The sequence below is a fragment of the Cololabis saira genome, chromosome 15, assembly GCF_033807715.1.
Source record: "Cololabis saira isolate AMF1-May2022 chromosome 15, fColSai1.1, whole genome shotgun sequence".
Classification (NCBI taxonomy): Eukaryota; Metazoa; Chordata; class Actinopteri; order Beloniformes; family Belonidae; genus Cololabis; species Cololabis saira.
The window spans coordinates 25,021,902-25,142,128 of NC_084601.1; the positions used below are offsets into that span (position 1 = coordinate 25,021,902).

The window sequence follows — 120,227 nt, forward strand, 5'->3', positions numbered from 1 at the left end:
TCTTTGAGATTTAGTTTTGTTCTGGGTAAAGTAATCATATTTTTACGATTGACTTCCTTGACTAAAATCACATCACTGGGATTAAAGAGCGATTAAAATCCAATCCATTTATGTTAGCCAGAGGATGATGTCAAATTTCAATTGAAGTTTGGCTTGAAGAGTTTCATTTTGATTTGGATGAGATTTTCTCATCATTCAAACTAAAAGCATAGACATTGTCAGAATATATAAATAACAAACTGACAGGGTGGTAAACCCCTGGAAAAGCAAGTGAAGGCTATATAAAGTTTACTGTTGCAAATGGGCAGAATGAGAAGCCTGGCAGTTGATTGACCTCACAACTACAAGCTAACTATTTTAACTTCACTACCTTTTATACTAGAGTGTTAATGGTCCATTAGGTCTCAATTCATACCGTATTTTCTGGACTATAAGGCGCACTTAAAATCCTTGATTTTTCTCAAGAATTGGCAGCGCAGCATGTAATCAAGTGCGTCTAATGTATGAATTTTGTTGTGCTTACTGACCCTGAACCAGTTTTATGTGGTACAGTGCACTCAGAAATCTGTTGTGTATTTTAGGCACTTTGGTAGCGACGAAGCCGCTCCGCTTGATTGATAGTCGAACCGTTCAGCTGACAAAGTTGGTCCTTGGTTTGATACACTTTGCAACGTCAGAGACTGTTAGATAACTAATTATATAGCACAAGCAAGCAACCATCATCCAGCATCTAGCCAGTGTTACCTTACTTTAATTTGACATCAAGCCAACGCCTGTGTGGCAGGGTGGAGGAGCAGCAGCCACTCAGGTGATGGGTCACAGGTGTGTCCCATCAACCTCTCTACCCTGCCTGCCTTCATAAGGCATGGCTGCACAGGAGCTCTGGGCTGCTGCCGCCAAAAAACGCAAAGAAGAAGAAGAAGAAGAAGCTCTGGGCTGCTGTTGGAGAGGCTGCTGAAGCCGAAGCACGTGTGTCCTGGGTGTTTGGGAAATAAAGGAGTTCTGCACTGAAACCCTGTGTCCTCTCTGTCCTGTCGGTCGGGCCCCCGTATCACTCGCCCTGCTACAGCTAGGTTTTTAGCATAAACTAAATTTTCAAATCTGTATTATAATCAAATGTTGGAATACAACATTGTTCCAACCTCACACTAACTTCAGGTGTCTGCTATCTCTGGCAACGATGAACCAATCAGAGAACAGGACGTAGTACGAAGCTTACCTCCTCCACTTTTTATTTGTGGATTTTGTATTTTTCTGTTTTAGTTACAACTGAACGATATTCTGAGTGATTGTAAATGAGTTGAATAAAGTGATAGCTAAAGTGATGCCAGCTAGCTGCTTAACAACACAGACTAGAATGCAGTCGTCACTCATGAACTCACCTCACAAACCAGCCATGTTAGCTGATCTTAGCTCATGCTGACCTATGATGTCCTATGACCTTATATTTACCTTACATTAGAGCCCTGCGCGGGACTGTTTTCTTCATCCCGCTCCCGTCTGCTCACGTTGAATTTCTGACCATTACCGCCCGAAACATGTGTGTTACATTCCTGCCCGCTCCCACAGTGTTTATATCCACTCCCGCCCGCACCCGCAAAACTCTGAGACTTTATGCCCGCACCATAATAGAGATGCATTGATTTTGTGTCTTCTCCCGTCCCCCAAGAGAAATGTCCCAGACAAATATCTGATTTAATGTTAACATGATCATTGTGGAGCTTGATGGATAATTGACAGTTCATAGGCCACCTGACCGAAAGTAGCAAATCCACCATTGTCATCATCACACAAGCTATTTCGCCTTTGCGCTGCACCAATTATGTGATTGAGGTTATAGCAACGAGAGTAGGCTGTGGGTGGCTCAAATAACACTAATAAATAACATAAAATAAACAAAGTTAATGAACGAAACTAATGAATTTAACGAATGAATCACATTAGGTGATTCACACCTAATGTGTGGAGGAAGAGGACATTGCTGTGGAGGAAGAGAATGCTGCTGACCGACTGCTCCACAGACACTAAACGCAGTTTCTCCAAAATATCTGACTTGACTAGCTTTGCCTTTGTTTTGTAAAGATCTTGTTTGAGGTTCTTTTCCACGTCATTGATTTCCATCTGGTCGCTAAACTACATCCCGATCTGCAGTGTTTTTTTAGCCGCCCGCAGCAAAATTCAAACTGCCCGTTCCCGCCAGATTTGCGTTGGGTCCCGCGGGACACGGCAGGACCCAATCCCAATGCAGCCCTCTACCTTTCATTACTTCTCAATAAATCTACACATCAATTCTTGTTGAAGAGGTTGCTATTGAAATGGAAGCTGAAAGGAGGTCTGCTGGAGATACTGCAGCTAGTCAGCCGCAAGCCGCAAGCCGTGGGCAGCCTGCCTGGCCCCGGGTTAAGGTGACTGGGCTCGGAGGTGGTGGGGGGTCTGGAACGAGTGGCCGGCCTGCTCATAGGAATTTAGCTGGCTCTCCTTTAGCTTCACTAAAACAGGCCTACATCTGTGGTTTTATATACTGTATTTTCCGCACCATAAGGCGCATCGTATTAGAGGGCGCACCTTCAATGAATGGCCTCTTTTAAAACTATCTTCATATATAAGGCGCACTGCCGGTTTTTGAGAAAATTAAAGGCTTTTAAGTGCACAATATAGTGTGAAAAATACGCTAATTTTACAGGATGACATTAAAATTCACCCCTGAACATTTTAACTTTCGGATGGAAGGGAAATGTAGCCACAGAGAACAAAACAGCTTTTTGTACCAGGCTTTAAGTATGTTTACTTTTGTTGTAACGTTCGACATTTTAACACAGAGGTTAATGGAGTTTGACTTATTCTTTAGGGCTCTTAACTGACTGAGACAGTTTCAAATAAGTATATCTCAGTAACTAGTAGGTGTATTTGAATAAACGTGGCAACAAAATGAAGGTAATGTATGTGCAATTACAGAAGAAGTGTAAAACTGAATACACATACTACCAGCGCAGAGTTAATAAAGAGAGCATAAAACAACGTAAAGTAATCCACTTAAAGAGATAAAAGAGGTAAAAAGCTAAAACAATCTAGGAAACCAACCTAAAACCTCTCAAGATTTATTGTACCAAGTTAGATTTTCCTTTTCTGTAACAGAGTTTTTAGGCGATGTTGAGGAATGTTTCAATAAACTTTACATTTTGGCCACTTTGGCAGATTTAGTCATACCTGTGTAACTGATATTTTTTCAGCTATCAAAGTATAAAAAAAGTATAACATTTTATTTGATAATCTGTGGAACAGCTGTGGGTGTTTGTACAAGGTCGGATCTCAGGAATGACTAGATGGATTTCAGTTACTGACTCTTCTGTGGAATCTTCCCCGCCAATAGAAACTATCAAGAAGTTCACAAATTGACATAAGTAAGGAATAATGCCCGGCGAGGTGTCCATTAACATGAATATATGGACGATGCGGGGGCGTGAACGGTTTGCCTCCGTGAAGTCCATATATTTATGTTAATGTAAGGCATTATCCTGCTTATACCATGGTCACTTACCAAAAAACATAAATATTGAATCAGTTATTCATGCTTTAATGTGTTTTCAGTTGAAATTATTAGTTTTATAACATGCCACAGTTGAGCGACTGAGCGGACTATTTAATCTCTCGTCTGGAGCCGTTGTAACCTGGTAAATTACAAAGTTTTTTTAACAAGCCATAACTCAGTTTCTTTGGTAACATCTGAGGGTCTGACTAATACCTGGAACAATCACTACCATCCCATAAGGTCCTTAATGGACACAGTATTGACTTCTCCAGTAACCAGGACGGACCTGAGATACGACTTAGCAACGGGGGATATTCTAGTCCGCTCAGCTCCGCTTGGTTATTTTCTTTTCTCTCCTCTTCTGCATCCCAGTCATCAAAATTGTTAAATTCACCAAATATATTAAAAGAAATTACAAAATCACTCATGTCGCCGTCCTGCGATAGCCGGCTCTTCTTCTCTGAATCTCCGTTGCCGTGGTTACCACCTGGCAGTTGATCCAGCGCAATGATATTAAAGATATCAGGCTATTTGACCGAACTTGTTTTCTAGGTGTCCATTAACACAATCAGAATCGAGTATTCACACAGACCTTGGTATAACTTCAGTTATTGTCCAATCAGAATGCAGAAAATGTTGAAGGTTTGCTCAATATGGTTGTAATTAGTCTGACTTTTGTACGCTGCTGGCACTGAAAAAATGAGCCACAAGGTCAAAAATGATTTTAATTTGTAAAAGAGATTTGGGATTACATTTATCGAGTGTAGTTTTTCCTCTGGAAAAGTATTAATGATGATGAAACATCAAAGCTAAGACTGAATTGTGTTTCTCCTCTTTTTAGCCTGCTAGTTTTTTGAATTTTCTTAGATGAGGATTTTTTTTAAAGCGATTTTGAAATTAGTGCTTTCACTGATTTTCATTACAGAATAATTTATTATGTGCAGGGAGCGATTTCTGGCCTTATCCCTGATGCACAGAGACTCAAGATGTTTTTTAATTGATAATATTATGTAGTGTGGATGATGATGTATTCAAAATCTTTGCAGTTTTACGCTTGAACATTATTCTATTGGTGAACCGCTCTTCATTTTACTATGGAGACTGTAAATATCTCAATTTAAAAGTGATATATTGTCTGTGTTCTACTCTGAATAAAATGCTTTTCCGATTTTACACAGTGTCCCGACTGTTTAGGAAGTGTTGCTGTAAATGTGACTGATGCCGTCTGCTCGGGCATCCACTTTATTCTGCAGTCAACACGGACCAGATAGACTCTTCCTTCCATGATCACTCTGCAGCTTCCTCTTTTAAATATGTTAGCTTCAGTCCATAAATTCCCATTTTGCTAAATGAGGTCAATTAGTCCTGATTTATTTCAGCGCCGGCACTGACTGATTGTTGAAACCGACACCAAATTGTTTTTGAACGCCGGCCACTCCTCGCCAGCGTCCATGAAGGACACGAGGAGTTTGTTTGCTGTAAGTTGCAGCCGCGATGTCAGAATCGTAATGTAATTACAAACCCATCTGTCTCTCTTTGTACGACAAGCGAAAAATGTCCAATTATGCTTTTGTTAAATTGTAATTAGTTCAGCTCAATTTGCTGTCCTCCAGCGTGCCGGATGTGGCTAATGAAAGGGAGAGGCATGACTCGGAGCTAAAGAACCGCAGAGAGATCGGCTCACACGTTCACAGGTTTAACCCTTTCACTGTGACAACAAAGATGTGTCCGCTCCTAGAGCACACAGCAGTACTTTATGTAGGACTTTGTAATAAAAGTTGTAAAATCGGACTCATTCAAACGTCATGCTGTGGAATAATGCCACCAAAGTGGGTGTAGTGGTGTAGTTTTATGGTACAATTTGCAGTGGGTGAATCAACAGGTTCGTACTAGGCTTGAACGGATCACCAGCAAGTGTACTTCCATACCTTCCATAAAAGTAGGCGTTTAGTAGTTTTCTAGTCAGGAGCATTAGGTTGTATTATAACAGTGCCATCAGGGAAAGATACCAGTATTGTTGTTGGCGTAGCAATTGTTGCTGTAAATCAGTCTGTAAAGGGTTGTTAAAAGATGAAGTTCAACAAGCTGCAGATCAGCATGCAGCTGCAGCTATGACTACTCGCACTAAAACACTAGAGTTTACACTAGGGGTGTAATGATACACTAATCTCACGATACGGTACGATACACGATATTGAGGTCACGATAACGATACGATATTATAGCAGTATTTTTTTAACAACCTTGCATGAGGAACATATGACTGGAAAAAATTGTCTTTTATTTGAAAGACACAAAATACAAAACAATGCTGTGCATTTGCCCTATTGTTACAGTTTGTAATGCTTTATAACTGTTTAAGTTTTAAAGAGAAAGCCAGGCCAACCATTTTCCACAAACTGAACTAAAAGTAAATGTCAGGTTTGCATTATGCATCTTCAGTTTCATACAAGTAAAAATATTTTGCCACAAACTGAATAGTTTCTCTCATGTATGATTTGACTTTTCTTTTACAGAAATTTAACAACTAAAATTAAATAAATAAATAAATAAAAGTAAATAAATACATACAATTTTACATCATGAAAAAGATTGATTCATGCTCACCTTATAAGTGTAAGAGGAGATTTATTTTTGTTAAGAAGGTTATTTTGGTGATTCAGGGTTCATTATTTCATAAATATATTCTTTATATTCTGATGTAAATCAGGGACTATAATGACACTAGTCAGTTTATCTGTAGTGATTAGTATGTTTTAGATTAGGCGGAGTGATACAACACTAGGTGCTGTGTTGATGTTCTAAAATCCTACGCTGTTGAGGGACATTAAAGTAAACTCGAACTCACGCAGAAGTTGTCCCGTGTTTATCCTACTCACGACCCGAAAAAGGTTTAATTTAATAAGGTAAGGCTTAACTCTACACCAGACTTAAAAGTTCAGAGCTCAAAACCCCCCAAGAGTCCCGTGATCGGGACCGCAAAACGGTACTAGTTTCTTATGAGCGGAGTAAGATTTTGGTCTGCGGGTCGAGGCGCGGTCAGCACGCGTGGTCGGATGCGCGTTACTAGTCAACACAATAGATTCATATTAATAACCCAATATCGTGATACACTTTGTCACCTCCACGACACGTATTGTGACGTTTTTGTATCGCAAAATTTCGTGGCACGATATATTGTTACACCCCTACTAAACACTAACTATAAGTTTACTAAACAATAACTAGAGGTTTACTGATACTAACTACAGGTTTACTAAACACTAACTAGAGGTTTATTAACACTAACTACAGGTTTACTAAACACTAACTAGGTTTACTAAACACTAACTAGAGGTTAAACTAAACAGAAAGGTTTGAAGTTTGGTTTTAAAGGTGGAGGTGGTGTCAGCCTCCTTAACCCAGATAGGAAGTTGGTTCCATAGTAATGGTGCCTGGTAGCAGAAGGCCCGCCCTCTACATCTACATTTGGATACTCTAGGAACTACGAGTAAACCTGACCTATGAGAATGGAGAGCTCTGTTAGGAACATGAGGCACTATTAGGTCTGGTAGATAAAGAGGACTGCTTGCTCCTCAATGTGTAATAATATCTTAGACATCTCTACACTCAACAAAGGTACACCTCACAAGGACACTTGCACATAGGGTTCTTCGGAGGGCAGGTCAGATGTGGTTGCTGGCAAAGGCACATAGTGGCCTGACCTCCCCTTCCCTGTTTTAACCACATTCATCCATCACCAGGGGGCAGGAATGAGGTCTTCCACCCATGTTTCCTGCATTCGGCCTGGGGCAGGGGGACCATGGGAGGGACTGATAGCCGGACCCGGTTATGGGCTTGCCGTGCTACCTGGTGGGGGAGATTGTTGGCCTGTAGGGCGTGGACCTCTTGGCCCCGCGATCGGCCTATGCTGGGTGGCTGGTGCTCAGCTGGGTCCTGGTCCATCATTGTGGGTTCCCTGGCTGCTTCCTCCCGTGATCCAAGGGGCCTCGCCCGGGGTTTCCCTCTGTCGCCTGCTGGGAGGGGCGGGGCTTGGTGGCGGGGGGGCCCTCCGTGGGGCGGCTGGTGGCCTGGGTTCGAGTTTCTTCCTTGTCGACTTCTGGTCTCTCAGGTAGCATGATTGTGCCCTCCCTCCTCCACTCTAGTTGCAGTTCAGGTAAAATCTTGTTTTAACTTTACACACACAGCTACATAGACATACATACCTGCTCACTCACCTACATACTCACTCTACAGTTTTGGGGGACAGATAATCGCAGTAGCCTAGCTTTGATTCAGTCTCAGAGACCTGAAATGGTTGCTGTTTGTGTCTCTGCCTGTTCTCGTGTCTGTTTTTCTATTTTCTCTCTTATAGATTTCAAAGGCTTGTGTGCCCGTTTTGTGTTTTCCTGTGTTTCTGTCATTTCAGTTTGGCAGCAGATGCCCCCCACCACGATGACCATTTGTATAGAAATTATCTAGTTGAAGTTTTTCAGTCATGGTTCAGAATGCATCATAGCACAGAGACAGCACTGGTTCGAGTCACAAATGACCTTCTTATGGCCTCAGTTATGGGATTAGTGTCCATACTGGTTCTACTGGACCTCAGTGCTGCTTTTGACACTCTAGATCAGCGTCTTACTGCACAGGTTAGAGCATGTTGTTTTGAGGAAAGGGACAGCAATGAGCTGGTTTAAATCTTATCTATCTGACAGGTTCAAAGTCGTTCATGCTAATGGCAGGACAATGATATAATACGGAAACCTACATCAGAATGCACGAAAAATAAAAAAAGTCTATCAAGGTTTTGGTAGTTAAAGTCCAGAGATCAATCTGATCAACCACTGTGATGGGACACAGAGTTGTAAATGTCCCAAACCTGGCAGCTGGCAAACCCCAACCCAACATCCCAAGACACAAATGTGGTATAAGAAAAGGTTGGAGTTAGGTCAAGGACGCTGCTTAAAACAGTTCTGTTTTTCTCCAGGCTACTAGTCTTGACCAGTTTGGAATCAGTTCCTAAACCCATGTGGAGAGGCAGCAGAGCAGTTCTGAGGGACGTGACCCAGTACAAGGCCAAACCAGAAGATGCTCACACCAGCCAGATGCTGGTGACTGAGAGACCTGTGCCACTTCCTGGTGGACAGGAAGTAGCAGTCAGACATTAATTCATGTTGTTTGAAATTTAAGTCGTCCAACATAGGACATTTTATACCACACATCCAAACACAAACTATAACAATGTTTAACGTAAAACCCATGCAGGGCCTCCTCCATTCGTCCTGGGCTTGAGCCACACTGTGTTAGTACTGTATTCAGCAGTAAAATGTTCTGTACCAACATCAGCTCAGAGAAAGTCACTCCTTTATAATTACCATCACAAAAAAAGAGAAAGAAAAAAAAGGTCAAATTAAAGTTTGCACTGTCCATCCATCCATCTTCTACTGCTTATACAGAACCGGGTCGCGGGGGCAGCAGCCTCAACAGAGATGCCCAGACTTCCCTCACCCCAGACATTTCCTCCAGCTCTTCCGAGGGGAGTCCGAGACGTTCCCAGGCCAGCCGAGAGACATACTGGCTAGGTTACATTATGTTTTTTAATTCGGAATTAATTATTCCGAAATTAAATCATTCCGAAATAAAATATTTTCCTTTGAGTTTACATGGAAATAGTAATTCTGAATTGAGGTTTACATGGAAAACACGTTTGATCGGCAAAAATCGCCATTATGTAACGACGGGAGCAGAATCTGAACGGCTCTTAGAAGCCACATCACACTGGACGGCTCATCCGGGCGACTGTACAGACACTGCAGAATTTGGTTGCTTTCGTCCTTCTTTGAGTTGGCAGGCTGAGGGGAGACCACTTTATATATGTTAAAGCAAGAGAAAATGTGTTTTTCATAATAGGTCTCCTTTTAGTTTAATTTGGAATGGCCATTTTCATTTGGAATTAGGTGTTTACATGGTAATTTTTACTCATTTTAAATCAGATTTAATTTTAATTGTGAATTAAAAAGGAATTAAACTTCCCATGTAAACGCACTGGCTGTAGTCTCACCAGTGTGTCCTGGGTCTTCCCTGGGGTCTCCTCCCGGAGGGACATGCCTGGAACTCCTCCCTAGGGAGGAGGGACATGCCTGGAACACCTCCCTAGGGAGGCGTCCAGGAGGATCCGGTACAGATGCCCAAGCCACCTCAGCTGACTCCTCTCAATGTGGAGGAGCAGCGGCTCGACTCCGAGCTCCTCCCGGGTGACCGAACTCCTCACCCTATCTCTAAGGGAGCGTCCAAACTGTGCAAACTTTTTAATTTGAGGAGTGTGTTGTCGTGTACCAGACTGAAATGACCTGTTGGATCCAAAAGATCATTGCTAAGTTTGGGGGGAAAGCCTGCAGGCCTTGGAGCAGCATCTCAGCTGTGAAGCACGTGAGTGGCAGCAGCATGTCAGTGACTTTTAAACAATGTGCGGTTGTCCGTGGAAAGCCATGTTAGAGCAAGAAGGTCCAGAACCCACATATTCATTTAGGAAGGATGGACCAAAGTTTTACAGTATTCTGAGAATCAGAATTTACAGGTTTTTTTCTAAACTGCAAATTCTGCTTGCAACTGGCTGTGAAGCAGGAATAAATGGAACACACCAGCAGAGAGGTCACTCCCACCACAAATGAAAGACCTTGATTTCATCTCAACACATAACGTTCAACAAATGATGCTGGAACAAAGACGTGGAACAAAGGAGTGGAAGTATTTTGTGCTCTGATTCTGTATACAGGCATGATTAGCCTGAAATCAGAAAAGTACAAACTAATCATTAACTCTTCAGGAAATCTGTTCCCTAACTGCCTTTTGTAATCGGCCCTCTTTCTCTTTTGATTACAACATTTCACTCTGATTTCAATCACAGCATAAAGGATACTTCTCCCTCGTGCTGAATCTCAGAAAAGGTCACATCTGCTCCTCTCGTGTCCTCTTAACCTTTAACAACAAAAGATTGTGTGTTTGGATGCAATGCCTGTTATGCCTGTTACACCTGTGTCCTTCCGGTGCATCTGGATCAGAGCTGCTCAACAGTAACAAGGACCTTTGTACCATTATTCTGTAGGGTTGAGGTGTGGACTCTGACCAACGGGCCACATCTGGCTCACCCACAGATGCTTCCATGCCCCAACCTGGAAGAGCTGACCGTGGCTAGCTGTCTGAACATACCTCAGAAAAGCAGACTCTTGAATTGTTGAAATAACAAATGAAACACCACGAGGGAGCTCCTGCTCATTCGTCTACTTTGGGTTGACCTGTAGATGCTGCGGGTAAATAATGGTTTTAGAGAAGACGTGAACCCAGTACCAGAAGAGCTTCAGTTTAGAAGTATGATCTACATCTCTTATGATCTGCCGACACTTTCCAGGGAGAAGATTATATGGTGAGATTTACATATCTAAGGGTGCTTTCAGACCTGTGGCCCGTTTGTTTTGTTCCACTTCAGGGGCTAAATCGATACAGTTGTTTTGTTTTTCGTTTGTGGCGCTTGTGTTCACAAGGCAACCGTCTGTAGCGGTTCAAAGCTGTTGACAAATGCCATTAGCGAACCAACTGTTCTGTCATTGGTCAGAGATGAACGCGGAAGGAGCTTCCTCTTCTGTACCCCGGGAAAAACAACAACAACTATGGAGTATCGTAAGTGAGTGTGGCTAGTTTGTTTCTGTGGTTAATCGGTTGCTGCGTGGATTATGTTCTCACTGCAAACGAACAGCTCCAGGTCTGGAATGGAAGCGAGCCGAGACCACCTCTCCTACGCGATCTCGGCTCGCTTGTTTTGTCCCACATCCGAGTGCGATTGCTGTGTTCACATATACCAAACAAACCGATCTTTAGGGGGAAACGCTCCCTGTTTCGGAACAACTGCTCCAAACGGGACAAGTGTGAAAGCACCCTAAATGAGCAGAACAACCGTGGTAGTCAGGTGCGATCCAGAAACGTCCGGGTGAATTCGTAACCAAAGAAATACAAGTGCTCCATTTTTGCAACATTCTTGGTGAAACCTGAGATGGATGGAAAAAACCTCAAAACCGCTTCAAAACTGGACCACAGTGCTTCCACTGGGCTGCTCAATCATGGATCTGGGGATCGATTCAGATGTCAAGAATTGATTTGATTCCGATTTGATTCGATCCGATTCGATTCCGATATTTATTTGGGTTAGTGTTATTGAACATGTTATTTGAGCTGTTGCATGAATTATATGACGCTGTAGTTCTGCAACATAATAATACTGGTATCATATTGAGATTCAACAGCAAGTATTGGCAGCTAATGATGCTGTAAGGACCAATCAGCTCCCAGAATGCTGATAGAACTGCTTTCAGAAACATCATGTGGGTCAGAATTATCAAACAGATCCAGGGCAGAAAACAGAGATAGGGCCGTATGAAATCGCTTTTATTTTTTAACACATTCCATTTTAGTTTTTTCTATTTTCGTTCTTTTTAGGTTTTTAATTTTTGAGAATTTGGTTTTTAGCATTTTATGCAAATGTAACCCCAAGACAGTATGTAAAGTAATGAAGTATAGACAATTTATGCAATTATAACTGAAAACTTAAATGTTTTCATACCTTTAAACATATTTAAAGGCAAAAACATGGTACCAGTTATTATTGTGTCCAACAAAACATTCCGTTTTTGGGCATAAACAAAAAAAATACCAAAAGTTATGAAGTAATGATGAAAAAAAAAAAAAAAAATCAATCTTTAGACATACAAATCTATTTTTAGGAATTAATGTGAGAATCAATTTAGAATCGGAAAATTGATTTTTTCAACACAGGCCTAATGGAAAACATAATAATCACTATTTTTTAATACGATTACTCTTTCACTTTGAAAAAATGAAAGGAGATCTACTGTAAATGACAGCAAATGTAAAAGTTTCCTTTCCTTCCTGTTGAACTTTTGAAATAACTGTGTTGGTGCACGGTGGTGCAGCTGGTAGTGCAACCATCTCACAGCTAGAAGGTCCTGGGTTCGATTCCCGCCGGGGAGCTGTGGGTGCTGAGTGTGTGTTAAATTCCCCCATGACTTCAGCACCCACACCCTGAATGTATTAAACAAATATTAAGTTGATAAAATACAAAATGTTTATAAATTATTATTAAAAACATTTCAAATATAAATCACATAACAATAGTTATGATGGTGAAATATCCGTTACCTTGATCAATAATACAAAAAAGAATAAGAAAGTAACAAGAAGTTATTTAGACTAAAAACAACGAAAACTTCATATTTTAGTGCACTGGTCAATGAACTGACTGATACATATACTTTGAGTGATATGTAATTTTGGCAAACTATATTCAGCAAGTTGTAGACAGTAATTCAATCAAAGTACATTGAAGACTGGTCCTTTACAAACAGAAACATGCTTCAGACCAAATGAAAGTGATTCAAGCCATTGGCCGGTGCTGGTAACGTTGCTCTGATAATCTACTGTTTCATCAGAAACAGCAGCATGTTTAAAACTTCAATGGCATCATCGCCTAATTTACATCGTCTACAATGTGTATGTTATTGCAATTGAAGCTGTAAGTGAGAGGAACAAAGTTGTGGGGGAGAAAAAAAAAACTCTAAATGTGTTTAGAAATGAACTTTATTTTGTTGATTCTTTTTGTAAGAATTCCAAGTGTGAAGTGGACTGTAAGACAGTGGTGAAGAATGCTGTAGGTGTGACAGAGGAGTTCAAGGTGGAAGTGGGACTACATCAGGGATCAGCCCTGAGCCCCTTCTTGTTTGCTATGGTGATGGACAGGCTGACAGACGAGGTTAGACAGGAATCACCATGGACTAGGATGTTTGCAGATGACATTGTGATCTGTAGTGAGAGCAGGGAACAGGTGGAGGAGAAGCTAGAGCCCTGGAAAGGAGAGGAATGAAGGTTAGCCGCAGCAAGACGGAGTATATGTGTGTGAATGAGAAGAACCCAAGTGGAAGAGTGAGGTTACAGGGAGAAGAGATAGAGAAGGTGGAGGATTTGAAGTATTTCGGGTCAACAGTTCAGAGCAATGGAGAGTGTGGAAAAGAGGTGAAGAAACGTGTGCAGGCGAGATGGAGCGGGTGGAGAAAAGTGTGATGTGTGATAAAAGAGTTTCAACTAAAATGAAAGGAAAGATGTACAAAACTGTGGTGAGACCAGCAATGTTGTTTGGTCTAGAGCAGTGTTTCCCAGCCCTGGCCCTCGAGGCCCACTGTCCTGCATGTTTTAGATGCAACCCTGCTTCAGCACACCGTGATACAAGTGACTGTGTCATCAACAGAATTGTGCAGGCCTTGATGACAAGCTAATTAGGACCATTAATTAGAATCAGGTGTGATGATGAAGGGAAACATCTAAGGCCCCGTTTACACGGGGCAAAAACGGAGGAGTTTTCATGCGTTTTGGCCGTTCGTTTACACGAAAACGGAGGTCAAAGCCCCCAAAAACGATAATTTCTGAAAACTCCGGCCAAAGTGGAGATTTTCAAAAACTCTGTTTTCACGTTTGCGTCTAAACAGAGGAAAACGGAGGAAAACGGAGATTTACGTCACATTATGCGACAGAAACGTCCCCAGCAGCGTCATGAGTGCGACCTGTGTTTACAATTAGTTTGGCCACCGTCAATATTTTATTTTATTTTACCTGTTTTAAATTCTCTCAGACTCTCGTTCCGTCTTGGAAATAAAGCCTGAATTATGGTCCCGCGTTAAATCGACGCAGAGCCTACGGCGTAGGGTACGCGGCAATGCGCGCCGTACGGTGTGCGTTGCCGCGTACCCTACGCCCTAGGTTCTGCGTCGATTTAACGCGGGACCATAAATCAGCCTTAACTGGAAGTTACACGTGTCATTTGTTGATGTTTTTTCCAGGATTCTGATTGGCTGGCATGACCTTAACAGCGTTTTCATGCGGGTCCGTGTAAACGAGGATATTTTTGAAAACGTAGAGGGGAAAATATCCTTTTTTGTAAATACCCGGCTACGTGTAAACGTGGCCTAAAACATGCAGGACAATGGGCCTTGAGGACCAGGGTTGGGAAACACTGGTCTAGAGACAGTGTCACTGAGGAAAAGACAGGAGACAGAGCTGGAGGTAGCAGAGATGAAGATGCTGAGGTTCTCTATGGGAGTGACCAGATTGGATAGGATCAGGAATGAGGACATCAGAGGGACAGCACGTGTTAGAGGCTTTGGAGATAAAGTCAGGGAGGCCAGACTGAGATGGTTCAGGCTTGTCCAGAGGAGAGATAGTGAATATATTGGTAGGAGGCCCAGAGGAAGACCAAAGAGGAGGTTTATAGATGTAGAGGACATGACGGTAGTTGTGCTTTGTCCTGACTATAGGTCCCCGTAGCACCAATGACATTTATTCTAATCATTACATTATGTAGAAATACATGTGAAGGATTATTATGATGAAAAGAGCCAGTGTTGCTGTGGCTGCAGCTGGTTGCGGCTGCTACCGGTCTGAGAGCGCTTTGGTACGGTGGAGCGGCCCCCGGCAGCGTGGGCTGTTTTCACAGCATGGCCTCCAAAAGTGGTCAATAATACCTAACATAGTTGCTAGATTTTTCACTATTTGCAATATTGAAAAAGAAAAAAAGTCACTAGATGGGTCGGAACAAACTTGCTAAATATAGTGCCAATCAGCCCAAGTTGGCAACAATGCTGTCAGACTTTTTCCAAATCCGCCACCAAAATACACACTAGTGTAGCCCTTGAGGAGGCAGAATTACGTGTCATTCGGAACACAAAATAAGCGCATACTTGCAGAGTGTAATATGGTAAAATTATTTGAATAATAGTCAAATTTTTTGTCAATTACAATTAATGTTTTTGTGTTCCTTTGGAGACCAAAATCTAAATTCTATGTATCATACAGTCCATACTTACTTACTTAAGTGATAACAGCTCACCATTTGATTCCATGGGCTACCAAATTAAACATAAAATTGTGTTTTTAAATAATTTGATGTAGTGAAGCACAGAAAAATTCAATCCTTCTCCTACTCTATCTAGCTATGGAGACCAAAACGGCTTTTGTATCAGACTGTAAACTTGTTGGACATTTTGACATAGATGTCGGTGGAGGAGCCTGCCCCTAGTGTCAGGTAAAGGAACGGTAACTTCCACTGTCGCTCCAGCTTTGTAAACCTGCTGTTGCTTTTTGGCCAGGCTTCAGGAATGGACTCCAGGGACCGGAAGAGAATTATGAGCTCCTTTGTTTATCCTTAACTAAATGTGTAGAAAATAATGTACAACTGTGTGCTATTACTTAGCTAGTAACTACATTACAAAATGGTTTCTAAAGGATGCAGAATGTAAAACAAACAACATGAAAAACACTGATCTAGAGCTTTAAAAAGGGCCAGCAACATAAGAAAAGCAAGAGTAAATGGACAAAACTATAAGATCTAAACAAAATGCAACTTCAGAGACCATAAAATATGACATTGGGCATTTATAAAGACATAATTACACTTTGTTGATTTGCATATGATAAGAAAATTCGCCTCTCTCCATCAAATCCTGCACAGTTGCCACAAACAATTAAGGACTGCATTTGTTTCTAGACTTTCCCCAGCCGTGAATGTACCCCAGTAGTACCAAGACACGGGTAAGGTAGTCCAGCAATCAATAAGGGTTGGACACAGTCCAGTTCCTGCTTCAAATCTTTTAGTCAGAAATACATTCTGGGGGAACAAAGGCATCGAGCTGAGAGGAGATGTGCCATCTCCTCCACCTATCAGTATCTCATCATTTACACATGTTGTTAGATCTACACATGTGGACTATCTATACATTTAAACATCAAAAGGAGGGACTCATTTGCACATAACGCCAGTCCCACACGGCCACATAACACACACGTTTCAGATTTTGCTGCAAAAACACAAAACTTGGATGGAATTTGGAGAATTGGACAAACTCGATGAGTAGTTTTTTGAAGGTGTTCTCCATCTGACTACTGTTGGTTTGGGCAGAGTCAGCTTAAACATGATGAATTAAATAAAGTGGGCAAATGGACAGAACAGGTCGCCCACCCTAACCTCAATCCATGATAGTAGAACCTCAGCTTTTTTAGATTAGTTTACCAACCTTTTTATGATATCAAAACTAGGCTACATATGATGAATATTCACTATTATAATCCCTGAATGCAGGCATTGTGGCATAGAATTGTCAAATTGGTTTAATTCACCGAATTGTTACAGATTACTTCTGTAATACTGTATTCGACCCGGTCTTTGTACGTTTTGACCATATAGAAATGTAATTTTTACCATTTTAAGAATCAGATGTGTACCTGCTGTACTCTACTGCCCTTACTTTTTAACAACTTGTGCTTTTTATTATTTTACCTCTTTTCTTATCATTTTATTTGTTATTTACTGTTTAATTGTGTCTTGCCGCTTTTAATGTTGATGTAAAGCACTTTGAATTACAGTACCTTGAATTGTGCTATAAAAATAAACTTGCTTCCCTTTCCTATTATCCATTCATAAACTTAATGTTTTTCACTTATGCTTGTTTGTGTATAAGTTTATCAATAGAAAACAAGATCTCCCTGTCACTTTACAGCAGTTCTTTACTTTTTCATCTGATTTTAATTCATATCCAAGTAGACAGTGGCAATCTCCATTTACCCTTCTGTCGAACATCTGGTCATCAATTTAATATTACATTTAGATCCAAAACTCTGGAATGACTTGAATGTGTCGCTGAAGTCAACACTATCTTTTACCTCCTTCAGAAAGTTATTAAAAAAACATCTTATTCTGTCTTAACCTTCAAAGATGGGACGACGTCCGTCGTCTCTCTTGCTGACGAGAAAGTAGCTCAAGTAGAACCCCCAGGCCGCGGCGGGGGGTCCACTGGCATGATGGCGCTCTTGGCCAGTAGGGCGGGCAACACCTGAGCCCGAGCCGGAATGTTTGCCGGGTCTCTGACGATGGTCATCTCAACCCGGCCGGAGGTAGGAGGCCGGTGTCGGAACTGCAATACGTACCCCTGGGCCAATGAGCAGGCAGCCCAGTAACCGAGCTGCTGCCGGAAAAGTAGCTGACGACCGGCTCCGTGGTCTTAGCGCCGTCTCCCCCGGGCTCTGGACGTCCCGGGGGGGGCGACGGTCGGGATCAACGCCCCGACGCTGGTGGGACGGTCCGCGCACAGGGGGGCGAAAGTCACCAGCAGGCTGACTCACAGACCGCTGAAAGCCGCGCCGGCCGCCGTGGGCAGGCGGCCGGGGGCGAGGCCCGGGGGCCGGTGAAGGGCCTCCCGGTGTACAGGAAGCGGCCGCACCCCTGTGAAGGTACACCAGCCGCTGCCTGGTCTCATCGGCCAGGGCGGTGCGGTTCAGAGCTTCCAGGGCAGTTGCCCCAAACAGCTCCCCCGGTTCTGCCGGTGCCTGACGAAGAACCCTACGAGCAGTCTCCGTCAGGAGTGACTGCGCCAGTCAGACATGACGGCGCGTGTGCACCAGGGTGGACATCAGCCGCCCCAGTTCCCTCGTTTGGGAGGCAAAAAGCCTGTAGGGATATGTCACACATGTCCTGTGTGGAATCATCCACCTGTGCATCCTGCAGGGAGGTGGAGAGAGCCAGTAGCAGATGAGAAAGGGTGTCCCCCAGCCGGCCGATGCGTGCCGCTGTTTCATAAGCCTCACAAATATGCCCATCAGTAACCCTACTCTGGGTAGAGGGGCACTTGGGATCTGACTTCAGAGCCTCATCAGGAGCCACTATCAGTGCTGCAATGGAGGGCTCGATGGGGGGGGCATGTGGTGGAGACCAGCCACAGCAGCGTCCTCCATCGCCGTTAGAGCACGGTCATCAGCCGGCTGTGACATCTCTCCAGCATGAGTGCAGCTCCCTCAAAAAAATCCGACGAAGACGGAATGTGAATTCCACCGGAGAAGGATTGCGCCTGTGGAAGGCGCTAGAGGCCACCTCCGCACGCGGTTGCATTCGGCTGCAAGTGTGCCAGGGCAGTGCGGATAATGCTCTGCACGGAGGAACAAACCGTCCCCTCCCGAGAGCTCTGGGCAGATGAGTGCGAGGAGAACCCCGAGCGCTGTGAGGCCGGGTCCCCTGATGACACGTTGAAGTGGCTCGCCGAGGCTGCAATGGATATGGCGTCCTCCGGCAGCGGCGTGGCGACCCCAGAGCAAACTCTGGCATGGCAGGTTGCACCTGGCCAGTACCAGGTTGCAGATTGAGGAGGGGTGCCTTCATCTGCTCCATGTCGGCAGCCAAGCGATCTACCTTCGAGGAGAGCTGGCTCGTCATCCGCCGTCGTTTGGGGGCCCCCACCACTCTCTTTGCCGATTGCTTCAGAGAAGACCCCGGCTGAGATGAGGGGAGGCTGGCCAACGGCCCCGCTGCTCAGGGCCGAGGCACGACACGCAGAGGTCCTGGTCATCCGCAGGGTCCAGGGCGGCCATGCACCCTGGGCATGAACGCTCCATCACAGCGACCGGTGGGAGAGGGAGCGGACACGCTGCCGTCGCCACGGATGTGCTGGCAGGAGAGAGGAGCGGACACGCTGCCGTTCACACGAATGTGTCGGTGGGAGAGGGGAGCGGTCACGCTACCGTCAGCACGGATGTGTCAGTGGGAGAGGGGAGCAGAAACGCTGCCGTCACCACAGCGAGCACGCTGCCATCACCGCCAATGTGCCGGCGGGAGAGGGGAGGGCCACGCTACCGCCAATACGGATGTGTCAGTGGGAGAGGGGAGCGGAAACGCTGCCGTCACCACAGCGAGCACGCTGCCGTCACCACCAATATGCTGGCGGGAGAGGGGAGTGGTCACGCTACCGTCAGCACGGATGTGTCAGTGGGAGAGGGGAGCAGAAACGCTGCCGTCACCACAGCGAGCACGCTGCCATCACCGCCAATGTGCCGGCGGGAGAGGGGAGGGCCACGCTACCGCCAATACGGATGTGTCAGTGGGAGAGGGGAGCGGAAACGCTGCCGTCACCACAGCGAGCACGCTGCCGTCACCACCAATATGCCGGTGGGAGAGGGGAGCGGCTACGCTACCGTCAGCACGGATGTGTCAGTGGGAGAGGGAGCGGACACGCTGCCGTCACCACGGATGTGCTGGTAGGAGAGACGAGCGGACACGCTGCCGTCCACACGAATGTGTCGGTAAGAGCGGTCATGCTGCCGTCCACACGAATGTGTCGGTGGGAGAGGGGAGCGGTCACGCTGCCGTCACCACGGATGTGCCGGTGGGAGAGGGAGCGGACGAGCCGCCATCACCACGTAGGTGTCAGTGGGAGAGGGGAGCGGAAACGCTGCCGTCACCACAGCGAGCACGCTGCCGTCACCGCCAATATACAGGCGGGAGAGGGGAGGGCCACGCTACCGTCAACACAGGTGTGTCAGTGGGAGAGGGGAGCGGAAACGCTGCCGTCACCACAGCGAGCACGCTGCCGTCACCGCCAATATGCAGGCGGGAGAGGGGAGGGCCACGCTGCCGTCACCACGGCTATGAGAAAAGGCAAAAATAGGCGTCTTTACTCAAAAAGAAGAGAACAATCCTCTCTCGTTTCTTCCCTTTTTTTTTTTTTTTCAAAAGAAAAAAATTATCTGCAAGGAAAAAATAATGTCACATTAATAAAGTGGGAGAGGGAGCGAAAACGTTGCCGTCACCACAAATGAGCCGGTGGGAGAGGGGCGTGGCCTTCACCACGGCTGTAAGAAAGACCAAAAAAGGTGTTTGTATTGTTTTTTCAAAAGAAAAAAATAATCCTTTTCTGTCTTCTTTTTTTCCCTTTTTTTTTTTTAAAGAAAAAAATAACTGCAAGGAAAAATAATGTTACATCAATAAGCGGGAGAGGGAGCGAATGCTGCCGTCACCCTGAACGAACCAGTGGGAGAGGGAGCGAAACGCTGCCGTCACCACAAATGTGCCGGTGGGAGAGGGGCGTGGCCTTCACCACGGCTGTAAGAAAGACCAAAAAAGGTGTTTGTATGGTTTTTTTCAAAAGAAAAAAATAATCCTTTTCTGTCTTCTTTTTTTCCTTTTTTTCAAAAGAAAAAAATAATCTGCAAGGAAAAAATAATGTTGTCACATTAATAAAGTGGGGAGAGGAAGCGAAACGCTGTCTCCCTGCGCAGATTGTGATCAGGTGTCAGGCGCAGCTGACAGCTTACCTTCTGTCAGCTGGGCTGGGGGGCGGGGCGGGGAGACGCCGCCGCAACCCGACACCATCAATACCGCGCCGGCCACAGCTCCTCGGAGGACGAAAAAAATCGTTACTCCTACCTGAATGGCACGAAGCTGCACAGAGGCCGGCGGGTTTCTTAGGGAGGAAAGGAAGGAGCTTCACAAAGCTCCTAATTCCGTCCTGTACTTCAGACGCGCGATGCGAGAAGAATAAGGAGTTGATCCCATGCTGACGCCGGAAGATATACCCTTCCGGGGGTCATGCAGGGGTCACGGGTGACGTGACATTGTTGGTATTGTACTCGACATGCGCATGCGCGAGGGAAGATATCCAGTGCTTACAGCACCGCCTGGCGGTCAGTAGGGACGAAATAGAACTACAAGCACTTCGGGCTTCGTTCCCTCCATGCACTGTTTTTAAAAAAAATTGTGCTAAATAAATAAATGAAAATGAAGCTGTTATGCATTATACATGTTATACATCATGCAAACTTACTAAGGTTTTTGTGGGCAAATGAACACTGTCTTCTTGTTTCCAGCTAAGAGCTAGCAAATTATTTTTAGCTTTGCTAAAGTCTAAGACTGGATTTTTTTAGTAAAATTCCCTCCTTGGGCCTTACTTTTGAAGGAACCTGTGCTGCATTCAGCCGTTAACCTCTTCTTTTTGTGTTCCGTTCATCATCAAGTAAGTTTTAAAAAGAGGGATAGTTTAATGTTGTTTTGGTAGGAGATGTTTCTGAAGGAATAACAGAAAAAGCAGAAAGAAAAAGGTCATAAAGACAAGGCCTGAAGGAAACTGGGAAAGAAGGGCGTGTACTTTGGCAGGCAATTATTTCTCTAAGATTAAAATGCTCCATGTTTCATCAGACGTTCTATGAGACCCTGAGGCATTATTCTTTTAGGCCCAATCAGTATTAATAAAATTGTTTTTCATGTTTTTTTATTGAATTTTTAATAATTATCAAAAACACAAATTGAATCTGCATCGCAATTGTCTTAAAAGCTTGTTTGAGTCCCATGGGAAATCCCAGTGTCATTTTTGACTCACTGATGTAGGTTTAATGGAAATTAGAAATGCCAGGTTGATAGTTTGTCTCTACTCATCAGTTCAGGGTCACACTGTTTGTTTCGACTTTATAGGCATAACATGTTAAACATCTTAAGAATGTGGAATGCCACATTCTCATCGCTGCCAACTAGCTGGTGGTCACCAAGCGCCGACCACTTCACTTCTGGGTTGAGGCTCATGCAGAACTAAGGTTTGTTGCAGTCCCTGGACTGGCCGCTAAAGGCTGGCTACAAAAGTGAGGGAATCTCCATTGACCTCCATGTTAAAATGTCCAACTTGAGAGCAGATATAAACATAGGGTGCTTTCAGACCAGTGGCCAGTTTGTTTTGTTCCGATTCAGAGGCTAAATTGATACAGTTGTTTCGTTTGTGGCGTTTGTGTTCACAAGGCAACCGACTGTAGCGATTCAAAGCTGTTAACAAATGCCATGCGCGGAATTTCCTCTTCCGTACCCCGGGAAAAACAATGGGTATAGCCCCTTTCACAAAGCGCAGACCCCGGCCGGCAATCCCATTCATTGTGTATGTGCTACCGCGGCGCAAGAGTGGACCGCTCTGCCGCCGAGTTCGGCGGCACGCAAGAGGGTGCCTGCCGCGGCGTTTGCGCCGCGCCTGCCTGCCCGAATTGAACATTTTTTTATTTCACTGTGCCGCGGTGACAAAATCTTGGCACGTCCAATAGGAGAGAAGGGAGAAGAGAGAGAAGGGAGACGAGAGAAAGTTGTGTCCAATAGGAGAGAAGGGGGTGGAGGCTCTGCGCCGACTCTTCTCCTTGCGCTGCGGTAGCACATACACAATGAATGGAGTTGTGTCGGTTGCTGTGTCGATTATGTTCTCTGCAAACGAACCGCTCCAGGTCTGGAATGGAAGCGAGCCGAGACCACCTCTCCTAGGAGATCTCGGTTCGCTTGTTTTGTCCCGCATCCGAGCGCGATTGCTGTGTTCAAGTATACCAAACCAAATGCTGATCATTGTCATGCTGAAAGACCCAGCCACGTTTCATCTTCAATGCCCTTGCTGATGGAAGGAGGTTTTCACTCAAAATCTCACAATACATGGCCGCATTCATGTATCGTGTACACCATTCATGTATGGTGTTCTTTGGATGCAACTCAACTTTCTTTCTCATCCAAACACGACAAGTTGTGTTTCTACCAAAAAGTTCTATTTTAGTTTCATCTGACCATATAACATTCTCCTAATCCTCTTCTACATCATCTAAATGCTCTCTAGCAAACTTCAGACGGGCCTGGACATGTACTGGCTTCAGCAGGGCGACACGTCTGGCACTGCAGGATCTGAGTCCCTGGCAGCGTAGTGTGTTACTGATGGAACCATTGTTACTTTGGTCCCAGCTCTCTGCAGGTCATTCACTAAGTCCCCCGTGTGGTTCTGGGATCTTTACTCACCGTTCTTGTGATCACTTTTACCCCACGGGGTGAGATCTTGCGTGGAGCCCCAGATGGAGGGAGATTATCAGTGGTCTTGTATGTCTTCCATTTTCTAATAATTGCTCCCACAGTTGATTTCTTCACAACAAGCTGCTTACCTATTGCAGATTTGGTCTTCCCAGCCTGGTGCAGGTCTGCAATTTTGTTTCTCACGTCCTCTGACAGCTCTTTGGTCTTGGCCATAGTGGAGTTTGGAGTGTGACTGTTTGAGGTTGTGGACAGGTGTCTTTTATATTGATAACCAGTTAAAACAGGTGCCATTAATACAGGTAACGAGTGGAGGACTTAAAGAAGAAGTTACAGGACTGTGAAAACCCGAACTCTTGCTTGTTTGTAGGTGACCAAATACTCATTTTACCCAGGAATTTACCAATTAATTCAGTAAAAATCCTACAATGTGACTTCCTGGATCCCCCCCCCTATGATCAGCGTCAGGTTCGGAAGACTAGTCGAGTCCAAAAACAGACAGGGTCAGCAATGAGAAGTCAGAACGGAGAACGCTGAATAGTCTTGCATGAGTGAGTGGAACAGGGGACTAGATAGTGGCAGAGTTAATGAGCGGTAGGTGTGTGCAGGTGAGTAGCAGGTGTGTGCGATCAGTCCTGATGGCAGAGGGTGGATTGGAGTGTGGGCGTGGCAGAGTCAAAGAATGAACAAGTGACTGGGGAACCAGAGTGCAGGTTGTGACACTTATGTATCTTTTATTCACTCGTAAACACTACAACACGTCACACACTCATCAAACTACACCCATCACTGTCTTGTCTTTTGTCTTTCGTACTTTATCACATTCCACTTTTGGTGATCTTGGTCCTCTTCTGCAGAATTGTATTAATTCTTTTACACTTTTTTTTAATACAATTTTTTTTGGGTGACTAATAAGATATGGTAGACTGTTAAGAGGGCTGGTGAAGGGAACACACACACATGCACACACACAAACACAACAGTCCCAATACCACAATCGTTTCCTCGTCTTGAACGTCTTGTGTTTTCTGATTGTTATGGCTATTGCTGTGATTGTTCTTATTCGTTTTTCTTAGATGTGTCCGGCTACCGTGATCCAGCCACTCTTATGTAGCGGCCTTTAGCCCAGGGGATGGTGACTGCTAAAAGCTAGTCCATGCATATATCTTTAGTAGGCTTGATTTTTGTAACAGCCTCTTTACAAGGGTGGCGTGCCTTCTCCGGGTGGGTGGAGAAGTCCTGCCTCAGGTGGAGGAGTTCAAGTATCTTGGGCTCTTGTTCACGAGTGAGGGAAAGATGGAGCGTGAGATTGACAGATGGATTGGTGCAGCGTCAGCAGTTATGCGGTCGGTGTACCGGAGCGTCGTGGTGAAGAAAGAGCTGAGTCGAAAGGCGAAGCTCTCGATTTACCGGTCAATCTACGCACCTACCCTCACCTATGGTCATGAACTTTGGGTAGTGATCAAAAGAACAAGATCGCAGATACAAGCGGCCGAGATGAGTTTCCTCCGGAGGGTGGCTGGACGTTCGAGTAGCTCGGAGTCGAACCGCTGCTCCTTCACATCGAGAGGATTCAGATGAGGTGGATGCCTCCTGGAGGCCTCCCTAGAGAGGTGTTCCAGGCATGTCCCAATGGGTGTGGACCCCGGGGAAGACCCTGGACAAACTGGAGAGACTATGTCTCTCGGCTGGCCTGGAAACGCCTCTGAATCCCCCTGAAAGAGCTGGAGGAAGTGTCTGAGGTGCCGCAAGACCCAGCGGGACCCAATCCCAATGCAGCCCTCTAGATGGATGGATGGGTGGATGGATAGATGGAGTTTATGAACATTGTGTGTAAAATTCTTTTCTGTGGTCATTTGTAAGAGAATCTGAAACTGCCATAGAAACCCTTCTACAAGTTTCCATCTGACTTCCTTTTATCTGAAATTATGATTTTGTTGCAAATATTCCTCTTTAAGTTCCCAAATGTGGAAAAAGGGCATAATGGCACATCTTCACTTTATTTTGCAATTTGTAAATGCCATGCCTTTTTGTAAATGTCTTGTGCATCATCTTTTTGTCCTTTCACAGTTGAGAAATATTCACTTATTCACTGACTAATGCATTGAATCAGAGAATAAAAGTCCCCAGAAACAGAAATGTATGGATAATTTTCTTCTCTTTAAGGAAACCTGACTGCTAGGATCCTTTTTATCCTGCATAATGTTTTTAAAGAGGTGAAGATGTATACATGAACATGTTAAAAACTCTTCATCTGCTGAGCCCAGCCAAAAATGAAAAATAAAACTTGGGAAGTAATATTGTGTGAATATTTTGTAATTAAATTGCAGTTTTATAATTTGAATGTATAATTTTTAGCCAATGTTTCCAGGGATTAATGGCTGCAATTTCTCTGTAATAATAAATGCAGAATTGACTAAAAAAGTTATGATATAAACGTCTTTTCTCAGGTAGTTTGAACATTTCCACCCAAAAAGTCCACGTGTCCTTTGTCTTTGCTGGTATTTACAAAAACCTTCAACAAGCAAGAAGCAACACACAACAGTTTTGGACAAATTGAAACGACCAGTGTCAGACTGGAACGCTTAAGAGGTGATTAATAAAAACTAATATTTCATGGCAATTAAAATGATTAAAAGCTGCAGGCATTGTTGCTGTTAGTTTTGAATTGCAAGAGGAATAAAGTGGCAACAAAGCTGAAAAGGAAATTGCATTAGTAAGTTGAGGAGAACTGTATTAAAATGCAAATGTACAGCTGTTAATAGTTCTTCAAAAACCAATAATCCCCTACAGTCATTCATGTGTCAAAATGGTTAATGGAAAAATATCCCAGAGGCACGTAGGGTCCATTTTCTATTCCGCTTTTGATTAAAGCAGAAATTCTGTTCGGGGAAAAGTGCGGACTGGGTCCGGATGGGACCGGCAAAGATGGCTTAATGTGGCATGATGGGAAAGTCATTGTTCTGATGCCCTGATTCCACAGATACATCCTCTTTTGGGAGGAAGCCTCATCACAAACAAGAGGATGCCCGAGCACACATCAAATCTGCATTTATGACAGCTGTTCACCGTCCGGATGAGTCTGAGACACCAAACACAGATATGACCCAAAAACAGAGCTGCTAACAGAGCTCATGAAGAATTTATATTAGGAGAATTTATGAACAATTATAAATGGTATTTATTGTAAAAAAATCACCAAAAACTAATCCTAATAAACATGACAAGAAAAAGAGGACAGGATTGTGGGCTGGACATGTTGTTACAGATAAGTTATTTTAATTTGATGGTATTGAACAAATTTATACTCTTCCTTTAAGAATGATTGGACAGCGACACAAGCTTGTAAAAACAACATTTAAATGTCATTGTAATGTTTATTCAGAGGTGTTATTGGATATTCCTATGGCATTGACCCGTACATTCATATATCTGGATAGGCAGTCATTAGACGGACAACTGCTCATACGTTATGTTTATATATGTATCTTCTGTTGTCCAATCTTGGTGAGCCTGAATTGTAGCCTCAGTTTCCTGTTCTTAGCTGACAGGAGTGACCCGGGGTGGTCTTCTGCTGCTGTACCCCATCCTGACCTCTGACATCAACAAGGCCTTTGCGCCCACAGAACTGCCGCTCACTGGATATTTTCTCTTTTTCGGACCATTCTCTGTAAACTCTAGAGATGGTTGTGCTTGAAAATTTCAGTAGATCAGCAGTTTCTGAAATACTCAGACCAGACTGTCTGGCACCAACAACCATGCCACAGTCTTATTTTTTATTTCATTGTATTCTTGTATTTTGTACTCATCTTATTCTATTTATTTTATCTTTGTAATATATGCCTTTTATACAGCTGTTTTGTTAAAGGAGACCTATTATGGCATTTAATGTATATTTTAAACAGGCCTTGAATGTCTTAAAAACAATCTAAAGCTTGTTTTTCTACATAAATCAGAAATCCAGCCTGTGGGCCCTGTCACTAGTTTTACCGCTTGTAACCCCTTTTTCTGTGCTCCATTCTAAGGGAAGGGGGGGGTATGATAATGAGGCTCTGTGCTGATTGGCTCCCTGAATGACGTGTAGCAGGGGAGGAGCCTAAACCTCGCTCTGTCAGAGCAGCCCGAGCCTGTAAATAAATACAACACTGAATTTTCACAAATGGCAACTTTATTGTTAAAAAAATAAAATATGAGTTGTATATAAATAACATTTATGCACTATTTCAGCCGGATCTGCCCGGCGGATGCTGAGCGCATCGCCCGTTACCGGTGAATCACCTGCGGTGATCAAACCGACAGATTTCTCTGAAAATCTCGGAGGGTGAAGCTGGTCCAGCCTGGGACGTACCCCAGAAATCCCTGCTCCCAAAGCGGCTGGGAACCTGGACAATTTAGTCGGACGGACCGCGCTTTGGGAACCAGAAAGTAAGCTGGAGCGGGTTTAACGGGGGAATCTGACCGGTTCCGACCGGCCGGGACCGCAGGAACCCGCCTGGACTGGTAGCAGGGACTCCCGGGGACCGACCAGCGGAATTTCAGCCGGATCTGCCCGGCGGATGCTGCGCGACAGGCGCCGCAACCCCACGGCGGACGCACAGATCGGCTCCGGAGCGCATCCGCGGCACATCGCCAGTTACCGGGGATCAAACCGACAGATTTGGCTGAAAATCTTTGAGGGTCAAGCTGGTCCAGCCTGGGACAGATCCCCGAGGACCCAGCTCCCAAACCACCCGGGAACCTGGATGATTTAACCTGGATCCGCGGCGCCGCGTCCGACTGGCTGAAGGAAGGACCGCTCCAGCAGCGGAGAGAGCTGGTTGTGGGCGTGGTTTCAGCAGCGGAGGCTGAACCTATTGAAATCTGCTCCCGTCGTGACGTAACGACGGGAGCAGATTCAGAATGGCTCAAAAAAAGGTCACGTGACACTGGGGGACTCTGTAAGGCGAGGGTTAGAGACCCTGCAGAATTTCATGGTATTTTGTCTCCCCTGTGTTGGCAGGGTGAGGGGAGACCACTTTATATATGTTAAAACAAGAAAAAATGTGTTTTTCATAATATGTCCCCTTTAACTGTACAGCACTTTGGTCATGTGCTCTATAAATAAAGATTGAGTTGAGTTTAGTTGAGATGAGTTCAAAGTCACTTAAATCACCTTTCCTCGCCACTCTGATGCTGGTTTGAACTGCAACAGATCGGCTTGACCATTTCTACAGGCTAAATGCATTGAGTTGCTGTGATGTGATCGGCTGATTAAAAATTTGCATTAACGAACAGTTGGACAGCTGTACCTAATAAAGTGGCAAGTGAGTGTATAATCATAGCTCACGTTCTTTCCTGTTGTAAGAGCTCATATTGGAGCACGAGATTTTTGAGTTAATTTTCAACAAATACTAAAAGACTAGATTAAATGTGGGGTACCAACTTTTACATATTTGCTTCTGTACTCATATGCCCAGCACTATTTGGCTGGTGAGAACATCTATAAAAGCACCCAACTGACCTAAAGTGAACAAGTGAACTTGGCATTCATTTTAATTACTGATAAGTTGTGAGTCAGGGTAAGGCAGCAGATTTCCCCTCCCCCCGAGACTCTAATCTATTTAAGGCCGACCGCTGATTCTAACTGCAGAATTGTAGGATTTAACGGCAGGTGCCACTGTGTCCCAGAACAGACGCATTCCAATCTCCACGTCGCACAGGGACTGGAAACCCAGTTCCGTCTCTCTGTCAAACCTTCTGGCACACTCGATTATTGGGGTCTGCTTGATCACACATGGTGCTAAATCAGAGGACGCTCCAAGAGGTAATTATAATCTGGGACGGAGTTTATGTGTCCTTTTTACTCTGGAGGACATGTGGCACTTCCAAGGACTAATTACACACATGTTTAGTCAAATATTCCAATATCGGACTGCACAATACTTGGAGAAATACACACAATACTTGGAGAAATACACACACTTAAAAAAAAAGCTACATCCCGTTCCAAAATAGGTGAGAAAAAGAAAAAAAAATTCAAATAAATATTTCTTCACCAAGGAAATCAACCGATTGCCTCAAATATTGTCTTGGATACAATCCCCCATCCTGAGCAAGCACCAAGCGACTGTGGAAAAATAAAAAATGTCGGTTTAACAGGAAGAAACCACTGGAACAACCAGACTCAGGAAGGCCTACCGTCTGACTCAAGCAGTTGGGGGTTCAGGAGAGGAACGGGGAGAGAACAACAACAGATCAGGAACACCTGCTGGGAAGAAGGAACACAGATTAATAACAACAACGATTTCATTAATAGAGTTGGGGTAGAAAAGAACAGAGTGTGGAGAGGTGCATTGTGGGATGTCTCCCAGCAGTCTATGCCTATAGTAGCATAACTAATGGATGTTTCATGACACATGAGCCATCCCTTACTACAGCCAGGTTTCTGACAAGAACTAACAGGAGAGATCATATTTCCCCAGTTTCAGCTTCTTTTCACTGACTACCTATAAATTCCAGAATAGAATTTAAAATTCCTCTTCTCATCATATCTTAAAGGTATTGTGACATGAAAAACACATTTTTCTTGATTTTTTGTGTTTTGTTGGGTGTCTTGACATCAATTACACCCAAAAAACAACGAACTTTTAACATTCAGTGTATTGTGTGCTTTCTGGGATTTTCCGCATAACTATGCAAAAACGGCGCATCTGGTTTGGTGGCGGGCCGTTACGTATAGACCCGCTAAATCACCGCCCCCTCCACCCAGCTCCCTGCCTCCTCTCCTCTCCAGCGCACCATAAAGGCTGATTTATGGTTCCGCGTTACACCGACGCGCACCGTACGCTGAACCCTACGGCGTAGGCTCTGCGTCGATTTAACGCGGAACCATAAATCAGGCTTAACACGGAGCTGTTTAGAGCCTCTTCTGTTCTCATCACCGGAGGACAACTGCTAAGAAGACCCGCGGCCACTGACTGGACTTAAGATAAGGGGACACTGCTGCTTGCATGCCTTTATTTTTATGATTGTTTGCGGTGGACTACTTCGCCCTGCTGCTTTTCCGTGCATGCTTCGCCTGTCGCTCCCAGCTTAACTCTCCGACGCCGCTGTGAGTGTATGGCTTGCGGGGAGCTACGGTCCTCTGGTCACGGACTTCATCCCCGGGCTGTAGTCGCCCTGTCTGGGCTGTGTTTGTGGTTCGCTGTGCGCGCGTGTGTGTGGAGACGGCAGAAGCGTGTAGCAGTTGGGTTGGAGGAGGTTTGGAGGAGGAGCGGCGCTATGATTGACAGGAAAGGGGGAAAAGGAAGCGTTTTTCACGGCGCAAAAAAACACCGTCATAAAAAGCCAGGAATGGAGTACTGGAGTGAAGTTTTTCTTGTTACACCCTTTTAGACACATTTGAGGGATGTTGGCGAAGACTTTTAATAGTGTTAAAAGCATGTTAAAAATGATGTCACAATACCTTACACAATAGCGCTTGTGGTTGTATATTCGCAAGCACAGTACTCCACTCTCAGACAGGTTTAATTGAGGTTTCTAAGTTTGTAAAAGTAGAATGGGAGGTGGAACCTTCAGTAACCAGGTTCCTCTCCTCTGGAACTGGCTGCCAGTTTGCCTTAAAGATTAAGATTAGTTTATAGTACTTGAGGCCAAGGTTAGTTATCAATAGGAACTACATGTATATTGCTAGAGAATATGTACCTGAAGCACTCAGATCCAAATACAACAACTTCAGTTCTTCCAGGTCTTTTCAAGTTTTCTTCAAGTTTTTGGACATCTTGTACTTTGGCTTGTAGTTTTGCATAGCAATGGAGACATCTGACATATAGCATGCAGTCTAAAAATATTACCCAATAGAGGGTCTGCATTGACGTCACTTCCCCACTGGACCACGCCTCCTTACTCACACTGGCAAAACATCAGCAAATATGGCTGCAACTAGTGGAGAAGACGGATTAACAGCCAGTTATGGGCTTAAATTAAAGGCAGTTGGACTTGACAGTGACCTGTACAGTTACCCCAAGAACCAGTGGTCCATCGACATTAATATTTGGCCACGAATCCAGTTTCCTGATATTTATATGTACTTAATTTCTACGCCGGGGAAATACACGAAGCAAAGCTTGAAGGCATACAAACGTCTTGACGCTTGGTTCTACTTCAAGGCAGGATTTGTTGGCGAAATTAAAGTGATGACCGTTTAACGTTAGCTACCCAAAAATCCAACATTACCTGATACAAAATGGGAACCGCAAATCCACGTTTCGGTGCCTGGAATTTCTTCGAATTGCAGCGATCCATTTGTCTCTCTTAAGCTTATTTTTCGGCAGTCTGTAAAACGATAACTCCGATTTCTTGCTAAATCTATGAGTACAGTTGATCGCACAACAGCTCTTTCCCATTTTAGATGTTTTCGAGTGTGCTCAAACTGAAAGTTTACGCTGCCATTCAGTCTTTCTGCCTCTCAGTGGGCGGAACCCGCTGTGAAGTTGCATCTGTGACGCATTCCCTCTATAGAAGCAAATATAAGGTGAAAAGTATTGATCCAAGTACTGTAACCTGCAGAACTCTGTGGCTAAGTCTGGTATGTGAGGAAGACTCTTTATTCACGTTAACAAATTGAAATCCAACAGATGATTATGACTTAAACCAGTTTAATGCAGTGCCTTCAATCCTAATGGCATATACAAGTCTCTGTACTAAAATGTTGTGTTCAGTTGTATTAAATACAGGACTGAAATTCAACAGGACAAGCACAGATACAGGTCCACGATCAGAGGCCCATAAAAGATCATTGGTGATGTCACCAGAGCAGTTTCTGTGCTTTGATGAGCTCTAAATCCTGACTGAAACTCGTCAAGCAGATTATTTTTCTGTTGGCTCAGGTGGGAGAGTGGGTCGTCCAATAATTGAAGGATTGGTGGTTTGAACCCTGCTCCCCCCAGTCATCTGTCTTTGTGTCCTTGGGCAAGACATTTCCCCCCCTTGGCTCCAGTGAGACATCGCTGGTGTGTGAATGTTGTATGTTCCGCCGGTCGTCGGAGAGGCCTTTGGCGTGGATTGTTGCCACGTTTACATCAGCCTGCCCCACAGCAGCTGTGGCTACACGTGTAGTTTACCATCACCAAGTATGAATGAGGCGTTAATGAATAACAGAACCATTGTGAGGGCTTTGATTGTCCAAGAAAAGCGCAATATAAATCTGATCCATTATTATTACTATCAAAGAGTTGAGCAGCAACAATTTTTCAAAAATTTCTGATATAAAAGAGATTTTGGATGAAGGTCTATAATTACAGTCCTGGGTCAAGAATAGGTTTCTTAAGAAAATGTTTAATTAAACCAACCTTGAAGCATTGTAGCACATAACCAGTAGACAATGATTGATTGATCAAATTCAATATGGATTTGATCCCTCTTAAAGGGAAGTTTTTCCTTGCCATTTTTCATTTAATAATTTCTCCGAGGTTATTTCTGGGTCTCTGAAAAGTGCCTGGAGACAACTTATATTGAAATATGTGTTATATGAATAAAGTCAAATTGACCTGAATTGAGGTGTTAATTAAAGGAAAAACCTAATTTAACAACAGTTGGAATTGGTTCTAAAATACAAGTTGGTCATTTGGATGACGCTGTTACATACCCCAGCTCGTCAGGGGAAAGGGTTTTGCAAGCATTAATACCCAAAACAAATCCTTTAAAATATTCAAAGTATTTATTCTAGTTTGTCTTTTTAGTGTGACAAGTTAACAGAATGAAAATAAGGTAACTGAAGCCAACCTCCTACAAAGTAACATAACATAAAGGCACAAAACTACATCAAAATTAGTGGAGGTTAAAAGGTCTGATATAACAAAATCAATTCACCCAAGGATTTACAATAAATGTCTACCAAAACTAAAAGTCACAATCTCTAAATCACAGAATTCCTTTAACAGTACTACTACCACGTTTGCAAACACAAACAAACAGTGTCAAGCTGGGCAGGTTACACACAGCTGCCCTGGATAGAGCTGGCAATCAGGCACCAGCTGCAGAAGAAGGAGGAAGCAGCCAATCCTGGTCCGGGGATGGTACAGTCAGCCAACCAGGAACAGAGCAGCACAGCCAGTCATCACCTAGCACCCACACAGCTATCCAACACCCTGAATGGGAGTTGTAGTTAGTGGCTGTGGGATGTAACAAACGCATATCCATGAAAGAGTGAATATCAACAAATGTCACTGTGTTAAAAGTTACGTGACGATTCCAAATCTCCACTGACATCAACAGCCTTTGATGAGGTCAGCTGAAGTAAATGTAATTAATTGAATGTTGTATTCTAATTAAACCTGTTTAGTGCACCAACTTGAGTCTATATGGAAGAACTAACCTGGTGAAGAAATCCAGGATGCAGTGTCAGTCAACAGCACTAACCTTGAGCAACCAGTAGTTTAACTGCAGTTGTGCATATATGAAACTGACTTTTTTTCTTTTCTTTCATGTTTTTATTATGTAAAACACATTGAATTGCCTTAATTCTGAAATGTGCTATGCCATTGTGAAACAGTAATTCACTTCAATTTTATTTATATAGCATCTATTACAATACAAATTGTCTCTAGGATCTTACCAGAGACCAGAACATGACCCCCGAGCAATTATTACATACTATAAAAATAAGATAAACAATGGCAGGTAAAAACTCCCCTGGTGGGAGAAAAACTCCCCTTTAGGAGGGAAGAAACTTGGACCTGGATCATAAGTAGGGTACTGTAAAGTACTAAAAGAATACTAAATGTCTTCCAATTAACTTGAAACAAGGTATTTTTACTCTCTTTGAAATGAGATTTTGTAGTGTAAAAAACAGAATATATGCTTTAAAAATAACTTTTCAAAGGACCCCATCTAATTAGGTATCACCCTGATTTTGCTCCCTCAATTTCAAAACACATTCAGGTCACCAAGAAAATACCAAGAAAGAACACACAAACATAATTCAACTCATAAAATTTACTGATTTCTTTAATTCATATCTCCATCTTCCATCCCCCAAGAAAGAAAAAAAATCATAGAGTAGTTTTAATATATTTAGTCAGTTTTACAACTTCTGTACAGATTGCTGTTTTCATGAAATTCACATCTAGGGTAGCAACATCATTTTTCTTTGTCAGAAGAACCGAGAACAAGCATAAATGGGTTGAACAAAAGCAGGAGGGGGTTAACACACAGCTCATGTGGGACATGTACAGAAGCAGCATAATTAGGAACTATGTACAATACAAACCATTCATACAAATTAGGTTCTAAGATATAGAATTCAATACATTACATTTGATATATTAAGTGAAACTGAGCAAGCCCCAATCCCCACAAACAACCCCACAGACCATTCGTTCAGGCCAATAATGGAGCAGTCGCCCAACCAGCACAAGATCTGGCTTCAGGTCATACCCAGTGTCGAGCACGGGGGTGGAGGGGTGACGATTCAGGGTTGTGAGAAAAAACACTGATGAAAACTGAGGCTTGACTGTAACAGTACACGTCTTCTGACTTCTGAGAGGGAAAAGCCTGGCCAGTCCCCATTAAGCTCACATTTCTAGAGGCACCAAGCTCATCCATGAACCTTCCCTGTCCTCATATCATTCTTTGTACGATTGCAAAAACGTTGGAGTATTTAGTTTTCTACTGCTGTTAAATAAGGAGTTTCTTTTGTTTTCTCGTTATAAAGAAGCATAAATAGCACAATAGAGGCAATGTTGTCATCCAGAGGGTTAATGCACAATACATAAAATATGCTTTTAGAGGAAAAAAATATGAAATGTAAGAGGAGTGATAAATAAAGATCATTAATCATCTCAAAAGTCATCAAAACACAGTCCATGGGGAAGAAAACATAGTTCAGGAGCAACAACAGACTGTTTTACCAGGGTGATCAGCATGTTAGGCTTCAATCTGCACTGGTAGGGTTACATTTGAAAGCATGAAACTCTCGCTTCAGTTTGTCCTGATGTCCACACTACTCCGGAAAGTTCCAACCCTCAAAAAGAAATATTTCTTAACCATTAAACGGCATGGTTTACAAAACCATGGAGGATTCAGTGTAAAGTTCAGTATCCACTATGCATACAGGATACTGAAAGTGAAAGTGGATCGGACCCCACCAGTGCAGATGTAGCCAGACACTCCAGTTATGTCCACAAGTTACTAGCCCCTCTATTCTTTTTGTTTAAAAACACAATTCAAATTCATCTGATCACAGTGGGTCATTGTAAAAGGCAACTACAACCTCAACATACAACTTTTTTTGTCCATGCTGTACTTTAATCACAAAGTCAGAGGGTGTGCAGACCTTCATAAAAGCAGATATTTTTCAAGAGCTGTCGCAAAACTGTTGTTTCCCAAAACTATATCTGAATAAAACACAAGGTTTCTGTTCTGTTTATTCCGAATTAAATAATTCAGAATTAAACTATTTTCCTTCGAGTTTACATAGAAATAGTAATTCCGAATTGAGGTTTACATGGAAAACACGTTTGATCGGCTTTATCCAATTCCGCTTCACGTCTTGGGGTTGGGAAGGGTTCTGATTGGATAGGGGGGCGGACCGGAAGTTACGTCTACCGGAAGAATAACAAACTTAGCCGCTAAAACTTTGAAAAGCTCACAATTTTTATGTTTCCTGCCATCTGTTCTTTTAATTATTTCCAGGTCCTCCAAGGTATTTATTAAATAAATCGTCTCTGCTCTTGACCACCGTTTACTGCGTGCTGCCATCTTGAAACTTTGTTTGGAAAACAAGCCCAGCGTGGAATATAAACGTCATCGTGACAGATGGGGCAAGGGAACGAGCAGTGCAGAAAGACCGGAATTAATTGAAAGCGAGTGAGTGTATACAGTACATGATCGCAGAATTATTATATTCGGATTTAAAATCAGAATAAACCAGCCACTAACCCAGATTGGTTTCACATGGACATAGTGGTTGTTTCCTCTGTATACCAGGGTATTCTAGAAGTAAATGTGAGGTCGTCTATTTGACAAAACCGTGGCTGAAATCAGATCCTGGGACAGGAGAACACTCTACAACATGCCAGCGAAAAAGAATCATGGTTTTGGAATGACCAAGTAAAACTCCAGACTGAGCCTGATTGAAATAATGTGGTGGGACCATCACTGAGCTATATATAAGTAAAAAAACTCATAAAAATCACCCAAGGCGTTCATCTGTAACTGGATTTGTCTAATACTAAAACCCACAACTATTTGATTATTTTCATCACGTTTTTACACAAAAAAGAGAGATAGGACTAAAAAGAGGGTAATAACTTTTGCACATGAATGGACATCCAATATTTATAACAGTCAACAGTACCTGCTCTCTTTAAGGACCTGGAAAAAAGAAAACCATGAGGGATGGCTGACTGGTGTGGACATGATGAGGAGCAGTACAGCTAATGAACACATTACTCTGTGATGGATAGAAGTCCCAGATCTGTGCTCTAATCATCCACATCAGCCTGAGGGGAAGTAGGGAGTGTCACTGTGGTAGTTGTAGTCTGGACAGACCTTCTGCACCAGTTTGTAGTCGGTGCTGTAGAAGGAAATGAAGATGCAGATCACCTTGAAAGGTTTGGAGCACAGCCAGGACACATGGCTCTGGGTTTGCTCCTGGAAACAGGTCTTGGATGGGTCATAGTTGCAGAGTGTGTTCTTTGAACCTTTCTCCACCTTCTCATACTCGATACGGCAGTTGAAGGACTTGGAGTCCTTGGCATCGATGACGGACTGCTGTGCCGCCACGTCAAACTCCACTACCTTGGTTGGAGGGACCAAGCTCACAGAAACGTTGCCGTGGCCCGTGGAGTTGTGGCGGAAGTAGACGCTGAAGGTTCCGTTTCCATGATCCACGATTTTACCGGTAATCATCAGGTTGAGTTTGACTGTCTTTATGTTGGAATGGAAGTCTCCCCAGCCAAACATCTTCTTGAACTTTCCCGTCTTAACCATGGGCCGTCGTTTAGATCGTGGCCGTGAGTCCTGCAGGTCAGTGGAGTTCCTCAACCAGTCCCACAAGTCCTGCTCTGAGTAGGGCTCAGGAGTGTCGTAGCGAAGGTCCAAGGCTGTGCTGTTCTCTCGGGAATGGAGAGTCTGTGACAACAGCCTACTGATGGACATTTCCTTACTGCCTTCTGTCCATAAATGCTTTAGCGTGGATTTGGGACTTCCAGATTTTACAGTGTCAGACCTTGGGGCTTGGGCATTTGTAACCTGGGAAAGACAGTAAAACACACCTGTTAGCTGTTGGATGATGGGTTAAAGTCAATGTTCCAGTGCAAGGGAACTCCTTCCTTAAGATTACTGCTCAAAAATGACATATTCCAAAACAAGAACGAATCTGTCTCAGCAACTACAAGCGCATATTGGATCCATGTAGTGAAAATGACTAAAAATTAACTCAAGAAGGTCTCAACATTATTGTGTATGAGATGTTTTCTTGTTGTGTATTTATTTTTTTATTTTTAGAGAGGTTTTCAAGAGGAAGTTTTAGACAGACTTTTAAAATTGGACATTTTGGTCATTTTAGTCATAACTGTGTCCGTTTTTCAGTTACCCAACTATAAAATTGGTTTTATTTGATATATTTAGTATGTTGCCAAATATATCAATTTCTTTAAAATATAATATTTTGGGATTTATTTTTACCAGTTGACCTCTATGGTATGTGTCCCACGTGACCTCATATGGAACATTTGATGAGATGTAGCTACTGTATTTAACCAAGACCATATCTGTGGGATGGCTTTCGCAGATTTCGGAGACTGACACCTCTATAGAATCAATAGAATCAATGGGTGGTTCACAAACCCAAGTCATTAAGGCATTATCCAATCAGAGGGAGAAACAGATTGATTGTTTTCGCAACATAGTAATCAGTAGTCAGGCATTTGTATGTTTCTATTGCCAACAGAAATAATGCAAGTGAGGAAAAAAAAAGATTTAGATTTGTCCCAGAGACTTGGGATGACATGAATCTAATGAGGTTCTCCACTGGAATATGAGTTATGGTGATAAAACACCAACAGTGAGGCTGAATTCAGTTGATCTGTAGAAAGTGAAGCTGTATTTGTTGTTCTACGACTTCTATTTTTTTGTCAAGGTTTTATCAAAGAATACATATTTCTACTGAGCACTACTGCTCAGATTGGGTCAGAACAGTAATGTTTGGAACGGCAAGTCCTAGTTTAGCTTGCATTTCCATGGCTGAGTGTGTTGACCGGATGGCTGTATCTGTGTAACAACACATCATCATACCTGTGGGACACAGTGCCTCAAGCCAATAAAATCAAGAAATGACTCTTTAAGAAGAAAACAAAAAACACAAAACACCTGTGAATTATATATCAAAATTAAGTTAAATAAACCCATAAATTGTATAAAAATAACTATCCCTGTGACATAACCCACAGGTTTTGATACAAGAGTCTATCATGATTCCCAGATATTTGAACTCCTTTACAACCTCAAGTCTTGTTCCCTGTACAAAAACATCAGGAGTTATATCAGCACTTACCCTATTTGAAAAAAAAAACATACAGACAGTCTTTGATACATTAAGGTGTAAATGAGAATGTTGCAGCCAGTTTGACACATTAGACATGGCAGCTGATAAATATTGTGCAGCTTTTTGTTTTGGCATATACAACTGCATCATCAGCATACATTTGACAAGTAACATTTGATGGACAGTTATTTGGTAGGTCATTTATGTATAGACTGAATAACAGTGGCCCCAAGACTGAACCTTGGAGGTGCACCAAAAGAATTTTCTAAAATTGCAGATGTAGTGTTGTGTACTTTAACACACTGTTTTCTCTGTGTAATGTATGACTCTAACCATTTCATTGAAGCCAAGGATAAATTAAAATAAGATAATTAAGATAATAAAGAAATAAGATAATTTAGTCATTAAAATGTTATGATTTACAGTGTCAAATGCCTTACGCAAGTCAGGAAAGACAGCTCCTATGACACCACCAGCATCTAATTTTGATTTCATGTTTTCCAAAAGATAGCAAATGGACGTCTCAGTAGAATGGTTTTTCCTAAAGCCAAACTTCCATTTAAGGTGTATGGACTGTTATTCAAGTGTCTAATAAGCTGTTCAGCCACTAATTTTTCAGCTATTTTGGAGAGAGAATGCTAATTGGTCTGTAGTTATTTATTATTGTAGGGTCTCCTGATTTAAAAATAGGTGTAATGACTGTAATGACTTTCCAGGAATTAGGGAAAGTACCTTAATTTATTGATTGGTTAATAATACTAGTGATTGGAGAAATAAGAGGTTGTTTAAGAGTTTTAAGTAACATAGTGTCCATATCCAATGTATCTTTGGCTCTGGAATTCTTAAGACCACAGATAATTCTATCGACCTCTGATTGCGTCACTTCATTCAGATTAAAAACAGCAGCAGAAGTGTTCAGAGTCCTATTTGGTTGTGTTAAAGGAGCATGAGGCTCCTTTAAGAAATGAGACTCATTAGCGGCACGACAACCGTCGGGGTTACTGCAGCCAACATCGAAGCCGGCACGGGAGAACGGGCATGCAGCGTCATTTGACGTCACATCCGCAGGACAGCGCGGGGAATTCCGGCCCGGAATTGCAGCACATTTTGCAGCACACAGCCTGTTCAAGGCAATGGAGAGATACGCTAGAGGGCTCATTCTTTTTGGTTTGGAACGCTTCATCTGACATTATTACTAGAAAACTTAAAACGTATATGAATTTTTTTCATAAATCCTGCCTCAAGCTCCTTTAAATAAATAAATGTATGAGTCAGGTCCTTTACAGAATCTATGAAGTATGTATTTAGGGCTGTTGCAATCTCATTTTAATCTCGAGTTATACTTTCATTTAGCTGCAGTTCTTCATGTTCTTATTTGCAGCATTCTGTCCTAGGTGGAACAGGAAGACCTGGAAGCCAGTTTAACTCAGTTACCACAAGTTAGCTGTTTTAGCTTGGCTGGCTTAGCTTATGCTAACTGGTCGTGCTAAATAATGGCACTTTTTATTCATTCTGATTAAATCTATTCATCCACCCTGTTTTTAGATGTAGCTTCCAAAACCAGGACTAATAGAGGACCATCAAGACCCACAGTTGTCATTTGACCGGAAACGATTGAGGCCCATCAGCACTGGGCCAGCTGGGATGTCCTTTGGGTCTTAAAGCCTACTGGGTCAGCTATCAGTTGGTTCATAGTACCTGCTTTGAAACACCCAGGAACAAATATGCTACATGAGAGATTCTGGAGGTTTCTGTTGGAATTAATGGACTTCTGGTAATTTCATAAGTGCACAGAAGAAGGCGGAAAAGCAGAGGATACATCCAGTTTCCCAGTCTGAAGAAGAAGTGGAAAACCACTAGGGGCTGGCTCAATCTAACTTTGTAACAGAAACAAATATAAACATTTTGATTTGATTTGATTTGAAGATAGGGCAGCACGGTGGCTTAGTGGTTAGCACTGTTGCCTCACAGCAAGAAGGTCCCCGGTTCGACTCCCAGGCCCGGCAGGGGTCTTTCTGTGTGGAGTTTGCATGTTCTCCTCGTGCTTGCGTGGGTTCTCTCCGGGTACTCCGGTTACTCCCACAGTCCAAAAACATGCATATTAGGTTAATTGATGATTCTAAAATTGCCCGTAGGTGTGAGCGTGAGTGTGATTGTGAGCATGGTTGTGTGTTTATATGTGGCCCTGTGATGGACTGGTGACCTGTCCAGGGTGTAACCCCTGCCTCTCACCTAAAATGAGCTGGGATAGGCTCCAGCAGACCCCCGTGACCCCGCAAGGGATAAAGCGGGTAAGATAATGAATGAATGAATGATTTGAAGATTTTATTTTCGAACATGCATGTTAAAAAAAGAGTACAAAAAAGTAAAATAACAGAATACAAATAATAAGTAATGAAACCTGAAGGTTGAATCTTACAAATATTTTAATTTCATGGTTCTAATTTCTTCAGATGCTGAAAAAAATAAAACATTTTACTTGACAGTTTAAGTTTGGAGAAACTTTATTAAAAAAAGGCTCAACTAGGAGAGAGAGAATATAGTAATTAAATTAAAGGAGATAGTTTCTACTGCTAACAGAGACAATGGAAGGAGTGTTTCAGCAGGGAATACCAGACTATTAACTAAAGAATGCTCCTGGAATTGATTATTGATTAACCAAAGGATTTTCACTGTTTAGCGCCTCAGAGTGGAGTTCCATTAATGGGTTGGTGGTGAAGGTACGGGATATTGATTGCCTGATTTCAACTGTAAGATGTGACAGCAAATCCATCTGGGCTGAAGTTTTTGTATTCTGCGGGTCAGCCCTGAGATCAATACTTAAAAAATAAGGTTTCTGTATCAATCACCCAGCCGTTCAGAGTGAATCGCCTTGCAGCGCATCTGTCACTGGAGGCTTGGAGGATCAGACGAGCTCGAAAGAGGCCTTACATGAAAGGTCCTCTTCAGATCGGATGTATTTGTTGTCTTTTTTAGAAATGAAGGATGTTATTTTTCTTGTTTATTTGTATATACATACACACATTATATATATATATATATATATATATATATATATATATATATATATATATATATATATATATATATATATATAACATATATGTTATATGTATATATAGAGATTTATAGCAGTTTCTATGTATATAATTGGGGGTAAATATAAGAACCAGTATATACTGTATAGCATATCTACTCTTATATAGTTCTTCAACTATATTGTTATACCATTGCTGTCTATCGTTCTCTATAATATTGTAGTATTTTAAAGTGATGATAATGTAATACTATGCATTATAATTACTTCTATTATTACATACATACATAGTAGCACTGTCAAGGTTTGACATTCCCCCCAGCTTTCAGTTTCTGTTTTGTCCCGCCTGTGTCCCATCTGCCCTGATTGTGTCTGCACCTGTGTCTCGTCATGTCTCGTTATCCCCTGTGTTTATCTGGTCTTGTCATTCCCTTTTTCCCTGTCGGACCGTACTGTTTGTTCCCCATAATTCCTGCCGTGTTTTGCTCCTCAAGTTTTTTGATCCCTTTTTAGTTTGTCTTGATCCTGCCCAGCAGCGCCTTGTTTTTGCCTTTTTTGTAAAATAAATCTTTGTTTTTTGTTAACTCCTGCCTCCTACTCTCCTGCGTTTGGGTCCACACCTTACCCCCAGACGTGACAGAACAGTCCGACCAGCATGGACCCAGCAGGAGAGAGTGCCACCTTCTGGGAAATCGTGTCCCGGGAGGCGGCCCTCACGATCCCTGGCTGGCTTCACCCTGACGAGCTGGACTCCCCGGACGAGGAGGAATCACCCTTCCGGGGAACACGCCTGGCTCGGGGTGGCCCCCGGAGCATCCACGCTCTGGGGCGACGCCGCCGACGGACCCGGGCTCCCCCGCAGCCAGCGCCTCGGACCCGGGTACCCACTCAGGCAGCTCCGAGGATCCTCTGCCCCCCCGACACCGGCTCCCCGCATCCTGTCTGCCCCTGTTCCGGCTCCCCGCATCCTGTCTGCCACTGTTCCGGCTCCCCGCATCCTGTCTGCCCCTGTTCCGGCTCCCCGCATCCTGTCAGTCCCCGTCGAGCCAAGTCAAGTCCCTGTCGAGCCAAGTCAAGTCCCCGTCGAGCCAAGTCAAGTCCCCGTCGAGCCAAGCCAAGCCTGCCAAGCCACACGCCAAGCCCCACGCCAAGGCCTCGGGGACGTCCCCCCGAGCGGTCTCGCCGGTCTGCCCAGCCTCGTGGGCGGCCGCCAGAGCTGTCTCGCTGGTCTGCCCAGTCCCCAGGACGGCCCCCGGAACGTTGGCCGTGTGTTGGCCTGGGCCCTCCTCCAGGCCCCCTCCACCCGCCCTGGGTGATAGGTCATGGGGGATATCTGGGATCTGTCCCTTGAGGGGGGGGTTCTGTCAAGGTTTGACATTCCCCCCAGCTTTCAGTTTCTGTTTTGCCCCGCCTGTGTCCCATCTGCCCTGATTGTGTCTGCACCTGTGTCTCATCATGTCTCGTTATCCCCTGTGTATATCTGGTCTTGTCATTCCCTTGTTCCCTGTCGGACCGTACTGTTTGTTCCCCATGTTTACTGCCATGTTTTGCTCCTCAAGTTTTTTGATCCCTTATTAGTTTGTCTTGATCCTGCCCAGCAGCGCCTTGTTTTTGTAAAATAAATCCTTGTTTTTTGCTAACTCCTGCCTCCTGCCTCCTACTCTCCTGCGTTTGGGTCCACACCTTACCCCCAGACGTGACAAGCACAACTAAATGCTGGGCGTTTGTTTTGTTTTCTTTTGTTTGCTTTGATTTGTTTTGCTTTTGACTATATTTATATACACATATAATTAGAGTATTATATCACTGTATTGAACAGTTATTAAAGCAGGTATGTGTGTTTTATAAGTAAGCATATTGAAACTCTTGTTACATGTAAGAATGTATGTAAGATTCAAGGGTAGGACTCAATAAGTGTTTACTTCAATCCAACTCCGTTTCGAGCATGTTGGTGGATCCGTGAGGTCTGCCCAAGTGCTGTGTGTGTGTGTGTATATATATATATATATATATATATATATATATATATATATATATATATATATATTTGTATTCTGTTATTTTACTTTTTTGTACTCTTTTTTTAACATGCATGTTCGAAAATAAACTCTTCAAATCAAATCAAATCAAAATGTTTATATTTGTTTCTGTTAAAAAGTTAGATTGAGCCAGCCCCTAGTGGTTTTCGATTTCTTCTTCAGACTGGGAAACTGGATGTATCCTCTGCTTTTCCACCTTCTTCTGTGCACTTATGAAATTACCAGAAGTCCGTTAATTCCAACAGAAACCTCCAGAATCTCTCATGTAGCATATTTGTTCCTGGGTGTTTCAAAGCAGGTATGAACCTGCACGTGTTAAATTCTCACATGTGTGTTAAATTTCAGAGAGAATTAATATGGTATACTTGTTTCAATAACTAGTAGACATATATTTGAAATTAAAAAAGTGTCAGCTGTTATAAAAATAGTTTTTCTTCCATGGCAACAGTGAGTTAGCCTTAGTGAGATGAGCATCAGGCTCACACAACCGTAAAGAACTGTACTTCCTTGTGTTGGACATTAGAGGTCATGTTTGTACTTAACACATGCAAAAAACTGAAAGTGGAAACAAGATGTCACCATGGCAACGCACTGCAACACACACAGTTACAGGTGATTAAAGGTGTAGATCTGAAAAAGCAATTAAAAATCCAATTCCAAACATTTCCTTCATGTTACACTTAAAATATCAGATAACAACCAACAAACATCCAATCTAAACTAGTCCAGATTTGTCAAAATGGTGCTTAAAAACCAGAGATGAGTAAACATCCATATCCATATCCATGTGTACTACAGTAGGTCATTATTTAAGAAATTCCATGTTATATATACAATTATTTTATTAAAAACACACACACGTTAAAATAAACTGTCAAATTTTGACTTTTATTTGACTTTAAAGCACTTTGGATAAATTTGTTGTTTGTGATGAATTTTGTTGAAATAAATTAAACAAATTCATCAAACAATTAGATTTAATTCTCATTTATATTTAAAGGAAATAAAGATGAAGATGACAAAGTTATTTATCAATCAAAGCAGTTCTAACCCAGACCCCCAGCCCCCAGAACTCAAGCCATTAACTCCATCACCAAACAGCTTCGGTTGAAACTTTTGGTCTGAGTTCAGTACTGTAAATGTTTAATGTAAATGTCTAATGAGTGTCTTCAAAAAATAAACTGTACTATTGTCTGTGTTATCAGCTTAAACACATTTTATTTGTACATTGTGACTTATATGAGGATGTAAGTCACTTTAGATACAAGCATTTGCTAAATGCAGCAGTAGTAGTAAGATCAGATCCTACAGTATTTTATTGCAAATTATCCAGAAAAGCATGTAAGCCTAAGGGGTTTACTTTTCTTTGCAATCTGAATTAAAGAAAGTCCAAGAGTTACCAAGGAAAGAAATCCTCTTTTTATCAGGAGGTACTAAGACTGATGTATTAGTTTTTAAAAGATAACATGATGGGACCAACAACAGTGTCTTCATCCCAGTTAATTGTAGCAGAACCTGAAAATTGCCCGCAGCATTGGATTTGGTGTCCAAAGCTGTTTATCTCTACCCATTGTTTGTCTTGTCCCATGGGGGCATCCAGTGTGGTATATCCAGACGTTTAATCAGTCGCTGCCATGAATTCACCGTTTGTGGCTGAGGGCCAAAGGGGTTTGCTGGATGTAGGCGTTGGCAGCCATAATGGCTCCCCAGTGGAAATGGCACATTTGGTAAACGTGGCCAGTGACTGCAGCCAGCACAGATCCTGCAGACACCGAACCAGCAGCCAAACGCTGAGCTGGTTGCCCCCAGGTAAGAAAAGAAAAGACAGGCCAAGCAGCATAGTTCCTGTCGGAACAATTCCATCCAAATGTGACTTATTCACAAAGTATGCACACATATGTTGTCCCTTTCTCTTTATCTTAATGTTTTAGACATTTTTGGAATAAAATCAAACTTCATGGACAAGGTTTTGCTGCATCCCTTTAAGATAAGACGTACCCAAATTTCAAGCCAGGTCAAGCCAGAGGCAGTTGTGGTACTCAGTTAGCACAATAAGAACATGAAAAGCATTAGTATCTCCAAAACAAGAATGATTATTGTCTCTTGGCCTTAATTAAAAACTCAGATGTCAAATTTACCAAAGATGCTATGTGTTAAGTAAGTTTTAAAAAACTAGCCAGCTGACTGCATAGACTGCACTCTAAAAATTGTGCCCCTAATTATGCATAATCTTATGGCTAAGAATAATTTTACCTAATGAAATGTAAACAAATGTACCCTCCATAAAGCTGTTGTGAATGTGAAATATAGCTATGGAAAGAAAGTTTTGTGTCCCAGGGTGTAAATATGTTTAATTCTGCTGTAAAATAGAGCATTTTAATTTGGGAATTGCTGGAGATGGTGTATTTTTTTCTTATATATGTCATTCGTATATAAATTATGCCGCCACGACAGGCACCAGAGACTTTGCGTCCACAACTTCAAGCTGCCGCGTCGACAATGGAGGCAGAGAACATGGTCAACTCATGGTCCCCAGCCTCCCTCGGAATTTGTGAGAAGTTCTCTCAGAGGTGAGAGTTGAAGACATCCCTGACAGAGGGTTCAGCCAGATGTTCCCAACAGACCCTCACAATACGTTTGGGTCTGCCCGGTCCGTCCAACTTCCTCCTCCGCCAGCGTATCCAACTCACCACCAGGTGGGGATCAGTTGACAGCTCAGCCCCTCTCTTTACCCGAGTGTCCAAGACATACGGCTGAAGATCAGATGAAACAACAAAAAAGTTGATCATCAACCTCCGGCCTAGGGCGTCCTGGTCCCACGTGTACTGAAGGACACCCTTATGCTTAAACATGGTGTTCATGATGGAAAAACTGTGACTGGCTCAGATAACAGAGCACCACTCAGGTTCAGATCAGGGACGCCGTTCTTCCCAATCACGCCTCTCCAGGTATCACTGTCATTGCACACGTGTGCGTTGAAGTCCCCCAGTTCAACGCTCCCAGAACAATGGAGTCCCCTGTTGGAGCACTATACAGTACTCCTCCTAGGGACTCTAAGAAGGCCGGGTACTCCGTATTGCTGTTTGGCCCGTAGGCACAAACAACAGTGAAATACCTTTTCCTGACCCGAAGGCACAAGGAAGCGACCATCTCGTTCACCGGGGTAAACTCCAGAACATTGCGACTGAGCTGAAGGGCTATAAACCAGCCTACACCAGCTCGCCGCCTCTCACCCTGGACAACTCCAGAGTAGTGGAGGGTCCAGCCCCCTTCAAGGAGCTGGGTTCCAGACCTCAAGCTATGTATGGAGGTGAGCTTGATTATCTCTAGCTGGTATCTCTCAACCTCCTGCACAGGCTCCCACAACTTGTGACAAGACAATACTTTCAATTTTACTATACAATTTTACTAACTGTGTAGTAACACTGGATGAAGTTGTCTTTGTTTTCCAGTAACTTGCTACTATTGCTAGCTTAATTATAATACTAGCTCGTCTTAAAACAGCACAATAAATTGCTTGTTTAATTAAAAAAAATGGTAATGGATCAAGCTACGCTTTCACTGTATTACGTGAAGACCAAAAATGACTCCAAATGTACCAATGTATTTTTTTTCCCTGCCGTTACACTTGATAGCATTCCATAGCTATCTAGCACTTAACTGCAGCAAAACCAAACATGATTGTTGAATAAAATATTTTTTTTTGTCATTAACTATATTCTGCAGAAAGCAAAAACTACTCACAAATACACTAAATGCTAAAAAAGGTAAAGTCACAGATGATAGTTCTGTTCTTGACTGTGGTGCCCTAAATTGTGTTCTCTTTATTGAAGAAATCTGGAAAGTTCTTTAATTTGTCCCTGTAATTAACTTGTCGCTTTTTGCCGAATAAACAGGTGTTATTTATATGCTCGAGTTATTGCCAACAGCTGAGGAGTGAGAAAATTAATCAAATCACAACAGTTGCTTTGTGACCCATGTTGCATTACGAGCTGTATAATAATTTCCCTTTCAGTAACTGGAGAGGAAAATACACTGAGAGAGCAGACTGTTCTAATTCATATTTTACACAATGTTATATTTGGTTACAACAGATACCGAATAAATACATCAAGTTAACCATTTAACCATGTATTTGTGCTCTTTACTCTGGTTTAACACCATCCAGCAGTATGACATCTCAGGCTTTGATTTTTTTTAGAAAATGTATATGATTATATTGTCCTGTGCGAGAAAAGATTAGAAATGAGATGATCTTATTATTGTCATGGTCTCGGGCTTTGAAGGTATCTCACTGAAGCTCCACTCTAATCACTGATCCCTTTTACCTGTGTTTTTCCCTGTTTAAGCAACAGGGTCCCCTCTTTCCAGTACGAGATTGTCCGCCTTCTTACTCTGTGTGTATCCAGCCTAGTGAGGTCATTGTTCTCAACCTTTTCATGCATGAACTCTTTCTGTCCCTGTTTTTTCCTGCCTGATCCTCCTTGTTAGTTAGTCCTTAGTCCAGAAAGGCATAGGAGCAGGAAAGACTGTTTTTTGGGACTGAGTTTGGATTCTGTATTTAACTAGTCCTGGTATGATCTCTTCTTCCATATTTGTATCAGAACCAGACATTGAGCACTGCTTTCCTTAAGGGTGCTTTCAGACCTGTGGACCATTTGTTTTGTTCCGATTCAGGGGCTAAATCGATACAGTTGTTTCGTTTTTCATTTGTGGCGTTTGTGTTCACAAGGCAACCGTCTGTAGCGGTTCAAAGCTGTTAACATATGCCATGCGCAAACCAACTGTTCTCTTATTGGTCAGAAATGAACGCAGAAGGAGTTTCCTCTTCCGTACCCTGGTAAAAACAACAATAGAGTGCGGTTTGCCCCGCGCCCACCGCCAGGTAGGGCGCAGAGTCGGCGCAGAGCCGGCGCAGAGCCTCCATCACCGTCTCTCCTTATCTCTAGACTAAGGGCCAATCCCAATACCCCCCCTACTTTCTACCACTAGCCCTACTTTCTACCACTAGCCCTCCCTCACTACCACTACCCCTAAAAAAGAAGCCACAGATTTTAGGGCACTTGAAATCTTCCCATGGCCCTGCCCCAATACCCCCACTATCCCTACTTTTCAGCACCACCCCTAAATTTTGCGTGCTACGTCACTGCGTGGTTTACGTTCGGGTACGTAAGCGACTGCGTAGTTACGTTTGCACATACGTCACACCATATCAGGAATCCGAGAGCCAAAAGCTGTTTTAATTTCAGCTGTAGCGCTGTTAATGCCATTTTATTAGGTTTGAATATTTTCAGGTGTAAAAGTAACCGTTAAGATCCACAACCTGGGCTCAGTTTATCCAAATAACGGGTCAACCTGCGCCGTGGTCCTAGGGAGAAATCTGCAGCTCTGTGGAGAATTACCGCTGGCTGAAATAAATCATTTAGGAAAATAAATGTTGGTTTAATAGATGAAATCTAACAGTTGTAGCTACGCCTGTTAAGAAATTTGCTCGGAAAATTTCGGGATGATGATGCCTGCCGGCTCGGGAGCTGATTTATGGTTCCGCGTTAAATCGATGCAGAGCCTACGGCGTAGGGTACGGCGTACGGCACGCGTCGCTGTGTAACATACGCCGTAGGCTCTGCGCTGGTGTAACGCGGAACCATAAATCAGCCTTTATTCTGGCGAGGTTTGAGAAAGACCTCGCAACAACGGGCAAACGAGTGATTATATACATTCACTGAGTGAATATTATGAAAGTAAAATATACATTTCTCGCTAGAAATGTAATCAAAATGCATTTTTATGCAGAAACTAACTCAAAATATTGATTTTATTCACTTAAAAAATAAGAAATGTCCGCCATGTTTTTTTTTTTTTTTATTCAGTCCGCAAATGACGACGAAAAGCATCCTGGGAAATTTTTCTGGCCCTAAATCAGCTAGGGTGCTTCTGAAAACCCTCGCTCCGTAGGGCCAGATTCATATCCACTACCCTCGTTTTCCGCACTCCCCCGAGGTGAAAAGAGGAATTGGGACACCACTACCCTCACGGGAACGCGCAAAATTTAGGGTTAGGACTGAAAAGTAGGGGTAGGGGGTGTATTGGGACAGGGCCTAACTCTGTGAAAAGCCCCTTTCACATAGAGGGCGCAAAGCGCAGACCGCCACTGGCTTTCCCATTCATTGTGTATGTGCTACCGCAGCGCAAGAGTGGACCGCTCTGCTGCTGAGCTCAGCGGTGCGCATGTTAATTAATTAATTAATGCACATTCTGAAATATTCTGTTATAGGACCAGGAAACGTATCTTCAAAGATTAGCAGAGTACGGACTGATTGTTTCTCCAAGTTTGTCTTGATAATAAAAGGTTAGAAAGAGTTCAACATGGTCTTACATAGATTCCCCGGTACCTGGAGTAGACACAAAGATCCTTCAAGACTTTTCAGCACACCAAACCAACAAAGAAAAGCTCAGGTTTAATCCTGTAAAGAGCATAGCCATTAAAACAAAACCATATTTCAAACACTATACTGCTAGGATTAAAAAACTGAGGAGCCAGAACCAGCCGCCAGCTGCTCCACGCTGCAAATAAAAGCCCACCATCATGTGAAAGCTCAGACTCCACAGATGGTCGCGGTGCAAGGATCCCCACACTGAAACCATGACTCACTAAGCTAGCAACTAAAGGACAGCAAACCAAACAAAACAAAAAAAAACCCAAAACAAAACAAATTCACTTTCTAGAGGCAAACTCTGAATTAGGCCCTGCTTTTGATGTCCAGTGTTGCCTCTAGGATTTTTTTCAGGCTCTCCGGAGAATCTTTATGGCATAAAGAAATGTCACTGGACCCCAGACTTTACTTTTACAAACTATTTATTGAATGAAAATGGCATTGTCAAGGCTGAATGTAGAAAATAAATAAATAAAATAATTAGGGCTGTCAAAGTTAACGTGTTATCGCGTAGCTTGAGGAAAAGTATGGTGGATTACTGCGTGAACTTTTTTGAAAAGCGAGGAAAGATGGAGAATGAAAAGGGACTTTTAAACGGCAAGTTCACTTTCAAAAAGACACGACACTCACCTACATACTCACTCCACAGTTTTGGGGGACAGATAATCGCAGTAGTCTAGCTTTGATTCAGTCTCAGGGACCTGAAATGGTTGCTGCTTGTGTCTCTGCTTGTTCTCGTGTCTGTTTGTTTTTTCTCTTACAGATCTCCAAGGCTTGTATGCTCGTTGTGCGTTTCCCCATGTTTTTCGCATTTTAGACTAGCAGCGGATGTCACCTCTCGACCCCCACCCTGACCCCCCCTCCACTTCACATTTTAAAAAAATAAATAAATAAAAAAAATATATATTTATGTTACATTGTGTTAGCTGGCCATCAATATTTTGAGAATGTTTATTTAACTTGTAAACTATTATGAGTTATCTTAAGCTACTAAATCTACCTTTTCTCCGTCGCTGCCTATCGATTCCAGGAGCTGTGAAGATCTGTCAAGCGACTCCTGAGATATAGCCTTGCACAAACACTCTACTGAGCAAAGGCTCCGCAGGGACATCATACACAAACTGCCCAGGTCAAACCCCAAACAGATCTAGTTGAAAGGAATCAATACGTTTTGTGACGAATAAATCAAATAAAACCAGTTTTACAGTTTGGTTACTGGAAAAATCTCAATGACATAGCTATGACTAAATGTACCCAGTTTAGTTTAGTTTAGTTTATTTGTTCGCACATATTAAAAAAACAATACAAAAATAGGAACAATACAATAATTAATGCAGTGCAGGTGAGAAAAAGAAACCCAAGGTGGGCTTATGAAGGATTCTCACCAGTGATAAATACAAATAATAAGTAATCAAAACTTTACAAAAGCAACACATGAAGAGAGAAAAAAAAAGAAATGTAAATAAATAGCTAAATACATACAAATACACCATCAAATTTACAAATAAATGATTGCAATGTGCGTGTGTGGGTGCGTGGGCATACGCATACTCCCGAGCATGCACACAAAGCTACATCTTAGAGATTGTGTGAAAAGGGTTTATTTAAGAGGCTGGCCCTCAGTCTACATTTGAAATTGCAGAGAGAAGATGAGGAGTTAGCAATAGTCATGTGAGAGTTCCATAATAAAGAACCTCTGACTTTAATGGAGAACTGACTAAGAGTGGTACGGCTGAAGGGAGGATGAATATTGTCAGATTGTCTAGTATTATAATCATGAACTTGAGAGTTAGTCTGGAAGTAATCTTTGAAAGTTGTAGGGAGGATATTTTGACAGTGAGTACATTTATAGATAAAAGAAGACGTAGCTGATCTTACAAATTTCTTTTGAATAATTAATAATTTGTGTAAATTTGATGGATATGTACTTGCCCAGACAATATTGCAATACATGAGATATGGATAAATCAAACTGTAATAAAGGGTTAAGAGGGAAGCTTGATGAACCAAGCCCCTAATTCTTCTGATGATACCAAATGATCTTGAAACTTTGTTGGTTACTTTATGTATGTGTTCTTTCCAGGACAAGTTTTCATCCACCAGAATTCCTAGCAACTTGGAGGATAAGACTTGACTGATTTCAATACCACCAATATAAATCTTAGCTCTATGATGACAGTATTTTTTATTTTTACTTACAAAAGCTATACAATTCGATTTGTTTACGTTTAGAGATAATTTGTTTGCAAGAAACCATTCAGATAGCAGAGCTACGCCAGAATTAGCTTCCTTAATAAGAGATTCAAAATCTTTGTGAGTTAAAATCAAATTTGTATCATCAGCAAACAGAATTGGGGTAAAGGATGAGGATACAGCAGCCAGGTCATTGATGTAAATAAGAAATAATAAGGGACCAAGAATAGATCCCTGCGGGACCCCAGAAGACATCTTGACTTTGGATGAGGAACAACCATTGGCATAAACATATTGCTCACGGTTATAAACATAACTATTCAGCCACTTTAGTGTTAAATCTTGAAATCCATATATATGTAACTTATCAAGTAATATACTGTAATCAACGGTATCAAAAGCTTTAGGAAGATCTAGGAATATGCCGAGAGCAAATCATTGTTATTGATGGCCGAGTAGATTTTGTCCACCAGCTGTAAAAGGGCCATATCGGTGGAATGATTTTTCCTAAAACCATACTGATGTTCGTATAAAATATTGTGATTGTTTAAATGGTTGAACATTCTTTTGTAAACCAGTTTCTCCAAAATCTTCGAGAAACATGGCAACACCGATATTGGCCGATAATTATTAAAAAGTCTTGGGTCTCCTGATTTGTGTAAAGCAATAACTTTGGCTATTTTTAAATAATTTGGAACCTCCCCAGATTGCAGCGATAGGTTGAAGATGTGGGTAATTGGTTTACAAATAAAAGAAGATACTGGTTTGATCACAGATACACTTAAACCATCATGACCAGCTGCTGATATCTTCAAATTGGAAATTTGGACCCAAATGTCCAAAATATAAAGTCGGTCTAAACAGTCTTAAAAAAAAACAACCTCTGATACAGTATAAGAAATTCAGTTTTGGTTAAGTTAAAAAAAAAAAAAAAAAAAAAAAAAAAAAAAAAAAAAAATAAGATAAATGGTGGGATAAATGGTAAAACTATGGTGTTTGGTGTATTTTGTGTTGCGTCTTCATTTACTCTGGCCTGGTCATATGTATACTCACTTTCACACTTATCCTGTAATCTCAAATTTACCTTTTTTATTTTGAAACCTGTTTTGTACAATAACATCATGTAGTTCCAGTGATATATTCATTTAAAATTAGCTCTTTCATTTTCCAGCAGGAATCTTAACATTTACATTAGCAACCAGTTCTGCCAGATCTGGTGTTAAATTGACACTAATACCTTCTTAAAACTCATTGTGTGTTTTAAAAGCAGAGCTGGAAGTTTTGTTCCAGTGAAATTCAGAAGCTAATACATAGCGAAGTCCCATAAATCAAGCCAGCTTTATTTTTTCTGCACACAGATGGCTCAAACGCTCAATGCACCTAAATTAAGACCTGAAGACTGGTGCTCGGAGGAACGAGTGTTTGCAGAGGAAGCGGGGCACCTGTTAGCCTGTCACATCCATGGCTTTTCTGATCGGTGACTCGGAGCTTCCCTCCGAGCTGTTTCAACGCTGAATTAATGACGGCAAACAAAACTAAAGCCTCCTTGCATCCCCTCTGCGAGTTCATTCTCTCTCCACTTTGGTCCCTCTCAACTAATATTCAGCGTCACACATAATGAGATTTTCGGTTTGTAAAGTAAGTGGAGCAATAACTCCCCGAGCACAGCCTGCCGTCGCCATCCCACCATCTTCTTGAATGCTTTTAAGCAACCTCCTCTCAGTAAAGCATGAATTATGGAGGATTACTACGTAGAAATGCACATTAAATTATTTACTGTACAAATATGCAGCTGAAGGTGAAGTAAAGCATTATCTGCTTCAGTGAACAGTTTTTAAGGCTTTGCAAGTGTCTGAGAGCAATTAAAAATCATGAAAAGTGGCTTCGTGCGCACAACAGCATTAGCTGCAATCAATTAAGACTTATTAATGTTGTTAGAATCTGCAGTTATTGGTTTTGATTGGTGAGAGGTTTAACGTACTCTCACTGGCTGCTGAAAGCTGTTGCCTTCGTCATTAAATTTGAAAGATGTAAAAAGTTAGTACTAACTGCCCTAATCCAATGTTTTGTTTTGTTCTTTTGGTGTAAAAAGATAATGAAATATTATGAATGTGATGTATCATAGTCCTCAGATGAACAACCAAATTTGATATTTTTTAAATGTGCTGTCATTTATTCAACTCAAATTCAGTCAAAATGAATCAAACAAATAATGAATTAAATCCTGACAATGACTTGGGGCCCAGCTTCTGTTGCTGCACAGCAACCCCTCCGCCTCCACCGTGTTGAACAGCAGGTATGACATGAAATGAGTACATCTCAAAAACATACGTCTGAATAAATTTGGCATCGAAATAGAATACATGTGAGATGACATCAGAACACCTTCATCCAGCTAGACTGCAGCTAAATGTTCAATTAGGGGCTTTAAATATTTCACTGAAAGATAGGGACTGGTCATCCAGGACAATGAATTTTTCCAGTATTTTCTATTTAATGATGACCTTCTGTTTGCACGTTTGTTATTGCACTAAAAATGTGCACTATTACAGAATGGATGTTTTGCTTTCTTTCTGTTGTTTTATATTAATTTATACAATTTTAAGTTAAGCAGGACAGGTTTCTGTTTAAGAAAGATACTTATTTTATTCAGTTAATTTTGTTATTTTGTATTAAAGTGAATTGCTGGATAATAATTTGTTTTCCATGTGTTCATGGCATTTAAAAATATGCATCTAATTCAATTCAGGTTCGAGTCATATAGTTAAAAAATCGTTTCACTCACAAAAAAAGGGGCTAAAAAAATTCACCACGCCAGGAAGGGTGAAGGCAATCGGGTTGGCCGGCCCTGCGGATGAGGTGTCCCTTATTTATTTTTCAGGGAGTTGGCAACCCTAGCTGGTGGAAGAGTACCACTGTCGCGTCGCCTAGACTCTGCAGATTGTTTTAAAAAGTAGTTAAAGACTTTTCTTCATAAACAGGTTTTTAGTTGAAAAACTGTTTTATTGATCTTTTGTTTTAACCAAGGCTTTCAATGTATTCAGTTGGTTCCCTTTGTATTGTTTGTTTCTCCTTGTGAAGCACGTCTGTGAAAGGTGCTACATAAATATTGTTTACTTACTTGCTTCTAGATCCTGATACCCTTTTTTTGACGGAATTGTATTTCCACAGCTGCTATTGGACCTGGAACAACTCTACACTGAATGTGTCAACTCTCTTTCAAGTATACCTATATTGGATTTGTATGTATCCGTTGACCTCTTTGGTATGTGGACCAAGTTGTGGATGTTTGTACAAGGCCATATCTCAGGAATGACTTTGGCAAATTTGCGTGATTGTCATCTCTATGAAACGTTAACATTCAACAGAATGCATGAGTTCACAAAGTCACTTCAGGCATCATCCACTCAGAGAAAATTATTTCTATTTATTTACTTTTTTCTTTCTTTATCTCATATGTATGTGGGTATGCATGTATGTATATATATATATATATATATATATATATATATATATATATATATATATATATATGTATGTGTGTGTTTGTGTATGTATATGTGTATATATATATGTATGAATATATATATTTATTTATTTATTTTCTCTCTCACGTAGTTATTTAGTTTTGTTTTTTTCAAATCTTGCACTGTAGTGGTTACATTATGTTAAAAGGGTAGACAAAATAAGCTTTGGCTTCTGTCTACACCTTTTGGTCCTTGATCTACATGAAAAAAAAACTTTGTATCGACGAATAACTTTACAACGTGACCAAATAAATATATCAATCAATCAATCAATCAATCAATCAATCAATCAATCAATCAATCAATCAATCAATCAATCAATCAATCAATCAATCAATCAATCAATCAATCAATCAATCAATATAAATATATCAATCAATCAGAGTTAAGCTACATTTTTTAGGTTTACTGTTTAGGGTTTGTTTGATCAGTTGACCTTTTTGATCATATGCTCTGAGGCTAAGTGCCCTCATGTGAAACATTTCCTTGTCTACGAAAGTTACAGAACATTTATAGGAAATATAAGTTATAGTTACAGGTTAAACAGTAGGGTCACAAAAGAGGAGTCAACAGCTCTTTGCTGGGAGGGAAACATGGGTTCTTCGAGTTACATACGTACATACGTCCTCCGCAGCGACTCCCCTCTTGAGAGAACCCTAGTTTAATTACTGGGATGGGAACTGAGCTGTCCTGGGTTGGAGGAAATGCCCAGATAGCAGATACATTTGGGCGTAAATTGAACAACTTTTGGTGCTTGTGGACCAGCTTACTCTCATAGTTCAGGTACTGGACCAATCGTGAATTTTAGCATGTGTTGTACGAGCTGGATGTGTTTCAAAGTTCATATTCTAGTTTCCACATGGGATACAACACGTGTTGTGAGTGTGGCGCAAAGGCCTGAATAAGGGTGCTTTCACACCTGTCCCGTTTGGAGCAGTTGTTCCGAAACAGGGAGCGTTTCCCCCTAAAGATCGGTTCGTTTGGTATATATGAACACAGCAATCGTGCTTGGATGCGGGACAAAACAAGTGAGCCGAGATCACCTAGGAGAGGTGGTCTCGGCTCGCTTCCATTCCAGACCTGGAATGGACCTGGAATCGTTTGCAGTGAGAACATAATCCACACAGCACACAGAAACACACAGAAACAAACTAGCCACACTCGCTTACGATGCTCCATAGTTGTTGTTTTTCCCGGGGTACGGAAGAGGAAACTCCTTCCGCGTTCATTTCTGAGAGAACAGTTGGTTCACGCATGGCATTTGTTAACAGCTTTGAACCGCTATAGACGGTTGCCTTGTGAACTCAAACGCCACAAACCAAAAACGAAACAACTGTTTCGATTTAGCCCCTGAATCGGAACAAAACAAACGGGCCACAGGTCTGAAAGCACCCTAAGATAAAGAACTGGTGCATTCATTTTTTTTAAAGGTTTTTGTGGCACTAGTGGCCTTTCTTGAGAAAGTAGGTAGACAGGAAACAGGTAGGTTATTGCAGTATAGAGCGACAGGCCGGGACTCGGACCTGCGATGCCCACACGAGGACTACAGCCTCTAAAAATGGCGCCGGCTCAACCAACTGAGCTATGTAGGGCCCCTGTCTGGAGTTCAGGCAGCCACACTCAACTTGTGTCTATGTAGTTAGTCGGAGCCAAACGTGGGTCCAAGAAAACTGCAGATATATGCCACGTTTAGAGCAATTATTCTTTTCTATTTGGGTGAGGAAACCCACATCTCATCATTACCCAGAGTTCCTCAAATATAGAGTAATAAATTCCTCAAATAATTCCATACCCAGCCATTTCTACCATCACCTAACTCTTACAACCTCTTCTCAAGCTGGAGTTAATATTTAAAGATGCCTTTGTACTCACATAGTTGACCTCCATCCAACCAAGTGGGGCTACGTACATCTTGCCCCCTAAACTGATGCTACTGACAAGTGTTAATTGTTTATTGTTGGCTATTTTTCGAAGAACAACAATTCACCATCAAATTAAAAGCGTCAAAATATCAAAAAAAGAAAAACAACAGCAAAAACATGTGTTGTAGAGGGAACAGGAGGAAGCAGAACGCTTATTTAGTCCTGTCCCTTCCTCACAATGTCATATCATATGCCATATAAAATATAAAAATTTAAAATTAAAATAAAATAAAATAAGAAAAGAAAGAAAAAACAAAATAATAACAAAAATAAATATATAAATACAACACAAACAATTAATAAACAAAGATCAAGTGTTAATTGTGCAGTTCTTTGAATCTCTTTTTTTTTTGTTGATGAATTGAATTTGATTAATTTTATTTCAATATAAAAAATATAAATACATTTGAGAGTAAAATCCTGGCAAAGGATGAAAACCGATTGCTAACAGACATCTTTCCATCATTCCACTACAAATAAATTGTCCCAGCATGCTCCATATTGAGATCATAGTGTCCTTCTTAAAACACACAACCTTGGATGGTTCATTTTAATATCATTGATGCCCACACCTTCACCTCAAAGTTGCAGCAGCTTCTGAAACAGCAGCCTGAATATGAGGCCATCGCACTTTATTTTGGGAATCTGGTTAAGATCAGATGTAAATGGAGAGGACCAGGTTTGAGACTAGTGGTTATCAGGCCGACTGAAGCCCCAGTGTGAGGTGAGGCGGGTGAGGAGAGGCAGATTTCCACTAATGAACTCCACTGCTTCCCTCTGAACTTCATAATCCAGGAGGTTTTAGGCAGTGGCTCTTTTACTCCAGCTGTTCATTGGAAAATCAGACAGGTGTCGCGTCTGAGACCAGAGGAAGGGAGCCATGTACCGTATGTTTTTGTGTGTGAAAACTTCATAAAAATCACTAAATAGTAGTGACTTTAGTTTTTTTTATAAATACAACCTCAGAAAAATAAAAGCAGATCATGTTTTTCCACTGTGCCACGATCTATATGACAAACACCAGCTCCTCTGGAAATACTCCAAACTAGTGCTGGGCGGTATACCGGTCCATACCGAATACCGGTGTTTATTTTTCTTATGATATGAATTTTTCATATACCGTAATACCGGTGTTTATTTTTCTTATGATATGAATTTTTCATATACCGTAATACCGGTGAGTATGTACAGTAGCGCACACAACGTTGGGAACTCCAGACCTGGAGCGATTCGTTTGCAGTGAGAACATAATCGACACAACTCACTCATAAGCTGCTTTCACATAGAGCGCAGTTTGCGCCGCGCCCACTGCCGGGTAGGGCGCAGACTCTGCGCAGAGCCTCCACCACTTTCTCTCCTATTGGACACAACTTTCTCTCTTTTTCTTTCTCTCTCTTCCCCCTTCTCTCCTAGGGGCCAAGATGTCGTCACAGCGCAGCACGGTGAAATTAAAAAATGTTCAATTCAGGCAGGCAGGCGCAGTGCAAACGCTGCGGCAGGCGCCCTCTCGCGCGCCGCTCTTGTGTCGTGGTAGCACATACACAATGAATGGGATCGCCGGCGGCGGTCTGCGCTTTGCCCTCTATGTGAAAGGGGCTATAACCATTGTTGTTTTTCCCGGGGTACGGAAGAGGAAACTCCTTCCGCGTTCATTCTGACCAATGAGAGAACAGTTGGTTTGCGCATGGCATTTTTTGCGCATGACGGTTGCCTTGTGAACACAAATGCCACAAACGAAAAAACTAAACAACTGTATCGATTTAGCCCCTGAATCGTAACGAAACAAACGGGCCACAGGTCTGAAAGCACCCTTTAGTGAGACAGAGTAAACCCTCAGACGAATGACACAACGTGTTGTACTAATTATTCATTGAACAAAAAAAAGCTAAAATACAGAGCTATGAAGTACATCCCATAATTCAATAGTCTCTAGAGCCACCTCCAGGAAAAACCTACAGCAGTTAGATAGAAAATGTTTTTGAAACACTAATGCCAGAGTGTGCTGCTGTGGTTCTTCGTCTTCGAGGTTACTTGAGGTCTCAAAACCCGTCTCAAGATGCTGGGTGATCAAAACACAAACAAAACATTATCTTTAAACTACGAATGATTATGGTCTTTTAGGTTTTTATTTACTGCTCAGAATTCAAGTCTGAGTTGATGACAGTTAGCCACAAACTACAGCTATTGATCAAAAGACCACACCCCTAATTATGCATAATTTCTGCCTTTTTATAAATGTACTTTACGAGGTACAGTACATACAAATTCAGCCATCATGGATGTCAAGTCTAGCTATTGACACCAGTAAATGTAAATGTGTTTATTTCTGCTTTAAAGTTGGACATTTTACCCCCAGACTCTGGATCCACCCCCTAGTGATCTGTTGAGGAATAGCTACTTGTGGCAGGGTGGAGAGGTTGATGGGACACACGCACCTGTGTCCCATCCGTCTGAGTGGCTGCCGCTCTCCACCCTGCCTGCCTTATAAGGCAGAGCTGGACAGCAGCAAGGGGGATGATGAAGCTGAAGCTGCGTGAAGGTGCTTGGGCACGTGTGAGGGTTTCTGGTGTTCTGAATAAAGGGATTCAGCACAAACTCCGTGTCCTTTCCATCCTGTCGGTCGAGCCCCGTGGCACTCGCCGTGCTACACTACTTTCTTCACTTCCTGGACTGAATCAGAAGAATAAAGTTGACGTAGCTCCTTGGCTGCAGCAACGGCAGCCAGATGTTTGCGAGTATTTGACAAGCAACAATACCCAACCCCCCCCAGCAGCGCTCCAATCAACCTGCACACCTGCGCTTTTCCTGTTTGCTTTCTGGCACTTCTGCCATGTATTTACTTGTTTTTTTTAAATCTACTCCCGTGTTGAATGCCTGAAGAGCTCAGCATCATTCTTACTTCCTGTTTATCACGTGCAGAGCTTTGTTCAGCCTCACTCTTCAATGGACATTTGGACACTGTAATTAAGCAGGAAGTAAAGTTGATTTAAATATCACCTTCACTGGTAAAAACCCTAATGTGCTTTACGGTAAACTACAATAATCACAATGGTGTGATAACCTTGCTATTATAATTATAGTTACAGTGGTCCCTACAGCTTATTTCAACATACTGTAAGGAAACAGTATTTTCCAGTATCCAAGAAATTGGGGGAAAAATCGGGGAAAAAGAAGACAAAACAATGTTTGTTGTAGCATATACGAGCCAAAATGTGAATCTTATAGAACCACCTAGAGACTTGTAAAAGAAAAACCTCAAAAGGTCTCATTTCAGTCAGCGGTCTTTGCTGTTCAGGCTGAAAACCTGCTTGATCCACTCACCAATGAGTCTGTGCTCATCTAAACTTCAACGTCCGAAGCTGCTTCGCTCAGAGCCGCTAACAAACACCACACGCTTGCAACCATCTGTCCACACACTCAATCCTGCTCTCACTGACAGTTAAGGCTGAATTATGGTTCTGTGTTAAATCAACGTAGAGCCTACGCCGTAGGCTACGCGGCTATGCGGGAGGCTCTCCGTAGCCTACTCCGTAGCCTACACCGTAGCCTGACGTGCACCTCCCAAAAAATGTAACTACGCATCGAGGCGACGCAGAGCCAACGCAGACCGAGAGGGCTGTGATTGGTTTGCTTGGCAGCAACACATTTCCGGTTCGTGAAGCAGTAGTGAACTTTCTTTGTGTGTGTGATTTTTTTTTTTTTGGTTGTTTTGTCTTTTCGCACAATAGTTGTCCTTATCTCTTTGATTCACTGTGACCAGAAAAGCCGGAAGCTAAACAAAGTATCAACTAGCGCTCTGGGGGGGTATTGCACCGTGGCGAAAATGGAGTGACGGAGAAGACTGAAGGATTCACGACAGCGTCACGGCAACGGCGTAGGCTATGCGTTGGTTTAACGCAGAACCATAAATCAGGCTTTAGTCAGACAGATATCTTCACATTTACCTCTACAATCCTCTGGTACATGGAGGAACAAGATGGCTTCTCCAGATGGGTGGTTTTGTGAATGCCAGGCATGCGTCCATGTTCTTTTTTAGACAGGAGAGGTTTTCACCTGGAAACCTTTCTAACAAACCGTTCTCGTTCAGTCCTCTTCTGTTCATGCTGTCATGGAGCTCAATATTTAACAGGCCTTGAGGTAAATTCGCTTGGACATCCCCACCTGGGAGAACTGACAGCTGTTTTCGGTGTTTACCGGTTCTCAATAACCTTTCTCACTGTAGGAAGTTAAACTCCAAATATTTTGGAAAAGATTTTATAACCCCTCTCTAATGTGCAGCAAAAATTGCTTCTCGAGGATTATTGCTGATGTCTTTCCCCTATTGTCACTGTGTTAACACAAACCTGAATGCTCCAAACCAGCAAAGTGTCCAATTGTCTACTTTTGGGAGGTCTGCACTTCATTAATTCTGCGTGTGACGGCTTGTGAGACCTGACAGATCGGCCGTGATCTCCCAGAGCAGCGGGTCCAATGCTCTGAGCGTCAAGCGAATCCATTAAAGTGACAGGATGAATTAGTGCTGAGACACCTCACTACCTGTTTAGAGAAACTCCCATCAGCAGCAATTGATCTGATGTTTGAGCATAAACAGAATAGTAGGCAGAAATGTCTATGCTGACTCGGCTTTATACACTCTTATGATCCTGTTTATCATTTATCCTTTATTGTTGTCACTTCCACAGGTTTTTTGACGTGTAACCTTGTTTTATACATTATAAACATTCAAATATCAAAATCAGGATGTGCAGTGTGACTTTTAGGACTTGAAACTTCAACAATTTACAGGACATTTCGCTTTTTAAATGATTTTTTACACATTCAAATGAATTTAAAAAATGTAAAATTCTTCAAAACTACTGCTTAAGAGCTTCAGGGTACTTTTAGACAGAACATATAATTCAAACTGTTCACAAGGGATCGGGATATTACATTATGATTTAACATTTTTAATATCTACTGTTTTCCTGAAATAATTTAAGTTTTTCTATTCTTTTGCTTCTATTGTAACTTTATAATGGAATCCTGTTGAGAGAATTTTCAGCCCCAAGAGTGGAAGTCACATGACACACCAGGTTGATCAAAGAAGTGGCCGACTTTGGGAAGTCCTAGCAGTGGTTGGAAACAGCTGGCCTGAAGGGCAGCACAGAGGCATTAATCACGGCAACAAGAGCAGCTCCTCCGCATAAGAATGATAAGAGACCAGGGTCTACAACAACAGGGAAGACCCTGGGTACATCAGACACCAGGTCTATTACAACAGACAAGACCCCAGGTACAAAAACAAAACAAAAAAGGAAAAAAGCTAATCCCACTAGAATGATTCATCCCCAAATAAAAAAAATACTTCTCCATTTAGTCGGACTTCATTTTCTCAGTAGAAAGCGTGAGCTAAAGGACTATGTTGATCTCGCTAGTTTGACACACCCAAGAGAGAAGAAAATTTGCAAATCCTTGACAGACCACTTTGGGACCAGCTGCAAGACATTCACTGACCACCAAGTTAAAATCCTAGACTGTAAAAAACAATGGACGAATAATTAAGTCACGTGACCCACAGGTTTCTGAAGAGCGGCTTTGAAGCCCATCCATCCATCCATTTTCCGCCGCTTATCCGGAACCGGGTCGTGGGGGCAGCAGTCTCAACAGAGATGCCCAGACTTCCTTCACCCCAGACACTTCCTCCAGCTCTTCTGAGGGGAGTCTGAGACGTTCCCAGGCCAGCCGAGAGACATAGTCTCTCCAGCGTGTCCTGGGTCTTCCCCGGGGTCTCCTCCCGGTGGGACATGCCTGGAACACCTCCCTAGGGAGGCGTCCAGGAGGATCCGGTACAGATGCCCAAGCCACCTCAGCTGACTCCTCTCAATGTGAAGGAGCAGCGGCTCGACTCCGAGCTCCTCCTGGGTGACCGAACTCCTCACCCTATCTCTAAGGGAGCGTCCAGCCACCCTGCGGAGGAAACTCATCTCGGCCGCTTGTATCCGGGATCTTATCCTTTCGGTCACTACCCAAAGTTCATGACCATAGGTGAGGGTGGGAGCATAGATTGACCGGTAAATTGAGAGCTTCGCCTTTCGACTCAGGTCCTTCTTCACCACGACGGTCCGGTACACCGACCGCATAACTGCAGACACTGCACCAATCCGTCTGTCAATCTCAGGCTCCATCTTTCTCTCACTCGTGAACAGTCACGAGTGAGGGTTTTGAAGCCTGTTTCACTTTGTACAGGGTGCAGCCATCTTGCTCTGGAAGTCAACGGGAACCCACCCACCACACGTAAATCAAAGAAGTTGGCTCTGAACTCCTTCAGCGGATTCCCGCCGATATATCTCCAGAGCTGCCGGCAGACGTTTAGAGCAGAATACAGTATATCATTTGTTCTAGGGGTGAAATCAAAAATGACTGTGACATTTAACCAACACTGGGTTCATACAAACAGCTAGTGGCTTTGCTAAGCGCGGTAGCATGACAGTTACGGATGAGGAAGTGATAGTGGCTAAACATTTGCTGAGCAAACTCTTGAAGATTATTGCTGATTTCTTTCCCTTAATTAATCATTTTACAAATAATGCTTTATATAAACTCTCTTGGCGTGGTACAAAATAAATCCCCCCCCTCATAATTATCATGGGTATGAAATTGAGACCAAAAACTTATTTTAGACAGTAAATGTGTTTTTTTCTGGCTATAAAGTCAGACATGGAGATCGATTCACTTTTGTAGCCAGCCTCAGACTGTAGGTCAGTCGAGGAACTGCAGTGCAACATTAAAGCAAAGATACACATATTTCTTGCTTAATTTAACAATAGTAATAATACATTGGTAGATTTTTACAACCATGACAGCTATGGTGTCATGCTAAGCTAAAATACCTAACGTGTTGTTACTGAGCCTGTGTTTTGTTAAGTGTTTGTTAACCAGGGTTGGACAGAATCAGCTCTTGATAGAGGTTCAATAGAAGACGTCAAACCGACTCTTCCGAAAACCTTTTTCAACCTTTTATCTTCGGATACAAAAAAAAACAACAAAAATAGTTGGATGTTCATCTAAAGGGCAAATATTTGCATATCTGATTATTCATATGATTCAACTCTACCAATGATGGAAAAAAAGATTAAAACCTGCTGTACAGCAAACGTGAACATGGGTTGTCTATGTAGAGCCAAGAATCTGGATATATAAACATCTGCCTCATTAAAGCTGCTCTTTCATATTTTGAGTACATAAAACGACATTGTTTGTTTAGTTTTTTTTTTTTTTTAATTTTATGTCCAGAAAGATCCAGGTTCAATAATCCCCAATATTGTGCAACGAAGAGGCACGGTTAATACCCTTTAAACCACTCCACATTTCTGTTACTTTGGTTTTTTTCTTGGTAAATTGCTTTAACCCTTGCATATGCCCTTTTTGTTATATTTATACTTAAAAATTACATGCCTGAATTAAATTGTACATCTCTTTGTATTCATGTAGTAAAAACTTAATCTATAAATTTACTTTAGGATAACTCACCATTTATTGTACCGAGCCTGACACGTCATAGCAAACTGTCACTAAAAATGCATTTCAGTAGCGAAAACATTTTCAGAGTAAGAGCTTCTCTCTTAAGCCCCACAGAGACACTGGCCCATGATGTCAATAAATGTAGACCAGATTACTGGAATGCTCTCCTCTCTGGTCTCCCTAATATTAAAAATCACAGTTTTACTTAACAGACTTGATGGATTTCAGTGACTGACAGTTTTTCAAGTCCCGGTTCTTTTTTTCCTTTATATTTATAATTGGAAAGCAGTACATATGTTTCATCCATCTCTGAATTATTTTGGATTTACCTTCTCTGTATAGTCCCATTTTTTTCTTTCCGATTTGTAGTTGTAAGCAGGTAAACTGGAAGAGTCTGAAGAAAGATTTAAGAAATCAGAGAAAGAAATAACCACACAAGGACACTGAAAAAGACAAAGAAAGAAAGTTAATGGAGAATCAGAGGCTTTGTTGTCTTTTTTTTCTCCACAGGATAACTCTCATCCTTTTGGCATGTGATTGACAGCTGTCAGCCGGGAATGGCTGTTTTCTGTGGCCTCTGCTGCCACTGGAAAACATCCAGCGTTAAAAAAAAAGTAGAATTGTAATTCAGAAAATCAATACAGCCCCAGGTTCCAGGGCTGCTGTAAGTAATGATGTGTCATTTGCCTCAATGGAGAGCTGATAAGAAGCGTTTTATTTCACCTACACAGTCCATTCTCCGAGTAGAACAATCCATGTAAACTTTTGTGCCTGCAATATTTTGATGACTGAACCAAGATAAGCTACATTCCAGAGTACTTTTAGAAGAACTGAATTTCTATCATTAAGGATACTCTCAATAATTTTTTCATTCAGTGATTTTGTTGGGAATTCTGTATCCTGGAAGAATAAATCTATAACAGTAGTTAAAAGATGCCGTAGCCCACCAGGGTCTAGAGGAATGCCCCGTCAACTTCTTATTGCTGCTCTGGAGCATTCAGGTGTGTGTTAACACAATCTAGGGAGGGGAAGAGGGCAATTCTTCTTGCACATCAATCTGAATATGGTTATAAAGCCCTTTACACAAAATCTGGAGTTCAATCTTCTACTGTGATCGAAATTATTCACAGGTGGAAACGCAGCAATGCATTGGTTTGGTGGTTAGCAGTGTTGCCTCACAGAAAGACAATTACTGGTGCAAGCTCTCCCCAAGCTCGGGAGGGTTTTCTCCAGGTACCCCCGCTTCCTCCCTCAGTCCAAAAACATGTCTGATTATACATTTCCCATAGAAATGAGAGGGTGTGTGTGGACAGACGATGGATCGGAGGTCCAACATCTCAAAAACCACAAGCCTCAGTTGGGATATTATATGATAAAATCCATGACAGCACAATCAAAAGAAAACTGAACCAGCACCCTTTGTTCGGGAGAGTTTCGAGGAGAAAATGTCTTCTAAAAATAACATAGAAGCACGACTGAAGTTCACAAAACTGCATCTGAACAAACCAGCAATCCTCTGGATCAATGTCTTGATTTAAGATTGTTTGGCCTTAATGTTCAGAACCATGTTTGGAGGAAATTAAACACAGAAACTCCACTTATCCATACTCAAACATGGAGGTGGAGAGATGATAATATGAGATTGTTTTGCAGCCACAGGAGATGGACACATGTCAGTCCTTGCTGGCCAATAGTACGAGCCAGCTATGAAAAAAGACGACAGAACAACCTTTAGGCCAGGGAAAAGGACTAATAGCAACAAAGAAGAAAAATGCAAAGTGAATGACAGTGAATGTCTGTATGATTAGTCATTTTATGGAGAGGAGAAAAAAGTTATCATATCAGCCCAAAATATTGACATAAGCCATAAACTAAACTCATTTCTGAAACTCTGCATCATCCAAAGAAACTTCATCAGTCAACCTCTACCTCAGACAGATCCCATAAAATTGTTAAAGCAGTTCAAAGAAACGTTTGCAACTTTTTAAATCAGCTGCTCTCCCTACAGGCATGGAGGTGAGGAAGAAGAATGTTTTGGCCCAAACATGGCTACATCTGTATCTTTCTTTAGCCAATGTTTGGCTTCGATTGACAGCGTTGACTCAGGGTGGGTATGGCTGCCTGAACTTAACTATATACAGTATCCACGCCCATGGCCCAAATTTACATTTCCTTTGGGCCACATCTGGCCCATCCACTCTGGCCATGGACTATTGTGCCAATTGTAGCCCAGATTGTAGCTCTTCCATTTTCATTTATTAATTATAAGTATCTCATGGCCTCAGGGCAGCACGGTGTCTTAGTGGTTAGCACTGTTGCCTCACAGCAAGAAGGTTCGACTCCCAGGCCCGGCAGGGGCCTTTCAGTGTGGAGTTTGCATGTTCTCCCCGTGCTTGCGTGGGTTCCCTCCGGGTACTCCGGCTTCCTCCCACAGTCCAAAAACATGCGTAATAGGTTAACTGATGATTCTAAATTGCCCGTAGGTGTGAGTGTGAGTGTGCATGGTTTGTGTGTTTATATGTGGCCCTGCGATGGACTGGTGACCTGTCCAGGGTGTAACCCCCGCCTCTCACCTGTAATGAGCTGGGATAGGCTCCAGCAGAACCCCGTGACCCTAAAGGATAACGCGGGTATAGATAATGGATGGATGGATGGATCTCATGGCCATCATTGTTGTGCATCGTTCTTGTAGTTTTTTGTGCTGGTCTGCCTTCAGGAGCTGCGTGCTGACCTCTAGTTTTGAGTTCAGTAAACTGAACAAGATTGGCCCTAGCACTGAACCCTGCGGAACACCATAACATACCCTTGTCTGTTCTGAAGAAACCTCATGTACATGAACAATCTGTCGGATAGATATGATTTAAACCAACGTAAAGCTGTGCCTTTAATCCCAAAAACATGCTCTAACTTGTGCAGTAAAATGCTGATCCACAGTGTCAAAAGCAGCACTGAGGTCCAGTAGAACCAGTATGGACACTAATCCCTCATCTGAGGCGAAAAGAAGGTCATTCATGACTCGAACCAGTGCTGTCTCTGTGCTACGATGCATTCTGAACCCTGACTGAAAACTTAAAATAGGTAATTTCTATACAAATGGTCACATTACTGACTTGCAACTACTTTTTCCAGCATTTTAGATACAAATGGAAGGTTGGAAATTGGTCTATAATTAGCTGAGATGTCTGGGTCAAGAAGTTAATTACTGCAACTTTGAAAACCTGTGCTTCACATCCTAAGTTTAGGGATAAGTTGATTTGGTCCAGTATTGTCGTGCCAATAAGAAAAAGAACATTTTTGAATAGTCGAGTCGGGATGGGGTCTAACATACACGTGGTTGATTTAGCTCTATTGACGAGTGAGGTCAGCTCAGGGAGGTCTATAGGATCGAAACAGTCTACCGGGTGGGCCTGGTTTCTTCTCTAATTCTCATGATTTTACTGTTAAAGAAGCTCATAAAGTCTTCACTACTGAGAGCTGCAGGAATGCACGGCTCAACAGAGTTATGACTCTTTGTCAGCCTGGCTACAGTGCTGAACAGGAAACGTGGGTTACTTTTGTTATCCTCTAACAACGATGACTAATAAGCTGTTCTAGCTTTGCAAATTTGTCGATACAAAAACGTCACGATACGTGTCGTGGAGGTGACAAACTGTAGCGCGATATTGGGTTATTAATAGGGCTGAACGATTTTTGAAGATAATCTAATTGCGATTTTTTTCCTCAATATTGCGATTGCGATTTAATATGCAATTATTTTTTCAAGGTCCTGTTCTCATGTATTTTTCAACTAATAGATCAGTTTGTTTTATAATAAACAATGTCAGATTTATTTAAAGCACAGATTACAACAATAAAGAAAACAAATCTGTGGCTTTACCTCTTTAACACGTCTACACCAGCCCCCGAATCTCGCACTCAGAAGGCACGCCGATTTTTTCCAGTGTCCAGCCGCAAACAAAAAATCCCATGGGGCCCAGAAAGCTTTTTTCCCATAGACCGCAATAGTAAATGAGAAGCCTCTAAAACTGGTCACAGGACACCTCCAGCTGTAATCACCGGCAATTACTAATCTTTGTATTCTATATTTTTAAGTCATGGACTTTATATCCATCAAAAATGTTTTCTAACGGCCAGAAAAGTCAAAGAAAAGTCTTTTTCTGGGCGTGACGTCACAGCCGTGTCCGTGCATTCCATGGATGTATTATATTAATATATTATGTAATTATATTATATTAATACATTAATAATATATGTAATACTATACATGTAATAATATACATTAATTTATATATTATATTAATACATATTATATTAATATTCGCGTCATTGCCCCTGATGGGAGGCCCCAGAGCATCATGGGAGGTGACTCAACTGCGCATGCTCTATGGGCCCGATAACGCGGAAGTAAACCCGGAAGTCAGGAACTTTTTCAGCATGTGCGCTGAGTGAGCAAATTGCATTGAAATGAAAGGGCGGCCATTTTCGATGTCCCATCCAGTTTTTATTAATAGATCCATGGTCTATACACGTCTGTACACACGAGTGTTATGGGTCGTTCTCTCTGAACCCAATCGCACCACACCAAACCGGGTTAAACTTCAGCCAAATCGAGGCGTCGTTTAATAGAAAAACACAGAAAAACTCCGACAGGGAACAAAAAACCTTCCTCACAGGAAACTCAGAACTTCTTCACAAATAACTCAAAAATCACAAAGAGAAAAAAACCACCAGCAAACTAACAAACAAACCAACAAAGCTCAGAGTTAACAAAAAGAACCAGCAATGAACAACTGGCAGCCCCACTCTTTAACTTCTCCTCCTGATGAGCTGATGGGCTGCAGGTGTGGTTTAAGGCTGATTTATGGTTCCGTGTTACACCAACGCAGAGCCTACGCCGTAGGGTACGCGGTACGCGCACCGTACGCGTAACCTACGCCGTAGCCTACGGCGTAGGTTCTGCGTCGATTTAACGCAGAACCATAATTCAGGCTTCACAGCGCGACTCCACTGTCCGCCGGCACGCGCCCAGTTCGTGCTCCTCGCCGCGCGCATTTATAAAGCCTATATATTTATAAAGCCCCGCCTGGCCGAGCCCTAACACTGAAGCCATGGTAGATAGGTTACGTTCAGCCCTAGTTATTAATATTAATATATTGTGTTTACTAATGACGCGCATCCTATTGGTGCAGCGGGATCACGTGACGGCCGCGCCTCAACCCGCGGACCAAAATCTTACTACGCTCAGAAGAAACTAGTACAGTTTTGCCGTCCCGACTCTTGCAGGGTTTTGAGCTCCAAACTTTTACTTATAAGGTGAGCATGAATCAATCTTTTTTATGATGTAAAAGATTGTGTCCTCCCCAAAGGTGGGAGCGGGATGAAATGATAACAGGGTTCACCTTACGGCCTCAGGCTGGGAGCATGTGGCTGAAGCTCTTAGCTCTGGCAGAAGATAAATAACACTCATGTTGCATTTTGAGTTTGGGACTTTTCATAGTTTATTTATTTACTTTTATTTATGTATTTAATTTTAGTTGTTAAATTTCTGGAAAAGAAAAAAGTCAAGTCATACTGTACATGAGAAACCTATTCAGTTTGTGGCAAAATATTTTTAATTGTATGAAACTGAAGATGCATAATGCAAACCTGACATTTACTTTTAGTTCAGTTTGTGGTTGGCCTGGCTTGCTCTTTAAAACTTAAACAGTTATAAAGCAAACTGTGGGTACCCTGGGTATATCTGGTCTTGTCTTTCCCTGCTCCATGTCGGTCCGTACTGTTGCCTTCCTCCATGTGTCCTGTCAGGTTTTTGCGTTTTGCGTTTTGCTCTTTGCTCTCGTGTTTTGGTTAATCCTGCTCTGCAGCGTTTTTGGTTCTTGTTTCTGGTTAATAAACCCAGTTTTTTGCAACTCCTGGCTCCTGCTCTCCTGCGTTTGGGTCCTCAACAAACCACAATCGTATATCGTACCGTATTGAGATTAGTGTATCGTTACACCCTTTCCTTTAAGATAAGTTTAACTTGAGTTCATTGGAGTTTTTTTGCCCTGCTGGAAAAGACCCTCCAACCCATCTCTGTAATTATCTGTTACATCCACAGTGTAATATTGTTGGTGTCTACATGGATCAAAGCTGGTTTGGAGTTTTCATCACTCACTGATATATTTTTTTATATATATGTTTGGCGCAAGGAGACAGCGCCCGCATGGCCAGTCACTGTAACCTAACAGGATGGAAAGATCTTAAGTAGACGATAACGGTTATGGCTGGTAATTCCTGTCAGCGGGCGCCGTGACCGGCCGACTGTGGAGCAGACGTGCACTCTGATGGCAGCTCCATCACTGCCGAGGCACTGGAGGGAAACGTTATCCCCCGCTCGCACGTATCCTCTGCTATTTCCCCCACCTTCTCCTCCCCACAAGGCAGCATCTTGGCCTGCTCTGTTTCACTGGTCAGTCAAGCCCATCATCAAGTTAGAAAGCAAGGCAATCCATCACGGTGGGGCTCCTAATCCACTGCCTGCTTCGCCATTGTGTTGCCACTGCCACAGCAGTACGGCCTTTTTGTGCTGCAGTTTAAGATTAAATTCAGTGTGAGGAACTGAACACAATCACTTATGCTACATTAACGGGAAGTGGGGCCATTATGTCATTACTCCCCACTTTAATCCTGAAGAAAGACTTTATTAACTCGAGACTTACAGAAAACAGACAATATTACAGTATCTTGAAACGGAAGAAAATGCATAAATAACTGTATGGTTTAAAAACCATCTTTAAAATTAAATAGGTATACAGTATGTTTCTTCACTATAGTGTAGTTCTTCAATATAGTACCAACAACACAGTTCCGTCAACAAGATCTTTTCAATCACTCATGCCAACTAGAAACCAAGGGGGCAACTGTATGAAAAGATGACAAACTCCATCTGACATCACCTTTGTCTCTGAAAATGAATTTTGCAACATCTTTTGTCTCTCAAGGGGGCGTTATGTACAGTATATATTATGTATATATGTGCTACAATACTGCTAATTTACAAAAGTTTGCAAAAAAATTAAATTGATGCTCGTTCTTCACCTTAATTTCAGTCCCTTCATAATATAAATAGAAATAGAAATAAATATAACACAAAATCAAATAAACAGGACACTGCTTACACTCACTAACATTGTACATTTCTGTTAGAGGTTTTTTAAAACAGATGGTGTTTATTCCCCTGCATTGTGGATGGGAATTTACATTTGAACTAAATAAAATTGAAGCCGTCATTAAGCCCGTGTTTATTGGTCACATATCTTTGGCCAAATGGAACGTGATTGCTTTAGTGATCTCAACATGTCTTTGTGAGGTGGATGGATACGGTGACGTGCTGTAGAGGCTTGTTAAGGGACATTTGAGATGATGAGGAACCAGTCACGCTGCAATGGATGCAAGGTTTTTCTTTGCCTTCATGCATTCATCGTAGCTGAATTTGTGGTTTGTTTTTGGGTGGGTGAACGAGTTAGTTGTGTTGGCTTGTGGCGCCGATACACTTTAGAGCAATCTTTGCATATTACGTGTTCCTGATTAACATTGCTTGACCTAAATCCAAAATATTTCCAGACAATAGATGATGATTCGCGTCGAGGGACAAGCAGATCGTCTTCTACTGTGGCAGACATTTAAATGTTGTTTCGACTTCCCCTCTAGCTGCAAATCCAGACCGTATCCAGTCAAATTCAGGCGAGTGAGGTTACGCGCTGCTGCTCTGGAAACAGCTGTGATGGGCTCATGCAGAATACACGCTGTGAGTCAGTGGTCTCTCATTGGCTCATGCAGTCACACTCACACACACACAGAATTATTGAGACGGCGGTCTCACGTGAGCATCTGATTTGCTTTGTAGACGGCGCAGGAAATTTTTATATTTTTTTCACCCCCCCCCCCATTTTTTTTCAGAATAATTTTCATTATTATGATCACGAGTGCCTGTGTTTTTAAATTACATGTGACCGTGTTCTTAAATTTTAAATTATTTCTGAAGTTGTTGTTTTTTACATATTTTACATATTGAAGTCACCACTATTGCACTTTATTCGCTAACAGTTTGCACTCTCATTTGTAATGTTTATTATGTGATTGCTGTTATTTTTGTGTGGACGTGTGCTGCTGCTTCCTTGGCCAGGTCACCCTTGGAAAAGAGGTCTTGACCTCAATGGGTTTTTATCTGGTTAAATAAAGGTGAAATAAAACGATCACGTAATTTTGATCGTGGGAAGCCATTATTGTGATCGCAATTAAAATGTGACTAATTGTGCAGGCCTAGAATGAATAATCCCGGAAACCGGGGTACAGCATTCCCACCTTGGTTCAGGTATCACATTAGCTATTTTAGCTTGGCTGGCTTAGTTTATTCTAACCTACAATTAGGGATGGGAATCGAGAACTGGTTTATTCCGATTTTAAATCCGAATAGAATAATTCCGGGATCATGTATACACTCATTCTGCTTTAAATTAATTCCGGTCTTTCTGCGCTGCTTGTTTCCTTGCCCGTCTGTCGCCATGATGCTTATATTCCGCGCTGGGCTTGTTTTCCAAACAAAGTTTCAAGATGGCAGCACGTGGTAAACAGTGGTCAAGAGCAGAGACGATTTATTTAATAAATAGCTTGGAGGACCTGGAAATAATTAAAAGAACAGATGGCAGGGAACATAAAAATTGTGAGCTTTTCAAGGTTGTAGCGCTAAGCGGCTAAGTTTGTTTTTCTTCCAGTAGACGTAACTTCTGGTCGGCCCCCCCTATCCAATCAGAACCTTCCCAACCCCCAGACCTTAAGCGGAATTGGATAAAGTCGATCAAACGTGTTTTACATGTAAACCTCAATTCGGAATTACTATTTTCATGTAAACTCGAAGGAAAATAGTTTAATTCAGAATTATTTAATTCGGAAAAATTAATTCAGAATTAAAAAACATCATGTAACCGTGGCCAATGTGGACTCTGGAGTCACTGGAATACCTGCAGAACTGAAGCAGGTTAGACGAGGTTATCAAGTGGCTTCTCTCCTTCACTGACTCTTCTCTCTCTGGTCCTCTTCAAAGCGCCGCTATCAAGCTTTGCCATAAAAGGATTGCTCTGTGTGGAGAGGGAAGCAGGGCGACTGAAACTTCCCTCAGGATCAAACCCAGGTCGAAAGCAGGGCTGGATTTTCTGCTGGAACAACGGCCTTCAACAATCAGCTCTGGCTTTGCTCTCTAAACTGAGAATGTAATTTAAAATCTGGAGCGGTGTTTAAAGCAATAATGACGGAGGTAGTCATTAATCACAATGTCCTCCTTTTTTTTAAATAAATACCAACACTGATGATGATGTGCCAGACTGGGTGGTTGTTCTGTCTATGTTTAACGTCCTCTCTATCAACATCAGGACATCAGGAGGATATTTATTTGTTGAGGGTACCTAAGTAAGATTCTGTTTTGGCACAGCTGTTTTGTGAAGCTACAAGGCGATGGGAAAGTTCAAACCCTTTAAAATGATAATCTGGGACAAATTTAAATTGAGCTTACTGAGATGAAAAATGTCAAAGTATCTTGCAAGAAAAAACAGGGACTTTATGATCTTGCAGGTTGGCAGGATGATTCTGACAGTTCTGACTTCCTTAGTCCTTCAGTTCACAAGAGAACACTGAAAATGTCTGATCTAATAAACTCACACGTTTGAAGAAGAAAAAAATCCAGTTCTAAAATTCCCAGGAAAAAAATCTCAAAATGGTTGATAATTCACAAGATTTTAGGTGAAAAAAAAAAAAAAAAAGAAATTCATATTTTATCAACTTGCAAATTTTCACTAACTTTCACTAATTTAAAATTGTGACTTAGGTCTATCAAATTTGGTGGAAAATATTAAACAAAAAAAAAGACAAACAATGCTAGAAAAACCTTATAAGATGATACAGATGAGAAAGCTTGACTTATAAACTTGTAAATTCTATAATGTATAAATTGGGAACAGAAACCTCTGGATTTCTCATGATAAAAACATCCAGATGGGCAAGAGAAACTCTTAATATTAAAAACATTTTATTCATTCATTTTCATTTACATTCATTTTATTTTATTTATAAAACAAGTTATTCATAAAGGTAAACTATGTGATATCAACTTGTTAAACTGCAAGAAGAAATCAGATTGTGAATCCAAAATTCAAATTCAAGTTGATGTTACCAAAAACACCACTTAGCTAACAAACATAAACGTTGCTGAGGCTAGCTGACGTGGTGCAAGGCTGGATTAAGACCGTCTGAGGGAAAAAAAGGACAGTCAGGGGTAATATTCCAAGAAAAACAAATCCTAAATGTGAAAATGTGATTTTATCAACTAAAATAACACAAACAACAAAATATTTAGAAATAATTTTGACCTTATGAACCTGCAATTTAATGAGAAAACAAAGTTTGAAATCCTCACCTCATAGACACAAATGTACGGAAGAGTATTAGGGCCATGCAGGAGAAAAAATATTTGAGAGGGGAAGATTTTTTTTTATTATGCACTTCGAAATGTTGAGAAAAAAGTCGAAAAAAATGTCGAGAATAATGTTGAAGTACAATTTCGAGAAAAAAGTCAAAATGTCTCTTCTGGCCCATCAAATCCAGTTAGCAGAGCGACTGACAGCTATGCAGCGGCAGCCGTAACTAACTAACTAACTAACTTACGTCCTTGGAGTGGAACGTTAAGGGTAGGTTTCTGAATTTATGCAACTGCATATGTGTGATATGTGATTCAAATCAATATCTTCTTCAAATTTGGACTTTTTTCTCAACATTTCGACTTTATTCTCGAAATTGTACTTCAACATTAGTCTGGACATTTCGACTTTTTTCTCGACATTTCGACTTTTTTCTCGAAGTGCATAATGAAAAAAGAATCTTCCTCCTCTAAAATATTATTTTTATTTTTCTTCTGCCTCCTGGCTCTAATATTCTTCCGTACAAATGTGACGGGAACAAAAATGCAGAATTTATAAGTGTGAGAGGGTGTCTGTCAAAAACATTTGTTTTTCACAATGACATGCTTGTGTTCTTGTGAGGTAGATGTATCTATTTGAATTCTCTACAAATACTGATTATTGAGACAGATCCTGTAGCTCATGGCCCCGTCATGACTGAGGGCCCCACACATCTGTCCAGTCCACACAAGACAGGGGCCTCAAACTCAAGTCCTCGGAGGCAGCTGTCCTGCATGTTTTAGATGTCCCCTCGCACCAATTCAAATTAATAGTCATCAACAGCGTCAGTAGTGAAACATATCAGAGCCGGGCCGGGGGTCGAAGCCCCACCCCTGATCAGCGTGTCATCAAGGTCTGCACGAATCTGTTAATGACAGTCTTGTATCGGGGTGTGTTAAAGCGGCCCCCGAGGACTGGAGCTCAAGAGCCCTGAACTGGGGCAAGAATCAGATCTGCTTGACTTCATTAGAGATCCAGATGAAAAGAAAACACACCTCAAATACCTCGTCGTACACAACAGTCCTTTTACCAGCTTTAGATTTCACATTTGGCAGTGCAGAATATCCTCCAGTTGCATGTCTGGTGATATATTTATGATAGTCAGAGCTGTAATGATGCAAGAACAAAGAGAACAAAGGCAAGAACAAAAAGAGAAATGGCCAGGAAGTCCATTTCAAAACACTATAAAAGCTAGTTTTGCTGACTTTATGTCCACACATCAAGGTCAAATGTTGTAGCTGCTGTGCTGTTGAAGCTGCTCTGAGCTCTAATCAGTAAACCCAAGAGTTGCAAAGGTTACAGTGCATGAAGGAAAAAAAAAAGGTCTACAGCAGCGCTGGCTCACCTTGACGTGTCATTTCCAAATCCTCCAGCATCAGTCTGCCCGCCTACATCCAGAGGTATTACTATGGTTTACCGCTGCATGCACATTCACTTCACATCTTGTTTTACTTACTGAGACTACAATTAAAACATGCAGCAGATAAAGGAGCTAAACATGAAAACATTTCAATGATTTTTGAGCATTTCATTTTTTTAACCAGTTACCTGGAAAAAAAAAAATCTAGATAAGACACTTAGACTTGAAATCCTTGAGGATATTTTTTATGGGAATATTCAACTCCATGTCCACTTTTTTCCTTCATATTCCTCCATAATTAAAACATGAAAACTACTTTAGTGAGGCTTCAGTTAGCACTGTTACAATAATGAAAATGAATGACGGTCGTTTTGTAGTTGTCGTCTTTTATAAGCATTTTTGTGCTTCTTTCCCTCAAGCACCAGTTTTCTAAGACAGGTGCAAAAAAGTGCATATTTGGACACGGAGAGCCCGCTCCTTCCTGACAGGGTGTTGCTAATAGTTATAGTTTTTACCAACCATTGAGATACAAGCATGTGGACACTACAGCACACTATAGATATAACATTACTACATCACTAAAGAAATGCTACTGCTCACACTGTTAAAGGTATTGTGACATCATTTTTAACATGCTTTTAACACTATTAAAAGTCTTGGTCAACATCCCTCAAATGTGTCTAAAAGAGTGTAACAAGAAAAACTTCACTCTAGTACTCTTTTCCTGCTTCCTTTCCCCCCTTTCCTGTCAATCATTGCGCCGCTCCTCCTCCAAACCTCCTCCTCCTCCAGCCATACGCTCACAGCGGCGTCGGAGAGTTAAGCCGGGAGCGACAGGCGAAGCATGCACGGAAAAGCAGCACGGCGAACCACAGCAAACAATCATAAAAATAAAGGCATGCAAGCAAGTGTCCCCTTATCTTAAGTCCAGTCAGTGGCCGCGGGTCTTCTTAGCAGTTTTCCTCCGGTGATTAGAACAAAAGAGGCTCTAAACAGCTCCGTGTTAAGCCTCATTTATGGTTCCGCGTTAAATCGACGCAGAGCCTACGCCGTAGGGTTCAGCGTATGGTGCGCGTCGCCGCGTAACCCTACGCCGTAGGCTCTGCGTCGGTGTAACGCGGAACCATAAATCAGCCTTTATGGTGCGCTGGAGAGGAGAGGAGACAGGGAGCTGGGTGGAGGGGGCGGTGATTTAGCGGATCGTTACGTAACGATCCGCCAGCAAACCACATGCGCCGTTTTTGCATAGTTATGCGGAAAATCCCAGAAAGCACACAATACACTGAATGTTAAAAGTTTGTTGTTTTTTGGGTGTAATGATGTCAAGACACCCAACAAAACACAAAAAATCAAGAAAAATTTGTTTTTCATGTCACAATCCCTTTAAAGGAGCATGAGGCTCCTTTTAAGAAATGAGACTCTCTAGCGCCACCCTTCGCCACGACGGCCGTTGGGGGTACTGCAGCCAACAGGGAAGCCGGCACGGGAGAACGGGGAGAACGCGCATGCAGCGTCATGTGACGTCAAATCCACAGGACAGCGCGGGAAATTCCGGTCACAATTGCAGCACATTTTGCAGCACACAGGCTGTTCAAGGCAACGGAGAGATACGCTAGAGGGCTCATTCATTTTTGGTTTGAAACGCTTCATCTGACATTATTACTAGAAAACTTAAAACGTATACGAATTTTTTTCATAAATCCTGCCTCAAGCTCCTTTAAAGCCCATCTATCTTGCAATAGTACTTAATACTATATGGAAATAAGTACATAAGACTGTATACAAAGACCCGGACAAAGCCTGTGATTTCGCTCGTAGGTTGTCCAAAATATCAGGTTGAAGCAGGGGCGGGGCTTCAGGGGGGTGTTGGGGGGGCGGTACTCCCCCGGCCCGGGGTCCAATGGGGCCCTGAGGCAGCAGGCCCCGCCCACAAGATTTGTTTTTTTTGTTTTTTTGTGGCACCACTTGGTTCATATTAGGTATAAAGCATTGCATAACATGTTATGCTGAGATTTTCACACTCACAGTTAACATTAAAACAAAAATTGCAAGTGAATCTCCAAATGTATTTTGAGTATCGTTGGTCATCAACAGCCATCTATCAACGTCATCATTGATCACTTGTCAACAGAGCACAGTTCTCCTACAGCCTAAACATGAGCGGGAGTTAGAAACACAAAAGTGGAGCGATAAAACGCAAAGACGTTTGCTAGACGTTGTTAGCAGCGTTTCATCCCCGGGTCCCCAGAAGCTGCATCATGGTCAGGGAGCCAGGTTGATATAGTTGCCCGGCCGACTAGCTTATTTCCTTCTCTGTCTCATAGCGATGATCATAGGGACTCAGCAGCTCCCGGGGAGGTCATGAGACGAGAGGCTCCAAGCTGCAAAGGGCCCAGTCATATGCCCTGCCCCCCGGCCCGGCTCTGATATGTTCCGCTACTGGGTTGAAGTATTTTGTTTTAGGCCTGAGAACGGTGCGGGAGCTGACTCTACCGTCCACTGATGAATCCAGACATGGGCAAACAGGCAAGCATGATAATTAGCTGGAGCACGGCCTCACTGTCGCCTCAACAGAGTGCAATCAGTTAACCGTTGACTAGTGGCCCGGTTAGGCAACCTGGAAGTGTAATGGAACGGTCCGAGGGTGAAGGTTGCTGGACAAAAGGTTCCAGCTGCTGTGGCTGCTGCAGGAGGTAGCAGCCCACGAGCTACTGATACAACCCTGGTAACTAGAGGCCCTCAGGTGGGATGTCTTTCAGTTAGCTGTCACTAGCAGCCCTCAGCTTGAGCGCTGCTAGCTGAGCCATGGAGGTCACAGACTCCATCTGTCACTCAAAAAGCCACACCCCTTATGATACATAAATGGGGGGCTCCATTTAGTTTTCTTGAATGACTTGTATAGAAATTCACTTCCTGTACAGTTGGTGGGGTACGGAAGAGTATTAGGGCCATGCAGGAGAAAAATAAAAATAATATTTTAGAGGAGGAAGATTTTTTTTTCATTACGCACTTCGAGAAAAAAGTCGAAATGTCGGGAAAAAGGTCGAAATGTCAAGAAAAATGTTGAAATGTTGAGATTAATGTTGAAGTACAATTTGGAGGAAAAAGTCGAAATGTTGAGAAAAAAGTCGAAATGTTGAGAAAAAAGTCAAGATTTTGTGAACAAAGTTGAAATGTTGAGAAAAAAGGCAAAATTTCCACTTTATTCACGAAATTTCTACTTTATTCTTGAAATTGTATTTCAACATTAATGTCGACATTGCGACTTTCTTCTCGACATTATTCTCATTATTTTGACCAGGCGTGTAAGATTTTTTGGAGTACTTTTTATCTATTTTTTTATATTTTGGGGAGAAAAACTTAAAAATGCTTTACAAATGGGCCATTTTACTCAAAACTGGTTTTGAGATCCATCCATCCATCCATCCATCCATCCATCCATCCATCCATCCATCCATCCATCCATCCATCCAGATTGATTGACTTCAAGAAAAAAGTCGAAATGTCAAGATTGTTAAAGTACAATTTCGAGAAAAAAGTCGAAATTTTGTGAATAAAGTCGAAATTTCGCCATTTTTCTCAACATTTCAACTTTATTCACGAAATGTTGACTTTTTTTTCAACATTTCGACTTTTTTTTCGAAATTCTATTTTAACATTCTCGACATTTCGACTTTTTTCTCAACATTTCGACTTTTTTCTCGAAATTGTACTTCAACATAAATCTCGACATTTTGACTTTTATCTCAAAGTGCATTGTGAAGAAAAAATCTTCCTCCTCTAAAATATTATTTTTATTTCTCTCCTGCCTGGCCCTAATACTCTTCCGTACTTCTGGAATCATTTGGACACACAAACCCCTCCACGATGATAAGGTGGTGTTTTGAGGAGGGGCTGCTCCTCCACATTGAGAGGAGCCATTGAGGTGTTTTGGGCATCTGGTTAGGACCCCGGACTAGAAAGTTGTCCAAGCAGGATGGATGGATGGATGGATGGATCTCAAAACCAGTTTTGACCAAAATACACCATAATGGCCCATTTGTAAAGCATTTTTAAGTTTTTTTTCCCAAAAACATAAAAAAATAGATAAAAAGCACTCCAAAAACTCTTACACAGCAGGAAAATCAAACCTGGTCAAAAACATGAGGAGATGTTCTAGAATGGGTTTCCAGAGCGTTTAGGTTTTTACTAAAAGAATCCAGAGATATGAGATACAAGCTCCATTTTCATTTACTTCATTTTACATTATGTTGTAATCTCACTTGTGTTGCTTTATTTTGATACCAGATTTTTTTAAATGCACCTTGTGGTAAAATGTACTAATTTTAATTTTTGTATGCCATTTAAGAACAGGAATTTTAGAATAGATCTCAAAGGGGATAAGCTGAATTTCAACAGCTAAGAACTGTGGAACCTCCTTCTGCTTCAGTATTCCTCTCTAGGGTTTTTATTTAGTGGGGAGCCACTTATCGCTCGAGGGGGAGTGGAGTCGCTGAGCTCAGTCTGATGAATGTTAGTGGGCTGACGAAGGGTACCGGCTGGGGAATTGCACTATTCTCTGAGACTGAACTTTGAGGCCTTTTGTGCTGCCTCTCTCCAACAAGTAAGCATCGGCGACTCTAAAGTGAGGCCTCTGTGCTGCTTTAAAAGCTAAGCGACACAAAGGTTGAACAAGGAGCTAAGAGAAACATCCCACTTGGGCCATCTGAGTGTGTGCATTCAGTGCCACAGCATGTGGGCATTTGAGCAAATGCCTTTGTCATCAAATGGAATTAATATGGGCCTGCTCTTTGGACAGAAGAGATATCTATGGTGATTAGGCCTGTGTTGAAAAAATCGATTTTCCAATTCTAAATTGATTCTCATATTAATTCCTAAAAATTGATTCGTATGTCTAAAGATCGATTTTTTTTCATCATTACATTACAACTTTTGGTATTTTTTTGTTTATGCCCAAAAAAGGAATGTGTTGTTGGACACGAGCATAACTAGTGCCATGTTTTTGCCTTTAAATATGTTGAAAGGTGTGAAAACATTAAAGTTTTCAATAATAATTGTATAAATTGTTTATATTTCTTTGCTTTATATACCATATTGGGGTCACATTTGCATAAAATGCTAAAAACCAAATTCTCATAAATGGGAAAAAATGAAACCGATTTCATATGTATCTGTTTGCTGCCCTGGATCTGTATATATAGAGACTTAACTTAGAAATTCTTTCTATTATTAGTGATGAATTTCTAAGTTAAGTCTCAATATATCACAATCAATCATACGAATATTTTAAATGTTCTGTTTCTCTTAAAAAGATATTTCTAATAGCAATTAAACAGGAGAAGGCAATTATCCTTGCTTGAAACAAATGGTTGTTGTATTGTTGTTATGTCAGAAACATGTCCTGAAAGAGTACACATTTTGGTCCACCAAGCATCGATTGATGTTGGCTTGAGTCATTCTAACACAGAATAATACCCAGTTAAACGTCCTCTGTTGTTAAACAGTTTTCTAAAACATATTTACAGCCTGCTTCAAAAAACCACTCTGGTTGTGTTGTTTCATTTCACATCCAAGACAACTCTGAGGGGGTTGAAATAAATTATAACTGCATCAGGTGATTTTGTCTAAAGATATACATGTATGTATGATTTAATTATGTATTTATTTATAATATTATTTATTTATATAACATGCCTTTTGAAAACTGGCTCAGCCAATGGCTAGCTATCATCACTTCTCACCTGTAGTCTCTACTAACCCAGCGTCAGGTAAATGCAGCAGTAATAAATAAGGCTGCGAACATCATGTGAAGCAGGATTTTCAAGCTTTAAACGTCGGCCTGCAGCTCCTCTGACGTAGGTTGGTTGCAAGAGTTGGTATCCACAGCCTTTGATTGAGATACGGTGGACGGGTTCCTGGCAGCTGTGGCTTTTAACAGAATTTGTGTTAATGTTTTAACGAAGTATTTCATTTTAACATGTTGACTTGACTAATCAGGCTAAAATAGTCTGACATCTTTTACCAAAGGCAGCACAAGTCATAAACGCAAGTGACTTGATGTTTGACTGAATTGACTAAAATAGTACTAAACAACATTGTTCTCTCACAGCTTGACTACTGCCAAATAGTATGGGTGAATGCTACTAAAAAAGATTTAAATAAACTCCAGTTGATTCAGAACAAGGCAGCGCGCCTTGCTCTCCAGTGTCAATATAATACCAGCATCAACAGCATGCACTTCTGTCTACGATGGTTAAAAGTTGAGGACAGAATGAATGCTGCACTTCTGTTTTCAATATGGATGGTTTTACAATCCAAAACTGACACTGGGTCCAGAATACAAAACGAGATACAAAGACACAGACATTTAAAGCAAAGAGAAAGAGATTCACTTGTGTATATCAGTACAATCAGTAAAGACACAATCTAGAGTCATATACATATGCTGCTAGACAGGAAACAAAGGGCCGGTTTTCACTTCCTAAGCCAAACACAAATTTTCTGAAGCATACAGTAGAATATAGATCAATGAAATCATGGAATTATTTAACACTATATGACTAAACTAACACAGAAATCAATATTCAAAAAGCAAATCAAGAAACACCTTGGAATATCATATGTACAGTATACCATACACACACACACACACACACACACACTTAAACAGATACATATACATACTGGACAGAGTGAGGTATATTTTTGATCTGATTTTCATGGCCTAGATGATGTTTTACTGTATATTGGAATGTTTCATGTATGTTTTCTTGCTTTCAGATAATGATTTACATGTACGGTAAAGTTTAATGTAGGTTTGTCGTGTTATTTCGTTTTCTTTCTTTATGTCTTGTTTTTAACTGTATGTTTTAGATGTATTGTTTTTTGATGTGGACCCCAGTAACACTAGCTGTGTTTAAGGGCATAGCTAATGGGGATCCTTACAAATAAACAATGACTCATGATTCTGACGTGTGAACAATCTTCAGTATTTCATTTTTCCACCATGGGCTCCTTTTTTTTTAAATAAAAGGTTACGGCAAATACTCAGAGTTTCAGTTGGTGGAAGTGGTTGTTGCAGTGACATGCAGTTGTTACTCGAGTTGTTGTGATACCGATACCAGTATCAGAAATACTCTCAGATACTGCCAAAATAGGGGTATCTGTATCTGTGAGTATTCCCGTCTATGCGTCATCCCATACCATGTATCGCATTATTTTAGGCTAGAAATCCTATCAGGAAAACTGACATGCCACTAATACGAAGTGATTTCCAGACTAAAAGAAGTACATCAAAGGGAAAAACTGGAATTCATGGTCCTAGATGATCATCAGCCTCTACTGAAGATGTTGAACCCAGGTCAGATATATAACCATAAAACTGCTCTATATTTAACGGTTCAGTTAATATTAATTAGGATTGTGAAATACCGTGAAACACCAAATAAAGGCCCCTGCGTTTATTTGGGACGTGTCTTTATTAGGTTTGTGTCTCCATTGAACCGAAATCTTAATGTGCGTCTTCGATCTAGCCAGTTAGCGCTAGCCACGAATGGCTCCTCGTTGTCAGCTATGGTCTGATACAACTCTTTTCCCATCACTCGTATAATCTTCCGCGACTCACGCTGGTGCCTGGCACGCCTGTGAAGTATCCAAGCTAAAAGAAAAGAGAGAAGCAAAAAAAAAGGAGGGGAAATGAGGTGAGCGAAGAGCTAGAGGCCAAGCTCACCTCTTTTTCCCTCCTTTCTTTTGCCTTCTTCTTTGATGTACAAGTCGCTCAACTTAACACGTCATCAGTGAGGTCACTCTAAGATTAAATAAATAGTCCCACACTTTTCAATTCGTTTAAGGTTATTTGTTTGTGTTTAGGTAAGCTATATTTGAATACGGTAGAATATTGTTTTGGTCATCAGAAAAACAATGTGTATTTGGGATAGGTGTTCAATATAAAAAAATAATTTGCTTGACTTGGCGGATGATTGGGACTCGGCCATTATTTTATATTTTACGGTAAAAAACAGAAATGATATTTGTATCGGAACAGATTCTCTAAACCCGGGTATTGGTATCGGAAAGAAATAATTGGTGTCGGAACATCTCTAATTGTTAGCCTTAAATGTAATATATATTTTTATAGGCTACAGGCTTGGAGTTCCAGGTAGATTTTTTGGGGCCACATCGTCAACGTATAACTCCATCACCAGGAATGGCTCTGCAAAAGTGACCTTCAGCAACCTTTTAAGGAGGGAAAACACTTCTAGTAGTAGGAGAGCTACTTAGATTGGCCGACAGGAACCTCCTGGCAGGGCGTTTTGGCTAATCGGGATTTCTGAATTACATTCAGCACTCTCAGAAATCCTGTGACCACAATTCATTAAAACCCATTAGCACCATTTTGGTATGAGTACATATGATGAAGTTGGAGATTACAAGAAAACATGATGAGCAGAAGAGTCGGTTCAGGCCTTGTTGGCGTACTACGCCATGATAGAGGTCTGGTGTAGCATTTTTTTGTAATCTCAATCGCTACAACTGCAGTGTTAAAAAAGATAACAAAGCAGCATCCCTTGTCCACTCATTTCTTCTCTATTTTCTTTCTCTGCATTCTTCTTTTTCTTCTACTTTTATGCTGCTGGCCGTTTGCGAACAGCACAAATGCTCGCTGGGTTGGCTGGAAGGGGATGGGGCTAAATGAAGAACTGCTGCTAGCTAGTTGGCTGTTAAGGCTGAATTATGGTTCTGCGTTAAATCAACGCAGAGCCTACGCCGTCGGGTATGCGGCTACGCGGGAGTCTCTCCGTAGCCTACGCCATAGCCTGACGTGCGCCTCTCAAAAAATGTAACTACGCGTCGAGGCGACGCAGACCCAACGCAGACCCAGAGGGCTGTGATTGGTTCGCTTGGTAGCAACGCATTTCCGGTTCCGGTTCGTGAAGCAGTATCGAACTTTCAGCGCTCTTTTCTTTGTGTGTGTGTGTGATTTTTTTTTTTTGGGTTGTTTTGTTTTTTTGCACAATAGTTGTCCTTATCTCTTTGATTCACTGTGACCGGAAAAGCCGGAAGCTAAACAAAGTATCAACTAGCGCTCTGGGGGCGTAGGCTCTGCGTTGGTTTAACGCAGAACCATAAATCAGGCTTTAGCCATGGCAGCGCGCCCAGGTTCAGAGATCTTCCAACAACTATTTTTCTGTTCTGTTACAATTCAGTTACCTGGGCTTTAAGTGTGAGCGGATATGAGGCAATAGTCACATTGGCGGTCCAAATGTCAACTGCCTGCATTTTTTTTTTCACTTACCTGACATGTGTTCAGTCACAGTCTCACACAGTTTGAGAAGAGCAGTTTCAGATATTTCTGACCCGGTCAACTGTCTGGAAACTCTGAGTGTTTGACGAAGCTGTAAACTCCAAAACTGTCAACGAGCGACAGGAATAACGAATTCAACAACTGTGCTTGTTATCGCTGAAGCTTCTGACTTTTTGGGGGGAATTTCTCTCATTTGTAAAAACTCTAATTTCAGTAGTGTCTGCTGTGGTTCCTCCATCTTCCCCTCGGACTTAATAAACTCTGGATTTTTCACCTGATGGCTCCTTAAATGCTTTATAAGGTCACTCACTTTACACTTGACAACATGTGTGCCAGCTCTGGAAAGCCTGACATAAATGAGAATATCATCATTATCCTAATGCCAGATAGCTGCTCAGTCCAAGAGCTCGCCTCCCGCTGCTTCTTCACACACATAAAATTTTTTTTAAAAGTACAAATTCTGTCCATAAAAATGAAGTGACACCAGAATTAATAAAGACGTTAGATACCCCTTATTTTTGGCAGTGTGTATTTTAAATGCTGTTTGTTGTGATGGAACAACTGTCCAGTTCATACAATGTGATTTAATTACAAATTCAAATCATTATGTACTAACAAAAGTATTTTGCAGTTCAGCTGTTAAAAAATGAAAAACATACAGATATATTGTACATGTGGATTCCTAAACCGAAATCTGAATGTCTACTCAACAAATACATTTCACAAATGTAAATATTTTGGGTTTAGTCCCAGTTAACCGTTAGCACATTTTGAAACCACAGCTGCCTTTATTGGGATACATTTGATAAGGTGGCATTTGTTGAACAATTGCAATAAATGGAGGATTGTTTGACACACTTGTTCAGTCAGAACAAGGAACTAATTGGATAACTTTATTATCCTATCTGTGAGCTAATGCAGAAAGAAAGACCAGCTATCAATAACGTTGACTATTAGCAGGTTATCGATTATTGTTGACTATGTGACATAATGGGCTCATTTGGTTACCGTGACACTGGGCTGGGAAGCAAGAAAAATGATGACGTGAAGTGGTGATGACAGTGCACACGCCTCCTTAGACATAGCGACAAAGTGCTTTACGTGGAGGATATGCAGGGGATCGAGGAATGCGCATTATAACTATTAGAGACTTGGATTTGCAAAAGGCATGACGCGTGAGAGTCTATGCTGCGAGATGAAATCCTGAACCCTGGCCGATCTTCATGAATTCTGACGAGCCGAATTGATTAATAAAATCTGAAGATCCCTTCTGAAGAAAAGAGTCACCGCAACAGTACAGTAGGTGATACAATTGAAAGAATGACAGTGTTCGTGTACAAAATCTGTCAATTCTTTCTACATGGTTACATAAAATGCTATTTTCCACTCCACTTCTGCTTATCCAGGTTTGTCTGTTGGGGCAGCAGCAAAAGCAGAGAGGTCCAGAACTTCCTTTCCCCGTCACCTCCTGCAGCTTTTCCCGGAGGACGCTGAGGTCTTCCCGAGCCGGCAGGATAAATACTCAGAGCTTCAGTTGGTGGAAGTGGTTGTTGTAGTGACATGCAGTTGTTACTCGAGTTGTTGTGATACCGATACCAGTATCAGAAATACTCTCAGATACTGCCAAAGTAAGGGTAGCTATCGGTATCTGTGAGTATTCCCGTCTATGCACCATCCCATACCATGTATCGCATTATTTTAGGCTAAAAATCCCATCAGAAAACTGACATGTCACTAATACGAAGTGATTTCCAGACTAAAAGAAGTACATCAAAGGGAAAAACTTGAATTCATGGTCCTAGATGATCATCAGCCTCTACTGAAGATGTTGAACCCAGGTCAGACATACAACCATCAAACTGCTCTAAATTTAATGGTTCAGTTAAGCAAATATTAATTAGGATTGTGAATTACCATAAAACACCAAATAAAGGCCCCTGTGTTTATTTGGGACGTGTCTTTATTAAGTTTCTGTCTCCATTGAACCCAAATCTTAATGTGCGTCTTCGATCTAGCCAGTTAGCCACGAACGGCTCCTCGTTGTCAGCTATGGTATCCAAGTATCCAAGCTAAGAGAAAAGAGAGAAGCAAAAAAGGAGGGGAAAAGAGGTGAGCGAATCTCACCTCTTTTTCCCTCCTTTCTTTTGCCTTCTTCTTTGATGCACAAGTCAACTTAACACGTCATCAGTGAGGTCACTCTAAGATTAAATAAATAGTCCCACACTTATCAATTTGTTTAAGGTTATTTGTTTGTGTTTAGGTAAACTATATTTGAATACGGGCTTAATCGCTCCGTCGTGTCCTGGGAATGCCTCAGGACATTCTCCCAGCTGGGCCTGCCTGAAAAACCTCCCTACCTTGTCTTAGTGGAGGAGTTTGTGTGCCTGAGTGATTCCAGGAGCGGTGTCGTCTGGGACGGTACCCTAGTGGGGGTCTCTCAAAGCAAATTAGTCATGTTGGTACTAGGGCTGGGGATCGATTCAAATGTCAAGAATCGATTTGATTCAGATTCTTAAGATTCATAATCGATTATCAAGATTTGATTCGATCCGATTCGATTCCGATATTGATTTGGGTTAGTGTTATTAAAACTGTTTTTTTTTAGCTGTTGCATGAATGATATGACTGTAGTTATACAACATATGAATACTAGTATTATATTGAGATTCAACAGCAAGTATTGGCAGCTAATGATGCTGTAAGGACCAATCACCTCCCAGAATGCTGATAGAACTGCTTTCAGAAACATCGTGGGGCAGAATTATCAAACCGATCCAGGGCAGCAAACAGAGACGTATGAAATCAGTTTTATTTTATCCCACATTGCGTTTACATTTTTTCCATTTTTGGTCTATTTCGGTTTTTAATTTTTAAGAAGTAGATTTTTAGCATTTTATGCAAATGTAACCCCAAGACAGTATATAAAGCAATGAAATATAGACAATGTATGCAATTATAAGTGAAAACTTTAGTTTATTTTAGTTATTCTCGTATCCAACAAAACATTCCTTTTTTGGACATAAACAAAAAATACCAAAAGTTGTTATGTAATGTAAAGAAAAATCGATCTTTAGATATATGAATCAATTTTTAGGAATTAATATGAGAATCCATTTAGAATCGGCAAATGGATTTTTTTCAACACAGGGCTAGTTGGTACATCAGAACTTGATGCCCCTCCCCTGAGCGAGGGTGACCAGGACCCCCCCACCCTGGAGCCAGGCCTGGAGGACGGGCCCACGGGTGAGCAACCGGCAGCCGGGCCTGAAGGAGTCACATGGGTTTGCCCTCCGGAGGACTCAGCATCTGCTGGCGGCCCGTTCGGGTCGGGTACCAAGTCTTATGAGTCCCAGGCTGTGGGCCTTGATGTTCAGACTTCATCTTGGTGGCTGATTGTTTATGTAATAATTGCTCCGGGGTCATGTTCTGGTCTCTGGAAAGATCCTAGAGACAACTTCTGTTGTAATAGACGCTATATAAATAAAATTGAATTGAATTGTAGTCTTCTATCATCAGCTCACCTCAGCTTCCAAAAGTGGCTTCATAAAATAATACTTAATAAAAAAGAAACAAAAAAAACTGTGCCTTTATCCTAATGAAATGAAGTTTATATTAAATGGCCAAAAAATTTTGGAATTTCTTCACTAAAGTCTTTTCTGAAATGCATTTATAGTTATTTCAGTATTACTACGAGATGAAAGTGACCAAAAAAATTATGAATGAGAGGAAATGTACACATAACCGAAAATCTAATACTAATGCAAAATTTGTATTTTTAAATTAGATTCAACTTTATTGTCATTGCACATGTCAAAAGTACAGGGCAACAAAATGCAGTTAGCATCTAACCAGAAGTGCTTATGCAGTGAAATAAACACAATGTACAGCATATACACGTATACACATATACATATATATAAATATGTATGTACACAATGCAGATTAATAAATAACTATTGCTACAAGATGCAGGTCAGATATGAATGAATGACAATATATCACGAACAGATGAGATGTGATTATATGATTTACACAGATTTGAATTACAGTATATACATGGGTGATCAATGAAATCAAATGAAAGTTGAAGTAATGAGAATAAAAGAATGAGCTGAACACATCACGTTCAACATTTTACTCATTTAAAGTGCTCTGAATAAAATTCCAAGTACTCTCTTAAATTATATGTATTAAATTAAAAAGAAATCATGAGAACTAGATGGAGTTCTGGTCCTGAGGAATAATACGAGGTGTGTTAATTAAATCATTGACTGCGATGATCGTCTGCCGTCCACCTCGCTGGTGCCATTATCAGGGTCAAAGCTCGGCTCTCGACAAGAAGCTTAAGCAGAGACGAGAGCCTCTAACACGAAATAAAACCGTCAAAGTTCAGCTCTAATCCCCGCCGCCGCGGAAAAGGCTGTTGGCGCCTCGCACAAGAAAGCTGTTTACTCTGAACGGGATGGCTCTCCCAGATATACATGTCAATGCAGGCAGCACAATGAACGGGGGATGCTCAGAGAGGGGATGCAGGACTGAAAACGCACACTTTCACACCAAAATCCAGTCATATATTTGCTTCTGTTAACGTCTGGAAATGACATCAAGCTTCAGAGTTACAGAGACAGAATACGGAGGGAAACATTTTGGAAAAGAAAATACGGGTAATCTCAGAAAACTGGTGTAAAACAGGTCAGGTCATTCAAATAATGACTCATTTTTCAATTTCTAAAAATACATTTAGGGATATAAAGTTTAATGCTTCACCAAATACATAACTAAACCTTAAAAACTGTAGAGAAATAAAATAAAAAGTAAGACTTTTGTGGTCAGTACAAATACTTATGTGTAAAAAATGCTGCACAAAATATGTAGATGTATTGTGAAAGTCTTCTGAAAAACTGACTCTGAAACCACTCAAATATTTCAAATACTTAATGAAAATTCTTCAGTTCCTTGCATCAGGTGTGTTTCATGAAGAAAAGCCTTTAAATACCAAACTCACTCTGTTCGCACTCCATCATCATAATGAAACCAGATTTTGATTTACTTTAAGTTACATTGTTGCACAAAAATTACTTCAAATTGTCAATTTTATGAGGAAATACATTTATTTATTTATCTATATTGATTTCACCTGTGAGCATTAAATCATAAACAAAACATATTTGAATGTGTAGATTAGACAACAGGAGCATATGTATGTGTACGTACATTTGCGGACATGAAGATGGTGGTGAAATAAACACCATTTGGAAACAACATATTCCCACACGTATGTATGTCATGTTGGTTTATAAACTCCCACAGATATCCACATACACATGCATATATATGAAGTAAAAGTATAGCGTCTTGATAGTGAATTTAAATCTAAACACTAGAGAGGAATTTGAAAACAGCATATTACAATGTGTTTTTATGTATTTGTGTATATAGATAGAAATTAAAATTGTCACAGCAGACAGGAATAGATGCATGACAAACAATGCAATAGAGGTATATTAAAGAATTAGTTACAAAAGTAAATATGTACACGCCAAGAAAAGCTGGGAGAAAATAAATAATAATGTGCAATGTTAGGGCTATGTCATGGTCCACCAGTTGCACAACAGTCTACTATTAATAAATATATATATATATATATATATATATATATATATATATATATATATATATATATATATATATATATATATATATATATATATATATATATATATATATATGTGTGTGTGTGTGTAGCATGTATACATGCATTGTACATATTTTTATGACACAAAGTAAATTAATAAGTTGAATTAAAAGTATTTTGATCGAACATAAATGCAGTCTTTTTGTCTCTTCAGAATTAAAGATCATCCAAGAAACATGACGCACACCCGTTTCTAAATAAGACCAACTCTTAACCTAAAGTGAATTGTGTAAAAAAAAGGGTATTGTTGATTTTTTTTTTTTTATGAATGCATATTTTACAAAATGTAGTTCTGATTTTCAGGGCTTTTGTTCTTTTACTTTATTATTTTAATGTTCTTAAACTGAAGAGAAAACCATGTTCAACAATAAAGTCCCGGTTTTCCAGTAAAAGCTCCTGGTCAGTGTGCATGTTTGGTTTATTAGGGCGCCTCCTTGAGGCTGTTTTACTGTATAACAGTCTCATTGAGCACAGTTTCGGGAACTTTTTGTTTTAAAACAACTAAAGTGGAATTGTTTTTATTAATTTAATATAAATGATCAGATATGTGGACCATACAGCCAGCGTAAAAGCAAAGCGTCCTCGCTCAGCTTTACGCACAGCGGTTTTACGCACAGGAAAGCTCAACCAAATGCGTGTTACTCTCGGTCAGTTTTAAAGATGTTTGCTAATAAAATATGTAGAACTTAATTTACAGATGTCACATTTGGAGTGATTTACTCTAGGCAACAATAAGATGGAGAAATCTTAACAGGTGCGTCTCCTCTCTTCGTGCGCTCTGCCGGACAGGGTAACGCGTGAAAAGTCCTCCACAGTGAGAAAATAATCTCATTGGCTTCATTATTTTTGTGTTGAATGATGAAAAGTACGGAAAAAAGTTTAAGATGAAGTAAAGAGCAGGAACAGAACTCACCCAGCAGAGCGTCGGCGCCAGGAGGATCACGGCGCACCAAGACGTCACCCGCATCCTCCCGCAGGTCAAACTTCCACTCATTTCCTTAGGCTGGTGTTTTTAGTCTCCGACGACCATAAATCCACCTGATATCCCACCTCACAGCGCGCTCCACGCCCTGAGCTGTCCGGGGGAAACTGAACCGACGGGGCGCATGGCCGCAGAACGGAGCTGAGAGTTGGAACCTGGGGGAGGGACGGAGGAGCCGGTGGAAGCTGCTGCCGGCCGGGGGATGCGAGGATGGAGCAATCAGCCGTTACATGAGAGGTAATCCAGCTGGAGCCAGCAGCAAGGTCATCGCTGGGAGCGGGTTCGGGGTCCGGATGGGCTGAGGATACGGTGCGCCTCGTGGTTGGAGCGCTCTGATCTCTGGAAGAAGTGGCTGCGCTTTGCGCTTTATAACGCGCGCCTACAACAGCAGCCGGAAGAGTCTTCCTCCGTGGGGGAGGTACGAGAGGAGGGGAGGGAAGAATAAGGGGAAAACTACAACAGAATGCATTCCTCCACATCGGCCAGGGCCATATCCAAAAATGTTTCATAGGGGGGGCCAATTGGGGCCACTTAAATTCTTGGGGTGGACACCAAAACTAAAAGCCATCATTACAGGACTTTATTATACTGTTGTAGTATACAGGCTCAGAAATACTTATCTAACTTTTCTGCATATTAATGGTTAATGGTATATATATATATATATATATATATATATATATATATATATATATATATATTTATATATATATATATATATATATATATATATATAAATATTATTTATATATATATATATATATATATATATATATATATATATATATATATATATATATATATATTATATATATATATATATATATATATATATATATATATATATATATTTTTTTTTTTTTTTTTTTTATATATTTTACTTATTTTTAAATTTTTTTATTAGGCTGAGAAATACTTAAAGAAATGCCGACTGATGTGCATTTGGCCCAAATGATTTGGGATGAAACGCCTAACTGACGATACAATCTACGTTTGTTTTTTTTTAATTGAGATAAGTGGTGTGGCAAGCAAATTGTAGGGGGAGGCATGGCCACCCCTGGCCACCCCCTGGTGGCGCCACTGGCCATATCAAGATTTTTGGGGCGCTCTAGGCGAGGTTCTGATTGGAAATTCCCCCAAACTTGTGAAACTCCCCGGCAGTGATGGAGTTTGAAACCCACAATCACAAGGTCAGCCTTAATATGCAGGATATGGAAAGAAATTAAATGAGTGGTCTACGGAAGAGTGTTAGGGCCATGCAGGAGAAAAGATATTTGAGAGGGGAAGATTTTTTTTTTTATTGTGCACTTTGAGAAAAAAGTCGAAATGTCGAAAAAAAAGTCTAAATGTCGAGATTAATGTTGAAATACAATTTCAAGAATAAAGTCAAAATTTCACCTTTTTTCTCAACATTGGATGGAGCATCCAGCAGCAGGCTTCACCAGGGTAGTAGATAGATGACCAGTAAAGGCTGAATTATGGTTCTGCGTTATACCTACGTCGTAGGGTACGTGGCTACGCGGGAGTCTCTCCGTAGTCTACGCCGTAGCCTGACGTGCACCTCCCCAAAAATGTAACTACGCGTCGAGGCGACGCAGACCCAACGCAGACCGAGAGGTCTGTGATTGGTTTGCTTAGTAGCAACGCATTTCTGGTTCCGGTTTTCTCTCGGTCGCCATTGTTCACTGTGATCGGAAAAGCCGGAAGCTAAATAAAGAATCAACTAGAGACGACGATAACAATAAAATTGTTGTAATTCAGCCACATTTGAGGTTTTTCGGGCATGAATCGCAACCCCCTAGCGCTCTGGGGGGGTTCACAATGAACATTAGTTAGCATCATGGGTTAGCATAAGCTAAGTTATCTTATGTTGACTCAGGTAAAGTGGGTTTGGCTTCTGGCTTCACAAATCAGCCTTCAGAAACCCACGGCTCATGTCTCATGTCTTGCAAAACTGAACGTGAATTTGTAAAGTCATAATATCGGAGTTTGGTAGTTTATAAAATTGGAACTTCTGACTTCTTTGCTTCGAAGTTCTTCTCGAGCTCCCCCCACATGGCTTCTTTAAAACCCATTCACACTGTTTTTAAAATTATCTGGGGACCTGTGGTACTATAATCGCCACATCCATTATAGGCTATGTGAAAGGGAGGCCACACATACACACACACACACACACACACACACACACACACACACACACACACACACACACACACTGAGGTCATGTCATCTAGTCCTGTGTGAATGCACATGTCAGTAATTCGATGATGTGAACGCAGGATTAGTTTTTTTGTTTTTGCACATGTTGTGCCTCGTTCCTGGCGTAACAGGTACATAGTGTGATATAAAATGTCAACTTTAGCCTATATCCTCTTCAAGTTCAAATCCGCAGAACGACAATGAGATGATTCCTTGCAGGGCTGCGTCACGCAGTAACATGCTAATGTCTTTCATCAAGCTCAAAGCTTCTCTGAAAGTGTGAAACCTTTAGACTTCAACAAAAGCTCCAGTTAAGTTAAGTTTACTGTTGCCATGGCAACTTAAACACATACGCGGAATGCCATTTTCTGATTTTGTCATTTGTCAAAACGAAATCTAACTGCTGAGTGTCTGATCAAACGCTTTTGACTCGATATTAAAAGGTAATGAGATAAAAGATGATTGTTGAGTAAAACGCAAGGCCTCAACATCACTTAAGTGTCTGTAAATTACAGTTTAACACAGACTTTAATTATCCAGCGCAAGTACGCTGAACTCAATAAAGATGTCTGGAAGCAATTTTAGAAACTACTGCAGGTCCAAATGTCATTTTAGTCCAGTGTGAAGAGAACATAATATGCTAGCTCAGCAAAACTTTAGCTAGTTATTTTGATAGCTCCTCTTTCGTTTCAATGTCAGATTCACAAATCAAGTCCTTTTTTCTTCTTAAAGTGTAACAGATTGACAGAGAAACGGCAGTCGCAGCTCCGACTCACTGACATGAATCCTGGCTGAACGGTTCATAAATCTCAGCTTCCAGCAGTTTGGTCACTCTGACAAACACACCAGACTCCACTTAGAATTCTTGACGTTTTAGAAGTTTCCCTGCTGAATGTTGAAGTTGAAAGCTGTTTTTTACGTATGTGAAGTCTTTATACATAGTCTACAGTTCGGCATTCCCCTTGAACATGTTGAGAAAGATTCTGGCTGTTTATGATGCTCACTAACCAGTGTGTTCACTGAATGAATCGTTAAACGTACCAATCACACCAGTGAGTTCCTACACCTCAGTGCATTGTGGGCCAGCCTTACAATTTCATTTAGAGTTTACTGATAAAGTTTAATATGGCAGGGAGCTTGAGGGTGTGTGTTTATGTGACTATGTAAATATAATCATTTGCTTGTTCTCTGCCTGGTTTGCAGCTGAACTCAGCTGAACTGTGAAGTGAACGCATCGTTTGAGTGAGTGATTCAGTTCAGTTGATTCACCCAAAGGAGTCATTCTGTTGAACGAATTGTTTGCAACGAACTCAACAATGGCTAGCAGCTTTCAGCCTGAGGTGGATAGCTGCTCCGAGCTGCTTTACGAATCTGGGCCCCTGAATCCTGCAAGACCAACCCACAACTGGTCTGTTACTGTAGTTACCTAGAATAAACTCTATGTAAAAAGCCATGGTTAATTCGGAATGATTCTATAAACGAAGACCATGTCTCCAGTTGGGTTCGATGGCAGTCACATTGACCACTATGCTACACAATCCTGAATACTGCTTAAATTACATTCTATTCTTAAAACTACCTTTCTAATGCGGGAATTTCATCGTTGGATCCCATGTTTTATGCATTTATATATATAATATAATTATGTTTTCCAAAGAACAATATTGCTTAACGCAGTATATAGGCTACTATTCAAGATAAAGAGTGAATCAAGACATCCCCAATTAAAGTTAAAGACCTCAATAAATTATAAATCTTGTTTAAAATGACAAAAAACACGTGTAAAACCCGTCTTTGTGAATCTCAGTCACAAGTTCACCACTCACTCAACCGAGTCGTTCATCAGTTGATCTTAGTGTCTGAATCCATCAAAGATCTCACTCTTTCAGACAGTAAGTTTGTGAACAATATATCAGCTCTCTCATGTTCAACCAGTTCGGTTGTTCACAGTTGAGTCCATAATGTTACTCTCTCTCGACTCTCCGAGTTTGCAATGAGCTGCTCGATGGTTAGGTCATCCAGATCGGTTTGTTAACAAGCAACACATTACGACAATTACCGTTACAGCATGCACTATATTATATTTTACAGAAGAGTATTAGGGCCAGGCAGGAGAAAAATTAAAATAATATTTTAGAGGAGGAAGATTTTTTTTTCCATTATGCACTTTGAGAAAAAAGTCGAAATGTCGAGAAGAAAGTTGAAATGTTGAGAATAATGTTGAAGTACAATTTCGTGAATAAAGTCGAATTATTGAGAAAAAAGGCGAAATTTTGACTTAATTCACGAAATTTTGACTTTATTCTTTAAATTGTATTTCAACATTGATCTCGACTTTTCAACTTTTTTTTCGAAATTGTATTGCAACATTAAACTCGACATTTTGACTTTTTTCTCAGAATTGTATTTCAACATTAATCTCGACATTTTGAATTCTTTTTGACTTCTCGTCTAAATGTTGAGATTAATGTTGAAGTACAATTTCGAGAAAAAAGTCGAAATGTCGAGAATAATGTTGAAGTACAATTTCGAGAAAAATGTCGAAATGTTGAGAAAAAAGTCAAAATTTCGTGAATAAAGTTGAAATGTTGAGAAAAAGGCGAAATTTTGACTTTATTCTTGAAATTGTATTTCAACATTATTCTCGACATTTTGACTTTTTACTCGAAATTGTATTTCAACATTAATCTTGACATTTCGTCTTTTTTCTCGACATTTCGACTTTTTTCTCAAAGTGCACAATATAAAAAAAACTTCCCCTCTAAAATATTTTTTCTCCTGCATGGCCCTAATACTAATATTTATAATAAGAATGAGGTTGGTAAGTCAGATTTTTATTCACTGGTAAAAAGTCAACACGATTCCAGGTTTTCAACATCAATATCCTCATTGGGCATTGGCCCCAGAGGAAGCGCCCATCTGCAGAGGAAGGCTGTTGTGAGAAATGTCCTGTTACTGACACAGAAAACGTTTACGTTTACACCCCCTCCTTGAACCGCCACCTTACTGTGGTGGAAGGGGTTGTGTTGCCCGAGTGGTCCTAGGAGCTATGTTGTCTGAGCATTATGCCCCTGGTAGGGTCTCCCATGGCAAACAGGTCCTAGGTGACGGGCCAGACTAAGAGCAGTTCACAAAGCCTGTCATGAGGAGGAAGAAATCGAGGACCGTCACGTCGCCCGGATCAGCATCACCGGGGCCCCTCCCCGGAGCCAGGCCTGGGGTCGGGGCTCGAAGGTGAGCGCCTGGTGGGACCGGCCGGGCTCAGCCCGAAATAGCGACGTGGGCCCGCATTCCTGTAGGCTCACCACCCGCAGGAAGGTCCATGAGAGGCTGGTGCCATGTGGATTGGGTAGCAGTCGTGGCGGGGTACCTCAACGACCCAAACCCTGGACCAAAACCCTCGCAGTTGGGACATGGAATGTCACCTCGCTGGGGGGGAAGGAGCCGGAGCTTGTTCGTGAGGTTGAGAGGTACTGGCTAGAGATAGTCGGGCTCACCTCCACACATAGCTTGGGCTCTGGAACCAAGCTACTTGAAAGGGGCTTGACCCTCCACTACTCTGGAGTTGCCCAGGGTGAGAGGCGGCGGGCTGGTGTGGGCTTGTTTTTGGCCCCCCAGCTCAGTTACAATGTGTTGGAGTTTACCCCGGTGGACGGGAGGGTCGCTTCCCTGCACCTTCGGGTCGGGAAAAGGTCTCTCGCTGTTGTTTGTGCCTACGGGCCAAACAGCAGTACGGAGTACTGGATAGTGCTCCAACTGGGGACTCCATTGTTCTACTGGGGGACTTCAACGCTCACGTGGGCAATGACAGTGATACCTGGAGAGGCGTGATTTGGAGGAACGGCCTCCCCGATCTGAACCCGAGCGGTGCTTTGTTGTTGGACTTCTGTGCTAGTCACGGTTTGTCCATAACACCATGTTCAAGCATAAGGGTGTCCATCAGTGCACATGGCACCAGCACACCCTAGGCCGGAGGTCAATAATAATAATAATAATAATACATTTTATTTGTATAGCGCTTTTCTAGGCACTCAAACACGCTTATGGTCGACTTTGTTGTCGTTTCATCTGACCTTTGGCCGTGGGCCATGGGTCTTGGACACTTGGGTGAAGAGAGGGGCTGAGCTGTCAACTGATCACCACCTAGTGGTGAGTTGGATGCGATGGCGGAGGAGGAAGTTGGACAGACCGGGCAGACCCAAATGGATTGTGAAGGTCTGTTGGGAACGTCGAAGTTGTCGAAGTTGTGGACGCAAGGTCTCCAGTGCCTGTTGTGGCGGCAATCCTAGAACCCGGTGGTGGACACCGGAAGTACAGGATGCCGTCAGACTGAAGAAGGAGTCCTACCGGGCTATGTTGGCCTGTGAGACTCCTGACGCAGTAGATAGGTACTGGCAGGCCAAGAAAGCCGCAGCCCATGCGGTCCTGGAGGCAAAAACTCGGGTCTGGGAGGAGTTCGGTGAGGCCATGGAAGAAGACTTTCGGTCGGCCTCGAGGAAATTCTGGCGGAGCGTTCGGCGCCTCAGAAGGGGGAAGCAGTACTCTGCGGGCACCGTTTATGGTGTGGGTGGGAAGCTGTTGACCTCGACTGGGGACATCGTCGGACGGTGGAAGGATTACTTCGAGGATCTCCTCAATCCGACTGACTTGCCTTCTAATGAGGAAGCAGATAGTGTGGACTCAGGGATGTGCTCGTCCATCACCAAAGCCGAGGTCACTGAGGTAGATCATAAGATCCTCAGTGGCAGGGCACCAGGGGTGGATGACATTCGCCCTGAGTACCTCAAGTCTCTGGATGTCTTGGGCTGTCTTGGTTGACACGCCTCTGCGACATTGCATGGAGAAAGGGGACAGTACCGCTGGGGTGGCAAACCGGGGTGGTGGTCCCTCTTTCTAAAAAGGGGGACCGGAGAGTGTGTTCCAACTATAGGGGGATCACACTTCTCAGCCTCCCCAGGAAAGTCTACGCCAGGGTACTGGAGAGGAGATTACGGCCGATAGTTGAACTTCAGATTCAGGAGGAACAATGCGGTTTTCGTCCCGGCCGTGGAACACTGGACCACCTCTACACCCTCCGCAGGGTGCTTGAGGGTTCATGGGAATTTGCCCAACCAGTCTACACGTGCTTAGTGGATCTGGAGAAGGGATTTGACCGTGTCACTCGTGCCATTCTGGGGGGGCTCAGTGAGTATGGAGTCCGGGGCCCTCTGTTAAGGGCTGTCCGGTCTCTATATGATCGGAGCAGGAGTCTGGTTCGCATTGCCAGCAGTAGGTCAGACTTGTTCCCGGTGCATGTTGGACATGGCTGCCCTTTATCACCAGTCCTGTTCATACTTTTTATGGACAGGATTTCTAGGCGTAGCCAGGGGCCGGAGGGGATTTGTGACTTTATATAATTTTACCTGATAAGGTACATCAAAGTTCTCCGTCTGTACAGATGTCATGGATATGAATTGTTCAACCAGGTTGAAAATGTCTGTATTTCTGCTATATTGATTGATGGTTTAAAATGGAGGTCAGAGGAGACTGTGTGAGGTCATCATGAGGCCACTCAGTTCACACCAGTGTTGTGTAATGACAGTTTGGGTTTAGTTGTTTCCTACGGCTGTAAAGATGTTGTTTTCAGAACTGCAGGTTATTTTGTCTAAAGAGCACTGAGCTGAGCTCTGAGTTCTGAAAACCTGCCGTGCTAATGACTCTGGGTCACTCCTGCTACGGAAGAGTATTAGGGCCATGCAGGAGAAAAAATATTTGAGAAGATTTTTTTTATTGTGCACTTCGAGAAAAAAGTCGAAATGTTGAGAAAAAAGTCAAAATTTTGTGAATAAAGTCGAAATTTTGAGAATAAAGTTGAAATATATTTCGACTTTTTTCTCGACATTTCGACTTTTTTCTCGAAGTGCATAATGAAAAAAAAATCTTCCTCCTCTAATATTTTTTTTCTCCTGCCTGGCCCTAATACTCTTTTGAACTTCTGCACTAAGATTTGAGATGGATGTTTTAACCCTCTTGCATGCAAAAGATAATTAAGTAATTCACTACTTTTAGCCATATTGCTAAGTCTTTATTTTAGAGTGCTATTATATTATTTCAGTCTTATTCAGATATTGCAGTCACCTGGTTAAAATGTGTTTCTATAGAGGTTTTAGATACTTCTTTGCAAAAGAGTCAGTTTAAAGATTCCAGAAAACCCCACAGGAAATAAATGTACCATTCATTCATCACACAACTCCCTTAAGGCTAGATTTTAGCACTTGTTACCTCTGGAAAACTGAGCTTCATTGTCTCAGAGTAAAACTGGACATCCATAGGGAGATATGTGTTTGGAGTCAAGTCTCCATTCTCCACCATATTCATTTCTTGGCTCGAGATAGATAGAATCTGTTCTGTTGGTGAGCATAAAAGAAAAGACAGGAATGGCAGTACTTTAATAAATCCACAGAACCCTGATTGCTACAACATTGCAGTGGCCTGGTGGTGTCACCATAATTCAGCCAGCAGGGCTGATGGGATCCTGCTCTGAATGGCCCAGATAGCCTTCACAGGCCCTGCGCAGCATACAGTGGTGGAAGAGGCTGCCATAAATCACTGGTGACATCTGACTTCCATTGTGTCTGTAATGAAGTGCAGTCCAGTCTGCGGTCAGGTAAAAGGCCCGTAATTCAGAATTAACTCACTTTTTCCTCCCTTGTTGATCAGATTTTTCCATTTTACTCAATATCTTCTCTTCCATCCAACTTCACATCATAAAGCATTTGCTGTTCCTCTGAATTGTGCAGCTCAAAACCTCAAAACTGAATAAAATTGATAAACATTCTATAAACGGAATATGTTTGTATTTTTAAGGATCATTTGCCTTTTCCCAAATGTGGACTGCTTCCTGAGGTCTTAATGATTGTCTGTGCCATGTTTAAGTTAAAATTCTAAGGAGATGCAGTACAACAGCCCCCAATCCCAAATGTTTTTATAGCTCGTATAGCTAGTTTACAGAGGTAGGTTCTGACCTTCAAGAACATGAGCTGTAATGCGAGAGGCATTTTGGACACATGACATTTTCTTTGTTTTGAAAAGAAAAAAACCTGAAAAGAAGTTGGATTTATGAACTGAGTTGATTGGGGCTGGGAAAATTTCCTCTTGATGTCAGTCACCTTCATCTGTCGAGCTGTATCACAGGGCACACACTTGCATGCCGATGTTGCTGAACAGATCAATTGACTGTCGTTTTCGTCGTTCTCCGTAATATCGCAAAGATTAGGAAAATCCTCTATCAGAGAGATGCGGAAAAACTAATTCATGCGTTTGTATCTTCTAGACTAGATTACTGTAATGTGTTACTAGTCAGGATGTCCAAGTAACAAGTGACAGGAATCAGCAAGAAAGACCACGTCTCTCCAGTGTTAGTTTTGCTCCATTGGCTTCCCGTAAAATTCAGAATCCAATTTAAAATTTTATTACTTGCGTATAAAGCCCAAAACGGCTTAGCGTTGCCATATTTGCAAGACCTGGTAGTACCGTATGTTCCTAACAGAGCTCTCCATTCTCAGAGTGCAGGTTTACTTGTAGTTCCTAGAGTATCCAAATGTAGATTTGGAGGATGGGTGTTCTGCTATCAGGAACCGTTACTATGGAACCAATTTCCAATCTGGATTAAGGAGGCTGACACCACCACGACCTTTAAAACCAAACTGAAAACCTTTCTGTTTAGTAAAGCCTCTATTTAGTGTGAGTAAATCTCTAGTTAGTGTTTAGTAAACCTCGAGTCAGTGTTGAGTAAACCTCTAGTTTGTGTTGTGTTGTGTTGTGAGTGTGTGCGTGCTTACGTACAGTTTAATAACTACATGTACCAAAATGACCCATTTGGAAAGTTTGTGTAAGCATTGCTTTTAATAAAAACCTCTGTTTTTACACAAGAAGAAATGTAATCTTTGTAAAAATAAATCTTTGATGTTGTGAGATGGATTTCTAGAGATTGTTTCATCAATGTTCCTTCTTAGTTTCGTCAAAGAATCATGCTAAAGAGTGATGCCAGATAGCCTGCCAAACCGTCACTTAAATGGGAAAGTTGAACTTTTCTCGCTTTTGTGTCAAACACCTGTTTTTCTTTCCTATTTGTGGTGCAAAGCTTTCTCTCGTTAGAGTAATCAGGAGGTCAAGTCACTAATTTTCCAAATACATGTTTCAGTGGCCGTTCACTGCCGGGAGAAAAAAAATTACAGGGTTGGCTTTTTCTAATAGCTTATCATTTGACTGCAAAGTACCGAGAGATAAAGACAAGACAGAGGAAGAGGATGATCGACCAGCTGGTGGCATGAATGCCGCAGCTCAAGCTCAGTTCTCTCGCTGATTGTCAGGGCAGATGTTGCCGCAGACCCTTGGGCACGGCGGTGACGCCGCGATGCCGTGGCAGCGGCTTCTCTGTGGCTGCTGCCCAGCCAGCTGCCATCTGAAGTGTCACTCCACATCCGGGGAGAGGAATGGGAGCTGGGATGGGTTTGACCAGAAGGGCTGGGGGGGGGGTGCTGGAGGGTAGCTGGCGGGGGGGCCCTTCACACCATGTGTGGCGACAAAAGGCCAGTCACGGCTGAGGGTGCCAGAGCTTTTCAAGCCGATGTGGAGGAGGGGTGGGCTGCAGCGGGGGTGTGACAGAGACAAATGGCTGAGCTGAGCGTCGGTCAGGATGCAGCTGCCGCACATCAATCGCTTCCTTATTAAAATCAGAACGACTGCCGGCTTCAGCTTTATTGACGGGTATAGATACAATTTTCAAGAGAAAAACAACTACCGATCTTCCTGTAAAAACTTTCTGAACTAAACTTGGGTGGAAAAAAATCCTGCTTCCCCTTAATTTTTTATGCTATTTTGAACGTTAACCAGATCCCAAGGACGCCTATTTTTGATATTCCTGCTTGAACATAACATATTTATTAGTGTAGTCCTGATCGATCAGCCACCCGATCGATCGGGCCCGATCACGTCATTTTCAAAGACCGGTATCGGCCAAAAAAGTATCGGGACATATACCTAGTTATTAATGTTTTTAATATATATTAATTATTAAATCGTTTTATAATTGTATTTAACAAGTGTATTTAACAATACAGACAGTTGATGTGTGTTTATAAGATATTGTTTTGGCTTTTGGCGCCAGCGGCTGAAAGTGACGTTTGTGCTGGAGGGGAAAGAAGTGTGGCTAACAGAAAGCTAACAACAGCTAGGCTACGCTCGGAGAGACAATGTCTGAAGTGTGGAAACACTATAAACTTTAAATCGAAGGCAACCCAACAGCCAAATGCAATGTTGGCCAGGCGGACATTTCGTGTGGAGGAATGAACAGGTCTTTGCTTCTGCACTAAGGTTAAACCAGAATGTATTTTAATTTTCTTATTGATTGTGAGTTTGACTGGATGTCATTCAACTTTTGAACCTAGTAGGTAAACTACATCTTAGTTTACAATTTCATCTTTATACATTTTGTGGCACCAGTGCTGATAAGCTTTGTTTTGATCCAACGATGCACTCAGTGAAAAAAAGTATATGTCCATGTTGGAGTGAATGGACAATAAAAGAAACTTGGGACAATTTGAGTTTTAGTCCTCTTTTCTTTTTTTTTTTTTTACTTAATTCATTGCCAAAATGTATCTGATCAGGAAAAAGTATCGGAATTGTATCGGGAGCCAAAAAAAGTGATCGGATCGGGAAAAATCGGGATCGGCAGATACTCAAACTCAAGTGATCGGGATCAGATCGGGAGCTAAAAAATCCTGATCGGGACAACCCTAATATATAATGTAAAATGAAATAATATAATCCTTTATTAGCCTGACAGTGGAGGTTTACATTGATAAAACTGTTTTGTATAATTAAGTCAATTTCTTTTGATTTACTTGTAAACAACTTTGACTTTTTTCCCATAGCAGCTAACTTAATTGTAGCTCAACACTGAAATAAAGGACATAAAATTACTATGATGCTGTGACATTAATCCATCACTTTCAAATGTCTAGAAAAATGTTTGACAGTCTGCCTCACCGTGTAGCTCCCGTCATCAGGTGGACGTGTGACCGACACTGCGCGGTTTCATTTTCATTCTGTTCTGTTTTCACGTATTCAGTCAACAACTGTTATGCTATCAGGAACCATTATTATGGAACCAACTTCCAATCTGGGTTAAGGAGGCTGACATCACCTCCACCTTTAAAACCAAACTTAAGGCAAGGCAAGTTTATTTATAGCACAATTCAACACAAGGTGATTCAAGGTGCTTTACATCGACATTAAAAGCAGCAAGACATAATTGTACAGTAAATAAAATTATGAGAAAAAGGAGGTAAAATAATAAATAAAATTATAAGAAAAGAAGTAAAATAATAAAAAGCACAAGCTGTTAAAAATAAAAACAGCTTAAAACCTTTCTGTTTAGTAAACCTGTAGTTAGTGTTTAGTAAACCTCTAGTTAGTGTTAGTAAACCTCTAGTTAGTGTTAGTAAACCTCTAGTTAGTGTTAGTAAACCTCTAGTTAGTGGTCTTCCAGGTCGGTCAGACCGGGAGACAGTGCCGGAGACCGCCCTCGGGGCCGACTGACCGGCGAGGCAGTCAGGGAGGCTGCCCTACGGGCCGGGCCCACTTGCCAGACGGCCGTCCTCGGGACTGGGCAGAGGGTGGCTTTGGGACAGACAGAATCCGTGTCGCCGGCTGAGGTGCGTCCGCGACCGCCTCAGGAACGGGTGTGTCCGCCTCAGGAGCAGGCGCATCTGAGACCGCCTCCGAACCAGGAACATGAGACAACATAACATGTTTTCATCAAACTACAAAAGAGATAAGGGAACTAAAGCTCCTTCTTTAACATGTTTTTTCTCTTGGGTTTGTATTTAATAGCTTGGGGGTGGAGGAGTCTCAACCCCCAAGCTGTTAAATACAAAGGGTCAGTTTTTAAGCTTGACCCCTAAAACTGACCCCTTGACCGCTAAAACTGTCTATTCGGACAGAAGGACAGAACATGTCTGCTTTTCATAGAAATATTTTCAAATAACATTGGCATAAAATTGACAGGTTAAGCAAGATCAGTAATTTTGCATAATTTAGTCCGATGCTTTGCTAGTTATAGCATTTTATATATTTTTTCTTTGCTGTTATGACTCTTATTTTGAAGAGTAAAAATGTATTTACTTTCAGCTGACATAGCCTCAAACCAACATGTCCTTGTGGAAAACACTGAACCCCACACTGCCTCTGAAGTAATCAGTTGTGTGTAATTGTGAGTATGGTAAACAAAGCTGTGTATAGACTCTATAGACCAGGGGTAGGGAACCCTGGTCCTAGAGAGCCGCAGTCCTGCATGTTTTAGATGTTTCCCTGCTTCTTTACACCCTCATACAAAGGACTGTCACTAACACACTTGTGCAGACCTGAATGAGAAGCTGATGACGATCATTAATTAGAATCAGGTGTGTTGATACAAGGAGATATCCAAAACATGCAGGACTACGGCTCTCTAGGACCAGGGTTCCCTACCCCTGCTATAGACTATTGATGGGTGAATGTGGTTTAAAGCTCCTGAAGTAGAGCCACTTTATAGAGCGATCTGTCATGTGGCAAAGATGATTTTAAACCCAAGTCTATCCATTTTCCTCTGAGTGATTTCAACCTGATCAGAAAGTTACAAAAAATAATGCCTAAACAAGATAATTAGATCTAAAGGTAGCGCTAAAAGAATCAGATGAAGCAATTACTGGAAGAAAAATAAAATCATCTATGAGACACGGTAAGATTTATGCCGTGTTTTTGAGTTTTTAATACGGGCTGGAGAAAAACTGTGATTATTAGATGTATCACATTGTAGACATGGATGATTGGGAATTGATACATAACAGTCCATAATAATTTACTTTTTTTAATTTGTAAGAATGAAATGATGTGAAATAGACCATGGAACTTGTTGAAGTGGTGTGGGGTCACCAGGACACTCTTTGTCACAATAACATGTGAAACACCACAGTTGTCATTTCCACCTGGAGGAGGAGGAATGAAGACCTTTGAACAATCCAACCTCCTCAAAGGAGGCAAAGCTTCCTTTGCTTTGCAAAATTCAGCTTGAGTAACAAATCTCACAACTAGGGATGCCCCGATAGCGATACTGGTATCGGTATCGGGGCCGATACTGCTCTCATATACTCGTACTCGCAAAAATCCTCCGATACCACGGACCGATACTTGTAGTTACTGGTTAGCGCCACTAGGGGGAGACGTTGAGCCGCCCCGCAGCTCCCCGGGTCAGTCTGCAGCCTGGCTGAGCTGCAGCTCTGTGGCTGTAGCCAGCTGTTCCATGTTTCAGTAAATTCTATCTTCCTTAATTATACAAACACTACAAACCTTACTCACAGGGAACTTTATTAAACACTCCACGTAACTCACAGTACGACATAAACAATCCCATTGTTACATTCCGGTTAGCCGCGTTAGCTGCGTTAGCCGGTTAGCCGCGCCGACAGCCTGCAGTCTGTCTTGCTTCTGTCGTCGTCCCTTATTTTGAAATATGTCCACTCTGCTGACGTCCTGCTTACATTAATTGTCACTATCTTGCCTGAAACGGTGTGAGTACCAGATTGTATCGGGCTGAAATATTTTCCCCGGAAGTGTGCATTTTTTCCCCGCGATGGTATTTTTTTGCCATGTTAAGCTAGGAAGGTAGTTTTTCACCATGTCTTCACATTCAAAACGTAATTTTTGGCAATTGCGGATTAATCAGTGAGCGCTTAGTTGACGTTACATTTTTAAATTATATTTATATAATGTATTATGACTATTTTGCTTAGACATTTACAGATTCAACAATGAGAACATATAGAGACATACACTTCTGTAAAGTCAGAAGCAGCAGATCATAGTGGAGGTAAAAGGGAGAAGAAACATATAACTGCTGTTCACGACACGACCTTCTTTCAATGACTTCTCTCTCTCTCTCGGCTGCTGTAGTCACTCTGTTCCTGGTCTTTTCACGCAAACGGTCAAAAGCCAATCACAAGACGGAACGTCATCACGTACGGGAGACCTCCGATAAAAAAAAGCAGGTGGGAAAAAAAAGCACCGACAACAGCACTCTATATAAGCGGACTGTAAGAATGAGATGTTTATGGTCTTCTTCTTCTCTGTTTTATTGGCGGATCGCAACCAACTTTAAGGTGCATACCGCCACCTACTGTACAAGAGTGTGTAACATCATTTCATTTAACCTGTTTTTTAAATTCTATTTGATTGTTTATGTTGTTTCCAGAGGTGGGTAGAGTAGCCAAAAATTGTACTCAAGTAAAAGTACAGTTACTTCAGAATAATATGACTCAAGTAGAAGTAAAAAGTAGTCATCCAAATAATTACTTGAGTAGAAGTAAAAAAGTACTTGGTGAAAAAACTACTCAAGTACTGAGTAACTGTTGAGTAACGTCTGAAGTACAAAATAATCATCTTCAGGCAAATTAAATCAATAAAATAAATAAAAAATAAAGAATATCTAAATTACATTAAATTAATCTTAAAGTAAATTCAAGTACTTTAATAAATAATAAAATAATAACAGAATAAAAAAATAAATTAAGCACAAGTAGCACAAAATGTCAAGCCTTTGTACTTTTCTGTTTTAACCAGGCAGAACTAGAACAAGCCCATGAACTCATAGAAACTCTGTGTGTCGTTGAGTCTGTGTAAATGTGACAAAACATGCAAAAACAAACATTTTTCCCAAAGAATCGCTCAGTGATGTCATGAGATTGACACGTACGTGGATAAAAGGGATAAAAGAAAAGTAACAGCTCAATGTAGCCTAGCTGGCCTAGTTTTGTTTAAAATTGAATTTCTGTTGCAAATAAAACCTGTCTTCCAATTCATTGCATTTTTCATTGCATTTTTAGCCTAGTTATTTTTGTGGTAGAAGTATCGGTTTGGTACTCGGTATCGGCTAGTACACAAATTAAAATACTCGTACTCGTACTCGGTGTGAAAAAAATGGTATCGGGACATCCTTACTCACAACACCAACAGTTAAAGTCTTCTTTCTTCCCAACGTTTCAGCTTGGTTAGGTCCTCCTAGAGATGTGTCTTTGGTAAAGCTTTGGTAAATGTGACTCAGTTCTACTACTACAAGGTGTTATTTTGGCCAGATGTAAACCAAATGTTCAAGTTCAAGTTTAGGTTATGACTATGGGGTGTAACAATATATCGTGCCACGAAATTTTGCGATATTTGTGATTTTGTTTTAAAACAAATGGACGCTCTGAGCTAGCAGGTGACTAATCTGCGACGCACCCCCCTCTCCCATCATTCCAATGCTTGTTGTTTCTGTGGAGTGTGTAGCACGTAGGATTTACAAGTAGAATGGAGAACAACATAGCAATAGAAGATGCCCCCGCCACATTTAAGTCACCGGTATGGCGGCATTTTGGATTTTCAATTGTGGATAGAAACGGCGACCGAGTGGCTGACGAGGCTCAAAAAATCTGCAAACATTGTAAGAGAACCCCTATAGGTCTTAGCTCTGTCATAAGCTAAAATAACAGTCATGTTGCATTTTGAGTTTGGAACTTTTCATAGTTTATTTATTTACTTTTATTTATTTATTTCATTTTAGTTGTTACATTTCTGGAAAAGAGAAAAGTCAAGTCATACACGAGAGAAAATATTCAGTTTGTAGCAAAATATTTTTACTTGTATGAAACTGAAGATGCATAATGCAAACCTGACATTTACTTTTAGTTCAGTTTGAACTTAAACAGGTATAAAGCATTACAAACTATAACAATAGGGCAAACGCACAGCATTGTTTTCTATTTTGTGTCTTTCAAATAAAAGAGCATTTTTTCCAGTCATATGTTCCTCATTCAAGGCTGTTAAAAAATACTGCTATAATATCATATCGTTGTCGTGACCTCAAAATCGTGTATCGTACCGTATCGTGAGATTAGTGTATCGTTACACCCCTAGATATGACATGTGTTGGGTCGGCCAGACGTGTAACAAGAACCAGGCAAGGTCCCAAAGCCCAAAGAAGATGTAACCGTGTCTGGTGGATATATGACTGAGTTTACCATACACACCCTCAGTTAACACCACCATATACCAAGGTCTGTGTGAATACTCGATTCTGATTGGCTGGCAGGTGTCCATTTAAAGTATTAATGGACACCTAGAAAACAAGTTCAGTCAAATTGCCTGATATCTTTAATATCATTGCGCTGGATTAACTGTCAGGTGGCAACCACGGCAACGGAGATTCAGAGAAGAAACATTTATGAAACGTTTATTTATTTAAATGATCATATATGTAGCTTAATAAAACGGTTTAGGAAACTATCTGTGGACTTTTATTCTTTGAAACAAATATATTTACTGTTTGTTACTGTACCATAGCCGAGCGGAGCTGAGCGGACTAGAATATCCCCCGTTGCTAAGTCGTATCTCAGGTTGGTCCTAGTTACTGGAGAAGTCAACACTGTGTCCATTGCATAAGGACCTTATGGGACAGTAGTGATTGTTCCAGGTATTAGTCAGACCCTCAGGTGTTACCAAGGAAAGTTATGGCTTGTTAAAAAACTTCTTAACTTACCAGGTTACAACGGCTGCAGACGAGAGATTAAATAGTCCACTCAGCCGCTCAGCTGTGGCATGTTATAAAACTAATAATTTCAACTGAAAACAGATTAAACCATGAATAACTGATTTAATATTTACGTTTTTTGGTAAGTGACCATGGTATAAGCGGGATAATGCCCTTCGAGTACATTAACTTAAATATATGGATTGCATTATCCCTTACATAGTCGATGCCAAGTGTGGGCCATGTTTGAGCCAAATGGTCTTTGCTATCTGGGACAGCTTTCATCTATGCGGGAGTTGTTCCTTTTTTTCCAAAAAGCAGACCACCACTTTCCTTGATCGAATCAGTGCTCTGTATCACCAGGAGATTATCAATTACAGGAAACATCTTTATCTTTGGCTGTATGGGAGACTTGTACGAAGAATGTTGCACAGACTTCCTTTAATGTTTCACCTAATCAAATCTTTTACCACATTTTCTTAGAGGTCACAGAAAGTCAGCCAGATGAAGTGGGTTTTACAATATAACTGATTAGAGCAGCCTTTAGGACATCCTTTTCTTGGCTGAGGGAATTTAATTGGAAGACAAAGACGTAATTATGTCAAGTGCTGATTAAATGAGAGGACCAGAACCACGTTGCCCGTCTCCATTTTAGTCCCCAACATCTGATCACAATCAAGGACGATAAAGGCAATTATATTACTTGGAGGACAACAGTTTTAACAGTGGGGGTATATAATAATTAGACGTAATTGTCTGGATCAGGACAGAATGAAGGCCTTCAGGAGAAGACAAAACTGGTAAAAATGCTGAAAATAGGCAGAATCTCAGTGTGTAACTATCTTGGGCTGTACTGAAAGTGTGTGACTGTTTTTTTTTTCATCACCAAGGATTCTTCATGACTGAGGTTAATTTGCACTGACCCTTCCCTCTCCAGTCAAGCATTCTCATATTTAATCACCTCACTCTTTTTTATTATGTTTTACACAAGCTCTGGGTTCAAAATGAAGAATGTCAACGGCCCCCTCAGAAACATTTAAAAAGCCATACGTTTGAAGATTGTTCCTGATGGTTTCAGCCACTGCGGATGAGAGTCCTCAGCAGAGGCAGCAGCAGTGCTGGACCGAGTCCCGGCTCTCCCCAGCAGTCTGCTACTGACATCTGCTGGTGCAAAATATGATGACAACACGTTTTCAAGGACATCTTCTGTTATTCTTCTTGTTAATACAGCTGGACCCCAACAATAAAGAAAATGCCTGCACAAAAACAATACGTTCATTGTAATTCTTTATGTCATACAAAAACAAGCTTAATCGCTGGGAGGGAATATGTCAAAATCATAAAGATTGTGCACTTGGTGACAAGTTTTTGATATTTGGCATGATGTTAGGTATGGACATAAGGTTTTCAAAAAACACTGCAAACAAATTGTGGCGGCCCCCTAGTGGCCGGTTTGCAGAAAATTCAAAATGGCTCTCGCCGAAAAGACCAAAGGTCATATCTCAGCTTCTCTTAGTCCCAGATTGTTGTATATTGTCACTTTCTTTACTTTTTTTTTTCAATTCTGAGATACATGTCCTGTGTCAACATCATGTTGAAGGTAAAATTTAATTTTCAAGGTCATTTTTTGCACAAAAGTCTCCTTATCTCTAGAATTAAGTCACATAGAAAGATTATAGAGGGCTCTAGACCCATATTTTCTCCCCTCAAGGAATGTCATTTTCTGTTTATTGGACAGATCACTATCACTGTATTTTCAATCTCATTGGGTGAGAACAGTGGCCTTTATTCAGGCTTAAGATGAACAGAAACTCAGAACTAAGTTACAGTGAAAGAATAGGATTTTATTAAAATAACACATTTTGAATTTTCTGCAAACCGGCCACTAGGGGGCCATCCCAATTTTTTTTCGGTGGTTTTTGAAAACCTTATATCCATACCTACCACATTGCCAAATATCAAAAACTTGTCACCAAGTGCACAATTTTCATGAATTCCCTCCCAGCTATAAGGAAATAAAAAAAATCTGTGTAGATTATATGACAACCATTCAAATCTACACTCACTTGTTAAATTAGGTGGCCAAATTTAAGTAGCGAAACCTACATTTGGTGATTAAACAGCCTTTAGTAATATTAGCTGTCCTCCAGCAGTTCTCTGATGATAAAGCCATGTGTTTCTCAGGGCAATGATCTGGAGTAAAGGGACATCATCACCAACTTTGTCGACTAGTATGAACTGAACTGTCTACACATTAACTTCAGATGGAAACCTCCACACACTCCACCAGTGAACATTCAAGGTTTCGACATTGAGATGGTGGAGCAGTACAAATACCTGCAAGTTTACATCATTAAGAAACTGAACTAGTGGGTGGACCCTGCATAGCTCAGTGGATTGAGCAGGTGCACCATATACATGCAGATTCGAATCACGACATATCGCTCTTTACTGCATGTACTGTATTCTGCCCTCTCTACCCAAGTGTCTTGTCTAGCAACTTTGCTAATAAAGGGCACCAAATCTTAATAAACAAAGAAACTGTACTCAGAGGCGATTCTAGGGTCTGTTGGGGCCCTAGGCAAAAATTTCTAGGGGGCCCCTCAAACCAGCGTTCATCACCGTTATGTTATAATAAACTGACACCAACGAAAACTTTATGAAATTTATATTTATTTGCACACTGCTAATTTACACACACGACACTGTGTGTAGTTTTTTTTTTTTTTTTTTGACACTGCGTACAGGTGGATGGCCGTGATCATGGGAATGACAACATGGGGCCCCTTAAGGGAGGTTTCTTACTGGCTACTGAGATGTCATTGAAAATTGCCCTATGTTTGTTTAAAGGAGGAGGATGTGGTCATTGCGGTTACCACATTTTGAGATCTGTACAGTAAAAACAGCCTTCAATACTTTTTTAGTCCTCAAAACCCCTGATAGGAAACACTTTTGTAATAAAAGTAATTATTAAAAAAAAAAAAAAAAAAAAAAAAAAAAGAATTTTGGGCCTCATGGGCCCCCCAACAACTCGGGGCCCCAAGCAGTTGCCTGCCTTGCCTGTTCACAAGCTGCGCCCCTGACTGTACTGGTCACACGACATAGATCTGCAGTACAAGAAGGGCCAGACCGGTTAAGAAGACTGAGATCCTTTGGTATGTGAGGGTCACTGCTCAGGGCTTTCTATGACTCTGTGGTAGCTTCTACCATCCTTCGTGCAGTGGCAGCCCAGAGAGCAACAAAAAAAGACTAAACAAGCTGGTTAGGTTGGCCTTTTCTGTCCTAGACTGCTCTCTGGACAACTTTGAGGAGGTGGGTGAGATGAGGATGTTGGCCAAGCTGACGTCAATCATGGACAACCCCTCCCACCATGTGCATCATACACTAGGAGACCTAACCAGCTCCATCTGTGGCAGACTGCTGCACTTACGATGCAAAAAGGATATACAGCTCTGTCTATGAAGCCAGATGAAACAGAACTATTAGCTAAACTTCAGGCATGTCTTAGGGACATCAAGGACTGGATGTCCGGAAATTTTTTGCTTCTAAATTCAGATAAAACAGATGTTATCATTTTTGGTCCAAAGCATCTTAGGAAGTGATTAAATGGTGTTGCGATTGTTTCCAGTGCAATCGTGAGAAACCTTGGTGTTGTTTTCGACCAGGATTTGTCGTTTAAACCATATATTAATTAGGTTTGTAAAATAGCATTTTTCCATCTCTGTAATATTGCAAAGATTAGGAAAATCCTCTTGCAGTGTGATGCAGAAAAACTAGTTAATGCCTTTGTATCTTCTAGACTAGATTACTGTAATGTGTTATTAGCCGGATGTCCAAGTAATTTGCTGAATAGGCTCCAGCTGATCCAAAATGCAGCAGCGCGAGTGCTGACAGGAATTAGCAGAGAGACCATGTCTCTCCAGTGTTAGCTTTGCTCCATTGGCTCCCCGTAAAATTCAGAATCCAATTTAAAATTGTATTACTTGCGTATAAAGCCCAAAACGGCTTAGCTCCGCAATATTTGAAAGACCTGATAGTGCCTTATGTTCCTAACAGAGCTCTCCGCTCTCAGAGTGCAGGTTTACTCGTAGTTCCTAGAGTATCCAAATGTAGATTTGGAGGACGGTCTTCTGCTACCAGGAACCGTTACTATGGAACCAACTTCCAATCTGGGTTAAGGAGGCTGACATCACCTCCACCTTTAAGACCAAACGTAAAACCTTTCTGTTTAGTAAAGGCTATAGTAAGGGTTTAGTAAACCTCTCGTTAGTGTTAGTAAACATCTAGTTAGTGTTAATAAACCTCTAGTTAGTGTTAGTAAATCTCTAGTTGGTGTTAGTAAACCTCTATTTAGTGTTAGTAAACCTCTAGTTAGTGTTAGTAAACCTCTAGTTGATGTTAGTAAACCTCTAGTTAGTGCAAACTCTAGTGTGTTAGAGCCAGTAGTCATAGCTGCAGCTATAGAACAAGACTATAATAGTTAGTCTCAAACATAGCTTTGTGGTAAATAATACTATGCTGCAGGGGGGCACCAACATGATCCACTAGGCGGTGCCTCTCACCCTTCTTCTCTTCCATTTTGTATTAATTATAAGTATCTCATAGCCATCATTTTTGTCTATCGTTCTTGTATTATGTTGTGCTGGCCTGCCCCTATGTTCTGGGTTTCTGGAAAGATCCTAGACAACTTCTGTTGTAATAGACGCTATATAAATAAAAATGAATTGAATTGAATCCTTGGTCCCTTTGTCCTGAGGGTTGTCCACATGGATGTTAAAATCACCACCAATAATTATACAGTTAAATCAACACAGATCATAGACAGCAGTTCACTGAGGTCTTCAAACAAGTCTGCATAGTATTTGGGGGGCCTGTAAACCTTCAGACAGGATTCTGGATGAGGCCTTCAGCACCATAACTGCTTAAATTGAAATAATTCATTAAATAAGACAGGTAAAACCTTTATCGATGAGATATGGATGCATTATAATCTTCCAGCAGATGTTAGTGTTCTTAAGGTGCGTGGTTGTGTGTGGAAGTGAGTGTCTTTCACCAGCCCTCTTTGACTGATGTAATATTTTTTATTAACATTTAAATTCCTAATTCTGCCAAAGATGATTAAAATCACAGATGTGAAACATGGAAGGACAAGACTGATAGAAAGACAAGACAGTGATGGGTGCAGTGTGTGTAGTGCTGTGATGATTGTAGTGTTTGTGTGATGTTTCTTAGGCCACGTTTACACATAGCCGGGTATTTACAAAAACTGATATTTCCCCCTCAACGTTTTGAAAAATACCATCATTTACACGAACCTGCATAAATACGCTGTTAAGGGGCTATGAGCAGCCAAATCTACAGGGGGCAGTGTAATAAGAAGCATAGAGTCATGCTAGCCAATCAGAATCCTGGAAAAAAATGTCAACAAATGACTGTAACTTCCAGTTACGTCCAAGATGGAACGAGAGTTTTTCCTTTGGAGTGACAGAGAAGTGGACTTACTTTTAAGTGTGACTTTAGAATATAAAACAGGTAAAATACAAAAAAATATTGACGTGGCCAATCAAATTGTAAACACAGGTCACACACATGACATTTCTGTTGCATAATGTGACATTCTGAAGCCTAAATGTCCGTTTCCCTCTGTTTACAAGCAAACATGGCAAACCACTTTGGCCGGAGTTTTCAGAAATTATCGTTTTTGGTGACTTTAAGCTTCGTTTTCATGTAAACGAACGGCCAAAACGCATGAGAACACCACAGTTTTTGCTACATGTAAACAGGGCCTTAGTGGTGAATTGTATTGCAGTGAAAAATTTACTTTACAATTGTATCTTGGATTTGCGACCATATTTTCATGACACTTGGGTAAAGGGAGGAGCTGTGGTATCAACTGATCACTACGTGGTGGTGAGTTGGATCAGTTGGCAGGTGAAAGACACCAGACAGGCCCAATACGCCCAAACGTATAAGAGAGTTTGCTGGGAGCATCTTGCAGATAAACCTATGAGAAAGTTCTTCAACTCCCACTTCCAGCATCTCAATGGCTCTGAAGGTTCTGAAGAAATAACATTCTGAACAAAATTTTCATTGTTTATTACCAGCAATTAGTCAAATACATATAAATAGTAAGAAAGAGTCAAGAGTTGGTCGGCAACTTAGTTTTTAACAAGGTTATCAATAACGCTTAAACCATACCCACATTCTCGCATCCAAAGGTTTTTTTTCTTCTTTTTGTGTAACATTTTGTGCAGTAAAAAAAAAAAAAGGAAACACATAATAGTACATAAACATTAAATTACAAAAAAGAAATATTTAGCAGTTTATTTACAACTCATATCATGGGAAATATAAATTAAACATTCCATAAACCTACAAGCAACTAACTCTACAGAACATTAAAATGTCATTCCCTGGGGTTGATACGACGTCTCATATCCAATGAATAATACTCAATTCCCCCTGACTCAGGCTTTTTGACTGTCCTCTGGAAGTGTTACTGAATGATCATTACAACTGTAGAAAGCCATCGGAGACTCATCTTCTAAAGACGATATTAGAGCCCTCAAACAATGGGTAACCCCAGTCTTAGAAGAGATATTTGACTGGCCATTAGTCAGTTATTAGTTTATTTGAAAACATTCTAACTGGTAATTATGAATATCACATTTCAAGGATATCTCAGTATTTAAACACTTCATGTTAATGAAACCATGCCAGCGTGGATGTCAGATTAACAAGGTCTAGCTCAGATGATGGGGGCTGCTGTTAAGTGGGCTATTGGAACAGGACATTCATGAACCAGAGCAGGGAATATCAAATTGTTGGAGGAGTACTATAAAATCAGCTCCAATGAGGGCAATTGTAAGAGGATTTTGGACTAAATCATTCTTCAAAACCCAACTTTTAAACTAATTTCACAAATGGATTGTGCTCTCAGAAGGGACAGGTCAGTTGGGACACATCATCATTCCAAACATGTCCCAGTACCAAGTCTTGACAACACAAGGGGAGCTTACCTAGATGGGGATAAACTCAACTGGAAGCCTTCAGCTTCTTTTATCCTTACCTTAGCTGACTGACCAAGTACATATGAGAGTATCCTAGAAGGTGTATATTGAACCCACATGACTCCTGGAACCATCGCAAGCAGGGGCTATCACAGTGATCCTGGAATCCCACATGGAGAAGGCTGGAAGCCAAGATCAAGGCAACCGGAAGAGAAGTCAGCCATCAGAGCAACAGAAAGGTGCAATGAAAACAGAACTTCCCAAGGAATAAAACAAGCTCTCGGTTTTCCCAGGCACTACAGACCCAACAAAGACTTTCAGCTCTGGTTACCAACCTGAGAAGGTACACCAAAGAAGCAAAACCCAGAAATATTAGCCAGTAGTTCTAAATGTGGGAGAAAATCCTCCCTTACAATAAGATTTTTAAAAGCGGGACTATTACCTAAATATTTTGCTTGCCCTGCCAGTACAGGCAGGGTGCTTTTGGGAGGAAGTAACATCAGAACATCCGATGTGTCTTCTCAGAGGCAGGGTGAAAGGAGAATCAACCAACTTTGGGCTGGTACTGAGTGATACTTAAAGCACATAAGGTATCACATATCACCATCGGTTCAGTAGTGGTGGATCTGAGAGATGACCACAGCAATCTCTGAGAACAAGAACCAGAATCCAAGAAAGACTTTCAAGTTTAATGTGTTAGACTGCATCAGGCACTGACATGATATCAAACAAGATAAACCCCTTCATCATCCCACAGCAGGGAAATTCACATACAAGCCAGCTGTCAAGAAGAAACTTACTGAATTCCACGAACATCTACGACCCAACTATAGAGGGAATGCGCATGATGTCACAGATGCGACTTCACAGCGGGTTACGCCCACTGAGTGGCAGAAAGACTGAGTGGCAGCATAGACTTTCAGTTTGAGCAACTGGAAAACATCTAAAATGGGAAAGAGCTGTTGTGCGATCGACTGTACTCATAGATTTTGCAAGAAATCGGAGTTATCATTTTACAGAGTGCCGAAAAATAAGCTTAAGAGAGACAAATGGATCACTGCAATTCGCAGAAACAACTGGATTCCATGCACCGAAACGTGGATTTTCGGTTCCTATTTTGTATCAGGTAATGTTGGATTTTTGGGTAGCTAACGTTAAACGGTCAAATCATAAAGTTCGGTGTCCTCATCACTTTAATTTCGCCAACAAATCCTGCCTTGAAGTAGGACCAAGCGTTAAGTTTTTTGTATGCCGAAGCTTTGCTTCGTGTATTTCCCCGGCGTAGAAATTAAGTACATATAAATATCAGAAATTCCCAGGACTGTCACCTAGGTAGGAGGTGATAAAATGGGGAAAAAAATCGGGATAAAAATATTTAAAAAAATTATATATATATATATATATATATATATATATATATATATATATATATATATATATATATATATATATATATATATATATATATATATTTTTATATATGTGTATATATATATATATATATATATATATATATATATATATATATATGTGATCAGAAATTCGATTCATGGCCAAATATTAATGTCCATCGACCACTGGTTCTTGGGGAAAACTGTACGGGTCACTGTCAAGTCCAACTGCCTTGTTATCCCGTCTTCTCCACTAGTTGCAACCATTTTTGCTGATGTTTTGCCAGGGGGTAAGGGGGCATGGTCCAGTGGGGAAGTGAAGTCAATGCATACCCCCCAGAGTGGTTAATTCATGGTCAGTTAGCCCTGACCATGAAGGAGCCCCAAAAGGAGGCAATTCATTCAATTCCTAGCAAGCTCCTAAGGCCTCATGGTAGTGCTGATCACTTTGTTTGTAGTTTGTTTCTGTGTGTTTCTGCAGTTAATCTGTTGCTGTGTGGATTATGTTCTCAATGCAAACGAACTGCTCCAGGTCTGGAATGGAAGCGAGCCGAGACCACCTCTCCTAGGCGATCTCGGCTTGCTTGTTTTGTCCCGCATCCGAGCGCGATTGCTGTGTTCACATATACCAAACAAATCGATCTTTAGAGGGAAACGCTCCCTGTTTCGGAACAACTGCTCCAAACGGGACAGGTGTGAAAGCACCCGAGTCACTAATCATGGTGAAACCAGAGGCAGGGAATGGACCTGGGAAATACATGGAAACACATGCCAACAGCACTGTCCCTGTAAAACCTTTATCCCCTACCTTTGCTAATGGAAATCTGGCTAATG

General features: G+C 41.5%; 1 protein-coding gene across 1 annotated transcript; it reads right to left on the reverse strand.

Moving 5' to 3' along the window:
* Positions 1-36,369: 36,369 nt before the first annotated feature.
* nxph1 (neurexophilin 1) lies at positions 36,370-93,534 on the reverse strand. The gene is made up of 2 exons (XM_061741160.1): positions 93,139-93,534; positions 36,370-37,433 (listed from the first exon to the last, which is right to left on the reverse strand). The coding sequence occupies exons 1-2, from the start codon at positions 93,217-93,219 to the stop codon at positions 36,678-36,680; spliced, it is 837 nt and encodes a 278-aa protein (XP_061597144.1). The 5' UTR covers positions 93,220-93,534; the 3' UTR covers positions 36,370-36,677.
* Between the last annotated feature and the right edge of the window lie 26,693 nt (positions 93,535-120,227).

Excerpts from the sequence above, each read along its gene's own strand:
- nxph1 (XM_061741160.1), bottom strand. The coding sequence starts at position 93,219 with ATGAGTGGAAGTTTGACCTGCGGGAGGATGCGGGTGACGTCTTGGTGC. Across the intron at positions 37,434-93,138 it reads TGGCGCCGACGCTCTGCTGG|GTTACAAATGCCCAAGCCCC; the intron begins GTGAGTTCTGTT and ends TGTCTTTCCCAG.